This window comes from Vipera berus (genome assembly GCF_964194415.1).
Source record: "Vipera berus genome assembly, chromosome: 2".
Lineage (NCBI taxonomy): Eukaryota > Metazoa > Chordata > Lepidosauria > Squamata > Viperidae > Vipera > Vipera berus.
In genome coordinates, this window is record NC_138203.1 from 101,004,756 (window position 1) to 101,136,759 (window position 132,004).

General features: G+C 40.7%; 2 protein-coding genes across 3 annotated transcripts; one reads left to right on the forward strand and one right to left on the reverse strand.

Moving 5' to 3' along the window:
• Positions 1-10,851: 10,851 nt before the first annotated feature.
• Positions 10,852-56,479, forward strand: ANP32B (acidic nuclear phosphoprotein 32 family member B). Of its 2 annotated transcripts, none has more exons than XM_081317564.1 (7): positions 10,852-11,045; positions 27,345-27,494; positions 46,462-46,584; positions 47,625-47,748; positions 51,740-51,774; positions 54,378-54,438; positions 54,985-56,479. In XM_081317564.1, the coding sequence occupies exons 1-7, from the start codon at positions 10,992-10,994 to the stop codon at positions 55,056-55,058; spliced, it is 621 nt and encodes a 206-aa protein (XP_081173690.1). In that variant the 5' UTR covers positions 10,852-10,991; the 3' UTR covers positions 55,059-56,479. The 2 variants fall into 2 exon arrangements, with proteins under 2 accessions (XP_081173690.1, XP_081173691.1); XM_081317565.1 differs by lacking the exon at positions 10,852-11,045 and adding an exon at positions 29,937-33,295.
• Positions 56,480-56,706: 227 nt separating this feature from the next.
• CORO2A (coronin 2A) lies at positions 56,707-117,387 on the reverse strand. Its single transcript, XM_081317554.1, has 12 exons — positions 117,377-117,387; positions 77,365-77,565; positions 73,530-73,646; positions 72,253-72,402; positions 71,058-71,237; positions 69,163-69,279; positions 65,900-66,004; positions 63,484-63,580; positions 62,458-62,570; positions 62,258-62,348; positions 60,673-60,932; positions 56,707-60,051 (listed from the first exon to the last, which is right to left on the reverse strand). Exons 2-12 carry the CDS (start codon positions 77,563-77,565, stop codon positions 59,920-59,922), a joined length of 1,563 nt encoding a protein of 520 aa, XP_081173680.1. The 5' UTR covers positions 117,377-117,387; the 3' UTR covers positions 56,707-59,919.
• Positions 117,388-132,004: the final 14,617 nt, after the last annotated feature.

Sequence of the window (132,004 nt, forward strand, 5' to 3'; positions counted from 1 at the left end):
ATTGCTTAGACTGTCTGATTCTCATACAGTAAAAGAAGCAGGAAAACCTAAGATTATTTTATGCATTTTATGCATTTGTCCTGCAACAGTTAGAATGGCTATGACCTCTGCCACCTCTATTCTGGACCCATACATTTCATGGTTGGTTAAGGTTTTCCAGGAGGTGAAATGTGGTTGAGTCCAAGCCTTCATGTAGGAAAGGATTATTCTGCTAGTCTTGAAGTAGACAGTGGTTCAACTTCTCATATGGGCATCCTTTGACCCAGCTGTGATGGTTAACTTTTGCCTAGTCTCCAACTTTCCCTTTTTAAGGAAGATTGTTGAAAGGGGTGAGAAGTACTGAGCTCTTAAAGAACTTAGAAGCAGCATAGTGGAAGAAGCTGATCCCTTTAAGAGTTCAGCATTGAACATGCTTGTGGACAACCTCTGGAGGACTCAGGGTGGTGGTGATGCATCCATCTTAGCCATCCTGGTTCTCTTGGTAGTGTCAATACAGTAAAGAGCCATATCCTTTTGAACTGGTTTGGGAGGTTGGGAGTATCGTACTTATAGTAGTTCTCTTTCCTCCATGGCCAGTTCTAGCCTGTGTTGGGGGAGAAATCAAGCTCTATGTCACTCTTATGTTGGGTACCTCAGAGCTCAATTCTCTCATCCCTTATTTACCATCTACATAAACTGGCAAATTCATTCTGTAGTTTGAGGTAAAGTATAATCAATAGACTGATGACATATATCTTTTGTCCCTTTTATTCATTCTGTGAATTGAAGTAGAGTATCACCAAAAGGTTGATGACGTATAATGGTGCCTCTCTGCCCCAGGCCAGATGGGTGGTGCCAGTGTAGATGCGTACCTAGTACTTGGAAGCTGTAAGGGTCTGAATGGGAAGAAACTAGATGGAACACCACCCTAGCAAGACAGTGTGACTTTGGGCTTCTGTGGTCCCTGGCTCTGAAGAGTTACTATAACTCTGGATGAGATAGCACTCCTTCATACAGAATTGGTGTATAATTTGGGCTCACAGCTGAGTCCTGCTGAAGAAACAGGAGGGAGCTATGGCCCAGAAGTCTTTTGTGCAAGTTTACTTTTACTCACGCCCTAGTCACTCCCCATTTGGACTGCTGCAACACATTCTACTTGGGAATGCCTTTGAAAATCATTTAGCAACTGCATTCAACTAGTGCAGAATTCTGGGTGCTCTGCAATTTGCCCATGGTGCGCTGCTGCTGCATGAACTTCTTGTTTTTCTGGGTACAATTCAAGGTCTTGTTATCACCTTTAAAGCCCTATATATCACAATATATCAGGGGTGTCAAACTCAATTTCATTGAGGGCCACATCAGCATTGCGGTTGCCCTCGAGGGGCCGGGTGGGTATGGCCAGGGTGGGTGTGGCCTACTGGGTGGGCGTGGCTAGAGTGTGTATGGCTTACTGGGTGGGCATGGCCAGCTCTACATAGTTTGCATCAAGGGTGCCTATAGGGGCCTGGGCAGGAGTGGGACAGATCTGAGGGTCTCTGGCAGGAGGAGGGTCTCTGGGCCAGGGCCAAGGCAGTGGGGGCCATTCCCTCACTGTTTCCAGGATGGCTTCACAGGCCACATGAAACCACTTCGCGGGCCAGATCCGGCCCCCGGGCCTTGTGTTTGACATGTCTGCAATAGATTATCTTCAGGATGTCTTCCCCTGCTGGGTTGCATTGGGTGCACTCACTTCAGGTCCCCTTCTGTTGGGACCTAGAAAGCTTTTCCATAACTGTGCTTGTGAAACAACAGCCCTCCTGAGGTGCAGGGGAATCCTACCCTTCTAGAAAGCTGGCTTTCCCCTCCGGCATTAGATCATCTATGGTTTTGTGACTGGATTACAAGTAGTCCTTGATTTACAACTGTAATAATAATAATAATAATAATAATAATAATAATAATAATAATAATAATAATAATAATAATAATAATAATAATAATAATAATAGTAGGAGGAGGAGGAGGAGGAGGAGGAGGAGGAGGAGTAGGAGTAATAGTAATGATGATGATGTTGGAAGGAAACTTGGAGGTCATCTAGTCCAACCCCCTGCTCAGGCAGGAAATGGCTGTTGAGTCTCTTCTTTAAAACTTCCAGTGTTGGAACATTCACAGCTTCTGGAGGCAGGTTGTTTCATTGGTTAATTGTTCTAACTGTCAGCAAGTTTCTTCCTCATTCTAGGTTTCTTCTCTCTTTGGTTAGTTTCCATCCATTGCTTCTTGTCCTGCCTTCAGGCGCTTTGGAGAATAGCTTGACTCCCTCTTCTTTGTGATAGCCCGAGATATTGGAACACTGCTATCATGTCACCCCTCGCCCTTCTCTTCATTAAACTAGACATACCCAATTCCAGCAACTGTTTGCTATATGTTTTGGCCTCCACTCTCCTAATCATCTTTGTTGCTCTTCGCTGTACTCAGTTTCAACATCTTTTTTCATCATGGTGACCAAACTGGATGCAGTATTCCAAGTGTGGCCTTACCAAGGCATTGTAAAGTGGCATTAATACTTCACATGATCTTGATTCTATCCCTGTTAATGCAGTCTAGCACTGTGTTGGCTTTTTTGGCAGATGCAGCACACTGCTGGCTCCTATTTAAGTGATTGTCAACCAGGACTCCGAGATCCCTTTCAGTTACTACTATTGAGCAAGGTACCAGGGCTGTTAAAACTGCCAGCCCACGGGCCAGATGCGTCATGCCAAAACCACGCCCACCCCAGCTCCAGCAATGGGGAAAAATTCACAATACGTCGCAACACGTCACATGACGTTGTGAGTTTGACACCCCTGACCTATTACTATACCTGTGCATTTGGTTTTTCCTGCCTAAAAGTAAAACCTTACTTTTTTCACCATTGAATTTCATTTTGTTAGATAGCGCCCAATGTTCAAATCTATCAAGATCCTTCTGTATCTTAAGCCTATCTTCCGGAGTGTTGGCTGTTCCTGCCAGCTTGGTGTTGTCTGCACATTTGATGAGTTCCCCATCTATCCCCTTATCCAAATCACTGATGAAGATGTTGAAGAGCACTGGACCCAGAACAGAGCCTTGGGGCACCCACTACACACTTCCCTCCTAGATGCAGTTCCATTGAGGACCACACGGTGAGTACGGCCAGTCAGCCAGTTACGAATCCATCTGGTGGTGATGCTTCCTAACTCACATTTTCATCTTATCAAGTAGTAGGTTGTGGTCTACTTTATCAAATGTCTTACTGAAGTCCAAGTATGTTATATCCACAGCATTCCTCTGGTCCACCAATTTTGTCACCTAGTCAAAGAATGCAGTAAGATTTGTCTGGCATGATCTGTTTTTGACAAACCCATGTTGGATTTTGGTAATGACTTTGTTTGCCTCCAGGTATTTGCTGATTCATTGCTTGATTATCTTTTCCAGATATTGAAGTCAGGTCGATAGGTCTGTAGTTTCCTGGATCCATTTTCTTTTTTTTTTTGAAGATGGGTACTACATCAGCTCTTTTCCAGTCCTCTGGTAGTTCCCCAGTGCTCCAGGATCTTTCAAAGATATAGTTCAGTGGTTCTGAGATCACATCTGCCAGTTCCTTCAGAATCCAAAATTGAATCCAATTGAACCCAAAATTTATGTTGCTAAGCAAAACATTTGTTAAGTGAGCTTTGCCCCATTTTATAACTTTTCTTGCCACAGTTAAGTGAATCACTGCAGTTTAGTAACATGTTTTTTAAGTGAATAAGGCTTCCCCACTGACTTTGTCAGAAAAAGTAACCACATGACCCCGGGACACTGTAATTGTCATAAATATGAGCCATTTGCCAAGAGTCTGAATTTTGATCATGTGACTATGGGAATGCTGCAATGGCTACAAGTGTGAAAATAGTCATAAGTTGTTTTTTTTCCAGCACCGTTGTAACTTTGAACAGTCACTAAATGAATGGTAGTAAGTCAAAGACTACCTGTATAATGCTTGAGGGTATGATAGGTTTTTAAATTTTAATTTTGTTATCTGTATATTTGTTGCTAGCCATCCAAAATTATTATACATAATACGGGTGACCATTCAAATATTCTAAATAAATGAGTTTTTAAAAGGAAAAGTATTAGTTTATTTGTGGCCATGCAAATAATCTATTTTATTGTTAATAAAAGGTAACTGGCACTAACTGATCAAAATGAACCATTTTCTTATGTTCAGCCATTCCTCTTATAACAAGAACATATAATTATATAACATGAGCATCACCTGCTGTTGAAACAGAAGTGTGTCATCATATAAATGGAGTATTGTAAATACTCAGTGAGCAAGTCCCTAGATGTGTGATTAATACTTCACTTTATATAGTACAGGGCTTTTTAAAGATGCAAGTCTGAGCACAGTTTGCAAATCTGTGAAGACACATATGATCTATATTCATCCTGAAAGTAGGACTTGTAAGGTAAAGATCTGGCAATTGGTAGTTTGTTTCAAAAATGATAAACAACAGACTTTTTTAAAAGCCCAAAGGATAAATTAGCTGGTTTTCAATGAAGAAAAAAAATCTGTGGGTTTATTTTCTGCTATTTCATTACTTTCATACAAGGTACAATCTTAGGAATCATGTCCCACAAAAATGTATAATCATTAAGGAAGGGATGTTAGCATTCTGAAGTAGACTATTATTGTGGGTAGCCTTGTCTTTTGACATAACTTGCCACAACATATGCGCTTGGCTATTCTTCCATAAGTAATTTAAAATATTGTTCGAACTGGCTTTTGATTTTTAGAACATTTTTAGATTTTTGTTGGACTGCCTTTTGGATCTGGGTCTTTTTCTTGTCAGACATTCATTAGCAAGATTTTATTTTATTTTATTTTTGGGACTTATATGCCGCCCTATCTCCCGAAGGACTCAGGGCAGCTAACAACAATAAAAACAACAATACAAAAGTTAAGAGAAATTAAATAAACAGCCCCAAAATAAATTAACTAAACAATTAAAAATTAAAACATTTTAAAAACCCGTCATCAGTCCAGGTCAGCCTGATGAAAAAGGAAAGTTTTGAGGTCGCGGCGAAAGGACCGGAGATCCGGGGCCATCTGGAGCTCAAGGGGGAGTTGGTTCCACAGGGCTGGCGCTCCCACAGAGAAGGCCCTCCCCCTGGGGGTCGCCAGCCAACCCTGAGGAGGCCCTCTCTGTGTGAGTGCACTGGGCGATGGGAAGTCGTCCCCGGCAGCAGACGGTCCTGCAAATATCCCGGGCCTAGGCCATGTAGGGCTTTAAAGGTAAGTACCAGCACCTTAAAGATGTATACCTGAAGTCATAATTGTTAATTGAATTATGATTTATTCAATTCCATTTTCTGGGTTCGTATTATAACCTACAGTACTACATTGGACAGGTTCATACCACCTAGAAGCCTAAAACATGGTGATTATTTTATGGCTTACAGTGTTGTGCAAATGCAAAGGTTCATTTAGCTAAGCTGCCCCAAAGCATCAGTTGTCTCCATATTAGGAAAATTACCATTAGCTGAATTATATATGTTACATTGTTATTAACAAATAACATGCACATTTTTAATGATCACAAAGTTCACAATTAATTTGCACATCACCCAAACTCCGAACGACTGGGTGGTTAGAATGTCCATTCACATCTATGCAATCAAAATATTTAAGGTATGAGAAGTCTCGTTATGTTGTTAGCTGCGAAGTCGTGTCCGACCCATCGCGACCCTATGGACAACATTCCTCCAGAAATTCCTGTCCTCTACCATCTTCTGGAGTCCATTTAAGCTCACGCCTACTGCTTCAGTAACTCCATCCAGCCACCTCATTCTCTGTCGTCCCCTTCTTCTATTGCCCTCAATCTTTCCCAGCATTAGGCTCTTCTCCAGTGAGTCCTTCCTTCTCATTAGGTGGGCAAAGTATTTGAGTTTTAGCTTCAGGATCTGGCCTTCTAAAGAGCAGTCAGGATTGATCTCCTCTAGGACTGACCTGTTTGATCGCCTTGCAGTCCAAGGGACTCGCAGGAGTCTTCTCCAGCACCAGAGTTCAAAGGCCTCAATTCTTTGGCGCTCAGCCTTTCTTATGGTCCAACTTTCACTGCCATACATTGCAACTGGGAAGACCATAGCCTTGACTATACGCACTTTTGTTGACAGGGTGATGTCTCTGCTTTTTAGTGTGCTGTCTAGATTTGCCATGGCTTTCCTCCCCAGGAGCAAGCGTCTTTTAATTTCTTGGCTACAGTCCCCATCTGCAGTGATCTTGGAGCCCAGGAAAATAAAATCTGTCACTACCTCCATTTCTTCCCCATCTATTTGCCAGGAATTGAGAGGGCCAGATGCCATGATCTTGGTTTTCTTAATGTTAAGTTTCAACCCAAGTTTTGCACTCTCCTTCTTCACCCGCAACAAGAGGCTCTTTAGTTCTTCTTCACTTTCTGCCATTAGAGTGGTATCATCTGCGTATCTTAGGTTGTTGATATTTCTTCCGGCAATCTTAATTCCAACTTTTGATTCATCTAGCCCTGCCTTTCTCATGATGTGCTCTGCATATAAGTTAAATAGGCAGGGCGACAGTATACAGCCTTGCCGGACTCCTTTCCCAATTTTGAACCAATCAGTGGTTCCGTGTCCAGTTCTCACTGTTGCTTCTTGACCCGCATATAGGTTTCTTAGGAGACAAATAAGATGGTCTGGTACTCCCATCTCTTTAAGAACTTGCCACAGTTTGTTATGATCCACACAATCAAAGGCTTTAGCATAGTCAATGAAGCAGAAGTAGATGTTTTTCTGGAACTCCCTAGCTTTCTCCATGATCCAGCGTATGTTGGCAATTTGATCTCTAGTTCCTCTGCCTCTTCGAAATCCTGCCTGTACTTCTGGTAGTTCTCGATCCACATACTGCTGAAGTCTAGCTTGTAGGATTTTAAGTATGACTTTACTAGCATGAGAAATGAGTGCAATGGTGCGATAGTTTGAACATTCTTTGGCACTGCCTTTCTTTGGAATTGGAATGTAAACTGATCTTTTCCAATCCTGTGGCCACTGTTGAGTTTTCCAAATTTGCTGGCAAATTGAGTGTAGCACTTTTACTGCACTGTCTTTTAAGATTTTGAATAGCTCAGCTGGAATACTGTCACCTCCACTAGCTTTGTTGTTGCTCAGCTTTTCTAAGGCCCACTTCACTTCACATTCTAGGATGTCTGGCTCGAGGTCAGTGACCACCTCATTGTGATTATCTGGGACGTTAAGCTCATTCTTGTATAGTTCTTCTGTGTAATTTTTCCACCTCTTCTTAATCACTTCTGCCTCTGTTAGGTCCCTGCCATTTTGGTCCTTTATCATGCCCATTTTTGCATTAAACGTTCCCTTCATCTCTCCAATTTTCTTGAAAAGATCTCTGGTCCTCCCTATTCTACTGTATTGTTTTCTTCTATTTCTTTGCACTGTTCATTTAAGAAGGCATTCTTATCTCTTCTAGCTATTCTCTGGAATTCTGCATTCAATTGGGCATATCTATGTTTTTCTCCCTTGCCTTTCGCTTCCCTCCTTTCCTCAGCTATTTGCAAAGCTTCCTCAGACAGCCATTTTGCTTTCTTGCATTTCTATTTCTTTGGGATGGTTTTGGTTGCTACCTGTTGTACAATGTCGCGAACCTCTGTCCATAGTTCTTCAGGCACTCTGTCTATCAGATCTAATTCCTTAAATCTATTTGTCACCTCTACTGTATATTCAACAGGGATATGATTTAATTCATATCTGAGTGGCCTAGTGCTTTTCCCTACTTTCTTCAGTTTAAGCCTAAACTTTGCAAGGAGAAGCTCATGGTCTGAGCCACAGTCAGCTCCTGGTCTTGTTTTTACTGACTGTATAGAGCTTCTCCATCTTTGGCTGCAGAGCATATAGTCAATCTGATTTCTGTGTTGACCGTCTGGTGATGTCCATGTGTAGAGCCGTCTCTTGGGTTGTTGGAAAAGAGTGTTTGCTATGACCATCGTATTCTCTTGACAAAATTCTATCAGCCTGTGCCCTGCTTCATTTTGTACTCCAAGGCCAAACTTGCCTGTTATTCCAGTTATCTTTTGGCTTCCTACTTTAGCATTCCAATCCCCCATGATGATAAGGACATCATTTTTTGGTGTTACTTCTATAAGGTGCTGTAGGGCTTCATAGAACCGGTCAATTTCATCCTCTTCAGCACTGGTGGTTGGGGCATAGACTTGGACTACTGTGATATTGAATGGTTTGCCTTGGATTCGAACTGAGATCATTCTGTCATTTTGGGGATTGTATCCCAGTATTGCTTTTCCTACTCTTTTATTGACTATGAAGGCTACTCCATTTCTTCTGAGGGATTCTTGTCCGCAGTAGTATACCTGATGGTCATCTGAATTAAATTCACCCATTCCTGTCCATTTTAGTTCGCTGATACCTAAGATGTCGATGTTCAGTCTTGTCATCTCTTGTTTGACCACGTCCAGCTTTCCTTGATTCATGGATCTTACATTCCAGGTTCCTATGGAGAAAAAATCTTTACAGCATCGGACTTTCCTTTCACCACCAGACACATCCACAGCTGAGCGTCCTTTCGGCTTTGGCCCAGTCGCTTCATTCTTTCTGGCGCTACTAGTACTAGCCCTCTGCTCTTCCCCAGTAGCATATTGGACGCCTTCCGACCTGAGGGGCTCATCTTCCAGCATCATATCGTTTTGCCTTTTGGTACTGTCCATAGGGTTTTCATGGCAAAGATACTGGAGTGGGTTGCCATTTCCTTCTCCAGTGGATCACGTTTTGTCAGAACTCTCGGCTATGACCTGTCCGTCTTGGGTGGCCCTGCACGGCATAGCTCATAGCTTCATTGAATTACGCAAGCCCCTTCGCCACGACAAGGCAGTAATCCATGAAGGGAAATTACCATTAGCTGAATTATATATGTTACATTGTTATTAACAAATAACATGCACATTTTTAATGATCACAAAGTTCACAATTAATTTGCACATCACCCAAACTCCGAACGACTGGGTGGTTAGAATGTCCATTCACATCTATGCAATCAAAATATTTAAGGTATGAGAAGTCTCGTTATAAACTTGGCATTTAATTAGTAAGAATGTGCTTTGGTTTATAAAAATAAACATCCTTGGGTTACCATAAGTTCTCTAAATTCCAGAAACCCAGAAGGCATAACAAGACTACAAGTATGACAGAAAACCATTTGTACTCATCAGTCAACAGGATGAATTAATTATAAATTACTATTATGAAGTTGCTACCTGGTCAGATTTAAAATGACAAGTTCCTGCTGAATGCCTGTCTTTTAATGAAGAAAACAGGAATATTTTTGAATTGTGCAGTGCATGAAGTATGACTATAATAGAGGGGATTTCTTTTTACTTTGTGCCTGGTATAATTTTCAGCTGGATCCTATCTCAAAATGGTTGGAAGCTATGCTGTTGAATCTCAGTAAATTTACAGGGACAGTCCTCCCTCCCTTTTCTCCTGCTTTAATAACAGAACTAATCTAATTCTCAAAATCAGTATTATTGGTAAGTAGCCTTCATCTCTGTACATGTGAAGGGAAAAGAAGACCAAAACTATGGGAAATGAGAATTGCAAGAAAAAAGCAATGGCCAACACAAAATTTATGAAAGATTAAGATAAACATTCTTGGACTAGATTTTTAAGAATGTGTTCGTGCCAACTACCCAGAATAGCTGATTTCTATTTTTCAGGCTACATTCTGTTTAGCAGGATTCTTGTTTTTTAATCCAACCAACTTATCTATAAACGGGGCTATTAGTAGAACTTTGGGCAGTGTATAAAAATGCATTTCATCCATGAGCAGGGCTCTTATGCAGAAGATAAACAGCACATTTAGAGACACATCAGGTGTAAACTCCATCATATTCCAGGTAGAAAAGAAACAGCAACCCTGGATACATTTGGCGTTATTTGCTGCATTTGACTTGTATTGCGAATCTTTTGAGAGCCTTAAATCTTCCGTTTTGCATGGGCAAAAGAAACTCGGGATGGGAAAACTTCTATAAATCTCCTGCAGAGGTGAGGGGGGACATTAATCGGAGAAGCGCTCGAACCACTATTCCAGGGGTAGGCAACCTTGGCTCTTTTATGACTCGTGGACTTCAACTCCCAGAATTCCTGAACCAGCCGTGCTGGCTCAGGAATTCTGGGAATTGAAGTCCACGAGTCATAAAAGAGCCAAGGTTGCCTGTTGTTGCTAGTTGCGAAGTCGTGTCCGACCCATCGCGACCCTATGGACAATGTTCCTCCAGGCCTTCCTGTCCTCTACCATCTTCTGGAGTCCATCTAGGCTCACGCCTACTGCTTCAGTGACTCCATCCAGCCACCTCATTCTCTGTCGTCCCCTTCTTCTCTTGCCCTCAATCTTTCCCAGCATTAGGCTCTTCTCCAGTGAGTCCTTCCTTCTCATTAGGTGGCCAAAGTATTTGAGTTTTAGCTTCAGGATCTGGCCTTCTAAAGAGCAGTCAGGGTTGATCTCCTCTAGGACTGACCAGTTTGATCGCCTTGCAGTCCAAGGAACTCGCAGGAATCTTCTCCAGCACCATAGTTCAAAGGCTTCAATTCTTTGGCGCTCAGCCTTTCTTATGGTCCAGCTTTCACTGCCATACATTGCAAAAGGTTGCCTACCCCTGCACTATTCCTTGAAGAAAGTACGGCGCCACCAGCAAAAGACTGCAGTGGCTGAGACTATGGTACTATCAGCAAGGAGAGTAGGGTGTGGTTTGGACGGGGAAGTTCCGGGCAGCCTCTTCTGTGACTCTACCGCGCCTCCTGCCGGCCACTCAGGCGATTTGCTTCGGCTTAAGGGCCCCGTTGCCAATTTAACTGCAGTCGCAGCGAAGGAGGCGCCGAGCGCTCCCGCCCTCCTCCTGCCTGCAACTCCCCTTCCACCGCTTCCCTGCGAGTTGACTCGGCGCAGCAAGCGCAGGGCCTGAACCCAGGCCCGTCCCGTTCGTCCCGTCGCCGTCATGAATATGAAGGAACGGATCCACCGGGAATTACGAAACCGGACTCCGCCGGATGTAAGCCTGGGCGGGAAAATGGGAAGCCGGGGACGTCCTCCTCCCTTTTCAACAGCTTGTTCTCCCGCCAGCCGTACAGGCGCACACCGGCCAGGGGAAAGCGGGCTGGTTTTAAATTTAAAGCGCGGAGGGGAGGGGGGCGTTGAAAGAGCACGCAGGGCGTGTCGCTGCCAGTCCGCGGGCGAGGCCAGGGAGCGCCGCAGCTGCGGCCGCCGGGCAAAACGAACGTCTGACGGACTCGAGAAGGGACTCCGTGGCCGCCATGTTCCCGCTGCTGCGTCGGTCCCGCGAGCATGGGGCTGCCGCGGCGGCGGCGGAGCGAATGGCGCCTTGGCGCGCGTTTCTCCCCCTCTTAAACGGGCAACCGTCGCGTGAAAGGGGCGCGCGCTCTTCCTCGACGCCGCGTCCGTTGCCTCTGGCCGGGCGGGCGCGCGCGCGCTCGGGCCTTCGCGCCTGTCTGCGTCCTCTTTAAACGGGCCACAATTGCGGAGAGCCGGACGCGCGCGCGCGTGCGCGCCCTCTTTATAACGCTCTCCCCACCAAATCTTGGTTTCCGCCAAAAAATTAATCGTAAACGGAAGGTGCTTTTCAGCCAAATCTTAAGCTCTGATGGCCTCCCTGGAAGAATTTGAGAGATTTGTAATGATGCATTTCCAGTTGCAATCCTCTCAAGTTGGCCTCGAAGGGCTTTTGTGGTGCAAAATCTAACAAAATATTTTGCAGCCTAATTTTTAAATAGCAGTAAAAGGGACGATACTTCAATCTTTAATGGCTACTTTACCAGGACGATTGTACCAGAAAAGTATGTTCGTGCTCTGAAGTCTATTTAGATTATTTTTAAATAAAAATTCCTATTGAATATAAATATCCTACCAGGCATTGTTAAAATGTAAATCAAAGGTTTTTCTGGTTTTTTAATCTGCCTGTGGTTTTCTGCCATATCAGCTTTAGTCATCTTATTGCTTCTTTTTTTTAACCCTTTATATTTTTCAACAGCCTTTATATGTACTCTGGTGCCAGAAAAAAAAAACCTACACATTTCACTTGTTTATTTTAAGGCAGGAACTATAAGTTGTCAATATGTCTCCTCTTATGTCTTACTAAAATATTTGTCTGCCTAAAAATACTAACAAAAATCAGCATGGTATCCCAGAAGATAAACAAAGTACATACCTGTACTCTATACAGTACTCTTAAGTTCATGTCTGCTGAATTTTGCCTTCTCCCACTAAAATTGGAGGCAATTTCTGGCAGGTATCTTAAAATTGTCCTGTCTGTTACTTCATTCTTATGCATCTGGTCAGCCCAAAGCAGTTTCAAGTCTGCTCAAAAGAGCTTGTAGTAGAGCAGACATGTCAAACACAAGGCCCGGGGGCCAGATCCGGCCCGCGAAGTGGTTTCATGCGGCCCATGAAGCCATCCTGGAAAGAGTGAGGGAACAGCCCCCACTGCCTTGGTCCTGGCCCAGAGACCCTCCTTCTGCCAGAGACCCTCAGATCTGTCCCACTCCTGCCCAGGCCCCCATAGGCACCCTTGATGCAAATGATGTAGAGCTGGCCACGCCCACCCAGTAGGCCATACGCACTCTAGCCACGCCCACCCAGTAGGCCACGCCCACCCTGGCCATACCCACCTGGCCCCCTGAGGGCAACCGCAATGCTGATGTGGCCCTCAATGAAACTGAGTTTGACACCCCTGTAGTAGAGGGATTATTCTCTTTTAAACTTGGAATGAAATAAGATTCTTCATAGTCACCCTTGATCTTGATTTTTGCTTCACGTATGGACCCTTTGAAGAGATGAATATTTACAAGATACTAGTGTTATTTAACATAATATATTTATCTGTGGTTAACCGTTATGACTTTCTTTAACTCTGAAACATAATAGGAATTGTACAAAATTAAGATGGAATATATATCTATTATTGCATGGACTGAGTGTACTGCATGGTATGCTAATGTTGCTAAGGGTTTTGTTAATTAGTAATTCAGCCACTACCATGTCCCTTTCTAAGGCCCTTTAAAAAGTAGATGGCTTTTGGCTTCCGGTTTTCAATTGTGGTGCTGGCAGACGTTTGGGGAGATCGTTCCCTCCACCGTCTGATTTTCTCCTGCCGGGGGACCCTGAAAAGGGTTGAAAGTCGCCCTGGAGGGATGACAAGTGTGAAGAGGACCCCTGAGTATTTTTCCTGTTAAAAGCTTCTTGAAAATTTATTCCCTGCCGAGGAGAGAGGGAAGGGATTTTTCCCCCACCCTCTAAAATGGCGGCATTTGAGGAAACAAAGCTTTGAAAAAATCAACTTAATACAACTGGATATTTATTTTCTGTCTGGAACTTGGCGACCCAAAAAGTTCGTATTCTTATTGGAATCTGTCACTTTGTTTGATTTGCAAAACAAGAACTTAAAAGTGGATAAGATTTTAGTTTGGGATTTGAAAAAAGATTCAATGCTATTGGAGATATTTTGTGGTGAGCTTGGCACAACAGTTTTATTACTTCTGACAAAGAGACTTGTTTACAGCCCAAGTCTGACCTTGGTTTTATCTACCAGAAACCTAGAAAATAGGTTTGAATTATTGATTAGCCCAGTGTATATAGATGATTGATCTGAATTAATAAAAGGTACTCTATTATTAAGGCGGATGATTGATCTGAATTAATAAAAGGTACTCTATTATTAAGGTGGTATTTATTAGGGTGGGAAGTAGAAAATGTTTATGGAATAGAATAAGGACATATTTAAGTTTTAATAGGTGTATTTTAGATATTATAATTTTTTATGAAATGAGATAAAGGAAATTTGGGTTACCTGAATGTTAAATACTATGGATATTAAAGGTTAAATTGGAATACTGTAATTAAAAATTAAAATTAAAAGTTATGCTTAAAATCCTACAAGCTAGACTCCAGCAGTATGTGGATCGAGAGCTACCAGAAGTACAGGCAGGATTTCAAAGAGGCAGAGGAACTAGAGATCAAACCGACCAGGTGGTTCCGCCCCAGGCGCCTGATGGACCCAGATAAATTCCAGATGGCGCTTGGACCGATTCCCACCTCCCTCTCCCACAACCCGGTCGAGTCCTTAGTTAATGCCTGGCAACAGGCTGCCTCGGAGGCGCTCGACCGCGTTGTCCCTTTGCGGCCTCTGACCCGGCGCAAGTCCCGACTCGCTCCTTGGTTCTCCAAGGACCTGCGGGAGATGAAGTGCCAGAGAAGGGGCCTAGAGAGCATTTGGAGAACCAGTCGGTCTGAGTCTGACCGAACACAGTTAAGATCCTTTTCTAGATCCTATCTTGTGGCAATGAGGGTGGCAAAGCGCGCCTACTTCACCACCCTCATTGCGTCCGCAGATAATCGCCCGACAGCCCTATTTAGAGTGGTCCGCTCCCTTTTAAGTCAAGAGACGGGAGAGGACCCCCTACATAGACGGGCTGAGGAATTTAGTAAATATCTGGTGGACAAAATTGCTCAGATTCGGGCTGGTCTGGACTCTGACTGGGCAGGATCTAACGAGAGGAAAACGATGAAGTTGGCCAAGTACATTTGGGAAGAGTTCGATCCTGTGACTCCGGATGAAGTGGACAAGATCATGGGGAAACTAAGTGCCGCCACATGTTTGTTGGACCCGTGTCCCTCCTGGCTAGTCTATGCATCTCGGGAGGTTACACGAGGCTGGCTCCTAGCAGTTATCAATGCCTCACTGAGTGAAGGGTACTTCCCTGCTGCCTTGAAAGAGGCGGTGGTAAGGCCCCTCCTCAAGAAACCGGCACTGGACCCAGCTATTTTAAACAACTTCCGTCCTGTCTCCAACCTTCGCTTCCTTGCGAAGGTCGTTGAGAGCGTGGTGGCACGACAGCTCCCTTTGAACCTGGAGGAAGCTGAATATCTAGATCCGTACCAATCGGGTTTCAGACCCGGGCACAGCACGGAGACGGCATTGGTCGCACTGGTGAATGATCTCTGGCGGGCCCGAGATAGAGGTTATTCCTCTGTCCTGGTCCTATTAGATCTATCAGCGGCTTTTGATACCATCGACCATGGTATCTTACTGCGTCGTCTTGAGGGGCTGGGAGTGGGAGGCACCGTTCTGCGGTGGTTCTCCTCCTACCTCTCGGACCGTTCGCAGACGGTGTTGGCAGGACGGCAGAGGTCAAGCCCTAGGCCTCTTAATTGTGGAGTGCCTCAGGGTTCGGTGCTCTCGCCCCTCCTGTTCAACATCTATATGAAGCCGCTGGGAGAGATCATCCGTAGCTTCGGGGTGAAATATCATCAATATGCTGATGATACCCAGCTATTCATCTCCACCCCGAACCAACCCAGTGATGCCCTCGATGTGATGTCCCGTTGTCTGGAAGCGGTACAGATTTGGATGGGAGAAAACAGGCTTCGACTCAACCCGGCCAAGACTGAGTGGCTGTACATACCGTCATCTCGTTTAGTCCAAGAGGTTCCATCTCTGACTATGGGAGGAGAGATGTTACCTCCCATTGATAGAGCACGCAATCTGGGCGTCCTCCTAGATTCACGACTCAGTTTTGAAGATCACATTGGAGCCGTGGCTAGGGGGGCATTTGCACAGATTCGTCTTATATACCAATTGCGCCCCTTTTTGGACCGAGATGCCCTACGTACAGTCACCCACGCACTCGTTACCTCCCGTATTGATTAATGCTCTCTACATGGGGCTGCCCTTGAAGACCACCCGGAGGCTTCAGCTGGTGCAGAATGCAGCTGCACGGGTTGTGATGGGAGCTCCCCGATACTCCCATATTACACCTCTCCTGCGTGAGCTGCATTGGCTACCAGTTGCCCTCCGGGTGAGATTTAAGGCGCTGGTACTTACCTTTAAAGCCCTACATGGCTTAGGTCCGGGATACTTGCAGGACCATCTGCTGCCGGGAACAAATTCCCATCGACCAGTACGCTCACACAGAGAAGGCCTCCTCAGGGTACCGTCAGCTAGGCAATGTCGGCTGGCGACCCCCAGGGGGAGGGCCTTCTCTGTGGGAGCGCCAACCCTATGGAATCAGCTCCCCCCTGAGCTTCGGATGGCCCAAAACCTCCAATCCTTTCGCCGCGGCCTCAAAACACACCTGTTCCACCAGGCTGACCTAGACTGACAGGCATTTTAATTAATTTATATTTAGTATTTTTAATTCATTTTTTAAATTCTCTAATTTTAATTTATTGCACTGATATTCTCAATTTCATTTTTATCTTGATTTCTGTACTTATTATATGTTTTCTTGTTAGCCGCCCTGAGTCCTTCGGGAGATAGGGCGGGATATAAATCCCATCAATAAATAAATAAAGGCTTTGACTATGCCAAAGCCTTTGGGTGGATCACAATAAACTGTGGCAAGTTCTTAAAGAGATGGGAGTACCAGACCATCTTATTTGTCTCTTGAGAAACCTATATGCGGGTCGAGAAGCAACAGTGAGAACTGGACACGGAACCACTGATTGGTTCAAAATTGGGAAAGGAGTCCGGCAAGGCTGTATACTGTCGCCCTGCCTATTTAACTTATATGCAGAGCACAACATGAGAAAGGCAGGGCTAGATGAATCAAAAGTTGGAATTAAGATTGCCGGGAGAAATATCAACAACCTAAGATATGCAGATGACACCACTCTAATGGCAGAAAGTAAAGAAGAACTAAAGAGCCTCTTGTTGCGGGTGAAGAAGGAGAGTGCAAAAGTTAGGTTGAAACTTACAGTGGGACAAAAAAGTATTTAGTCAGCCACCAATTGTGCAAGTTCTCCCACTTAAAAAGATGAGAGAGGCCTGTAATTTTCATCATAGGTATACCTCAACTATGAGAGACAAAATGGGGGGAAAGAATCCAGGAAATCACATTGTAGGATTTCTAATGAATTAATTCGTACATTCCTCGGTAAAATAAGTATTTGGTCACCTACAAACAAGCAAGATTTCTGGCTCTCACAGACCTGTAACTTCTTCTTTATGAGGTTCCTCTGTCCTCCACTCGTTACCTGTATGAATGGCACCTGGTTGAACTTGTTATCAGTATAAAATGAGGTCCCAGATTGTTGGGGGCAATTAAGCTGACTTTGTAATAATGCCGCTTGGGGGTGTGTGTGAAAGCCCTAATAAGCAGGCATATACATAGAATGAAGGCTACTGCTAAGCTTGTAAGCCGCCCTGAGTCTTCGGAGAAGGGCGGGATATAAATGGAATTAAAATAAATAAATAAAATACACCAGTCCACAACCTCAAACAGTCACACTCCAAACTCCACTATGGCCAAGACCAAAGAGCTGTCGAAGGACACCAGAAACAAAATTGTAGACCTGCACCATGCTGGGAAGACTGAATTTGCAATAGGCAAGCAGCTTGGTGTGAAGAAATCAACTGTGGGTGCAATTATTAGAAAATGGAAGACATAAAAGACCACTGATAATCTCCCTCGTTCTGGGGCTCCACACAAGATCTCACCCCATGGGGTCAAAATGATCACAAGAACAGTGAGCAAAAATCCCAGAATCACACGGGGGGACCTAGTGAATGACCTGCAGAGAGCTGGGACCAAAGTAACAAAGGCCACCATCAGTAACACACTACGCCGTGAGGGACTCAAATCCTGCAGTGCCAGACGTGTCCCCCTGCTTAAGCCAGTACATGTCCGGGCCCATCTGAAGTTTGCTAGAGAGCATTTGGATGATCCAGAACAGGATTGGGAGAATATCATATGGTCAGATGAAACCAAAGTAGAACTTTTTGGTAAAAACTCAACTCGTCATGTTTGGAGGAGAAAGAATGCTGAGTTGCATCCAAAGAACATCAAACCTACTGTGAAGCATGGGGGTGGAAACATCATGCTTTGGGGCTGTTTTTCTGCAAAGGGACCAGGACGACTGATCGTGTAAAGGAAAGAATGAATGGGGCCATGTATCGTGAGATTTTGAGTGAAAACCTCCTTCCATCAGCAAGGGCATTGAAGATGAAACGTGGCTGGGTCTTTCAGCATGACAATGATCCCAAACACACCACCCGGGCAACGAAGGAGTGGCTTCGTAAGAAGCATTTCAAGATCCTGGAGTGGCCTAGCCAGTCTCCAGATCAACCCCATAGAAAACCTTTGGAGGGAGTTGAAAGTCCGTGTTGCCCAGCGACAGCCCCAAAACATCACTGCTCTAGAGGAGATCTGCATGGAGGAATGGGCCAAAATACCAGCAACAGTGTGTGCAAACCTTGTGAAGACTTACAGTAAACGTTGGACCTCTGTCATTGCCAACAAACGGTATATAACAAAGTATTGAGATGAACTTTTGTTATTGACCAAATATTTATTTTCCACCTTAATTTGCAAATGAATTCATTAGAAATCCTACAATGTGATTTCCTGGATTCTTTCCCCTCATTTTGTCTGTCATAGTTGAGGTATACCTATGATGAAAATTACAGGCCTCTCTCATCTTTTTAAGTGGGAGAATTTGCACAATTGGTGGCTGACTAAATACTTTTTTGTCCCACTGTAACATTAAGAAAACCAAGATCATGGCATCCGGCCCTCTCAATTCCTGGCAAATAGATGGGGAAGAAATGGAGGCAGTGACAGATTTTATTTTCCTGGGCTCCAAGATCACTGCAGATGGGGACTGTAGCCAAGAAATTAAAAGACGCTCCTGGGGAGGAAAGCCATGGCAAATCTAGACAGCACATTAAAAAGCAGAGACATCACCCTGTCAACAAAAGTGTGCATAGTCAAGGCTATGGTCTTCCCAGTTGCAATGTATGGCAGTGAAAGTTGGACCATAAGAAAGGCTGAGCGCCAAAGAATTGAGGCCTTTGAACTATGGTGCTGGAGAAGACTCCTGCGAGTCCCTTGTACTGCAAGGCGATCAAACCGGTCAGTCCTAGAGATCAACCTTGACTGGTCTTTAGAAGGCCAGATCCTGAAGTTGAAACTTAAATACTTTGGCCACCTAATGAGAAGGAAGGACTCACTGGAGAAGAGCCTAATGCTGGGAAAGATTGAGGGCAAGATAAAAAGGGGACGACAGAGAATGAGGTGGCTGGATGGAATCACTGAAGCAGTAGGCGTGAGCTTAAATGGACTCCAGAAGATGGTAGAAGACAGGAAGGCCTGGAGGAACGTTGTCCATAAGGTCGCGATGGGTCGGACACAACTTCGCAGCTAACAACTACATAATCTGCGTGCTGATTTAGCAGTTTGAAAAATGTGTATTTGTATTAATTACTTCCTTAGCACTGAATTTGGCCTCTGTTTCCTGTGCTTTGAAAGTTTACTCAGAACATGCAGACAGTCTTGTTTTACCGTATTTTCCGGCGTATAAGACGACCTCCTACATTTCCTGTTAAATTATACGGTTTGGGCTATACTCGCCGTATAGGACTACCCCTCTTCCAACGCACACCAAATAAAAATTAAAAAACATCAGATTTGATTTTAATATGGTAATTTTAATTCAAATGCTTATGACATGCAGATGCTTAGTAGGAAAACTGTCACTTGTAAACATAAGGCTGTTTGTCATCAAACATGTAAACATAAAACAGTGCAAGTGGATTAAACTATAATAATATAATAATAATATTAATATTAATAATAATAATAATAATAATAATAATAATAATAATAATAATAATAATAATAATAATAATAATAATAATAATTAATAATAATAATAAGTTGGAGGGGACCTTGGAGGTCATCTAGTCCAACCCCCTGCTAAGGCAGGAAACCCTATACCATTTCAGACAAATGGCTGTCCAGTCTCTTCTTAAAAACTTGCAGTGTTGGAGCATTCACCACTTCTGGAGGCAGGTTGTTCCACTGGTTAATTGTTCTAATTGTCAGGAAGTTTCTCCTTAGTTCTAGGTTGCTTCTCTCCTTGACTAGTTTCCATCCATTGCTTCTTGTCCTGCTTTCAGGTGCTTTGGAAAATAGCTTGGCTCCCTCTGCTTTGTGGCAGCCCCTGAGATATTGGATCACTGCTATCATGTCACCCCTCACCCTTCTCTTCGTTAAACTACACATACCCAATTCCAGCAACCGTTCCCTATTTTCGTAATTCACTTTTTCAATTTTCCTAATTCACTCTAAAGCTTTCCCTGCGCAGAGCCTTAAGTAACACCAGCTGCCTGCAATTAGTGCAGGTTCGCATCCCACCAAGCTCAAGGTTGACTCAGCTTTCCATCCTTCCAAGGTAGGTAAAATGAGGACCCAGATTGTTGGGGGCAATACGCTGACTTTGCAATAATGCTGCTTGGGGGGGGGGTGAAAGCCCTAATAAACAGGCATATACACAGAATGAAGGCTATTGCTAAGCACATTGATTTGTGCTTTAAATTGTAAGCCACCCTGAGTCTTCGGAGAAGGGCAGGATATAAATGGGATTTAAAAAAAAAAAGACCAAATTGGAGATCCGCTCCAGGTTTTCCAGCCAGCCCGCCCAGTTCCTGAGTCAAATGTGTCCTTAGAGCTAAGCCGCTGCTCTGGCTGCTGCCTTCCCCACCTGCCTTTCAAGTTGGGATATACTACAGCTGCTCTTCAACTTTAGAAGGAAAGACGCCCAGACCCCAGCCTGTAAAAAATCACAGACTGCAGCTTCTTCTCCAATTGGTCCCGCTTTCCCTGCGCAGACTAAATGGGAGATCCGCTCCAGGTTTTCCAGCCAGCCCTGTCCCTAAATTTTCAGCACCCGGCGTATAAGACGACCCCTGACTTTTGAGAAGATTTTCATGGGTTAAAAAGTAGTCTTATACGCCGGAAAATACGGTAATTTCATAAAATTACTTCTTTATGAAAACGCGATTTGGCTGTTCTTATCTGCTAAAATAAATAGGAAGCATATAATGATAACAGTTGAAAGGCAGTCAGTGCTGTATTATATATATATATATAAAGATATGTTTTAAAATAATGGTAGTAAAAGATAGCAAACAAATTTTGGATATCTTTTGTCATTCCATTTTTTTCTTATGAAATTACTGCAGAATTATCTGCAGTATTACAACAGACCTGCATTCTGTTGTAATACTAGACAGCTTTGGGGCTGGAGCAAATTTGGATGAGCAGATACAATCCCTAATATGCCTTTTTTTAGTGGGAAGATGTTTTCTGATTTACACACATAAGCCTTGTGGCTGCAGAAGTTGTTGCCTGCATTGGTTAAGGATTATGTAGAATTATCTAACCAGATTGTCATTGCTCGGCAAAAAATGGGGAAGGTTATTTATTGGAATTAAAGTATGTTGATATGAAATTGAAGCTTCTGCTTTGACAATGATATTGTGGGCTAAACTGTTTTATTAAGAACTTTCTAAAACAAATCTCTCCAATATATTCTTAATTTCCTTATTATCTCATATCTTATTTCTTAATTTTTTTAGATGTCTACTTTGTATACTAACAAAATGTTTAACTGTTTTTATGGATTTTTTAAGTTTTATTATTTGTTAATGATAATGATTTTATATATTTATTGTTTAGATTCAGTATATGCTGCCCGGAGTCCCTTGCTCATGAGATAGGTGGCTCTATAAGTGTATAAATGAATAAAAAAGCATATTAGTAAATTGGGGTTCTGCATATTCTCCCTTAACTTCAAGTGCAGTCTCCTTCATAATAAAAGGAAAGTGGTGTGCTGCTTGCTAAAAGAAATGGACCAAACTGATTTTTATGTTGCTAGAAGTAAATTTTAACATGTATGCCAAGAAAACGTTTTTACACTTTCCTTATTATAATAGTCTCTGAAGTTTTCTAAGTTTTCTGTAATGAATAAGCAGAAGCCCTAAAATCATCCAATAGAAAGTAAGACATTCCCAAATAGAGAGATGAGATTGTACTATAACCTTATAGTATGTAATTATAACTTAGTACAAGATTGTAGCCCAAGAATTACAGTATGTCTGTTTTATCCATTCTAGTTTTGAAATCCAAAGTATAATCCATATAAAGTGTTTAAATTCCTCAACTAACTACACTGTATTTGAAAACCTAATTCTACACTGGCTGTAACCCTATTTTGCGACAAATGTGTTTGAATGAATGATCCATGGTACACCTCCCCCCCCCAAAAAAAATTGAGTAGAGCTTAGACTTGTGAAATCTACGTTAATTATCGTTAGTTTGTATGAGGTGTGTGTGTTTAAACTTTACATACATGAAAGCCAGCAATAAAGTCAGCAGCAAAATGAAGTTCTATCATTTTGCATACAGTTTCAAAAATGTACTGGGAGATGTCAGAGGCCCATGTGAATAGAACTTTTATGCATTTGAGCCAGGTTGAGCCAATTAATGTTCATGCTCCATGAGCCTAATTGAAATGTCTTGCTTGAAGAAGTGCAGATTTTTATCTAATTCAAATCAGATAGGTATGCTAGTGCAAAATTCCTATACTAGTCAAAGACGAATAATATTTTTACAGGTGAGATACACTGAAGTAAAAAAAATGAATAATTAGCAGAGGGCCAGGCAGATTTTTTCCTATGAAGAGAATCCCCAAATCTAATTTAAAAGTTAAATTATGTTTGTTGAAAGTAGAAATATGAACAGCACAAAGAGAATTTTTAAAAAATAAATCTAATTTTAGTAATCAGACACAGACATACAGGTTTTAATCTGCATTAACTTTGATGCTATTGCACAGTTGTGGGACAGAAGTGGGAGAACTATGCTGATTGGAAAAGCTCCAAATTCTATCTAAAGTTAGATTTCCATCCTGCATTATTCTTCATCAAATTTCTAACTTTCACAAACAAATTATGTAATTCTAACCAAATCTACATCCTGACTTGTGTTTTGCTAGAGCAGATTGTTTTCTTACAGTAACAGTAGTGCAGGTACAAAGATTTCCTCATTGCTGACACACTGGGTTCTTCTGTCGTTTCCTGAAGATTTTGTCTCAGCTTATTTGGCGGGATAATGCTTATCCCCAAACCATATTTGAGGACAAGCATTATCCCAGAACTATAACCAGAACTACAAGTGATTTGATATCAGTACTTTAAGGTTCTTTTCTCATGGCTTGCTATTCTTTTTTTAATTATTATTATTAAAATTTTTATAAAAGTTACAATATAAACCCAGCCCACCCCACCCTACACCCTCCCCCTCCCTCGCTTCCCAGAGTTGAATACAGGGTTACAAATAAAATAAACGTAATCTAACTAACATTAACCAACTATGTAAGTAACCAAGTTCTTAATGCGCTTTAACTCCCTTTAAACTAAAAATACAAACCAAGTTAGAATATACATACCAATAACATAAACAAATAACATCCTTATTATTAAACTAATCAAAAATTTCACTATAATAAACTACTAATAAAAATAACAATATAAAATCTATTCGTAAGCTAAATGAAACCTTTTAGTCCCATATTTATTCTGAATATAATCTATCCATCTTCTCCAAACCGAAATGTATCTTTCTTGTGAATGATCCTTCAAGTAAGCAGAAATCTTAGCCATTTCTGCTAAATTTGACACTTTAAGCATCCATTCTTCAATAGTAGGCAAACTATCCTTCTTCCAATGTAGCCCTATCAATAACCTTGCAGCTGTTATCAAGTTCAACATCAAATTAGTTTCTTTAGTATCACAGTCTACAATAATACCCAATAAGAACAATTGTGGAGAAAATTTTATCTTTCTCTTAAAAATCTTTTGAACATTCCACCAAATTTTGATCCAAAAAGCTTTAACATTTCTACAAGTCCACCATATATGATAATAGGTAGCGTCCAAGCTACCACATCTCCAACATTTGGGCTGTAAATTAGGATACATGCAAGACAATTTTTTAGGATCCAAATACCATCTATAAAACATTTTATAGAAATTTTCTATTAAATTTTGAGCCTGGGTAAATTTTACATTTCTAACCCAAATTACCTCCCATGTATCCAATAAGATTGGTTCTTGAATATTTTGAGCCCACTTCACCATACAATCTTTAACTAATTCCATTTCAGAGTCCAATTCTACTAAAGCATTGTATACTCTCTTTATATGTGCTCTATTTTGGTCTTTAATTTGTTTTACCAAATTTTCATCAGTTAATGTAATCCCAATTTTCTGATCTTTCATCCACCTCGTTTGCAATTGAGTATATTGAAACCAAGACTGTATGATATGTTCTTGTTTTAACTCATCTAATAACTTCAATTGCCAACCATTCCCTATCAATCTAAGTAATTCCTTATATGAAGTCGTGTCCAAGTTCACACCCATAGATACCCCCTCTATCATGTGTCCAGGAATCCCCCAAATTGGTATTTTATAGTTTAACATAATAATATTTTTTCCAGACATGCAATAAAGCACTTCTTAAGATATGAGATTTGAAAGCCTTATCAACTTTTTTATCATAAATTAAATACGCATGCCACCCATATAATAAGTCCCATCCCTCAAGATAAAGTATTGTTTTATTAGTTAAATTAAGCCAATCACTAACCAGTGTTAAAACCACCGCATCATAATATAATTTTAAGTTAGGCACCTTGAGTCCTCCTCTTTCCCGTGCATCTTGCAAAATCTTAAGTTTAACTCTTGGTTTTTTCCCCGCCCAAATGAATTTATTAATACCCTTCTGCCATTCATCCAAATTAGCATCCTTTTTCAATATAGGTATCATTTGATACAAAAAAAGAAACTTTGGTAAAACATTCATTTTAACAGCTGCAATTTTTCCCAACAAAGATAATTGTAGTTTTTTCCAATTATTTATGTCTTTTTGTACTTTTAACCATAATGTCTCATAATTATTCTTATATAATTTCACATTAGAAGCTGTAATATATACTCCCAAATATTTAACCTTTTTAACTATTTCATAACCTGTTAATTTTACTAACATTTCCTTTTCACTCATAGTCATATTTTTAGATAATATCTTGGTCTTATTATTATTTACTTTAAAACCAGAAACTTTCCCATATTGGATTATAATTTCCATCAAATCTATCACCGATTGAGTCGGTTGGGATAATGTCACCACCAAGTCATCAGGGCTTGCTATTCTTGTCTCATTCTTTTTCCTTCTACTACATTTCCTGCTGATCTGCCTTCAAGATCTACTGAGGCAAAGGCCTATTCAGTCTTAGTTTTCAGGGACTTTTTCCATTGAATGAAAAGTAATGTTTGATTCTCTGAATTTATTTATAAACACAATTACCAAAGCCTTCATTGTTATATTCAGTCATAAACAAAAACTTTTATGTGTTTCGTATAACACAAACATACTGTAATATACTTATGCAGACTTTTACAGAAGTTGGTGTCTTACTATAACACTGATGTTAAATCTAAAATGCCCACAGGTTCCACATCACCATGCTAACCAAACCAATTAAAGAATGCCCTTAGCCATATTTTTAGGCTGGACTGATAGAGCCTGTTGCAAAATGGACTGATAGAGCCTGTTGCAAATTATTCTTATACTGTAATCTCTCTTGCTTATCTTTGTTGCATATCTCATATTGAGATGTGATCTCAAAAAAGAAACTGCTTTAGATAATTAAGTAGGTAATCATTGGTTTCATTTACCTGCTGCTCTAGCTTAGGAGTATTGGTCTGTTTCATTAGGACATTTAAAATTCTTATTGAATAGTTCTCCAATTAAATGGTGTTCAGCCTATTTTGTTTTCATATTAAGCAAGGGGGGGGGAATTTTGGTGGCTAAGGATCATATTTAACATTTGGAAGAAGCTTGAGGTCTGCAGTAGCCAAGGTAATTATACTGATGGGTGGGACTGTATTTACATTTTTAGTTTTTTTGGGTCATGTGTAGAGTGATTTTTTTTTATACCTACTTTATAGGTTTAAAGGTACCAAGCAAGTCTCACTGGTAAGAGTATTCCATAGAGGGCATTGTTGGTACTCCCATTTTTTTCTTGAAATCACCCATCTTGCATTCATGGACAAAAGTAGCTTGCGAAGGGCCTGTGGTGCAATCATGGAATCCTGGTGGGCAACATAGGAGACATCCTTTCAGATAAACTGTTTTAAACTATTCATTTCTTATATGCTAATATCAACACCTTGAACTGAGCTTGGAAATTGATTGATAGTAGAGGTGACAAAGTACAGTAGTGGTATGATGTGATTGAGCATATTTGTTATTAATGTATTTAAGTCAGTGCTCCCCAACCTTTCTGGCTCTGAGGACTGGCAGCAGCAGAGGGGGGGAAAGGGGATGGTTTTGCATGCTCGCCCACCACTTGCATGGCCCGCTTCCCAGCAGGCCACAGTCTGGGTTCAAGCTGCAGACTGGGCATTGGGGGGGGGCCCTGATTTAAATCATTTTAGAGCTTACTGTCTATTTTTCATGCCAAAGATGAGTTTTTAGCAATTATACTCAAGGTAGCACCAGGAGCTAAAAAAAGAGGTTCAAGGCTTGTGGATTATCAGATCTGCCCTAAGAAATAGGAGGAAGTTTTGGACCCATCATTTTCACTAGTGGCCCAAGGGGTGCTCACAGCACTTTTTATCATCTTGGCTGATAAAGCCACTATGACATAATCGGACACAAATAGCTTTGCAGTAGTTATTCATGCTCTAGTAACCTATTTATATTATTATAACACACTATACTTGGAACTGCCTTTGAAACGATGTAAAAACTCCATTTAGTTAAAAACAAGATACAATAGACTATTAATTGGCTTATATTATTACATTATATTGTTACTTTGCCATCTATACTGTCCTTTCAGGTCTAATTGAAAGTGCTGGTATTAATATACATAAAGATCTAAGTAGCTTTGGGGGCAGCATATCCAAAAGAGCATGTCCTATATTTACTTACCAGAATTCCAAGATCTTCACCCAAAGACCTTCTCCCTCTAGTGAAGTTGGATGGTCGCAAGAAAGAAAAAATCCATAATGGTACCCTGGCTATGGAACACAGTGAAGCTTGTCTGTTGCTTCATTATGGTATTTTTAAAATTTATTTGTACCCTGCCTTTATTATTTTTACATTTAACTCAAGATGACAAACATATCCAACACACTTTCTTCTCATACTTTCCGCACAACAAAAACCGTATGAGGTAGGGGCTGAGAGAGAGTGACTGGCCCAAAGTTGACTTCCATAGCTAAGATATCCTCTTTATTATTTATTGCCATTAGTGGTGCTCTTGGTTTGCTGAAATCTAACACATTGCTTTATATATTGTTTTACATTACTGTTTATAATGTTTTAATTGATTACGCATCATCCATAGAATTCCTGATATTGAGAGTTATAAAAATACAACAAATAAATAATAACTTCATTGTCTGTGTGTCTGTGTGTTTCAGGTCAAAGAGCTTTTTCTTGATAACAGCAGATCAATTCATGGCAACATTGAGGGACTCACAGAAGAGTTTGTGAATTTGGAGTATCTCAGCTTAACAAATGTTGGATTGCACACTCTCTCAAATCTCCCCAAACTCCCCAAGTTGAAAAAGGTAATGATCTTGTCTGTTATTTTATTGAAGGGCAGAATACCATGAAAAAAATATGTCTAAATGGTCATTGACGGTTGATTCTAACTTAATAACATGCAACTCAGTTTGGAGGGGAAAAAATAATAATTTTTATACTAAATCTTTTGGGGCTAACAGCTCCCAGCACTATCTGATTGTCTAGTAAGATCTGGAAAGTAGGGTTCTGTTTGGGCTCACAGTTTAAATGATAGTTACTATCAACTATCATGAAGATGGCCCTTTTCTCTTGCTGCCTTTCTGTGGAACAATCTTTCCTGCAGAAATAGATCAGTGCTAATTCTATTAAAACCTGGCTTTCCCAGGAAGACTTTAGTGCTCAATTTTAAAACTTGGATCCTCTTTGTACTATGAATGATTCAGCTAGTTGATATAATTATTCCTTAGCACAGAAAGACTTAAAATAGGTTACTGTAATATTGTGTTAATGTTTTTTTAATCTTATTTGTCTTCTTTGGATCCAGTTGTAAAAACTTGATTGATCTTTGAAGCTTTGAACTTCTCTGGAACACAATATAATTAAGTTTGAGGAGAAAGTGATAAGAAAAATGCTGGAACAATGAACATGTATAAAAGGAACCATTCTAGGAAAGCAGCTTTTAAGCTATGCATTTATTTGTGTGTTGCTAGGGATGTAGGTTAAAAAAAATCAGAAAAGAAATGATTATTAAGGCTAAAAAAGCACTTTATATTCAAAGGCAAGAAGGTGCTTTAGAGCAAAAGACTGGAGAACTACAGCTCACAGCAGAAATATGATACGTTCCAAAGCACTGTTTTGTCTTCTAATCTGAAACAGTCCATATCAGTACTGATTACTCCTACACCTGTTGCTAGCAACAAGATCTGTATGTAGATCTGGAGAATGAAACATTAGAAGTACCTTGTAGTCTGTATCCTACCATTTAGAAATGAAAATGGTAATGGAGGAGCCAAGAATTTAATGCTTTCAATTAGTAATAAAAATATGAACTGGCAAAATTTTGATGACATTTCCCGGAAGGTACAGTGCTATAGATGATCAGATGAAATTACCTGTGATTATAGTTGCTGTTAAAACTATTAGACATATAATATCATAGTTAACAGCTAGGAGTATGGAAGAAGTACATTAATCAATATACCTTAGAATACAAGGTACTCAGTGCCTTATATCTCCTAAATATGTAGTACTTCAGAATTAAAATCTAAAAGCTGCTTCAAAATGCACATAAGTGCATATTTAGCATCTGTCTCTAACTCCTTAAAGAAGCTGCAGTTTTTCCCAAGAATTCTTCAGAGGTAATCTGAATCCTGGAAAACTCATTTAAATCAAAGACTTACAAATGGATGCCTCATTTATACCTGCACATACTCTAAAACAACTTTCTCCTTGGAAATCCAAATCATCTTTGGATTTGCAGCTCTGCTCCGTAGCATCTTTTTTGTCACTTCATCATTAAGTCATTCTTTATTGCTGTAATCTTATTGTAATATTGAATTGAATGGTTTATTTAACTAAGTGTAATTAGAAACACCAGGAATTTGTCTCCAGTACAGAAGCACCCAGTGTACATGCAAAACACCATCATCATCATCATCATCATCATCATTATTATTATTATTATTATTATTATTATTATTATTATTATCATCATTATTATCATTATCATTATCATTAAAATTATTATTAAAAATAATACTACAGTCACACTACAAAGGTTAATATTATCTATCCAATATCTATTCTAAACTTACTGTACTAACTTTAGTTTAGAATGCATATTATATACAAATGCATGTATATACAATATATATTATATACAAATGCATGTATATGTACCCTTTAGCTACAATTGTTATAGTTCTTGTCACCCACAGTCAAGTATACAAATTAAAGGAAAACTGCTTATAAATATTATCATGTAATGACTTTTTGGATGAGGGATCAGTTCCCTGAATCAGCCAGGGTTTGATGTAGCATGTTAGTCAGTGTTATATGTTGTAAAATATTCGAGTTTTTCCAAAAGATAGGTGTGTGTGTGTGTGTGTGTGTGTGTGTTTATGTGTGTGTGAGAGAGAGAGACACTAATTAAAACACAGAAATGTATAACTTTGGAATTGTATTTATGGATATGTTTGTGATTTTTTTAAAAAAAATGTAACAACTAAGATACGCCAGGATACTACTATTTTTAAAATTGAAGTGCAGGACTTTATTGATAACAGCTCACGGGGAACAGAGATCCCCAACCTATTTGGTATGGTGTGCATAATGGGATTTTTAGAATAAGTTGCATAAATGTTCAACAAGGTACTTAAGTCTGTTAAGAAACACCCCCTTGGACTTGGTACTCATTTGTAGCCTTCTTAAAGATACTACACTGAGAACTGTACTATCAATATCAGCTAACCCCTTCATCTCTCCAGGCCATTTGATCCAACAGAGAAGAACATCATACACAATCTCAAAGCTTCAGAGCCAACATCTGGGGCAGCTTCCCATTGCCAAGGCATGGTCTTCACCCTACCAAGCAAGAGAACAGATCTGAAAGAAACTGCAACCATAACTGCACAAGACTTCTGAGTGCTAATGTAGTGGCTTCTGATGACTTGCCATCTGATCAAGAGATTTACGCTTTTGATTTGGAGGAATCACAATTGTCTGGGTCCCATGGTTGGATACCATGTAGTACCCAACACATCCTGAACAGCTGATCAGATTGCATGAGGCTCTTGATCTTTAATTACAGTAGATCCCATCTGAGTAGATAGCCTGTATTCTGTTGTCTTCAGATGCTTACAGTAGTGGCCAAAATTGTGGAAACCTTTTGGGAAAAGTGTACATTTGAGTTTTGATGGCTAATAACACCACTTTGTTTTGGAGTAGTACCACAAAATTATATATCAGTGGAAAGATAATTTAATCAAGAATGCAATAAATGTGGTTCAATTATCTGTATTTTATGAAACGTTATAGCCAAATAACCAGAAAAAGGAAGCACAACTTGCTTAGATTCATATCAGGTACCTTTCCTTCATCTGATTGTAGCCGATGAGCATGAGTGTTTAGAGAGCCAATTAGGTGTCATCTTGTTTTAGCAATGAGCCAATCAGATCACGGTAGGATTCAGTTATTGATGTCATGTATTGAAGCTGAGAGGAGGACATTTGTCAGTGTGTTATGTGATCACTATCAAGTTGGTTGGGGTTTTTTTTGTGTTCTTTCATTTAGTGAGCTTGTAAAACGTAATAAAATTAAAGTAATGGTGCAAAGAGTTGACTGGTCGCCCAGAAAGTGATGTAAAACAGTATTATTAAGTGAACAAGGCTACAGTTATAAAGAAATTAGAAGAAAAATTGGTGGAAACTTAACCAAAGGTGGCATTTCTTTGAAGAGGTATAAGGAGCCTAGGTCACTACAAAACCACACTGGTAAAAGCAGGAAAAGGTGCACAACAGCAAGTGATGATAGAAGAATTAAGAGACTGTGCCCACGTGACAGAAGAAAACCATCTGGGTGTATACAAGATGAAATGCCGCAACGCACTGTGAAGTTGAGTGCAAGGACTCTTGCAGGAATTTGGCCTAAAATCTAAAATTCCATGAAAAAGCCACTTTTATCTCAAACAAAGATTGAAAAGACTAAACTGGGCTAAAACCTATGTTACCTGGGCAGAGGAACAGTGGAACAGTGTTATTTGGGGTAATGAGACCAAGATCTCCCTGTTTGGTAGCAATGGCATAAAATACATAAGGAGAAGAATCGGAGAAGATTTGCATCCTGATTGGATTACGTGTACCATGAAACACTCAGTCAGTATTATGATCTGGGGTTGTGTGACATCAAAAGGTGTGGACAGAATTTGTGTGATTAATGGGAATATAAATGGCCAAAAATACATTAATGAAATACTTGAGCCCAAACTGAAGCCTTCTGCACATGATCTTTTCCAAAACAATGAAGCATTTATATTTCAACAGGATTCAGCTCCGTGTCATGTTGCTGTTGTGTGCAAAAGGTGGTTTCAAGATAATCATATTCCACTGCTGGAATGGCCTGGAAATTTCCAAGACCTTAACCCAATTGAAAATCTATGGAGCTGACTAAAGAAACTTGTTAGTCAGAAGCGACTGAGCAATAAAACCCAGTTAATAGAAGCAATCATTCAATCTTTGTTTCACATTATAACAGCTGCAGAACTAAAGGACTTGGTTCACTCCATGGGAAGACATTGTAAGGCCGTAATTCATGCTAAAGGTTACCCAAGTATTAACTGACGTGATAATAAGTAAGTATATCTCGTTTTTTCTACGTGTTTCACTTTTCTTCTTTATAATTTATTCTACTAGCAAATTCTTCATAAAAGTTATTGCATTACATTCTTGATTAAATTATCTTTCCATTGATATATAATTTTATGGTACTACTCCAAAAAATGGTGGTGTTATTAGCCATCAAACCTCAAATGTACACTTTCCCCAAAAAGTTTCCACAATTTTGGCCACTACTGTATACACCAGAAATATTGCTAATATTCTGGCTTTGTTGAAATCAGTAGAAAAACGTGTGGCAAACGTCAGTCTCAACTCCTCTGATCAAAAAGCTGTTGCATTAGAAGATGTAGCAGGTTTTTTTTTCTGGCATTTGGCCTTCAAATCACTGGTAGTTAAAGTAGCACATAAAAATCTAGTACAAAGTGTCTTCTGGCCCTTATTGATAAAGGAGAACACAAATTGAATACGTTTCATATTTTCTTAATTCACAACAAAGTATTGTTTAGAGAGATCATTTCCAAGCCTATAACGGCTAATATCAGATTTTTCTTTGTGAAAAGATGACCTATCATCTTTTTATCTATAAGGTAAAGGTAAAGGTTCCCCCGCACATGTGTGCTAGTCGTTTCCGACTCTAGGGGCCGGTGCTCATCTCCGTTTCAAACCCGAAGAGCCAGCGCTTGTCCGAGGACGTCTCCATGGTCATGTGGCCGGCATGACTAGACGCCAAAGCCGCATGGAACGCTGTTACCTTCCCACCGTAGTGGTCCCTATTTTTCTACTTGCATTTTTACGTGCTTTCGAACTGCTAGGTTGGCAGAAGCTGGGACAAGTAACAGGCGCTCACTCTGTTATGCGGCACTCGGAATTCGACCTGCCAAACTGCCAACCTTCTGATTGACAAGCTCAGCGTCCTAACCCACTGAGCCACCGCGTCCCCTTCATCTATGCTAGATGATAAATTAGACCTTGCTTCCATTTTCTTAGCAGAGGCCTCCCAAATCTCCAAGCAGCAGATGAACACTGCTGAATATAATACAGCTGCCTATGAGGCTGACCACATTAAAAAGAGTTATTGCTCTCTGCTGCTACATCTGATCAGAACCATTGGTGTCTCCTGAGGTTCAGAACATGATGGAAGATCTGCTTATCACAGAACAATTTTTCTTCTAGAGTACAGCTAATGCTATGGAGAAACTCAAAATCCTAAACACTGCATGCTGGTCAGTAGCAGTGCCTCTCCTGCAAATAAGATCCATGGTTGGAATTAAATTGCCCTTGTCTAGCATTGCAGTTGTCATAAGCTAATGTGCAACTTGAGGGAACAAGTTTTCTCAAAACAGCCACCTCCCCTTTTATTTTTACAAAAAACTACCAAAATATTCCTAAGCATCATCTTTGATTTAGAATATAATCTCCAGGATCACTACTTCAGTTCCCACTGGCATTTGCTCTCCAAGGATGGAAATCCAACACTACAGAGTCTTAGTCTCAACTTCGATAGCTATGGGGTATGCCATAGAATTCAAGCCTTGCAGTATTTCTTATTTATTTTTCCAGTTGGTATATGAAGTTTTACTCAAAAAGGAAGTATAATCAAGTACCAGACTCTCAGATGTGAATTGGATTTGATTATTTTGTCATCCTCAAAACTGACAGTGAAGTGAAACTAATAGATCTTTGCAACTCATCAAATAATATCTAGCTCAATAAATTCAGGATAGTCACCTTTCAGATTAGCTTATTTTGTTGTGTTGGGGGGAATGGTTTTCCTGAATGGATCCTGGAGCTACATATTTCCATATAATGTTACAATATATGATTATGGTTGTATGTCTGCATCTATGGCATACATGTATTCACCCCATGTTGATTATTGGCTACATTGTGCAACATAACATTTTGTTCAGCTCATTCACTGTATCAACAAACGAAAGGTTGTGTATTCTTCCTATTCATGCACCTTTGGATAGATGTGTTTCTCATGGAAGTTAATCTATTATATATTTAATGGAGTTACTCAGAGCACAGATGGATGCCCTAATTTTCCAACATTATGCCTGTGAATGGGTCCTTCAGTGGGAAACACCCTCAGTGGACTTGTTTGTTGCTGTAAAGAATGCACAATATAGTGTTTTCTGCCAGAAAATGAACACAATCTGGTATTGTTAGAGGATATATTATCAGTTGAAAGCAACTAATTTTGTAGATATGTTTCCTTCACCCCAGCACCCCATTGCTATGGTAATTTGATCAGTGCATGAGTCCTTTGATTACATCTTGATAGCTGGCAACTCTGATTGCTAGTGCTTTTGTCTCTTCTCAGATACTGTACTTTTCATTGCCAGGCAGGAGGGACTTTTTTGACTGAAAGATGCTCAAATATATCACTCAGATCTTTCCCTGAGTTTTATAATGTAACTCCTTGCCTGGCAATTTGGATAAGAATTAAAGCTATCAACAGTGTTTTGTACAATAGGAATTGGGGCATGTTCTCTCCGTGTTCCTTCTTTTATTTGGTCATTTCAGGAGTTTTTCCCCCCAGTACTTATTACCTCTTAAGATGTACTATAAAGTCTTTGGTTGTTATTGTTGAAAGTCTGTTCCTCAGAAAGTTCTGCAGTGTATGTTTCTGCATCCATTAATGGAGCAATTTGTGAAACATTTCAAGCAACTACCCACCTCTGAAATATCCCATGTTAGAGGGGAATATTGTTAAATGGATTTCTCCATTATATACCCCTTAAGGGATCTTCCATCTTCCTTGGGGAAAGTTCCTTCAAAAAAAGAGGCTAAATGAAATTCTAGGAACTACTAAGCTTTTCCATATTCTAAACTTTGCTCACTTTAGATTTGGAGTGGAGAGGTTGGTTCAAAGTACATTAGCTTTTTACACTGATTGCACTAAGGCTTTACATGCTTCCTCTTTTCTGTTTGAACTATGATAGTCTGAGGAATGCTAGTCTTTCCTCAATCAGATAACTATGTGGACAAACTAAAGTTATTGCAGTCTTCTGTTTTTAGTTGGCAGACTTTCTCTGGTTTCATTTTATCAATTTTCATTGAACATGAATAAAGGCAAATAAAGGCCACTTTTTCGAAGACAGCGAAGTCCACGTATTGGACAGAGGACTGCTGGTTTGAAAGAGGAGTCAAAGAGGCCATCTATGTCAAAATTGAACAGCCCTCTCTCAGCGGGGAGGGATATGACATCATCTATCTCCAATCTACAGCACAGTCCTTTCAACAATTCCAAAAAGGCTCCACATGTATTTTCAGGTGACCCTGAAGACGTAGATAAGTCTCCAGGTAGCACTAATGACTCGCTAAAAGAATGCAAATGACCAGCTGTCTGCAAGGAGTATAAATCTTTTCATTCCCCACCATCCAGTCAGAGCTGAAGAAGCTTCTTGAATGAGAAGCAAAACATCTACAAAGAAAAAGTCCAGTTTCCTTGTGAAAAAGCATCTTTGGGATAACTATGGATGACTTGAGAATCTCCATAGATACTTCAATACCTCATTTATTCAAATTGTGTATTTGCTTAGCCTGTCCCAGGAAATGATCACACTGACATATTAATGCTGACTAGCATTGGTCACTTTGAAAAGTATGAGATAGTGATTGACTCAATGTTGCTACAGAGTAAAGAGAGAGAGAGAAACTCAAGTTAATTCACAATGAGGATGAGGGGATACAGGCCTGAGAAAAGCTAACCCACCTAGGACAAGGAAAGTGGTCACCCCCAAATCATAACACACTTGTTCAGTGACAGGAAAAGTACCAATTTTCAAAAGTAAATCTGGAGGTGTTGATGTGGCTAGACCAAATCCTTAAGAAACTAATAATTGATGAGGCCAGGTTTAAAATGAACTTGCTCATATTAATAGTTTAATGGAATGCAACAAATATGAACCATGGTAAAATTGAAAAAGTCAATGGAAATGAAGCATGCTTAATTGGATACAGGTAGCTTTCAACTTACAACTACATTTAAAACCAGGATTTCCATCGCTAAGTGATGCGGTCATTGAGTCATCATGTGTCCATTGTCCTATCCTGGCCCTCTGAAATAAGTAAGTCTTATATCTTTACTAAAAAGGTTTTGAAACAAAACTGTAATGGAAAAAGTTGGAATCATGAGTTGGACAGCTATAAAATAAATAAATAAATAAACAAGGTAGCGACTTCCGGTGGCGACGCGACGCCGAAGACAGCCGTTTTCGGGCTGCCCGCTCCGCAGCTGTGTTTTTCCATCGTAAACAGCGCCGATCAGCTGTTTAGATGGATTTGAAGCCCCCTCCTCGGGAGAAGAGGAGGGGGTGAGGCCCCAGGTAGGGGTTGAGCTCTCCGGGGCCGCCTGAGCTGAGAGTTTGGGCGGCTGAAGGATTGAGCCCCCCCGAAGCCTGGGTTGCTCCGAGCTGCGCAGCGCCCCTGCTCCGGGATTTATGGAGCAGAGCCAGGCGTTAGCAACCACCCCTGCCAAAAGGAAATACTTTTGATTGTTAAGATGCAGGCAGAGCGGTACAGGAGGTCAAGGTAATGTGGACTCTTATCTTTACTCTCTAGCTCAATGGATTTTATAGCTTTAAAGTGAAAGTGCGCAATAAGTGAAAGTGGGGGAAGATGGCGGCTAAAACTTCTAAAGCTCTTCGGAGTGCGGGGTCTTCCCTGGTGCAACAGACCTCATTGCAAGCTTTGCTTCCTCCTGCACCTCCTCCGGCATTGACGCTTAAGGATTTACAAGATGCTCTTGGAAAGCATTCACAATTGATGTCTGACATGATGGATGAAAAGTTGAAAAAGCTGGAGGAGAAAATGGAGGAGAAAATGGAGAAATTGGAGAAGAAGATGGAAGAGAAGTTTAGAGCAATGAGGGTGGACATGTTGTCTATGATTGAATCTGTAGCTGAATGTGTGCAACAGCTGGATGTAAAAGTGAAGGATCTCAGTCAAAAGAACTCTATATTAGAAGCAAAGGTATTAGAAAATGAAAATATAAGGGATAAAATGGACGGAGAATTGAGCCTTGTTCAGTATCATCAGATGCAGTATGCTATTAGAATCAGGGGTTTAAAGGAGAATTGTAAAGAAGATTTAAAGCAGCTGATTTCTGAGGCTCTGGAAGGGGTATTGGGCCAGCCAGCATCTGAAATTGAGGGAAATATGGACAAAATTTTTCGTGTAAATTCATGGATTGCAAGACAGAGGAAGTTACCCAGAGATGTGGTGGTCTATTTTACAAAGAGAGTAATTAGAGATGAAGTCATTCAAGCTGCTTATGATACTAAATTGGTAGTGGCTGAGCAAGAAGTCTTGGTTTTAAAAGAGATTCCTCCGAAGATTTTAAGGAGAAGGAAAGATTTTGCGTTTCTTGTACAGGAACTTAAGAAATGTGATATTAAGTTTAGATGGGAGATTCCAGTTGGACTGGTGGTGACGCATGAAGGCAAAAGACATCGTCTGGTTACTGTGGCCCAGGCACGTGATTTTTATAGCAATGTGTTAAAAGCAACCCCCCCTATCATTTTTGGAAGCTGTAAAGGGATACGGCGAGGGAAAGCTTCAAGATGTTCCAGATAGACAGATAGAGGACAATGGTGTTGGAGGGGATCAAGATACAGTTTCATCGGATGATGCAGGAGGCCAGAGGATGACGCGTGCCGCCCTAAGAAGAGCGAGACGAGAGCAAGAGCAAGACCAGCAGAAAGTTATGGAATCTCCAGAGTATACTTACAGTGAAGCTGTGGGAGGGGCGCGGTCCAAAGAAGTTTTGGGGGTCATGACAGACGTGCTCCAAAAGCTTTGGGGTGTTAAGATTGGTGATTAAATTTTTAAATTAGAATGTCAATGGATTAAATTTATCATAGAGGAGAAAGAAAGTTTTTTTTTAATATTTAACACAATTTAAGATTGATGTTATTTGCTTGTTAGAAAAGTATATTAGGGTTATGGACTAAAAGTATGTGTTGAACTAAGAATGGATATCCAAGCTCTTAATTAATAACAAGTTGTCTTACAGACTGTTTAAACTTTTTTTTTTTACTCTTTTTATTTGAACTCAAGGATGATTTGGAACTGCGAGATATTTGGCGTGATACATGCAAGAATTATTCTTGATCATGGTTTAGTTTGGTTGGAGATTATTAGGTTAATAGAGATAGGCGCTTTTGGCACGTAACTGAGAATTTGTTTAGAAATTAGAGAAAGGTTGGAGAATGTAAATAGTAGGTGAAAGTTTTTTTTCTGTTTTTTTTGAAATTAATATGAATAAGGACTGGGATTAAGAAAATCTATTCTGAGTAAAGCTCTTTTTCTGTTTTCCTCTTTTTCTTTTTTACTTTATTTGTAATATTAATATTGTTTGTATTCATTTTACATGAGCTAGAGGGAGATAGAATTAATAGTTTATTGCTGATAACATAGGGGTGCTTATGTTTGTTTTTTGATTTTATACCCTGTATTTAGCTCTGGGAAGTCGGGGGGGGGAGGAGGGAATGGGGGAGAGGGATAGGGAGGGTTGGGTGGGGGTGGGGGAGGGGGGGATATTTTAAAAAATAAATAAATAAATAAACAAGGTAGCTACAATGTTGAGGACCACAATAATGAGGTAGACAGTTGTCACCAGTAGACTTGTGTGGCACACAGCTTCCTTTATATAGGGATGGTGTGATCTGGACTTGTTCCTTTGATGGGGCAGTGTTCTCTTTGGCCAATAGTTTTGCCAACTGCCTTTGTTCAGCCTTCCTTTCCTCTCAGCAGGCCCTTATATTGCCTTTTTTGTCTTCTGAGAAAAGCGATAGATGCTTCTGGTTGCTAGCCAGTACTGATTTTTCTGCTTGCAACTTTTCCAGCTGATGATCTTCTTTATCTTGCAAGTCTGAGATGGTCATGACAACATGCTTGATTTTACTTTTTTGCTGCTGCTGTTAAGCAGATCATGCATTCATAAAGCAAATATCGCTTCCCCCATTGATTTGCTTACTGGAAGCCATCTGGAAGGTTACAAGTGGTGACTCCCAACTTTGCAACCTTTTATAAATACATGCTAATTGCCAAGCACCAAAATTGCAATTACATGACCACAAAAGTATTGCAATGCTCATAAGTTGAAGAATTGGTCTCAAGCCACCTTTTTTCAATACCATAATTTTGAACAATTGCAAAATGAATAGTTGTAAGTCTTGTAGGAATAAATTAGTAGACATGGATTGATATGTGCTGCTTTGAATGGTGTTATTACATGATACATTATTTAGGTCAGAGGCCCCCAACCTTTTGGGCACCAGGAACCGGTTCCATGGAGAGAGGTTTTCCCGTGGACCAAAGGGGTCATGGATTTCACATGCTGCCTACATCCCACAGATGGGGCTTCACTTGCTTGTGTGGCTTGGTTTCTGGCATGCTGCGGATTGGTGCCGGTCCACGGACCGGGGATTGGGGACCCCTGATTTAGGTCCATTGGAAGAAATAGAGTGACAGTAATTGTTTCATTCCATCTGCTCTGTCCTTTTTGCCATCTTTTATCTTTTATAAGTTTTATTGTAATTTTATTTGTTTAGTTGTGAACCACCCAGAGTTGTTGGGTCGGTTAGCATACAAGATTTAAATCATCACCATCACAATTGGTCAATTGCAAAACATAACTTTATTTGGAACAGCTTCCAATTTGCAACAATACTTTTAATATTATTAAACAATAACATCTGCGTATCCAATGTGCTTGGGAAGAACTCAATAGCAGACAAAAATGCCAAATCCGGTGTACACATCTGGCTGACTGCAATCAATAATATCCTCTAACTGTATTCTAATCCAACAAATGACAATTTCATGGAATTACTGAAAACTGTTATGCAAATGTATGCATATTAGATGGAAGATACTAAGGGATTTCATGGTAGTTTCAGGAAGGGCTAAATGCAACACTAGGAAACTTCTCGATTTAGTGGACCTCCATTTAGCAGGTTTTGGATGCATTACAGGTAGTCCTTGCTTACTGAGTACTCATTCAAAGTTACAACATTGCTGGGAAAAAATAACTTTATCACCAATTTTCAACCATTTACAATATTGGTAGCATCCTTCAAAATGAAGAGGTTAGAGAAGAGATTAGAAGAGAGTAAGCAAGCACACAATGAGGAATACACTGGCTGTTTGTCAAAGGTAGTTGCAGCTGCTGGCACCAGCACATTTCTCTATTGTGTAGCTGCTTACTCTCTTCTAATTATTTCCTCTCCAATAAATATAAATTCAAACATTAATTCCCTTCTTGTTAATTGTCTAATGCTGAGTGAGATTCCAAAGACCCAGTGGTTAGGAAATAAACAAAAATTGAAGGTGTGAAACTGATTGCTTTTTACTTACTTGTTTGTTTTTTTGTTTTCCTGCCTTTGTTATTTTATTCATAAATATTTCAAGACAGCAAACATACATAATATTTCTTCCTCTTCCTAATCTCCCTACTACAGCAATAGTCCTGAGCGGTAGGTTAGGCTAAGAGTGTGACTGGCCCAAGGTCTTCCAGCCAGCTTTCATCAATTTCAAGCTGGAAAGCATAGTTACACATAATTTCCCACTTAGTAACCACTTTGCTTAGTGACCAGTCCCAAGGGTGGTCACTAAATGGAGACTACCCGTGATCCTAATTTAGTAATCAGAATAGGATCCAGCATTTAGTAATGTCTAAAGCACGGGTGTCAAACTCGCCACGTCACGTGACGTGTTGTGACATATCGTGACTTTTTGTATTGCCGGAGCTGGGGTGGGCGCAGCCTCAGTATGATGCAACCAGCCCGTGGACCGGCAATTTGACCCCCCTGGTCTAAAGGAATCCTTAGCCTCAGCTTTGGTTGTAAATGAGAGGATTGGTCACAAAGTTACTTTTTCAGTTTATACTATTGTAATTGCAAACAGTCACTAAATAAAGTATTCAGTAAATGAGGACTACCTGTAAATGAAATTTCCGTCAAATATTCTCCAGCAATAACTGGCAGATCCATTGCATCCAATGTAGCCTAACCAAAGCAGCAGTTAAATTTACATTAATACATCTGCATGAATTTATGTGCTTCACATCGATAAGATAATGACACAAATCTGGGTGATGACATTATTTTTTCTTTAACATTAAACCTAATAAATACTCTTTATTAAAAACAAGTTTTGTTACACTATAAATGGCTGTTTGGAATATCAAAGTTGGATAAGGAGGTTGATAGAATTCTGTGAAAAAAATTGTTTATTGGCAATACCGATGTCAAATAATAAAACTACACTCTAACTCCTGGAGTCAACTTGCCTACGTACCGTTAATAGAAACCAAAAGATGAAAAAATGCATTCCAGACAGCCAGGTCAGCCAAGTTAGGCTCTCAATGTTCTGCCCAAGTGCCTGGAGGCTCTGTGATTCAAACTATGAGTTATAGAGGTTAACATTAAGATGAAATATGTGTGCCATTCAGCTGGAGGACATGCAGTATATATAAGGAACTGACGTAGCACACTCAAGCAAAAAAGAACCTGAGGAGAGCAGTAAGATGCACAAAACTCATAATATCTGGGAACATAAAATTCTAGTGAAAATTGTATCAACAAATTTTGCACATCTCTACTTGGAAATTCTAGAAAGAGAAGTGAGAATGAGAAGCGAAAATGTTACGAAAATGTTAAAGAGGAAAAAGATTGAAATGGTTTTCAGAATAAGAGAAACGTGGATTAAAGCCATGGACAGCAAGCTAAAATAGGAAGACTGAAGAATAATCACAGAAGATATCTATGTGTATAGCAATCTATAGCTAGATCGGCGCATCCTTTAGAGATTACTAACATATTACCCTGAAATATTTTATCTGCCTGGTCTTTGGTTGTAATGTTTTTTTTTTCTTCTAGAGCAAAGTTCAGCTGATACTAAATTTCTACTTGGGTTACACATGTTGTTTAACCACTGTTTATTATTTTATGGAGTGTATTTTTTTCACTTTCATTGCCTTTCATAGCGCTATGCCTTGATTTTACTAATAAAATTTAGGCTTGATCCAAAAAGATAATTATGTTAATATTTCATATATTGTTAAAATGGCTGTAATTTTAATCTCTTTTATATTTTACATCGCTTTTTGATCAAAGGAACAAATTTTGTTCGTTTGAGAAAGCAACTGAAGTTAAAGGAGGATAGAATGATCATGCTGAAACCCTTGACAAACAAAATTATAGAGTGACAGAAACATTTGTAGAGAAAGAATATGTTCAGGAACTGACTGCCTTACAAAATGAGATATGAGAGTTGCCACTCTCAGCTCTGCCTACTCATAGTTTGTTGTTGGGATAAAGTGGAGGGAGTCCATATAAGCAATCCTGAGTTCCTGGAGAAAAATCAGATATTATAAACATAATTGTGATTATTCAGCTCTAAACAGGAAAGGACAACCTTCAGGTGAAATAGTAATTCAGTTATTTAATGCTTCAGGAAAAGAGGCCATTAAAGTGCCACAATTTTATCACCTAATAGAAAACAAGGTTGTCAGATCTGCCTTAGTGCAACTGCTGATAAGACATGACACTGCAGATTTGACACAGATTTCTAAATATGACTGTTTCATATTTATTTTAAAACATAGACTTGTTTCCAAGCAATTTGGTAGCTTCAATTGTGTAAGGCAGACATGTCAAACACAAGGCCCGCGGGCCACAAATGGCCCGCCATAAGATTGAATCCGGCCCGCACAACTCTCCTGGAAATTACCAAGGTCCGGCCCCCACCACCTTGGCGCCGGCCCGGCTGAGCACCTGCTCAGTAGGAGGCAAGTGCACGTGGGCTGGTAGAGCCCAGCAACATTTGCAGCTCATTAGCCCCTCGACAGCTCATTGGCCAGAGCCATCTCCTGCGTCTCCCAGTCCTCCTCCACCATGTGCAGTTCCGGAAAAAATAGTGAGACTCAAAAAGTTCAATCAATCAATTCAAACTGCTCACAAAAAAAACCCTTGCAAAGTTTGAATTGATTGGTTGAACTTGCTTTTTCAGACTGCACGTGGGGGCAGCGGAGGAAGAGACTGGAGGACTGGAAAGGTGAGTGGGCCCTTTTTCTACCTGCTACGTGGGTGGGGGCGGCCAGTCTTGGGGTGCCCCGGGGGGCCTGCCTCTTCCCTGCCCGGCAGGTCTCCCCTTGCCCTGCTGCACCGCCACCTCTGCTAGCCTGGGCTGGGGGTCCACAGGGGTCTTAGAAGCTTCCCCGTCAGCCCCTGCCTTTTGGTGTGCCGCGGCCGGCAGACCTTACAAGAGATTCCCCTGTGGTGCCTGCCAGGCCGGCTGACCTTGGCAACAAGTCCAAGCCATTGGTGCACCGCCCCTGTCTCTGTTTGTGCAGGGACCCAGAGGCATCCCCCCCGTATGGGGATCCGCTCTGCCGCCCCCTTTTCTCAGCTGCCTGGTCCGAAGAGGAGCCGAAAGGAGCAGCTCTGCAAGCCCTGCCGCCCCCTTCTCTCAGCTTCCTGGCAGCACATTCCGCAGGGGAGGTCTGCTAGGGAGGTGGCAGTCCGGTGTTGTTTCCCCCCTCGTGCGTGTGTATGTGTGTGTATGTGTGTGTCAGACCCGCAGGAATGGCTAGTAAAGGTGGCGGCAGTCCGGCATTTTTCGTTTCTCTGTGTGTCAAGCCCCGTGGGCCCGACACACAGGAGGGGGGGGACGCCGCTTCCTTACCAGCCATTCCCGCGGGTCTGACGCACGCATGCATGAGGGGGGGAAACGCTGGACTGCCGCCGCCTCTACCAGGTCTGCAAGCCTTTGCTGCCCCTTCTCTCCGCTGCCTGGCCTGAACAAAGAGGAGCCGAAGGGAGCAGCTCTGCAAGGCTCTGCCGTTCCCTTCTCTCAGCAGCCTGGCCCGAACGAAGGGACGCCCCTTCGTTCGGGCCAGGCAGCGGAGAGAAGGCGGCAGAAGCTTGCAGAGCTGGTAGAGGCGGTGGCAGTCCAGCGTTGTTTCTCCCCCTCGTGTGTGCGTGTGTGTGTCAGACCCACGGGAATGGCTGGTAGGGAAGCGGCATTCAGGCATTCCCCCCCTTCCTGTGTGTCGGGCCCACGGGGCTCGACACACAAAAAAACGCAAACGCCGGACTGCCGCCACCTCTACCAGCCGTTCCCGCAGGTCTCACACACACGCACGAGGAGGGAAACAACGCTTGACTGCCGCCTCCCTAGCAGACCTCCCCTGCGGGATGTGCTGCCAGGAAGCCTGGCAGCCTGATGAGCGGACCCTGCGAACCGCGGCCCATCAGCTGAGGCCGAGCCAGCTCCAGGATGCTGCCAGAGTCAACGAGCGGCTCGGCGTGGCACAGAATATAGATATGTTGCTAAGAAGGGGCCAAGCTGTCAGATCAAATCTCCTGAGCAGACTGAAAGAAAGAGCTCCCTACTCTGCTATCAGGAAATTAAATATTTTATTAAAAAATATTCAAAGTACAGGGTAGGAAAAAAAAAAAAAAGAGGAGCCCGTGTCATTTTAATAAGGCACCCCTCAAAATAAAATCTTAAATAATAACTTAGAAGCTAAGCACCATTCTCAGATCCCCGTGGAGCACAGCTTTCCCAGGGGGAGGGGAGAGGGGCGGCCCAAAGGAACACCTTCCTCGGCTCTTAGGGGCTAAGCAGGCATTGTGTGCCACCAGCTAAGCTCCTGAAGGAAGACGGCATTCCGAGGCCCAGCAGAGATTTTTACTGCTGTGTTGTCTTTGGGGCTTTTCAAAAGCAAGCTACAGTCTACTCTAGTCTGTTCTAGCGACCTGAAGGTCTTTAGGATAAACACAGTTCTGCACAGCAACAGCCCCAACTCTACCTTTGGCTTTGCAGCCAGGGAGGCCCAACCGTATCAGTTTACTTAGGCTTTCTTTTTGGCAAATTCCAACACCTGATCTTTCAAACTTATATGGGACAGGTTATTAGCGAGTCTTGGCCTACCATCCGACGGAATACCCAATTAATTCCAAGCAGAGCTTTACCTTTGGGATTCAGATGAGCCCCCCCCCCCAATTCTCCAGCCAAAGGCAGCTGCAGACCTTTCCCAAGGGTGCTCAAAGGGCCTTTTCTCGCTCTTCAAGGTATCTAATCGATGATATCTGATTCATGGGCTTCCTCTTCTGTGTTCTGAATGTCTAAATTGCTGCAGTGAAATAGGAGCATTTCTCAACACTATGTACCTGATGGGACCTCAGGAACTACAAAGCAGCCATTTGTTCCCCCTACTTGCTAAGGGAGAGGGCATTATATTTGTGCAAGCAAGATGTAAATGTAGTTAAAAAATAAAAAAGGCAGCCGGATACCATTGTGCCCAACCACATAACTAAAGCATGTATCAGCATAAATGAACCCAGAACACTGACCCTTCTCACAACAGGCAGTGGTAAGCACCATTTGGCATCTGGCAGGCAAAGCTTTAAACTGCCATTCACTTGAACCTTGGCCCGCAAGCAAGAGATCTCCAGATTTATTTGAAATAAATAACTTATTTGTTATATTTGAAATTTTACTCCTTTTTGCCCCACTCTTAGACATAATACACTTCTGAACTAATACAACACAATAGTCTTACATGCAACTGGCCCTTTGAAGGCAACCATGATGCTGATGTGGCAAAAGTTTCCAGGAAGCAGTTTCCTCCAACTTCTTCTGCCTTGAAAGATCTCTGGAGAGGAGCAGAAGGTGGCAGGGAAGCTGCATGAGGGAAGGCTGCTCCAACAAGCCAGCATCATGACCACGCATGATTGGAAATGGGGATTCCCTTTCAAGAAGGGCCAGCCCCCCTCATGCAGGACTGGGAAGTGCTGCTTCCTGCTTCCTCTTGCTCTCCAGAGATCTGTCAAGGCAGAAGAAGGAACACACACACACACACACACACACACACTCTCCAAGCTTGGAGACTAGGAGAATATCTACATCTGAGCTAACAAACTACCAATCATGCCTGGGCTTGGGAAGAAGGCCCTTTCCATCCTCTGTGGATAAAAGTTCCTAAACTTGGAATGCAGCCTGTGTGCGTGTGCGTGTGCACATGCTTGGCTGCAGAAGTTTGCGGAGGTGAAGAGTTTGTGGGGCAACGAGTTGTCCCCACATCAAATTAGCCGGTGCAACTTGTTCTTTCCTGACCAGGTATCTTGAGTCAGCTTCACTGAGTGAGCAGCATTGAGCTGACCACGCCCACTCAGCCACACCTACTCGGTCACGCTCACTTGGTCACGTCCACCCGGCCCTTTGAGGGCAACCATAATACTGATGCGGCCCTCAATGAAATTGAGTTTGACACCCCTGGTGTAAGGAAACAAGAAATATCCAAAAGACAATTTTCACTAAGTGCAGTTCTTGGGATTCCACAGAAGAAATCCATCTAGAAAACTGAACATGCATGCCTGTGTATCTTGATTTGTGTGACAGACTGGATCTTGTTTGACAGTACTGTATGGTTGTATTTCTTATAATGTAAGTTAACAAGATATAATTCCTGGAAGCACTGCATTCTAGCTAAGTAGCCAAATTGTTTAAGCATCTCTTTGTTAGTCTGCTTTTTGTTAGTACTTGATAATGAAGAGTGCTTGGGCTACCAATGTTACTTACACTGCATCTTTAGACTTAAATTCTAATTGCATTATTGCTAATGTGTCATTTCCCCTTTGTATCTCTTTTCTCATTGCAGCTTGAACTTGCTGATAACAGAATTTCTGGAGGCCTTGATGTATTAGCAGAAAAAGTTCCTAATCTCAAATATATAAATTTCTCTGGAAATAAACTGAAAAATATTGATACTTTGGAACCACTGGTATGTCATTAAAAGGTTACCATATCTCTCAGTGGGGTTAACAATACTAATACCAGTCGTTGATGTTGAATTCACACTAAATGTGTCCAAATCATATGTGTTACATTTTGTACATAACTGTAAGCATTTTGGGCCTAACCCCATTTCAGTAGCTAATATCTTGGAAAGGTATGTGCTTTCCTATGTGCGTAAAAAAATGCCAGTTCATCTTAAATCCAAGACAGCATTGAAATGTTTGTGCTAATTTATTCAAGATTATTATGTTTTCATGTTAATACATGTAGTTTCTTTCTGATTAGATAGCGCTTTTTGTCTGGTAGATTATAATTCTTAAATTGTTTTTGTGCCTTACCAGAAAAAATCAGAATATTAAAGCTGCTTAGGTCAGTTGTGATGCCAGACAACAATAACTTAATGTTACAAATCATCCTAAAATATTAACTAATATGGAGTAATGTATTAAAATAAGAGGAAGTTATATTTATACACAGTCTGCTTTTACTATTATCCAATCTAGAATATAAGAGGTCAGTATGAGATAGAAAGAAGTTCCCTCATTGACAGGGAAGAAGGGACTCTTCATTATTATTATTTTTTAAAGTAACATGTCAAGGAGATGGCATCAGGCAGCATAGTCTGCTTGATCTTGTTTTTCTTTTCACACAAAGATCAGAAAGGGATCTTTAAATGAACTGAAAGCTTTAGATTAATTCACATTGAAGAGGGATTTCTTTAAAAATGATTTAATAGTAAATAATAGCCTTCCTTTATGATCTTGACTAAATGAGAAATGTATATGATAATTTCAAAATTCAAGTCTTGTTCTTCTTCAGGGAAGTTAGGTTAATTACATTGTGAACTCATATTTAATTTGGGAATGTCATGAAATAATATACTGTATCAGCTCAGTACATGGCTTTCTTTATCTCTCTCCCCCCTCCGAATCCAAACTGAAATTATGAGCATATCTTGCTAGGTTTGTGTGTGATTTCAATATACTAATGATGCTTAAAACTAACGAAAGCATATTTTTAATTCAGAAAAAGTTGGAGTCTCTGAGGAGCCTTGACCTGTTCAACTGTAAAGTAACAAACCTAAAGGACTACCGAGACTGTGTCTTCACACTTCTTCCACAGCTCACATATCTGGATGGATATGATGAAGGTAAAGAGGCTTTTTCTTCAGATTCTGAAGTACTGTAGATGGTTTCGATGAGGAAGGTGAGATCAATCATATTAATTGTGGATTGGAAAGGGTTACTTCTTGGCTATGACCAAGGTCTGCCTAATGTAAATACGGCATTTGAGTCATTTGGAGCACCACATTAAATTAATTTATTGAATTTGAAATGTTCTCTGCACTATACAGTGGATATAAAAAGTCTATAAAAAACCCTGTTGAAATGCCATATTTTTGAAATGTAAAAATATCAGACCAAGATAAATCACTGCAGAATATATATATAATTAGTTTTTATAGGAGTAGGAATAGGATGGGGTCAGGATTGGGGTTGGGATTTGGGTTAGGGTTGGGGTTGGGGTTTTTACAAATAACATTTTCAGTATTCAGCAAACAGCATAATGTCTAGGTTCATGTGTTTAAAGAATAAAAAGACTGAGTAATAATTATCATAATATGTTAATTAATCGCTCGTCTTCTTGCTGATATATATTCAAAGTTACATATCACATTCCTTGCTCTAACTCATTTTTCTAACCATTGATAAAAGTTATCCTATGTTCTAAAATATTGGACAAATACAATTCTTGCTGCAGTTAGTATGTGTAGAATTAAATATATACAGTCTTTCTCATAATTTGCTCCTATTGTTTCTAACAAGAATAATTCTGGCTTTAAGTCTATTTATTTTTCAGTCATTTTCTCCAACCATAAATGTATTTTGAGCCAAAATCTTTTTGCTTTAGGGCCATGGTGGTGAATCTATGGCACACGTGCCACAGGTGGCACACAGAGCCCTCTCTGTGGGCACGCGCGCCGTCGCCCCAGTCGTAGGCCTTCAGCTGGGTTTTATAAAACCTTTTCGCTTTAGGCCTCTGCCACCGTGTGTAAAAAAAAAGGTTCAATCAATCAATTTCAATTTCTCGCGGGGAAAAAAGATCTCGCAAAGTTGGAATTGATTGCTTGAACTTTTTAGTCCCACCCAGTCTGCCATTACCACCACAGCCATGCCCACCCAATGGGCCACACCCACCCAGCACCCGCCAATATATAAATGGGGTTTGGGTTGCAGTTTGGGCACTCGGTCTCTAAAAAGTTCTCCATCATTGCTTTAGGGCATGTCCACCAGATATGGTAGTAAGTACTTAGTATTTGTTTGCATTTCCAACATTTGTTTGAAGTATTTTTAAACATTTTTGCTAATGTCACTGGTGTCATATGCCATCTGTAAAACATTTTATATAAGTTTTCTTTATATGCCACTGCTTTAGTTAATTTAACATTTCTTTCCCATAACTTTTGCCTGTTTTCTAATTCTATATTATATCCAAAGTTGTTTGCCCATGTTATCATTGTTTCTTTTACTTGTTCTTCCTCCATATTTAAGCTTAACAGACATTTATAGAGTTTCTTAATCAACTTTTCATTTGTTTTTAACAGTATCTGGTCAAATTCTGTCTTTTTCTTTATAAAATCCCATTGTTTTAACATCTTTTTCATATCATTTGGATTTGCAAATATGGCCACCGTGATAGATCAATACCTTGTTCTTGTAAATCTTGTCTGTCTTTCAATTTTCCTTCATTGTCCAAAATATTTTTATAGGTCACAACTTTGTCGTAATTAATTAAATTTGGGTAAGCAAAAGCTTTCTTTGTTGAAAGCCATCCAGGTATATTGATGTAAATTTTCGCTTTTATTTTTTCAGAATTTTTCCATCTTTAATATAACATATAAGTTGCACAATTCAATTAAAAAAGAAACTGAAATCTTTTAGGGAGAAAAACAACAATAAAAATATAAAATAACATGGTTGCATAATTGTGCACACCCTTAAAATGATACTTTGTTGAAGCACATTTTGATTTTATGACAGCATTCAATCTTTTGTGGGTAAGAGCCTATCAGCACATCTTGCTGGGAAATTTTTGCCCACTCTTCCTTGCAAAGTGCTCCAAATTTGTCAGATTATGAGGGACTCTCTTGTGTGCAGCCCTATTCTGGTCCCCCCACAGATTTTCAATTGGATTCAGGTGTGAGCTCTGGATGGGCCATTCCAAAACTTTGAACTTCTGGTGAAGCCATTCTTTTGTTGAGTTGGATGTATGCTCTGAGTCATTGTGTTGAAAGGTGAAATTCCTCTTCATCTTCAGCAGAGGCCAGAAGATTTTGTGCCAAAATTGTCTGATATTTGGAACTGTTCATAATTCATTTCATCTTGACTAAAGCTCCAGTTCCAGCTGAAGAAAGCAACCCAAAGGATAATGCTACCATCGCTATGCTTCTGTTCTACCCAGCCTATGTACGTCCTTGTTAAATGCACAAGGACAAAACCCCTTTTGACAAATAGGATGGAGACTCAGAAGAAAACAAAAAACCTTTTAATGTTGGTAACAAACCTGCCAAATGGTCCAAAAATAAAAGCAACAAAACACAATCCAAATGAAGAAAATTGTCCACACGAAACACAATGCAAAACAGAGAAGTATTCACCGGCAATACCAACAGACCATGATCCCATGAAATACTTTGGAACAGTTACCTTCAGCAACCAGCACCGCCCACACATTCCCCTTTTGTAACTCAGTCCTCAATGCCTTCTCCGGAGTCGCCCCATTGCCTCCCTCTGGCCTACTCACCTGGCCTGTCTTCATTTGCGGGCATCTCTCATGTCCTCCAGCTGTGCTTTCTCCGAGTCTGACCCAGTTTCCCCACCCAGCTGCGTCTCATCCTGATCACGAGCGGAAGGGCCAGGCTCTTCACTGGAATGTAAGTCTTGGAGCTCATCAGAGTCTTCCCCTGACTCCGATGGCTCCCCAGCCCCCTCCTCCTCGTCCTCAGATTCCCCAGACTCAGCTGTCGGGATCACGGGCTGGCACAGAATCACAACAGCTTCACTGTTGATATGGTGTATTTTTGGTGATGCACAGTGTTGTTTTTGTGCCAAACATACTTTTTGGATTTATGGCCAAAATTCAACCTTGATCTCATCAGATCATAACTAATTTACCCATATGCTTTTGTCAGACCTGATGTAGGTTTTTGCAAAATGTAGCTGGGATTGGATGTTTTTCTTTTTAAGAAAAGGCTTCCATCTTGCCACCCTACCCCACAGGTCAAACATATGAAAAATACATGAGACTGTTTTCACATGTAGTACATAACCAGTATATGCCAAAAAAATCCTGCAGCTCTTTTAATGTTGCTGTAGGCCTCTTGGCAGCCTCTTCTTGTTTTTTCATCATTTTGGAGGAATATCCAGTTCTGGCTAATGTCACCGTTGTGCCATATTTTCTCTACTTGTTGATGACTGTCTTCATTGTGTTCCATGGTTGGAAATTTTTTTGTACTTGACTGATACCTTCCAACAAAGAGATACCTTTGATGCTTTGGAAGCTCTTTGCAGACTATGGTTATTGCTGTAATAGATTGCAAATTATTAGCCCACCCTCTTTTAAACTGACAGTTTAAACTCATACTGCCTTTTAGATTGCTTAATTTATAAATTGCAAGTCTGAAGATAATTATGAAACATTGGTCGATATCAGTATGTGCTTTTTTATCAGTTCATAAGAAAATAAAAGGAAACACCCTTTGAATTAATATTATTTTGATTTTATGATAGCTTTCCTAATTTTATATATATATATATATATATATATATATATATATATATATATATATATATATACACATATATATATATATACATATATATATATATATATACATATATATATATATATATATATATATATATATATATATATATATATATATATATATATATATACATATATATATATATACATATATATACATATATATATATATATATATATATATATATATATATATATATATATATATATATATATATATATATATATATAAACTCTTTTTTCTCAGAAGATGATGATGATGACATATGAGTATGAGGACGAAAACGAGGATTCACTTTATGCTTTGTTTGTAGGAGATAAATCTGAAGAAGATGAAATTAGTGGAGAGGTTGGTTTAAAATATTGTTTTCTCTTTACTCTGCAGTAAAATGTTTGTGCTTCTTTATCACATTGCAAGAAGAGTAGCTATTCTGATTACTACTAGTAGTACTACTACAAGCATACCATCACACCCCAAAGGTCTCTGAGCCACTTACAACAGTCAAACAAAGAAATTACAATATAATCAGTGAAACATAAAAGTTGGATGGCAAGTGTGGTGAAGCGAAGGATTTCCCTCTCCCTTACAAAATGCCTGGGTGAAGAGCCACGTCTTCACAGCTCTTCTAAAACAACAGTAGAGTGGGGATCATCTGTGTTGTGAGGGGAACCTTGTTGCAGAGGACAAGCACTGCTATAGAAGGTGCACTTCTGAGGTCCCAATAGGCGATATTGTTTAATCAGTGAAACCTGGAGCATGCTGACCCTGCAGGATAAAATCAGCTGGGCAGATGCTATGGGAGACAGGTATTCTCTCAAGTAACCAGGCCTGTGCCACATAGGGCTTTGTAGGGTTTTGTGTTTTTTTTTTATAGGGAGAGCGAGCCAACACCTTGAATCATGACGAAAAGCAAACAGGTAACCTGTGCAGCTCACAAAGCAGAGGTACCATATTTTCCGGCGTTTAAGATGACTTTTTAACCCATGAAAATCTTCTCAAAAGTCAGGGGTCGTCTTATACGCCAGGTGCTGAAACTTTAGGGACAGGGCTGGCTGGAAAACCTGGAGCGGATCTCCCATTTAGTTTGTGCAGGGAAAGCGGGACCAATTGGAGTAGAAGCTGCAGTCTGTGATTTTTTTACAGGCTGGGGTCTGGGCGTCTTTCCTTCTAAAGTTGAAGAGCAGCTGTAGTCTATCCCAACTTGAAAGGCAGGTGGGGAATGCCGCAGCCAGAGCAGCTGCTTAGCTCTAAGGACACATTTGACTCAGGAACTGGGCGGGCTGGCTGGAAAACCTGGAATTAAAATAAAATAAATAAATAAATAAATAAAATGTGTAGTGTAACGAAGAGAAGGGTGAGGGGTGACATGATTTTTTAATTTTTATTTGGTGTGCGTTGGAAGAGGGGTAGTCTTATACGGCGAGTATAGCCCAAACCCTATAATTTAACAGGAAATATAGGGGGTCGTCTTATACGCCCAGTCGTCTTATACGCCGGAAAATATGGTATTAACATTGGCATCCCAGTGCTTGCCCTTTACTGCTCACACTGGGTTCTGGAGCAGTTCAAGCTTCTTAGTAGTCTTCAAGGGCAGTCCCATATAATGTGTTACGTTAGTAAAGCATTAATCGCAGGAGTCAAGCTCCAGGCTGACGTGGGCCTAGATGAGTTATCTGAAGGATTCCCTGATCTAGGAAACATAGCAATTGGTGCCCCTGATGCATTTATGGAAAGCCATCATGGTCACAGTCGCCACTTGCTCTTCAGGCAGGAGCTGCAAGTACAAGAAGGCTCCTAGGTTGCCTACCAACTTCAAGGGGAAGTACTACCCTATCCAAAGTTAAAGAAGGGAATATTTCCAGATCTGTTTGGCTCAAACACCTACATCCCTTGGTAAGATTGAGTCAGATATGGTTCCTCTCCTTCCAAACAAAAACAGCTTCCAGGCACTTGGGCAGAACATGACATCCTTACTTGGCTGGTCTGGGATCGAAAGATATACAGGTAGTCCTCGACTGATGACCACAGTTGAGCCCCAAATTTCTGTTGTTAAGCAAGACAGTTAATTTTGCTCCATTTTATGACCTTTCTTGCCACAGTTGTTAAGTGAATCTGCTTCCCCATTGACTTTGCGTGTCAAGTTACAGAAGGTGATCGCATGACCCCAGGATACTGCAGCCCTCATAAATATGAGCCAGCATCCAAATTTGGCTCACGTGATTTTGGGGATGCTGCAACGGTCATAAGTGTGAAAAATGGTCATAAGTCACTTTTTTCAGTACCATTGTAACACTGAATGGCCACTAAATGACCTATTGTAAGTCGAGGACTACCTGTATTAGGGTATTATCAGTATAATGATGTTGAATCCAAAGCCACCAGTTCATGTAGATAAGGAACAAACTGATCCCTGAGCAGCTGAAATAATGACCCTTGGTTTGTTCTCATTGGTTGCTACAACATGGTAGCAAACAATTGAAGGCTGGATTACAACATATTACAGGGGTGTCAAACTCAATTTCATTGAGGGCCGCATCAGCATTGCGGTTGCCCTCAGGGGGCCGGGTGGGTATGGCCAGGGTGGGCATGGCCTACTGGATGGGCGTGGCTAGTGTGTATGGCCTACTGGGTGGGCGTGGCCAGCTCTACATCGTTCACATCAAGGGTGCCTATGGGGGCCTGGGCAGGAGTGGGACAGATCTGAGGGTCTCTGGCAGAAGGAGGGTCTCTGGGCCCGGGCCAAGGCAGTGGGGGTCGTTCCCTCACTGTTTCCCGGCCACATGAAACCACTTCGCGGGCCAGATCCGGCCCCTGGGCCTTGTGTTTGACATGTCTGACATATTATTATCAAGTGTTTTTCTAAAAAGTTTTGCTCACTGAGCAGAAAATGGGAAGCAGATAACAGGAGCAAAGGTATTTAGTTTCAAAGGCAATCCTGTTGTTATTTTTAGGAGGAAAAGTCTGGGTCTGACAGTGAAGAACATGACGATGACAAAGAAGAAAAGGAAGAAGGTATGTTATTTTTTTAATGCCAGTCTTTTTATTTTAGAAAATCTTAGGAAGGTAAAAGTATTGATAAAAGTACCAGTGGAAAAAGTGCAAGTTTGGAAGATGATAATAATGATGATGTGTTCGCCATTCAAGACTGGAATGCAGGTAACCATTACCCTATATCCATTTGTTTGGCAACAATTATGGAGGCTTTAAAAAAAATAGACCTAATTAGTTGTTGCAATATCTCTGTGGTCATATGATTGTGATGTGGCAGCTTGTGACCGTCCCTACTGGATTCCAGAAGCAATCACTCCTAGTGTTTAAGTGTATAAAACAACCATTAGCCGTTTTCTATATGTAGAGATGATTTTTTTAAAAAAACCTTTCAGGTATTTTTAATTAAAACTGTTATTACCCCCAGTCAGCACGGTTAATAGTAAACAGTTTTGGGAGGTTTCTAAAACTTCTTCCTTTATGGAGCCTGTAATAGGCTTGTTGGATAATTCAACTGAATATACGCCCTTGGAATAGTCATCATGGAATGATTTTTCTCTTGTCCTGCAGATGAAGAAGAGAATAGCAAAGGTGAAAAGCGAAAAAGAAAGACAGATGATGATGGGGATGAAGAGGATGACTAAAGTCTTCTGTGTCTCCAAAGGACTGTTGAGTGTTTCTTGGGGTACCCCTTGGATGATCTGTGACTTGAGGAGCACGTGTGGCACACCTGTTCTTCATGTTTTGCTTTCCCCTGCCTTCTTTTTCCTTTTCTAAGCCGTTGGATATTTTTTACATTAGGATGTTTTATGCAACAACAGAAAAAGTATTTTTAAGAACTTGAATTAAGTAAACGTTATTTGATAAAACTAATCTTGCAGTTGTTATATTCAGAGAGATTTGAAAATCTGTGCCTTTTTTGGCTTAAAGTTGGTAGACAGGGTTGTGAATATTCTACATTTGTGAAATCAAACAAAATCTGGATTCTTTGATCTATGAAGTTTGTTTAGGATTAGGTAATTTATTTTGCTAGGCAAGTAAATAACCCAGGAAGCCTTGCTTCATCTTTCTCCCCAGCTTCACGGATTGCTGTATTACTAGTACAATTCACAGCGTAAGTAAATTTAGAACAGGTTTAACTTTTGATGTTTATGTGCTTCCGGCTTGTTGAGTGATCAGTTCCAGACTTGGAAGATTTTAGGTGTTCACAAAGGTTTTTATCTAGATGTGTTATTCAAATATTATTGTTTGTAGCCAATGATGTATTTTTTTAGCTAGTTTGCGTAAGTATTTCAAATAGCCGAATACCTTTTTTATTAATTATCACTTTTCTTCAGCATATCCCAGTAAGGACCAGCTCCATTACTATACTAGCAGTGGTCATAAAAGAGTGTGTTTTTTTTGTTTTTTTGCAAAGCCATGCTAACATTATAATCCTATGCATATAGCATAGCAATAGCTTTTATTGTGCCCAGAGGAATTTGCTGCCCTGTGTAAAGGTTTCTGGCTTAATGTCCATGTTTCAATATTTGATAGAAATAACACATTCAGTACTAACGGTTGGTAGTGTTCTGATCAAAAGGTGAATTGTGGAATCTCTGTAAGTGAAATATCAGAGGATGTATTTCTAAAGTTTCTTTAAAATACATTTTGCAATCCTGCCGATCAGAAGTTTTGTTGTAAGGGAAGGTTCTAAATCCAGCCTTATTAAAAAGCCATTTGATTTAATTTCACCTTTAAGGGGGGGAAAAGTTACATACATAGATTAAAACTATTGAGGTGTCACTGATGATGTATGGCATGTGTGATTAAACAATAGTAAAATGCTATTGTGGACTAGTAACTGGATTTAGTTACATGGTTGGTATAAGTATTAACAATGCTTAGCTTTTCCAAGATCATTCCTTGTATTTATTAAGTACAAGCCTTGTCATTCTTTCATATGTCCCCAATGGTGTTTCAGTTTCCTTGCTTTTAAATCACTGTAATAGGAAAAATACCACCACCCATGTATCTTTAAATATAGTTAGGCGCTATTTAATAAAGCATAATCAGTATGTCATCACTATATAGATTTTTCTTTTCTTTCCCTCTGCCTCAGAAAGCATACATGACTAAAACACTGCTAAGCTTGTAAGCCACCCTGAGTCTTCGGAGAAGGGCGGGATATAAATGTAATAAAAAAAATTTTTTGGTCTGCATGTATTATTTCAAAAGTGTTTTTAAAAACAAGAGTAATTTTTAAAAATAAATTTCAAGTGCTATACAAGTCTTGGTAAACAGAACAAAAAGCAATACATATATACATTTTTCAAGTAGATTTGGGATTTTTCAACCCCTTTGATAAATGGCTAACATTGATCAAAGCAATACATAAAAATAGGCAAAAAAATCAAAAAGTACACATTAGAAGTGCATTTTAAACCCCTTCCTTTATCTTAAGCTGACAAATACTTAAAATAATTTATTTGCCTGTAAACAAGATAAAAGACAAATTCCCAAACTGCAAGCTATCATCCTTAATCCAATAATGTACCTTACCCTTGTTTCTGTAATTGGCAGCATTTCTACTTTTGCAACCATGTTGCATATGTAGTTTCCAAAACATCTCTCTATCAGCTCATAATGTATTAATAATAAAAGATGGATTCATACCAATTGGTTGTTTAGTCTACATTCAGTCCCATTTTCCAAAAATATAAAGTGGTATATCTTATATATCCGAGATTAGCTACAGAAAATAGTAATTCTATTATTGTCTGCCCTAAAAGGTAGCCCAAATCAGGAAACTGACCCCATAGGAAGATTGCAGCTATACTGTACTCTTCTTGCTGAGATAACGGTTCTTGCCTCTTTTCCCCAAGGCCATCTTTCTGATTCTCTACAATTATGCCCAAAGTTAAAATTTCAAGTCATGTTATGATTCATCTGGCTTATTTTCTAAATAATTGGAATTGCTTTAATGTCTTGATCACAACTGTAACCTATGCAAATGTATCAGTTGTTTTTAAGAGTACGAATTAAAATCCCATGAGCCCTTACTACCAATTACTGGGATTATTACAGAGGCCAATTCATTTTATATGCATAAAGCTTGGTAAATATAGAAGTTCCATTATGTCTTTCGTGCCATTGTGAATATTCCTTTAAAAGTATATTTAAGCAACACCAACTGGAACACTAGATTATAGAATGTGAAATCTCAGGGATCTACAACTCTGATTTTTTTCCCCCCTGTACTTACTTTAACCCAAAATGTGCCATTTCCTTCTGCTATATAGGTCATCTTCAACTTACAACCACAATACAACTTTTCTTGTCACAGCTGTTAAGTGAATCACTGCAGTTGATAAGTTAGTAACAAGGATGTTAAATGAATTTGAGTTCCCCATTGACTTTGCTTGTCAGAAGGTCACAAATGTGATCACATGTTGCAACCATCATAAATGCATGCCAGTTGCCAAGCGCCCGGATTTTGATCACATTGACCACGGGGATGCTGCAATGGTCATGTGAAAAATGGTCATAAGTCAATTTTTTTCAGTGCCATTTAAATTTGAATAGTCACTAAATGAACAGCTGTAAGTTGAAGACTACCTGTATGTACATATTAGCTATGAGATGGGTTCCTGCTCGAAAAAGCAATGGGGAAGTGAGGGAATAGTATAGAAAAAAATATATGGGAAGGACATGCTTGAGCAATTTTATCGACCCACTAGGACAGCGACCCCCCCCCAACCTTTTGGGCGCCAGGGACTGGTTCTGTGGAGAGGTTTTCCTATGGACCGGAGAGGGTGTGGTTTTGTATGCTGCCTGCATCCCTCGGATGGGACTTCGCTTGTTTGTGCGGCCTGGTCTTTGGCAGGCCCCAGACCGGTGCCTGTCCATGGATCAGAGGTCGGGAACCCCTGCATTAGGGAATGTCACAATTGAACGATGGATTCAAAGAAATGATTCAACTTTGGTCTTGAAGGAAAAAGAGGGTAAAAAAGAACTGTAAGGGAAAAGAATGTTAAGTTCTACAGGCTAAGCGATAAAACACAGAAGCGGTACAGAGGGAGGGTGAACAGTGGTATTTCTGTATTAAATGTTTATACAATATTCCTCAGTTTGATTACAGCCCAGTCTTCTGGTACTAATTCTAAATTTCTATTTTTTGGGGAGTTTCCTTAAATTTTGCACAAATATCTTAAACTCTAAAAGTAATTGTATCTTACAATTTTATTATGTCTGGTGCAGCTTTAGGTATGTTTTTTTCCCCAAATTTTTCAACCATTTTGTACACGAACATTTTCAGCATTCACGATTGAGGAGAAATTTATGTTAGCAAAAGTCATCTAACACCCCCCCTCCCCCCTCCATCTTGGGCTTCATAATCTTTGGAGTAGTTGATCCTGCTCTCAAACCATTGTTGGTGGCAGTGCTTTGCATAGTCTATCATAGAAATCAGCAAGGAAACAAACATGAGGTGAAATATTAGTCATAGGCATCAAAACAGCAAGCGGAAAAATCTGAAAAGAAAGTTTTGCAATTTGACAGTTGTGGAAAATGTGTTTCTGATAAACAGGTTGATAGAGGATTATCAGAATTACGTTTCTTCACACTTCTGGATACTGAACTGCAATATGCCTATAAGATCTGGTACAACATTCAGAGTAATAAAGGAGGAAAGATTTGGTGAGTAGAAAACTCAGCTTCAGACAATTGGAAGAAAGCCATCTTAAGAGCATTAGTAACTCAACTCCTACTTGATTTAAGGCATGAAGTGATCCTTAGAGATTATGGATAGAGATGGAAGACACATTGACTTGGTCTACAGAACCCTTCCGCTCTGGCTCTGATAAGACCACTTCAGTAGGAGCGGTCTTTATTTTCTCCACTTCAATAAAAAGCATTCATTTCCACAGCCATGGCTCTCAGAAGCATCTATTTCTGAATTCCTTTTTAAATTAATGACATCTATCTCTTTGGTCCTTATCTCCTAGGCATAAACAGAATTTTAGAAAGTGATGACTCATAAAGCTTAAGAGACGGCTGATGGTTTAGATTCCCACATAAACTCCCCTTGGTTATAGGAAACAAAACTGATTCAGTGCAAAATCATTCGTGATCCATCCAAGAATGCAGAACAATAAGAATCCTGAACAATTCCTATTTTGGTTCATCACGATGTGAAAGAGTTGAGTGCTAAAGTCCAAGCAACCGTACTTCCAAGTTCAGTTATCTACTGGGGACTGAAAGGATGCTCATATCCAGGCAGGTCTGCCCTCACTTTGAAACACCTCCAACTGAGTTATCATGGGACTACTTGGAGTGGCCTGCAAAGAATGAATCCGATAAATAGAGCACCACAACCCCCCCCCAGTAAATTCCAGCTTGCAGGATATGGGCACTCATGGTAGGCAATAGATTGCCAATAAATCTGAAATTTTCCTCCTAATCTGTAATTTCCAAAATATAATAATTTCTGGCAACATCTGTTCTGAGACTCCAAATGGTAGCCGGTCAAAATCGGTGAGAATCCACATGAAGGTTTTTGATCTCAAGCTGCAGCTGTTTGATTTGGATATCCCGCTGGATCAGCACTTCACGGAGCCGCCGAATCTCTTCTTGCTGTCGATAAAACATCTGTAGCAGCTGGAAAGTAAAGACTACATATGTCATTTGTGTAATCACACATTAAAATCATCTGATATCTACGTGAAACTACAGTGTCAAGAAAATGACTGATGAAAATTTAGACACAAATGAGTATTCTGACGTGAAAATGGGATGCTTATACAAGAAAATGCTTTTTTTTTTAAAAAAAACATGCAGATTATGCTAAACAGTATCAGAAAATATAATAAATATATCAATTCCTCCTCTAATATGCCAACATGAAAAACTGGCAGTGGGTTTAGGTTCCAGTTTACCCATCAGCTACTCTTGCAGGAGAATATCCTTCATACTTCCCATGCTGTCATTCATTCCTCATCTACTATCAGATATCTGAAATTGAGTGAGAGGAAGAACAGAATAGAAATGTGTTTTATCTTGACCTCTGTTCAAAAGTGAGAGGTCACAGCTGTAACACAGAATCGGTGAATTGAGCAGAAAAGAGAGAGGCTTCTAAGAAATAACTCTATGTCACTTAAATCCAGTGAGGCATGCCCTTGTTTCCTACCTTGCTTGTACTTCCTGAGAAAGAAGCTATTTTTTTTCTATTTTATCTCATTTACTCACTAACATAATTTTTTCTGGGTCACACCACTGTACCTCATTTTCTGTTTTAGGTGGAGGACATTCATAAGTATCAACGCCGTTAGATAACTTCATTAGTCTGTTTTGCTGTTGTCTTTCCTCAGTCTTCCTGGTCCCCCATTTCTCGTGGATTTTATTCAACTTTTCGGTGGTATCAGTCACTCTGTCCCGGCCCTGAACAGGCTTAGTTGCTTCCATGGCAATCTCCTTTTCAAGAAATGGTGGTAAAGAATTCAAGATCACAGAACCTGGTCTCAAAGACATCAAGACAGGACCTGCAGGCCACAGAGAAGAGTAATTTTGTCTCAAGCAAATAGGAACAATAGCAACCAGTACTGAGTGGTCCTCAGAACCAAGCCATTAAATGCAAGAAAAAAACATTCATTCATTCCAAGAAGGGCATTGAGATCACTTTGTGTGCTAGGACAATGTACACAGCACCAAAGCAAAACAGTTTTGATTCGAAGCAAGTTGGTTCCCTCAATCCACACTATTTAATTCAAATTTAGGAATATTGCATCGTCTTGGGGTTTGGTATAGAGCAAGGCCAGGTGAAATACAGCAATAGGCCTCACCCACAATGAAATTGACTGGAGTTGATACCTTTCTATTATATAACAATACCAGGATAGCAGATGCTGCAATAACCCAAGAAGAGGGGATAATCCATTGTCAAAAGACCTGAAGGAAGAATTCTAAAGTAAAGGTAAAGGTTCCCCCGCACACGCGTGCTAGTCGTTTGCAACTCTAGGGGCTGGTGCTCATCTCTTGTTTCAAAGCTGAAGAGCCAGCGCTTGTCCGAGGACGTCTCCGTGGTCATGTGGCCGGCATGACTAGATGCCAAAGGCACACGGAACACTGTTACCCTCCCACCATAGTGGTCCCTATTTTTCTACTTGCATTTTTACGTGCTTTCGAACTGCTAGGTTGGCAGAAGCTGGGACGAGTAACAGGCGCTCACTCTGTTATGCGGCACTCGGGATTCGACCCGCCAAACTGCCGACCTGATCGACAAGCTCAACATCCTAACCCACTGAGCCACCGCGTCCCTTGAATTCTACTCCATACCTACAGTATTACACAAGTAGTTGAACTTAGCTCTTCTTCCAAGATAGTTGGAACTCATTTTATGTTCAAAACAACCTAGATGTAGACTAGTTATTTAAGATTGTGGATAAAAGTATTGTCGTACCACAGATTAATTGGATACAAAACACACAATGAAAACTTTGGGTGCTTTCTCACAGCTGACCTTTGTGCATTATTGTTTTGGGTCCCATGACATTTACAATTTCAGTCTTATGGCTGAATAAATTGTGTGGATCCTTCACATGCACACCTCTATAGCAAATAGCTAAAACGTTAGGCGTGATACGGCTTAGAACTGAGATATAGAGAACATTATTGCTTTAATTGCTGAAGGTCATGGCCAGTTTATTACGATAATGCCAAACATTGCGATCCAGATTATAGTACTGCTATTATGTGTACTTGCTGGCCTCCAGCCTTAGCGTAGATCTGCCTTTAATGTAATGTGATGCAGACAGATAAATGAGCAAAATGTTTTGTTTCTGACAGTTCAAGTAATTGTATCACAAACCTTTATTAGTGCCATTCAGCCAGTCTTGTGCCGTCAAGGCTGGCTGGACCCCAGCTGTCATTGGATAGATGTCTTCCTGGTACGATTCAGACTGCAAAGGAATAGGAGAGTAGAGTCCCATTTCCGTATCTGGGGAACTACAGTATCCTCAAAATGAAGCCCCTCCCTGCCACATTGCCAAAGAAGAGATATCCACTCACCCGGCGAGGCACAATCATAGAAATGGGTTCAATCAGGCTTTTGACCGGAATCAGTTTATAAAACCGGAAGATCTCACAGGCACAGACATCGAGACCCCTCTTGGGCATAACACCTGAGAGCAGTAAAAAAAAAAAAAGTTATGACAAGTTCCGCCAAAACATAGGTTTGGGAAATCCAACTGCTGCTCTTCTCTTCTGCAGAATAGTCATGGAGGAAGGAAACAGAGAAAGCTGAAATCTTTCCCCTGACCGGTGCTACGCCCCAGGCCTAGCCATTTTTTTTAAAGAGAACAAATTACTTCCGTTTGTAATTTAATTTTAAAAAATGTAACTAAAGTGATGTTTCCTTTTTCTGATCTTGTCCGAAATTGCTAGGTAACCACTTGAAAACCCCCCTGTCTCTTCTCGTTCCAGCCACTTCATTGCATTTCTCTTTCAGTCCCGTGGTCTAAGAGCTTGTGGAAGATTGATGTACCCATAATTATAATAACTTCTATAGTTGGAGTCTTGGGACCATCCACTCTCCTTCTATCCATGCACAATCAGTCTTTTAAGAAGGAGACTTTTTTGCTCTTCCAAACAGACTAGATAGAACCGCTTAGAAGAGTTGGAAGCAGGCGAAAAAGCAATTGTCAGAATTCTCTTGTCCTCCTGGCAAAGGTTTTCATTCAATCTTCCACTATCTGGTTCCTCCAGATGTGCTCGTCTACAATTTCCATCACCTCCTGCCAACACAGCCAGTGTCAATGGTGAGGAAGGATAATTTGAACCGTAATTCAACATATCAGGAGAACACCAGGTTGGGGAAGGCTGGTTTAATCAATATTCTGAGAGATAAAGACACGGCAAAATGAATGTCATGAGCCAATGCTGTGCAGCCATGACAAAAGTGAAGCAAGGGAAAATAGGCCAATGCTTACTGTCTGCCTGTAACCAGCTGCCCCTCCCTCAATGCATCCGTTGTTCACAGGCCCCCTGTTCTAGTTCCTCAGCATACAAACTGCAATGAAATGGCTGCAAACTTACCAATTCCTTTCTGAGGGAAAGGAGAGCGATATTCCATCAGGTAAAGTAGGTATGGTTTCTCCACATTTATCTCATAGTACCTGATGTTCCCATCTCCCTAAAGACAATTGTTAAGAGATACACATTCAGTGGAGATAGATAGATGATAGATAGATAGATAGATAGATAGATAGATAGATAGATAGATAGATAGATAGATAGATAGATAGATAGATAGATAGATGATAGATAGATGATAGATAGATAGATAGATAGATAGATAGATAGATAGATAGATAGATAGATAGATAGATGATAGATAGATAGATAGATAATTCTTTACAGCGGAGAAGCCTGAACTGAGGTAGAGGGGAGCAAGTTCATATAAGACTTCATTTTTAAAAGGAAGTCACTCTGGGATGGATCTGGAAAAGCCAGGATTACACTCACGATGTGGACTTGATTAAATTATTCTTGGCCATCCAGAATAACATGTGGCTTCTCTTTGTTGAGCCATGGCAATCGGACTTCTTTTCTTGTTTTAAATGTTTCTCTGCTCATACAAGTAGCTTCTTTAATCTGAGGAAAATGGTTAGGAGATTCTCAGATACGTCCTCCAAGGAGGTTTCACTTTATTACCTAATCTGGATAGGCTTGTCAGGGATAGGCTTGTTAGGCAAGACAAGAAACAATGGATGAAAACTAAACAATGAGAAAAGCAACCTAGAACCAGGGAGAAATTTCCTAACAGTGAGAACAATTAACCAGTGGAACAACCTGCCTTCAGAAGTTGTGGGTGTTCCATTACTGAAGGCTTTTAAGAAGAGACTGGACAGCCACTTGTCTGGAATGATACAGGATCTCCTGCCTGAGCAGGGAATTGGACTAAAAGACTTCCAAGGTGCCTTCCAACTCTGATATTCTGTTATTCTGATCTTAAATCTTAATCAATCACCTCACGGGTTCACCAAGGAGGCTACACATAACAACCCACTAGGTAAAGGATTTAGGAGTTGGAGCATTTCCATCCCAATAACACTCTGCCTACTCACCTAACAAGTATATTCAGATTAGATGACAAATAGGGCAAAAGCCAAGGCCATATTCTAGATCAGAGGTACCCAACCTTTTGGGCACCAAGGACCGGTTATGTGGAGAGAGGTTTTTCCGTGGACAGGAGGGGGAGCGGTTTTGTGTGCTGCCTGCATCCTGCAAATGGGACTTTGCTTGTTTATGCGGTTGCTGGCATGCCGCAGCCCGGTAGTGGTCCACAGACCGGGGGTTGGAGACCCCTGTTCTAGATCAGCAAAAATTATATAACAATAATAACTATCCTCCAGTTTTCCTGAGAGTTATAATGAGGGCAATCAGTCTTGGAGATTGGCACCATTATAAGTTTCTTATATATCCTGGATCTGTGGCTAACAGCACATTCACATCCTAAATTCTGTCAGTAAAAAAAGTGGGAGAGGAGAATCAGAAAAATTGCAATATTGGACAAGCAGCACATTGGAGTAGCATCTCCTATCCTCAGCCAAGAGGACTTATAAAACAAGAGTTTTTGTTGGGAGGGAGCTGGCAGGCAATACATCAGTGGGAATTCTGGGAGTTGAAGTCCACACAGTTTAAAGTTGCCCAGGTTGAGAAATAGTGCTCTGCAGAATTTAACTTATTACAGCGCCGATTGTATTGCTTTGCAACTTTGCAGCATATTGTCACAGCTAATTATTTCAAACCAAGATCATGGCATCTGGCCCTCTCAATTCCTGACAGATAGATGGGGAAGAAATGGATGTAGTGACAGATTTTATTTTCCTGGGCTCCAAGATCACTGCAGACAGGGACTGCAGCCAAGAAATTAAAGGACGCTTGCTCCTGGGAAGGAAAGCCAAGGCAAATCTAGACAGCACACTAAAAAGCAGAGACATCACCCTGCCAACAAAAGTGCGTATAGTCAAGGCTATGGTCTTCCCACTTGCAATGCATGGCTATGAAAGTTGGACCATAAGAAAGGCTGAGCGTCAAAGAATTGAGGCCTTTGAACTATGGTCCTGGAGAAGACTCCTGCGAGTCCCTTGGACTGCAAGGCGATCAAACTGGTCAGTCCTAGAGAAGATCAACCCTGACTGCTCTTTACAAGGCCAGATCCTGAAGCTAAAACTCAAATACTTTGGCCACCTAATGAGAAGGAAGGACTCACTGGAGAAGAGCCTAATGCTGGGAAAGATTGAGGGCAAGAGAAAAAGGGGACGACAGAGAATGAGGTGGCTGGAGTCACTGAAGCAGTAGTCGTGAGCCTAAATGGACTCCAGAAGATGGTAGAAGATAGGAAGGCCTGGAGGAACGTTGTCCATGGGGTCGCGATGGGTCGGACATGACTTCGCAACTATCAACAACAACAACAATTATTTCAACTTGGTCTATGGATAAAACTCACCTTGCTTAACACATATAACATATGTGTGTCTGTATCATAGAAAGGAAATAGGAGGCCTGATGACCCATCCACATCTTCTTCATGTAAAGGCACAGAAAGATCATCCTGTATATACAGAGCATGGAAACAGAAATTACTGCTATGTTTTTACTGCTATTTTTTTACCCAAAAAAATCAGAGAACGCAAATAATGACCGTACCCCGCCCCTGCAAATGGACTGTATTCTCCCTGCAATGAAATGTTTGAATTTGTGCTAAAAAAACACCTCAGGTAGGAACTCCAAACAAACTAATTAAATAGCTTTTACAAACAGGTCCAAGACATGGTGCTGTGGGTTTTTTTTTTGCTGAAGTCCTGTTTGGAATCGGAAGGGCGGGAAGGTAGAATTTTGAATCATAGCAGTTCTCACTGCCAGGAATAATGCAAAGCAGACTTTCCTGTCACAAAGAGAACTCAGGTTATCTGTGCTTGGGGGAAAAATATAACTGAGGCATCAATATCATCTCAAGAAGCAACACAGGGAGCTGCAATGTTAGGACATAAATATGACAGGAGTGAAATCTTAAGGCATTCTGCAGGCTTGGCTTCCTCCTGGCCCTTTAAATGAGGTGCCTCTAGCAGTGAATGGGCATTCTACCCTATGATTATACGTCAAACGGAACCTTCACTTTTCTTCATGTCTCTACACTTTAAGGCAGGGCTCTCCAACCTTGGCCACTTTAAGACTTGTGGACTTCAACTCCCAGAATTCCTCAGCCAGCATTGCTGGCTGAGGTATTCTGGGAATTGAAGTCCACAAGTCTTAAAGTGGCCAAGGTCGGAGAGCCCTGCTTTAAGGGATTAAATTAAAGACTATGGACTGGTTGATGTTGGTGGTGTTATAGGGGTGAGCTAATCGGTGTTGTGCATTTCCAGCTTCTGCTGGAAATACGTAGTACTCTGTGTGATTCCCTCACCCGAGAGATGGCTGCTGAATCTAGGGGGAAAAATTAAGTGCATATGAATCAACCATCTGAAAGGCAATCCCAGAGCAATGCACTATTTTGGAAATGTTCCAGGATTTACCTATAATTACCAATTGTGTTCTGATCAATATACATTTGCAGTAAGAATTTTCAAATTGAAGCAGACTTGGATGACAGAAATCAATTAAGTGCAAACCACACGCTTGGACTGACGCAGGTGTATTTGGAAATTTATTAGGGCATGTGTCCTTTATGAGAAGAATGATACATTTTCACCCCCTGCAGACAGTTATATGGGAATGATTAATATTTGTCTATTAAAGCCCCATTGAGGCCCAGAAGATCTGTGCATAAAAGAACCAGCTGCTTCAGAGGCTGTGATGTAAGAGGAGAGCACTTGGATTAAAGGAAAGCAGGAATGTCAAACTGCCAGCCCACGGGCCGGTTGCATCACGCAGAGGCTGCGCCCACAACAGCACCGGCAATGCAAAAAAGTTGCGATATGTTGCAACACGTCACGTGACGCGGCGACACCCGTGAACTAAAGGATTCAGAATGCAGCTGTTCTACATCTCTCCAGCAAGCAAAGTGATAGAGATCATTTTCAAAGCAGAGTTCTGAGTTCTCTATCTTAATTTGAACTGCAACAACTTTCCAGTCTAACCCAAATTCTGGTCAAAGTAAAGCAAACACAAGAACTAAGGACCAGTTTAGGCAATCAGTTTAGGTTCCTCCTTTTAAAGCAGCAAGATACTTACAGTATATTATATAACTGTCCCCAAATTCTGAAGGGCATTAACCTTCAATGCACTTCCCACAGCAGTTTTGTAGGACTGATACAAAAAATGCTATATAAACTCAGATTATGCCCCCATGGACAAGGGGCCATTGAAACTACAGCTCATGTCTTGCTATACGGTTATCTTCTATAAGGACTCACAGACTGTCTTAACACCTCACTTAATAAAATACCCTGGAAATGCTCCTCTCTCTTATGTACAACTACTGTTATTAGATCAGCATAAGGTAGTTTCTTTGAATGTGGCCAAATTTTATTAGACTGTATGCAGAATTAGGCAGACTCTAACTGCCCACTGATAATCCACCACTAATTGTAAGGTATTATTTTGTCTGTTCTTAAATGTTGTTATTGCTTTTAATGCTTTTATCTGTCATGCCGGTCTATGACCGTAATAAAAATGGATAGATTAGGCAATCAGCCCAATTAAATGGTTGAGCTTTTCCTAGCACGAACCACTTTGGACCCTGGGATACAGTTTCATCTTTGAATGCTTCTCCATAAGCATACGTTCCCTGATATAAAAAGCAGCCTGAGAGAAGCCTCCATAAGAAATACATCTAAAGGAAGCTGCAAGTGTGTCCCAGAGCCACACCCGTTTAGAGTGTAGATGAGGCTGACACAAGCAATTCCTCTTTATCCTTCCAAAGCTTTGCTACTATCACCTCTGAACAGCTAAAAGAATGAATTAAACAGTCTTTGGTTGTCAGCCCCAGCTCCAGACCAAGAAATCAGTTTCTCAAGAAGACTAAAACAACTTTTATTGAGATTGGCTGTTATAATAGGGTCCTGCAAGTGTAACTGAGTTGTACCTCTTCCTGTCAGGACCCACCCCAATTCACATCTTAGGAAATAAGAACTCCTGGATCCAAGTTTGTCCAAAAGGAAATGTTTACTAGGATGAGATCGGTTGTGGCAATACAAGACGGGATCTGACATTGAGTTACATTTCAATACTATATAAAGCATTCCCGTTTCAACCCCCCCCCCCCCAGTCCATTTGGTCAGGCTCACATCAGTTACTTAGGTGTCAGGCCCTTTTGTGGGAAAGGGAAATCTTCTTGTGTTTTATTGTTATTGTCTTCTTCCTTTCAGTTTCAAATGGAGATACGAACCAGATCTCTCTCTCCCCTTCTGTTCCCCCCAGATCAAAAGCTTTCCTGGTCTTTGAAAACAGCCTACAGCAATCTGAATAAACATCCTCTCCCCCCCCCCCCCCGCCTCGGAGAGATGGCAGAATCCCTAAGATAGGCCCAGTATTCTAACCATACATTTATGAAATGTGATATAAATGGATTCTGGCACTTACACTTATACTTTAGAGAGTTAGGGACGTGATTGTCTGGGCTACCTCAGAATGTTCTCTGGACATTCTGGAATTAAAATATGTTTTACTCCTTGCCACTTTGGAAACAAAGCTTGTGTACCTCTATCAGGGTCATCTTCCTTACTCTCTGTATCAGTGAAGTGATCTTAGAGCTGTTTGCCATAAACTCACCTGATCCCACAAAGCAATCTGCCTATTATTCCACCTGGATGTCCCTGTGGTGAGCAGCTTTTTCAGGTTTCCTAGAAACACAACTTTATTCACTCGGTGAGATTTGCTGCTAGCTTCCTGTAAGGACACAGAGCATGTTAAATTATAGGAAATCAAATACCCCAAATATTTCTCCTTTCAGGGAAATCTTCCTACCCTAGTCACTTCTTCAGTCTTCTGAAATCTCTCCACAATCACCCAAGTTCATCTCCCTTGCATTTAGTTGAGACAGCAATATATTTTAAGAAATATAGCAGGTGAATTTAAAAATAGGCTAATTAAAAATAGGCATTTCCAACCTGTGGTCCAAGGGCCATATGCGGCCCTGGACCTCTAGTAATGTGCCCCCCCAAGACAGTAAACTTTTAACATTATCTATATTTATATACATTAGCTATGTAATATATTTTATATGCGGCCAAAAGACAATTCCTCTTCACTCAATGCAGCCCAGGTAACCCAAAAGGTTGGAGACACCTGGCCTAGATCATTGGGCTTCCTATCAAACCATTTTTGTCCACTATGAATTGAGGACCACTTGAATGAATGACCAGAACTGAGAAATTATGCAAAGGACAGGTCTACTAATGGCCCATCTTCTATACCAGGGGTCTCCAACCTTGGCAACTTTAAGACTTGTGGACTTCAACTCCCAGAATTCCTCAGCCAGCAAAGCTGAAGTCCACAAGTCTTAAAGTTGCCAAGGTTGAGGACCCCTGTTCTACACCATTTAATTATCAGAACAGGACAGAGATCCATGAGTCAGATAACAGATCAGCTCAAGTGCATTACTCTGCTGCAATTAATTTGACTTTTGATGGCTTCCAATTAATACCTGAAAATCATAGCCAAAGCAAATTTGATTGATCCTTGGATCTTCTCTATGCTTAACATAAGTTCCTTCGTATAGATCAGGCATGTCAAACTTGCGATGTCACGTGACGTTGCACGACGTATCGCGACTTTTTCCCCATTGCCGGCAATGGGGAGGGCGCAGTTTCATCGTGATGCATCCGGCCTGCAGGCCAGCAGTTTGACATGCCTGCTATAGATAGAAGACTGAGAGGAATCCTTAAGACTCAGTAGTGGAGCAACTGAATGGGGCAACAGTGTTTCTGATAGAAAGACCTTTTAGTTGGCCAGCATTTTTTTAAAGAAATAACTTATTGCCTGAATTATTGATAATGGGTCCAATCCAAAGACATTTATTGGAGAAGAGTCACCTTATTGGTGAGACGAGTGGCATATTAATACAATAAATAAATATTAAACTACCATTATATTTTGCAGTCTGAAGATCTAGCAACATTTGGAAAGCATTTATGAGAAGACGGGCAGATGAGTTTTTTTCTTGGATGGTACAGACTGATGTGAGTAGAGAGCAAAACTGTACACAGAAAGTCCTGTTAACATGCATGACTAAAGTTTCTTAGCAATGGGGAATAGAAACCCATATCAGCAAATAACAAGTGGATCACCTGCAAAGACCTTTTGAAATTAAGATGAGGCCACAGGACTCCCTGCAATTTTTTCTCTAATATAGTTTGAAATCAGTCAAGGGAAGGATTTCAACTCAAACTCTGGATTCTTAGGAAGTGGTTTTTAGAAGTCCTTCCCATCTCTAGGACATGACAAGGCTGCATATTTGAGTTTGTTGGACTGTATCTCTCCAAATACTGTAAATCTGGTCCAGGTCCAGAGCCAGTCCTTGCAAACAAGATAGCCTGCTTCTAACAATGCTGCTTTGGAGAAAGAGGCAATTCACCTTCTGCCTAAAACCATTCCATAGGTCCCTGCTACAAACAGCAGCCTCCTTTCTTACTGTTCATGCCAATCATTCTTCCCAACCAACTTGCCTGAAAGATGGTTCCTGCTCGTGGGTCAATGATCCTTATTTTCCTGTCCCTGCAGACTGTGGCTAAGAGGCTGCCATCCGTGTTGAATGACATGGAGAGGATGACATCTGTATGGAAGCTGATGGTCTTTACTGGCATCTCAATTGTGTGTTCTTTAGTGTCAAGGTTCCAGATCAAGAGCTGTGACAAAAGTACAGGGATCAGAGAATATTTTCTGAACTTTCCACCCACTGGGCAAACAGACTATAAAAGAACCATGCTGAAACTGTGCCCCAAATGTGATGCAGCAACAAATACTATCTCATTCAAAGCAAGCCCAAATCACTCTGTGGATCTACAGTAGAAGCCCAAGAGCTGACACCATGGCTAAGTGAGAAAGGGAGTGCTTAAAATAACTGGGGCAAAAGTTTAATTGTAGGTAACCTGCACAGGGAATGTCCGAATCAAATCTTGAAAACGGTCACAGACCAGCATATAGATAGTGTCAATTTCTACGATATATCACAAATGCTGTGATTTCAAAGGAAAGAAATGACCCAAAGAATGGCTTTTTTCTCTTACTTGCAGTTTTGTCACAGCATGCACAGTCTTATTGAGCCGAGATAACCCAGGAATAAATACATTAAACAGTGGTCTATATTAAACGGTGGTTTATCTTACACTATCTACCATATCATACACCAGGAACAATATACATACATGTGTTAATACAGCAAACTGCAACACACAGCAGTTACAGCAGGAAACAGACGAGAGAGACACTCCAGCAAAAGCCTTCCCTTTTATACTCAGGCTCTTAAAGGGACACAGACCCTGCTGAATCATTCCTATCATTGCATCATCCACCTTATATTACATCAGCTAGTTAGCCTTTAAATCATACCCTGACATAGTTCATAGATTTAGCTTGTAGATGTTGTAAGGTAGACTATTGTTTATTTAATTAGATTTTGGCACTGTCTGACTCCAAAAACACTTAACATTCAAGATGTAAAGTGACTGGACTAATTTTACCCGGCCAATTTACACTTTATCACCACTAAAGATTGAAATAAATAACTGGAATGGAATTCTTCTACTGTGGCATATATGCTCCTTCTCCTCCATCCCCCAAGTTTCCTACACAAGACTCTCACGAAGAGAAGCCTAGCAGTGTTTCAGGGTTGAAATGAATGCTCCTATGATCTCAACTCACTTTGTAATCATAACCAGTGCTGAAGAGGATGTTACTTGCAGTTGGGTGCCATTCGATAAGCCCCACTCTTCTGGAATGGCCAAGAAGGTCCTTCTGGGCATCTGTGATGCTTTTTGTTAGCAAGTGCTGGGGAATATTCCAGACCTTAACCTACGAGACAGAAGATGCGGCACAATCCAAGAAGGCTCCATTAACCCAGATTATCTCATTCAGTGCAACAGCATTCAAGAGCAACAGCATGAAAGACCAATATTAATCAACTGCTAAGCCTGCAGAAATTTAAAGATGATTAGCAAGGAAGGGAAGGGGATGGGAGACATTTTTGTGCCTCCCCACCTTCACCTTGTCTGAATCCTTTGACTGTTATTTCATGTTCACACTACACACAGGATTACCGATATGAAAAGGAGAAAGGTTCCTCTGCACAGCAGAAGGTAGCATCGGCATCCACCAAAATGAAAGAGGGAACTTATTTACTCTTAGTCCCTGCATTTCTGAGTGGATGGGAGAGAGAACATGTATCATACATGTTTTCATTCCAAAAGAAATATTCATTTCACCTGCAGTTCTTTTTTCCAAAGCATGTCATTTTAGCCACTCAACCACCAGAAGCGACAGAGTACACAAAGACATCAGTCTCGCTCAAGGGCAACTATGAACCTGATTTGCAAACTTCCAAATCCAAAACTAGAACATTACTTGGGGAGCTTACAGCTCTCTTTTAAAAGCTCTTGAAAAAAATGACAACGTTAGAGCCAATGCAGGTGTGACACGGTTCAATCTGCTAACCATCTGCAGCATTAAGAGGCGGAATCTGGCACATGGATTCTGCATCATTTCATTTTCAGAGTCAAAAGTGATAACAGGAGCATCTGTGGGGGTGGAGGGCAGAGGCAAATGGTGAATTACAATGTAAGGTTTGTCTCTTTTCAACGTGCAACATGACATCACACACACACACACATATGCAGGGGCAGAGCTTGCACTGCGATGTCACAATACTCATTTGACATCCTACCCAAACTTTTAGAGTCCATGGATGCTGCTAAGTGATAATTTGTCCTAGGAACATCTGGTTAGGTTAGCTCCACAGTTTACAACCCTGGTTAAAAATCCATGGGCGTGACAGAGACTGAGCTATCCAATTGTAAAGACATAACTAAATGTAATAACAAACAAGAAAAGGACATTTGAGAAATTGTACTCCTGATTTTGTTCGTTAAGAAATGAGGCTGTGTTGTGCCTGATTCAGGCAAAGGTTCATAAGTCTGACTTACTGTGGTATCTTCCGAACATGATGCTATTACAAAGTCATCAAAAGGGTTCCATTTGATGTCTAATACATTTCCTTTATGCCCACAGATGCGAGGGTAATGCGGGTCAAGTTTTCCTGTCTAAAAACAAATGGAAAAGTTTAATTCTACAATGAGAAGCTCTCTGAAAAGACTTATTATTATTGTTGTTGTTGTTGTTAAAATTTCTATCTATCTATTATAAAAGGCCACACTGCTTGGATCCACACATATACAAACGGATATATTATGACATCCTATGTTCTTGGGAAGAACCTGATGCCTTTGAAGGCAAAAGCCAGCTGAAGAACTAGCAAGTATGATTTCCCATTGTTGTGTATATAATAATAATAATAATAATAATAATAATAATAATAATAATAATAATAATAATAATAATAATAATAATAATACAATAAAGCTGAACTTTCCGTAGCATGCATGTTTGTGGTCTCAATTGCTTGGATCAAAAGCTGCCTGATTTATAATTTGTCCTCCCTTTGTTTAAATATCAAATTGCTTTATTTTCTAATACATAATTCATCTTAGCGTTACCAATCATGTATGTGCTTGGTCAAATAGTTCTTGGTTAACAACTATTCATTTAACAACCATTCAAAGTTTTGATGACATTGAAAAAGGAGATACATAGCTGGTCCAATGCAAGGCCTGAGGGTCGAGGCCTCCCGTCTTAAAAAGACAAGTTTCTATTTATAGCACCTGGGAGTGAGTCTTCTCTGGTCTTGTACCCATGCCATGAAATATACTCTTTTGGATATGCATCTGGGTCCCCAGGTTTTTATCAGGTAATTTTAGTCTTATAAAATGTTTAGTATAACTAATTAAAAGTGAGGGTTAAAATTATTTCTGGTACCGATAATTTTATTTTTTCATTTTAAAACGGTTTATGTTTTGTTTTCATATTTTGTTCACCACCTTAAGTGCTTGCCAAAGCAGAAAATTAGGGTATATATAATATTAAGGAAATAAGAAAAAAATAATAATAGCTTCAGTGTAAACATAACACATAGGGAGCACAGGACGAGCCTTTTATCAAACTGTGGCAGAGCCAAGCCAATATGGAGCCGTACAGATGTAACAGCATAGATTAGAGGAAGGGAGGTGGGAGGGCAGAAGCAAAAAACAAACTCTGCATGTCTTATGCTAGCTTCCTTACAGTTAATGGTAATTAAAGCAGTCATTCCCCAAGAGGAGGCTGTGAGAGGAATACTAGCACACTGTAAAACAAATTAATTAAATAATGCAAGGCTGCCATCTAGCAAAGTCAATTCCAATTAAGTCTATCATAACCTCAGCACTAAAGCCTAGAGCTATATGCAAACTTTATGCCTCTTTTTGAGTTATTTATGCAGAACACATACAGGTTGTTTCATATTTATTTATATTGGATTTTTATCCCACCTTTATCACTTTATAAGTCACTCAAGGCAGCAAACATAGGTAATACTCCTTCCTTCCTCTTTCTGTTTTCGGCACAACAATAAACCTGTGAGGTGAAGTTCCACTAAATGCTGCCCAAATATGTCCCAGGGACAGTTTTGTTCTGCTATATCTTTATGATATTGCCTTTCTCTTATTCCAGCCTTTACCTGAGGCAGCTTAAACTCGGAATGGGACAACTCACTCTGGCTGACTAGCCAAGACCGACTTACCCCGGTCATCTCACCATGTCTAACTTGCTATGACCAACTCACCACGGGGCATCTTGCCATGGGATAATTCAATGCAGGATAACTCAAGAGAGGGACAAGTGAATTGCAGCAGGCCTTGTCTTGCTTTAGGTTTGAATGTTATCAAGTTAGAAGTCCTCAAGGCTAGGGTGAACCAGACCATGGAGTCCCAGGGGACCAGCAGTCAAGGCATGCGCTAAGTCGACCAAGCCATGGAGCAAGCACTGTACAGCTAAGTCAGGGGTAGGCAACCTCGGCTCTTTTATAACTCATGGACTCCAACTCCCATAATTCCTGCGTCACCTATGCTGACTCAGGAATTCTGGGAGTTGAAGTCCAGGAGTCATAAAAGAGCCGAGGTTGCCTAAGCCTGACCTAGGTAGTCTGTTTATGAGAGGGGGCCTGCCGCCAACGCTGTTTCTTCCTGGTGCACCTGGTGAAAGGACTAGCCACTCTGCTGAAATACAGGTATCGATCCTGCGTCACCAGCCTTGCCAAATGCACAGGGCTGGAAGGGAAAGCAATGGGCCGGGGGGGGGGGGGAACGGGTTTGGTAGCTTCGTTTTAAAAGAGTCGCAGATTCTTCTGGGGCTATTTACTCAGTCAGAAAGAATTGCTAATCAGTCCAGTGGCATTTTCCTGGCCGGTCTATGAAGGATTCCTTGGGGATTCCTGGGATCAGCCCATTGTTTCTTTTTTCGTCTTCCCCAGCAGATCTGCTTTTTCTCTCCCCCCACAGCCCCTTTCTCCCGTCTCTCGATTTTTGTTACCCAGCAAGCAGCCTAAGTCAAAGCCACAGGATACAGAATGGGAAGCAGTCAAAGTTTCCCTTAATTCCTGCTTTGAAAAGAAAAAAAGAAAAAGACTCTGCTACATGCTGCACCCCTCTTTATTTTACTCGAGTAAAAACAGCTATTTTCCTGAAAGCTACATATTTGTCTTGGTTTAGGTGAATCAAGTTGTGTGCGTATGCACACGCACCTTTTGAGTCAGTGTGGATTCATGATGAGTGGCAGGACAAGTCCCTGCAGTTTCCTTGGTAAGTAGTTTGCCATTGCCTCCTTCTCCTTAGGGCTGAGAGAGAATGAATGGCCCAAAGTAAGCCAGCTGGCTTTGTGTCTAAAGTAGGATTAAAACTCACAGTCTCGGTTTCCAACTTGGTGTCTTAACCACTAAACCAGGGGTAGGCAACCTTGGCTCTTTTATGACTCGTGCACTTCGACTCCCAGAATTCCTGAGCCAGCATGGCTGGTTCAGTAATTCTGGATATTGAAGTCCACAAGTCATAAAAGAGCCAAGGTTGCCTACCCCTGCACTAAACCAAACAGTGACCTACATTCTAAACAAATGCTGTTTGGTTTCCTTTCTGACAAACAGTAATTTGAAATAGTCATTAAATAAATGGTCGTAAGTACAAACAACTACCTGTAAATGAACCCACTGTTTGTGCATCAACTTATGGAGTTACTGGAGGCAATATTGCTATTTTATTTATTTATTTATTTATTTATTTATTTAGATTTATATACCGCCCTTTCCCGAAGGACTCAGGGCGGTTTACAGGGTATTTAAAAGAAAATCAATACAAACGTTAAAACAAATTAAAAAAGATTAAATAAAACCCTGAAAAAAAATAAAAACCCAGTTAAAATTAAAAATTAAAAAATTCTCAGCCTGGGCCAGAGAGCTCGAAGAGCCAGGTCTTCAGGTCCCGGCGGAATGAACGGAGGTCGGGGGCAGTCCTAAGCTCCACAGGCAGCTGGTTCCACAGGGCAGGCGCACCCACTGAGAAGGCCCTACCCCTGGGTGTTACCCGCCGGCAATCTTTAACTGGCGGCACCCTGAGAAGACCCTCCCTGTGGGAGCGCACTGGACGAAGGGAGCTTGATGCTGGCAGCAGGTGTTCCCTCAAATATCCCGGACCCTCACCATTTAGGGCTTTATAGGTCATCACCAACATCACCATTTTTCAAGTCACCATTCAGGGCAAAAAAAAAAAAGGCCTCCCTCCTCGAAAGCGAGTTACCAATTTGGGCTTTATCAACATTTGGCCTCATATGTCTTTATCTACCCCATTCACACTCACATTGATAAGCCAGTTACATAGGACAGGCTTTGGAGGTACCTACGTGACTGATTGGTATAACAAGAAAGGCTCCTCCACCTGCACATTCTGTCACCACGGCAATAAAACGAGGATTGACAGCACAAAACTGGTTGTCATAGACACTCTGGGTGATGGGCACGTTGTCATAGCAGTTCTCCTTACTGGCGGCCTTGCCATAAACGTGGCGGAATTTAGAACTTCGATACTGAGGATTCCATGACATCTGCAAGGTAGAAAGAGAATACAAGCATGAAGCTTTCAGACTCTTGAATTTTCCATATTCTTGCCAGAGGTCTCCAAACTTGGCTGAGGAATTCTGGGCGTTGAAGCCCACAAATCTTAAAGTTGCCAACTCTGGAGATCCCTGTTCTTGACCTACAGTTAAAGTTATCTTCCAACTATTGCTGTGGAAGTTCTGGCTCAGGAATTCTGGGAGTTGAAGTCCACAAGTCATAAAAGAGCCAAGGTTGCCTACCCCTGCCCTAGGTGATTTATTTACAGAATTTTTCTAAAAAGAGGGAAAGAATTAACTCAGCAATCAGATTTCCTGGTATTAAAAGAAGAGATGATTATCTCTCTTTAAAGACACAGGTTATTGGCTCCAGGATATGTTGACATAGTTCCCTTCATTAATTCAGCACATATTTTTCGTAGGTGTTTACACTCCCAGGTCTGTAAGAATGCATTGCTATACTATTGCACATTATGTTTTCTATATAAGGTTTCACCAATTACTTTCAACTAGGAAGCACTAAAAGAAAAAGTACCCTTAAGTTCAGCTTGACTCCATGTGATTATTTATTTTATTTACTTCGTTATCTTACTTCTATGCCATCCATCACACTTGCGTGACTCTGGGTGATTTACAGATAAAAAATTACAATGAGACATCCACGCAGCCTTTCAGCAATGGTCTGGAACAATCTGCTGACATGCTTTTACTGACTCCCCACAACCTTGCAATTCCCTTGTACTCTCCATTTCAAATAGCTAATTAAGATCAACCCTGCTTAGCTTCTTCAGGCATAAATCCTAGAGATTTCATCAGGTTTCCAAATCCCAATGATTAGAATACAAATAATCTTGTAATTAAGGTTTACTGGATCTTATTCATAAAGCTACTATAGAAATTCCAGGCACTTTCCTTTTTTAAAGGTATTTCCAATAGCACTTAAAGCAACCATTCCTCTTGTATTAAATTAATACCAAACCCTATATTTTAATGACATACCTTCAGATTTCTGATGTGAACTGACATTCTTTTCCCCATACTTGTTATTTCACCACCTCAACACATTATCTATGCTAGAAAAAAAACTTGTAAATAGCTACGTGTTCATGCTAGTCACCTCAAGGACATGTTTAAAAAAAATACCTTCAAGCTATTAGGACTCAATGCATGACAAATGGAAAGATGCAAGCATAGCTACTGTAGACTGACAATTGCCTTTATTTCTTTGCTTCTTTTATTTATTTATTTTATTACATTTATATACCGCCCTTTCCCGAAGGACTCAGGGCGGTTTACAGGGTAATTAAAAAACAAAGATACAAAAGTTAAAAACAGATTTAAAAAATTATATTCGTCCCTGCATAAGTAAAACCCCAATTAAAATTAAGATTAAAACTAAAATTAAAATTTTTGGGATATTAGCACCATTTATGAATTTTTCTAGCACACTGTAAATGGGAGGACATTGTCATGGAAAGCAGGACAGTCTGGGAAAGACACAGGATCCTGTGTCCATCCTTTGTAGTAGAACAATATGGCTTTCTTCTTCTGCCCATCAGTGCACCATCCTCAGGGCATCTTAATAACTATCAAAGACAAGACTTTCATTCAAGATGTTCATTTCCCCTGGTTTCCCAAGGCACAGAGGGGTTAATTAAAAAACACATGACAGTCATGCTGGCCTATCCCAACCACCATATATTTGTCATCAGGTTGAAGATGGTCTTGTATCAGCTTGGAAATAAATCTGGGAAGTTCATTCTTCCTGCATTCGCTCAAATGGACTTTCAGCCTTTAAAGTTGCTTTTTTTTTTTTTTGCACAACGGGCAACAGAAACGGGGGAAAGCGCATTACAGATTTACATGTCAAAATTACCAAGAGAAAATTACGTTCAGGTTGCTCTTTCCATCCTTTCTGCTCAACTTTTCTTCTGCTGCTTCCCCGCTATCATCGTAACAGGGGTAGAAATTTGAAGGCGTGGAGGTGTCTTTTCGATCTTCACAGAAAACCCATCCAAGCCATCCAACCCAATCATGGTAGGTTAACAAAGACCAAAAAGTTTGGTTTTGGTTTTCCAATATGAGAGTCACAAATGAGACAGATGTTTAGCACATCACTAAGCATAATCATTGGAGGAAGTAGGGAAGGGAGAGTCTATTCTGAACTGCTGTCCTCTAAAGTCTTAACAGCAACATAGAGAAATGCTTGCAGCATGGAGAACAGTTATTAAATACAGTAAATTGCCAATCAAGCCAGGGTTGCAAATAATAGCAGGCAAGCGAAGAGAAAGAGTGATTTCTACCTATACTTTCTATGTGAATCTGTGTGTAGACATGTTGGCCTGTCTGTCCACGCAGGGCATTTTTTATATCTCTAACTGCACCTTTATTGGCTAATAGTTGGTAAAGTTTCTTCATGCAATGTTGCCAGTCAGTGAGCACACCCTACCTATCAGCCACATTATTGTAACTTGTTAAGTGTGTAACAACCTTTTATTCCTTGGCAACACAGGGTAAGCCAGTAGAAAACCTCCAAACTTCTCATTTTCCTGGAGAGCAGCCATATACAACTGCTGGTCTAATCTGACAGGTCACAAGTTGTATAAACCAACATTAGGCTGATGCGACTACAAATCTCCAGAATCATAACAAAAACAGTACCTGGCAAGGATGCTTACCTTTCACTGACTTGATCTCAGCTCACAATCACTTTAATCTTTCTACCGCCTGCATAGGTTGCATTCTGCCACCCTCATGAAAGCAAAAATGCGGGGTGGTTCAAAAAACAAAACAAATGAAGCAATGAAAACAATCCTGTCAGAAAGGAGTCAGCCATGCCCATTGGCTACATACGTATCCTCTCAGCCTGTGCCTCCAATTACTATGTCCAAAGCAAACAAATTACTGAAGCTGAAACTTCATTTGCTGGGGTGTGGCCAGAGCTGCCTCCTCACCATCAGCTGAATAAACTCATTTTGCAGTATTGGCATGTCCACCTGTGACCTCAGGGTATCAGTGACCTACCCTGCTTGATTAACCTTCTTGAGGGCAGCAGCCAAAGTCCAAATGTATCTCCAAGGGCTTTTATTAAACAGATTTCTCTTTATGACAGGCACACGCTAATGCTAAACCACTTTCTTCTTCATTATATTCTTCTTTCTCCATCATTCTCTCTCTTTCTCTTCCAGTACAGCCCTAGGCAAAAGCAGAAGTTTGATCAAACTACAAGGTGGACAAAAAACCAGCTGAGTTCTTGAGGCTGTGTCTTCTTTTCACAGTATATCACAACATAACAGAATAACAGAGTTGGAAGGGACCTTGGAGGTCATCTAGTCCAACCCCCTGCTCATGCAGGAAACCCTACATATTTCTGACAGATGACTGTCCAATCTCTTCTTAAAGACTTCCAGTGTTGGAGCATTGACAAATTCTGGAGGTAGGTTGTTCCACTGATTAATTGTTCTAAATTTCTCTTTAGTTCTAGGTTGCTTCTCTGCTTGATTAATTTCCACCCATTGTTTCTTGTCCTGCCTTCATTTGCTTTGGAGAATAGCTTGACTTCCTCTTCTTTATGACAACCCTTGAGATATTGGAACGCTGCTATCATGTCACCCCTGATCCTTCTCTTCATTAAACTAGACATACCCAATTCCAGCAACCGTTCTTTATATATTTTAGCCTCCAGTCCCCTAATCACCTTCGTTGCTCTTCTCTGTAGTCTTTCTAGAGCCTCAACATCTTTTTTACAACGTGGTGACCAAAACTGGATGCAGTATTCCAAATGTGATCTTACCAAGGCATTATAAAGAGGTATTAACACTTCACATGATCTTGACTCTATTCCTAAATATACTCATATGCTTAAAATCTCAGAAGATACTTTGGATTCTCCTGCATTACTAGACTTAGAGGCCAAAACAAATAGCACAGCTAACAAATTAAATTCTGGGGCATTCCAGAAATTTTTTTGAAGTAAAAGACACATACTATATGAAATAAAGCTACGTGACCTACTAAAACACAATTCAAGACTGTCAACCAGGTGTCTTACTAGAAAGACACACTCTCATCAGCTCCCATTTCCTTTGACTTATTGGTCTTCAAACTAGCAGGGCTGGTATTGAAACATACAAATTAGCAAGTACCCAATTGAAGCAGGGCTGTGTTCAGAGAGGGCAGGGGTGGACAATTAATTTTCTCAAGGAAACACATGAGAAACTGGGACTATTGTGGACAGTCCAACCCTTATAATGGTGTGTAGGCACACATGCATGCACATAGGTAAATTGGGGAAAAAACAGGTGCCTTCAAAATAAAAGCAATGCAATTGTATTACGCGTATGATGTGTATTTATTTACATTTGATTTCTAATTTCTAATTGACCTCATGTAGGCTGGACAGGGACAGTCAAGGAGCTGGATGTGGCCAGGAGGCTATAAAATGCTCATACCTGAGATAGGGTGTATATATTGAACAAATGTTTCAAGTATGACATAGAATAACATCTTTAGGAGAGATCTTCTAGATACATATGATGTGATCCCCATTCTGACAGAACACATGCATAATCTGTCTCCCCTTTCAAACCTACTGTTTTCAAAGTGCTTCCTTTATAATCTGTTACCTGTCCAATATCTCCCAGTTTTTCCACACATAGCACAGCTGAAGACACCCACCCCACAATATTGTTCAATCACTCTCTTCTGTTTGCTATCCATTTGATACAATTTCTAATTCTAGGGTGACTATGAGAATATCAAATGATAATTATAATATGATAAATATTTATTTACAAGGTTTTTTTAAAAAAACACACCAAACTGTTTAAACTGTTTAAACTGTTCTCAATGTGGGCCAAAAGCAGTTCTCTCATGTCCAGCTTAGTGATTAAAGAGACTTAAAACAACAAGGCATGAAGTCTCTGGATAAAATATCAGTCATGAACTTGTTAACATGGGCAAACAATCACCTCTGTCTGTAGCTTTCTCTGTCCTGCATCCTCCAGACACATTGTAGGGCATGTCCCATCATTTCCAACCCCCCTGGCCATAACTACAAAACATCAGAGTAGGGAAGTTTAACTGAAATCCAGTAAAAAGCAATGCAATTTATGTCTCCCCTCCCTTTCTGATAATTCTGAGAACAAATAGGTAGAATAGTTTCACCAGATGCTCAGGTTTGAGTGAGCATCAAGTGCTTCCAGCAAATGCTAAGATCTGCACTTCAGCAAATACCTAACTCCAGAAATGAGAAGGTAGAGACCCAAAAATGTTCTTCTGAATCTTTGCCAGCAGGCTGGCTTGCCCACAATATAGACTGCTAATGGACCTCAAAGACTGTAAAAGGAAGGAATCTTTGGAGGTTAAATGTTGCGTTGTGCCTGGAAAATAATCAATACAAATCTTAATCCTTTATCTGTAATTTGAAGACACTTGCTCCTTTTATAAAAAAATTTCAAAGATTATAGTGATTATATTACAAGTAAGGTTGATGTTCCTAACAAGCTCATTAAAAATTCCTTCATGAGAAAATGAGAACAACAACACTGCTCTGAAGTAGTGTGTTACCACAACAAATCTTGTACAGACCACAGTATTGTGGTGAGGCGGAAGTAAGGCCCTCTAATACGAATAATATGGACATGCCAAAATCTGTCCTAATTTTTTCCGAAATGCCCAGTGTTTTCTCATAATAGAAGGATGTTGGATATGCAAATACCTTCATGTAAAAACATGGCTGTCATAACCTGGCTGAATTAAAATAACCACAAGATTTGACTGCAAAACTCAAGAACAGCTCCCAAATAAATAGAAATGAAAAGCAAGGGTTTTATGTAATTCCTGTTGCCACCTTGTGGTCTTCCGGATTTTTGCAGCTCAAATCCAATCTTTACTGACACTCTAATTTTTTTTATAAACAGACCCTAGATTATCTAACCTTGCGCACTGCGTAACCTAAAAAGCCTCTGCTTATGGACTCTTCCACAAGATGTTTGTTTGGCTTCAGAACAAGATATTTTAAACGCTGACAGCAGGCCAATACTCTACTTCTGTGGAGAGGCAGACAGTCTGATACTAACATAGGGCTATTTCCCCAGAATTGATATTCTGCCTCGACATACTCGTTACTGAAAACCATTCTGTGCTTTCTTTTCTTAAGGCCCATCCGCAGCAGAGAGAAAAAAGTGTGTGTGTGTATGTAGAGCATTACAAAATGAGACATTCATGAAAATAAGACAAAAGGACTTGCCAATAATCAGCAGATGCTGGTAACCAGTGCAATGTACAGGCAGAACAGATCGATTTTCTTTTCTTAGCCTTTTATATCACTATGTCATATAGCTTCCAATAAATACTATTAGATTCATCATCTTAAGGGGGGGCGGGGGGAATGGCAGGAATGCCTCTTGGGGATTTCAAAGAAGAGCTGGGGTGGGGTGGGGGGGTTTAGGATTTTTTCTTCATAGCAAAACCTGCTGATGTAACCACTCTCACAGGCAATGCAGTGAAATAATTGCAAGATTCAATATTGCCAGAAGAATATTTCCATTGGCTGACAAATGCCCTCTCCTGGTCAAAACTATCATTTGCAAAAACAGTCTTCAAAAATGCACATTTTTTGCAACCTGGGTTTTGGGAAGTGGGAAGCCACCGCTGTCTCAGTAGTATAGTGAAATAAAAGATGCACAAAGACAGAGTTGGAATGGCACCCAAATTACGCCAGAGGCATCTTCAAACCAAGCTGTTAGCAGAACAGTATCAGTGGCGAAACAACTGCACTATCTTAGAACTCCAAAATTTATAAAATAGCCTTTTTCCTTCTCCTGACAAATTCATACAATCCCTTGCTAGGCTGATTCAGCCCCACAGCCCAGCTGGAGATGGGAAAGCTTTTAATCACAGAATATCTGGGATGAAGTTCCAATTCTAGCTACAAAACACTTGAGAGAGAGAAAAGGACCATTTTAAATAACACAGCAGAATGAAAGAAGTTAGGAATTTTATCTGAGTAATATCTAATTAAAAGTAAGCACTATTTTCCTATGATAGATAGAAATGCGCGTGTCCTTAAACACAGAACTTGCCTTATTAAAAAAATGGGACAGAACAAAAATTTTATTTTATTTTTTCACTTCAAAGTCGACTGGATTCACATGGAAAACAGCCAATCACATCTAACATTGTCTTATTTGCCCCACATATGGATCTAGATCCCATTTCATATCTAGATATGAAGCCAGTGCTAAAAGAATGGAGACTGCGAGCTATTCACAATATGGCTGTTCTTCTTAAAGTCTGCACAGCGGACTTTAAATTGAATTTGATGGGAAAACTGGCAGACTGCCTGTCAATGTCATCCCAGATTCCCAGTAGTTGTACAGTAAATAATGCAAAGGAATGGCAGTGCTGGCAGTCATGGCTGTACCCAGAAGCCTCTCATGGAGTATGCAAAATAACACTGCCCCCCTCCCATAGCAATAACAGCAACAGAAAGTAGCCATGCAAAAGCCCTGTTGGCAAAAACAAAACCACTAATGCACTCTTGGAACAGAACCAGCAATACATTTCCTTCCCAATTTCAACCCATCATCAGCCTGCTCCTTTTTTTTAACTGCAATAATCCAGTCAAGAATTCACTAAGGAAAGAGCAACCACGAGCACAACTCCAGACCAGTGTACTTTGTATATCAAGGGCCCATATAATTTAATGTCTGAATGGCACTTTGTGAAGGGTGGGTCAGGCAGAGAACTAGCTAATGCCTGTACAGAAACCAGGTATCTGGTTTCCCTTGCATCTCAAGTCGGACTATGCAGGGAGGATTAGTTCCTCCTAGTCAAAGGGGAAGAGGTATGCCTGCAGCAGTCTAACCAGGCCAACTGGAGCTTAGCAGGTGCCAGTTCTGACTACTTTTGTCACCAAGATCATGAGTGAGGTATCATAAATCAGAGGAGGGGAATTCAGTTTTTGGCTTAATGTCATGGTTCCGACAGATGAAACACTTCACAAGAACTTCGAGGCATTGTTTTACCTTAAAGAATCTTTTATTCAAGTAGCATAATATATAATATTACATAATCGAAGCCAAAAACTGAATTCCCCTCCCCTGGGCACATAGTATCAAAGCACAATTCCCTCCTTGAATTTACAGTCATAAATCACATTCCCCAATTAGCTTGAAACCCGGTCTTCCTCTCCAGGTCTCCACCCCGCCAATTCTTTATCAGCTCTAATTTCAACAACCTTGATTCTCCCGCTAGGTTCAGTGTTGTTATGTCTAGCTGGACTCTCATTCATATCCCCCCTTCCCCAGCATCATCTAACTCTAAAAGGGAAAGGAAGAAAATGGCTACATTTCCAACTGTTGTCAATGCAAAAACATTTGATGTTAGCAGCGCTGACATCATTTGCATGCCAAGATATTTGATCAGAGAAGTTGGAAAACACTCCCTTTAAACACCCTTATTCTTCTTCTAAGGAAGAATTGTAGTGGGCAGAGATAAGACAAAGGCCTATTACGAAGATAAACGGTATAAAAAATCTTAGTGCTATTGCTGTGTATTCTAAAAATGATTAGTGAGGTATTTTCATGAAGCACTTAACAGGATGTTAGGGTGAGCTCTAACTAAGGTGGGATTCAAGCAGAAACGTTCCTAGAGGAAGGACTGAGACAAGAGCTCTTTCCCTGCAAACCACTATTTTGGATCTCCAACTTTTTAAATGCTTAAATTTGCTACAATAAACTGGCAATTTGACCGACTCATCCTCGCTAAGAACAGCATTTCCCAACCTAATGCTCTTCAGTTCTCTTGAGAGTTCAGTTCCTCACATTCTCCATCCAGATGGCTGGAAGTTCTGGAATTTGAGTTTCCTAGCACAACTAGGGGGCACTAAGCTGAAGATGCACAACCTTTTGTGTAAATAAAGGAAAGGAACAAACAAAGGGAAAGTTTGAACTTTTCAACTTTTTGAATGTTTTTCTTTGTTTGAACAGACCCGTCTTTTTAATACGGGTCTCATATGCTCATCTCCCTTCCATTTGGGACATATTTAAAATAGAGTTAAGATAGGGTAGGGTAGGGTAGGGTAGGGTAGGGTAGGGTAGGGTAGGGTAGGGTAGAACATAACAGAACAGAACATTTTATTGGCCAAATGTGATAAAACACACAAGGAATTTTAAGCTGCACATGGGCATTCCTTCCTCAAAGGAAACTGCAGTTTTGTAAGAAAAAAAATGGCTCTCAGACAGGACATTTCCAACATTCTCGGGCATTCTCGTTTGGATTCTTGGGCTGGATATTGACACTAATATTGTAGCTCTAAAGATTCCTAGTCACAAGCCTCACATATGAAACAGCTACCTGTAGTGTAAAACCACCTGCCGTTTGCACTATCTATAGTCCCTTGTCTTTCTCCTTTAATTTCTCCAGCACCACAATCTTCTTAATGCTATTTTCTTTCTTTTTCTTAAATGGCAACGGTCCAGTAGAAAAAGTGATCCCGTAGGGATCCTGATCTTTCACATGAAGGCCAACAGATGTTGTTCCATGTTTTAAAGTGATCTTACACTAAAGCAGAAACTGCTACGTGCACAGAGCCTTGAAACTCTGGATCCAGCTGGCTTACCCACTTTAGCAAGAACACGGCAAGGGCAGCTTGGCTCTGCAACTTGCCGCTTGTTCCACTCCTTTACAGGCTGCGCAGTTTAACAAATTGCCAGACTCTTTTGCCATCTGCTCCTTCTATTCACATTAAGACACATGACACTAGATGCCCTACCTAAATGAAGGGTCTTTTGTGTAGTGGCAAGCTGCGAGAAATGTAAGACGGCAGACCACAATATTGTCGGCAAAACCTTTCCTTGCAGCAGAATAATGTTCATTCCAAAGATGTCTTTCAGAAAGGCAAATAGTAAAAAAGATACAACCATAGTCCACTGTTTGGCTTATTTTACATAGAAATCCATTTAATAACAATAAAAACAAGAACAACAACAAGCTGGAAGGGACCTTAGAGGTCTTCTAGTCCAGCCCCCAGCTTTAGCAGGAGAATCTATTTAGAGCACCGTTTCATACCTTGCAAAGAACTATGATTGGTTTCACTTTATTTATTGATTACAATCAGCCATTGTGACTTGATTTTTTTTCTTAGTTGATACTAATTGTTATTATAATCAGTAAGTAGATAAGGAATTACCAAGATGACATAGTTAGTGCTTAGTATACAGTATATTGCTGCTGAAAAATTAACCATAAAAAAGAAAGTAAATTACTAAATTATTTTAGCATTGGAATAAACAATAAGAATATTTGTAGCTCAGGGTGGAAATGAGGGGTCCTTGGTGCTCTCTAGGCTTGGTTGTTTTCTTGCAGATGTATCTATAGAACAGGGGTCCCCAACCCCCCGGTCCGTGGACCAGTAACAGGCTGCAACATGCCAGCAACCGGTCTGCACAAACAACCAAAGTCCCATCTGCAGGATGCAGGCAGCACACAAAACCACGCCCTCTCTGGTCTGCAGAAAAGCCTCTCTCCACGGAACCAGTCCCCGGTGCCCAAAAGTTTGGGGACCTCTGCATTAAAACACATCCATGAACACCAACCAGCAGTCAGAAGTCATGAGGAAAACTCTTTAATTTCATAACATATGGGCAGACTTAGCTATAGTTTCAATTGGGAAATTGTGGCCATCCTAAACCAAGCCAAATCCAAAAATGCCACGGTAGGGAATTTCTAGAAGCCAGGCACTCAGACAATTTAGCCATCAACAGACACATAGACATAAATGATATCTATATACTATCCAAAAGAGATAATCAAAAAGCCACAAAGGGAACAAAAAGATCAAATGAACTTCTCACCAGTAATCAGCACCAAGATTAGCATAGACTAACTCCAAAATTAACATCAAACCAACAATCAAGTAAACAATACCTCAATCAAGGAACTGCCAAACAAGGCAACAGTAAACAACCAAACAAAGAACCTCCATTCCCACCAACACCTACAGGGCAAGTCATTAGAATATAAAATAAGAGCAAACCCCACTCATTACTACCAGTAGTACTGATGATGCTACCTAGCTTGGGTAATGAAATGTCTGCAAGAAAACAACCAAGTTCAGAGAGCACCAAGGTCCCTTCAAACAGTGAGAATCTCTGAACCAAGTGCCAATATCTCCAGTATTTCCTAGTTAAAAATACTAAATAAGAAGGAAAATGCTGTAAATATTAGTTTGTAACTTCTTTTTTTGTTGTACTTCAACTGATGTACAGTATTTATAGATATTTAAAAATTTTAAGTGTTTCTGATTTTAGGCCTTGAGTTAGATTTTCCCTCTTCAAAATCATACTCTAAATATTTATATTTACTTTGCTGAGTAGTATGACACCTATATGGGGCCCTTGTTGTCTGATCTCCGTTGTAGCTTGTTAATCATGTTTTTGGCTTATGATGAATTCAATTAATGTTGATTTATTATAACATGGCTAACATACATCATGTCTTAGTTCAACCCAGTCAGTATAGCCACCATATCCCCTCTCCTGCCAGCATCATGCAAGTTGGTTTATTTGGGAGAGTGTGACTGGCTCAAGATCAACACTGTGCTTTGTAGCTGAGTAGCACTCTGAAGTGGCTTGTGCGTAAGGATCACGCGGAGACAGCAGGCTTAAGTTGAATGTTTATTGAGGTACCGGGCGCGACTTCACCAGCTTCTGCTCTTTTTATAGCCAGCTGGTGGCTGGCTGGACCAATCAGTCTTTCGTTTCCCTCCCACCTGAAAGCTGGACCAATCGGCTGCGTCTGGTTTTGACAGCTTACGGAATCCTCGTGGCGGCTGCGCTTGCGCGGTTGGCAGTCAGGCTGACAGCTGAGAGCTGTCAGCTGCTGCGCCTGCGCATTAGCCGGCAGCAGCTTTGACAGCTGTCAACTGCCACGTGTGTTCCTGTCAGCCGTTATTTACCTCATACAACTGTTGTTAACATGAACTAGTAACGATAATACATATAACATTAATATATAACACACTCTGGACTCAGCTCCTTCCAATTTAAATTATTACAGGTAGCCCTCAATGTACAACTACAATTGAACCCAAAGTTTCCACTGATAAGCAAGACAGTTGTTAAATGGATTGTCCCCATTTTATGGCCTTTTTCGCCATGGTAGGTAAGTGAATCACTGCAGTTGGTTAAGGGAATCGTGCAGTCATTAAACAAATCTGGCTTCCCCTTTGACTTTGCTTGTCAGAAGGGCAGCTGGGAAGGTTGCAAATGGTGATCACATGACCCCAGGCCAGTGCAACTGTCATAAATATATGCCAGTTGCCAAGCACATGAAATTTTGATCACATGACCATGTGTGAAAAATGGTCACTTTTTTTCAGTGCCGTTGTAACTTTGAATGGTCACTAAACAAATGGTTTTAAGTCGAGGATCACCAGTATTAGATTGTGACTGGATTGCAAAAGACAAGAATAGGCAAAAACCAGCAAAAAGGACCTGCTTTTTTTTTTTTTAGATTAGATAACCTTTTATTTTCATTTTTTCCCTGTGGGCACAATGGCACACATTGAAAATGAAATTTAGTTGGTTGCTCTCAAAGTGTACACATACATAACACACATTTAAAACATACTATATACCACATCTGAATAGACCTACACCCTTACTTATAAGTAACACATAAATCTTAATCGCTGGTCCATCTTGAATACATAACGGATTCTTCTTCCATTTCAATTTAGGAAATGAACTTCTCTGTCTGGCTCTGTCCACTTAAGGAAATCAATCCAGCCTTCTTATTTTCCAGGAAAAGAAGTGCAAATCCCTCAGTTGCAGACCTTTCCCTGGGATCTCTAGCTGAACAAAATCAAGTATTCAAAATCAGAAGCATTATAGTAACAATGTTCCAGGAAAAAGCAGATTAGAGAAATTCGAGTTAAACTCAGTATCCCCATCTACGACCTGCCTCCTCTGGAAGTACGTTTCCAAGTGTTGGGTCAATGATCCACTCCTACACTGCCCATGCCAGAATGGGCACCAGATTCTGGCCTACGATTAGTGTTTCACAACTGCACTGCCGTGGCCCAGATTTAAGTCCTCTAAATGGGGATGAGAAAGAAGCAAAGCAGGCCTTTAATGATTGTAAATCATCTAATTATGATTCCTGAACGCCAACTGACTCCCTTTATGCCAAATGCATAAAACCACCAGGAAGATGCATGGCTTGTGGATAACTGCTGATATGCTTTCTCAACTGATTTCTGCTAAAAAATTTTTGGCAGTACACCTTTTTTTTGGTGGGGGGGTAGAGAACTTTTTTTGTGCCATCTTTTTGAAGACCTTACACATCAATTTTCATAGCAGCAATTTTAGGCTTTCTACCTATCCCTGTCATAAGCAGAATCAGTACGTAATGCTTGAAGAGACGATGTGATGGAATTTCAAACACGAATTTTCCTGTGCAACAACAAAGGTAGATTGGATTAAGATAGAGCAATTGACCCAAATCTACTGAAGAGTAGATTTGAACATGGGTTTATTTTGGGTTAGTCTTCTGCTTTAAATCAGTGTTTTTAAACCTTGGCGGCTTGAAAATGGGTGGGCTTCACCTCTCAGAATTTTAAGAGTTGAATTTTGAGAGTTCAAGCTGCTAAGGTTTAGAAACACTGCCTTAAATCATTGCTGTATAGCAGGGGTCCCCAAACCCCAGTCCATGGACCGGCACAGATACGCAAATGCCAGAAACTGGAGCATGCAAACAATTGAAGCCCCATCTGCGGGATGCAGGCAGCATACAAAATCACGCACACACACACCCCGCTCTGCAGAAAAATCTCTCTAGATGGAACCAGTCCCTGGTGCCTAAAAGGTTGGGGGCCGCTTCTGCCTAGCACACTGGCTCTATGTTTGTATGGTTTATCACAAGAATAAATCATTCTTCATCTTCAGAGCCTAGCTAGAAAACAAACCTGGTCCTCTCTTCCACCATATCAAACACACAAACTAATCCAAGCTTCCACCACCACCCCATACTTACCCTGAACAAATTTTTTAAAAAGAGCATCTTTTGGCAGCAGAGATTGTCTCATAAATTAAAAAACAATAATCTATGCTTGGTTGTTATCTTGCACACATTTCATTACCCGAATTAGGTAACATCATCAGTGCTAGCAATGATGATATTACCTAGTTCGGGTAATGAAACCTCTGCAAGAAAACAACCAAGCTCAGAGAATGAATAAATAAATGAACCTTTATTATCAAAGTACAACATGTGTACAGTGAGATTGGCTGAGCTTCCCTTCATGCCCCCCCAACTCACAGTGACAACAAACCATCTTGTTACACCATGTGAGCTAATTGCACAACACACCAGCCTCACAAGTCAATCATACCAAGGACCCCTCATTTCAATCCTGAGCTACAAATATTCTCCTTTATTGCTTAAAAAAAATCTCTATTTTGGTTAACTCATCTAAACACACTATGTTCAACAGCATGTTTTCATGTCCCAGCCACAGAACCATTCTTCTGATTATGCAGTCTTTCCTTCTTGAAGGCATATTTGGGCTAATTTCTCGTTACTATATTTTTACTTGAAATTATTTATATTTAACACTCTAGTATCTAGTTGTTCCCAAAGGAACTCAGAACAGATTTACATCTGAAGGATAATATTTTCTGGAGTGAGGAGCAGATTATTGTAGGGTTCCCCCAGGACAGATAGAAATATTTAGCTGAAAAAGGTAAAATAATCCAAAAGCCTTTTCAAACTTCTTCAAAATGTGATGGGGTGTGGAACTGAATCTTCATTTACTCATCATTCTAAATTTCACTCCCTTTAATATTTGTTAATTTTCTTCACTGTGGCATCTTGTGTGAACCCAGAGAATGGGTTAGTTCATGACTGAGTTAAGCATGTTGTGCAACCTCAGCTACCCAGGGAAAAGGTACTGGTTTTGCTTTTGGCATTTATGCTTAATTCATTTAAACTGGACCTGAAAACCTCTGGCCTGCCAAATCAAATTTACTGGGATGCTCAGTGAATTTTTTCTATAGTCACAAGTGGGGTTTTGATATACTAGAAAGAGTTTGACTCTGTGGGTCCCAAATTGCACAATTCAGTTTACTGTCCAGACTAGAGTGTAGAATTTGTGATATTTATGCCTCCTGATGTACTGAGAAATATTTTACCTCATCAGAACAAGTCAAGGAAACAAATCTGCCCTCCGTAACTGATACATCCTTGAGCAGTTCAGGTGCTCATCAGGAAGAGCCTCAAAGAATAATTGCACAAAACAGGCCTTCATCTCTTTCACACATGGACAGACGTACATTTATTACAAAGAAGTTTATTCATACTACCAACCACAAATACAAATACCCATTGTTCTCATTCTGGTCTGTATAGCAATTAACAGTGATTAAAGGGCAAGACATGTCTCTTGAGCATTCTGTTCTCTTCACCATGATTCCATCACACCAGTATGACCAAAAAACATAGATGAGACTCCTGAGAGGTCTTGTGCATGATATATGCTCTGATTTTCAGTGGCTTAGGATTCTTGAGACAAGTTTCTTCTGAAATACATTTAACTTGCAAGCTTCGTGGTCTGCTAAGGATTTTAACTTACAACTCCTAACTCATTATTGGCACACTGACTGGAAAAGCAACATCCCCGCTGTTCCTCTTTCTTCTATGGAGGCAAATTATAATTACAGGAACGCAAACAATGTAATTCTGAGAATCAACGCACAACTCCTCAAGGAGCAGGTGGCAGCTGTGGCCACAAGGGCTTTTGTGCAGCTCCATCTTCTGAACCAATTGCAACCTTTCTTGGATAGGAGAATTGCTCATTGTCACTCCTGCTTCAGTCACCTTTCAATTGGACTGTTGCCATGTGTTTGGCATGGGGTAACATTTTTATAACTCTGTATTCAGAGAGCTGCATTGGTTGTTGGTTGATTTCTAGGTGGAATTCAAAATGCTAGCTGCCACTTTGAATGGTTTACTCCTGATATTCTAGGACATCTTCTCACAGGATCACTTGCCCAGCCATAAAATCTATTATGATGAGCTGTTTACCCATCATATGACTGCCATCTTCAGGGGCCACAGAAGCGTGCTAGACTAGAATTCCTTGAAAGGAGGACCTTTCACTTTCTTGGTCCCTAATCCAGATTTGCCTACTTATTACCATCAAGAGAACTCCCTCACTCATGATTCTTTCTCTAGATTACATAAGAATTGTCGAGCTCTTTAGCAGCAAATGATAATTGAAAGTAATTCTCACAGTATTTTCTTTAACAAGATTTATTGAAATTAAAAATTTGGCTTACAAGAATTCCAGCATTGATATTTTTTTTAGTTTACAACTAATATATCCCTATGGGCATCAAGGTGGAGATTTTCTCATTTTTCTATTCAACAACCTTCACAAGATCCTATAAGGAAGCAAGTCTCTTTACTGATAACAAATAAGTTTGCAGTTGATTGCAGTTGACATAATGATTTCCAGAATCCTTGCTGGTATGGGAACCCATTTTTATAGCAATGTTGAGAAAAAGATGTTTCAAGATCAAAGTTGCATGTACATGGCTGTACATATACTACTGATTTACAAGAACATACTGGAGAATCAAACACATAAAATCAAGAAAATCACATTGGTCATACCGGTATAAACAGAAAGAAGTGCAGAAATGAATTAGGACCAGAAAATTACAGAAAGGGATTCAACAATCCCTTGTTTCCTATCTGATGTAAAAACACTCAGGAAATACCATGAAACTCATAAAATTTATTGTGTATTTCATGAGTCAGCTACAAAAAACTAAAAAGAATGACCAAAAACACTAACAGCAATCTCAATTGTTGAGAGTATAATTTTACCTACATTAATTTACCTCAAGACTATACCCCATCTCAAAAATATTTCATATAATAATGTTTTATAATTAGAGAAACAAGATAGTGATATCTTAGGCTATCTGTCCATTAAAACATGAAGTACTAATTATTTAAATAATCCAATTAGAAAAATTATGAAGGGAAATTTACAGAAGACATTTCACCTACACTGAAAAGGCAGCTCACCCAACTGAGCAATTTCTTCCTTGAGTATTTCATACAGAAATTTCAAAACAGGAAATTAATTTGTGTAATACTGAAAATTAATGTGTATCTCAATTGAGAAAGAAGTATGAATCATCAATACAAATGGTTTGCTTCTCTACTTCCTCTGGCTTAATGGTCTCTGACAGAGAGCTCACAATCAGCCTGATTAAAGAGATAAATTAAATAAGAAATTTCATTTGGATATACTCTTCCTGGGCTGGCTGATCATGAAAAGACATTTTAAGGTCAATAGAAACGAGAGAATTGTTTAATTCTTTGTTCCTTATTTGGGCATTGTTTTCTCTTTTCTAATCTCTATCTCTCCTTGTTTATTGTCCATTGTTTCTCCTGCCTTTTCTCCTGCAAAGAAAAAAAAGCAATTTTAAGTGGAAAATTGTCAAGTTAGGAACATTTGTGTTCTTTGTATAATCTGGCAGTAAGCTGCCTGGGATGACAGCAAAGTGCCCTGAAAAATCTTGGGAGAAAACTCTCAACTAGCTACTAAACTGAAATTGATAATGATTAAATAAAGGAGGAGACACTAAGTAAATTGTTAGTTAGAAAAAATGTCTGTGCTTTACCAAGTTGAGAAAAGAAAAAGGAGAAGGCAGTGGATGAAGCAAACAGAAAGAATCAGGTACTGTATATCACTGTAATAAAAAAATGAAAATATATTTACATCGGGGGGGGGGGCGAAAGCCCTAATAAGCAGGCATATACATAGAATGAAGGCTATTGCTAAGCACATTGGTTTGTGCTTAAATTGTAAGCCTCCCTGAGTCTTCGGAGAAGGGCGGGATATAAATGGGATTAAAATAAATAAATAAAAATAAAAATCTTTTAAAATTTAAAAAAAATGTCTATGAAACACCCATGGATTGTCACAGGGATTGTCAAGATGAAAACATTTGTCTACAAAATCACCAGATGGTGAGACAGACTTTGCAGCACAAGACTACTAAATCTGGGCCATAAAAACCCAGCTGAGAACTAGATGACAGAATAGACTTTTCTCTCTCTGCTGCTTTCTACTGGCTATCTGGATTATTGTAGTTTGATTAAAGGTAAATTAGATTAATTTAAAGCTTAAGCTTTGCTCTTACCCTTTTGATTTTGGGGAGTGCAGTTTATGTTTCACACTCAAAAACTATCAATCTAAAAAAACTTTTTAAAAATTAATAAACAAAGAACTAATAAACACCAGCTACTGAAAGCAAATATGTAGCTTTGGATTCTTTTTCTCAATAAATAAATAAACAACTATAAGGCTTTTGACTTGATTTATTTAATTGGGTTTTCTTTATCTAGTTTTAGAATTTGCGTGGAGAATAGATTACATATTTATACAGAAATATTGAACATTATAAAGGGTTCAAAAAGGTCCACATACGTTTTAAGCAATATTATACTTGCTTTTCCTGATATAGTCAACTCTTCCTTCTGTATAGCAAAGTGGACAGAACCCATTTTTGTTTCTTGTGACAAACATACATTCTCTGTGACATATCATATGCTACCACTAAGTTTCTATTTGTTCCTTAAAAATTCTCCTTTAATTTTTTCCTCTCTTTAATAAACATGCTACCTAGGTATAACATTTAAACAACTTGATCTGATTTTGGATTCTTTGTACATGACTTGAAATAATTTCCCTTTTCACTGTCAAAAACAAACAGCATGGTCTTTATTGCATTACATTTCAAGTCCATACTCCATATTATCTCATATAATCTATGTAATATTTGCTGCAAAGTATGTGGCTTATTAGCTAAACATATACCTGCATATTAAAGTATCTATACATTCATATTCCCAACCAATAAATCTGTCAACATAAACCTTCATCCTATAGTTATCTCTGAATATATTAACAAATATATATTATATCCATATGCCATAGATATCAACAGATGTACCCATAATATTGACCATGTGAACACATTTAAAGATAGAGAAGGTGTAGATAGGTTACATGTATAACTTATTCAGTGTTCCTTGTCAATACTGAAGACTGAGTACCACACCCATTGCTGAAGATTGGTCATCCACTTCTGGGGAGGATAACAGAATTGCCTCCCTTTATATATGACCTGCCTGATAGTGGAGTGGTGAAGTCAAAACTCTGCGGAAATAATTTTATAACTTTTTCCAGCCATGTGAGCATCGACAACTGTTTTTCTAAGATCCTCAGAAATCTCCTTTTTTTGTGCTATGACACCCTTCCATATACCTAATTTTCCTTTCAAATGAACTGATAAGCCTAGGGCAGGGGTGTCAAACTCAATTTCATTGAGGACCGCATCAGCATTGCAGTTGCCCTCAGAGGGCCAGGTGGGCGTGGCCTACTGGGTGGGCGTGGCTAGAGTGTGTATGGCCTACTGGGTGGGCGTGGCCAGCTCTACATCGTTTGAGTGGGACAGATCTGAGGGTCTCTGGCAGGAGGAGGGTCTCTGGGCCAGGGCCAAGGCAGTGGGGGCCGTTCCCTCACTGTTTCCAGGATGGCATCGCGGGCTGCATGAAACCACTTCGCGGGCCGGATCTGGCCCCCGGGCCTTGTGTTTGACATGTCTGGCCTAGGGGTTCACTTATTTTTGCCAAAATAAGTGCCAATTAAGTATCATTTTCCTCAAAAAATCCATTAAGAAATATAATGTTTCTGACTTATTTGTTTAACGGGGTTCTCTTATCTGGTTTTAGAAGATCTGTGGAGAACAGATATATTTCAGGTCTTATTTATGCATATTGAATAAGACTGAATATAAGAAATAAGTTTGCCAGTGTGAAAAAAAAAGTACACTGAGGCGGCTTAGCAAAGACCGCATATAAGCATCAGATTACAAAACTATCTGAAACAAGAGCAAACAGATTAAGAAGACCAAAAAATCAGATTGGATGGCATTAATGAGATCCACAAAGAGTGGTAAGACAATTAAAGAATAAAAGGCAATATGTGAAGTCATGTACAGATGTAATGGAAGCAAGGATGGTTTATAGGAATAAAAATGCATAAGGTGTATGTGTACACTTTTGAGAGCAAGTAACAAAATTTCATGTTTAATGTGAGCCAATGTGCCCGCAGTAAAACATGACAATAAAGGTTATCTATCTATTTAATGCAGAACCCATTCAATGCATGTGTTGAGTGTTATAATTTTTTTTTCTCATACCTTAATTTCTTTGAATTACTATTTTTTTTCTTACTTCTTTTCTGCATTTTGTATAATGTTGCTTGTTCCAAAAGGAAAATGTGTAATGAATCAGTAGTATGAGGTTTCAAGGTTCAAACCAAAGGCTCAGCAAAATGGAGGTTCAAGAAGCAGAAGAGACAGCTGATCTTTCACTACTCTGATTGGTTACTCTGGAAGTTACACAGCATTTATGTTTTCCAGCATCCTCATCCACAGATAACTAGATGCCAGCCATAACTCTGCATCCTATGTCCAACACCCTGCAGCAGAACAATTTTGAAAGTGTTGCGTGTTTTGTGAAGCTGAAAGCACCAGGCCTATAGGGAGGGAAGATTTGTAAAAGAAAGGGGCAGAAGCTTAACAGTTAGCTAATCCTGTTAGAAACACTGTTGTTTTATTCAATATTAATAAACCACAAAATTTAAATGTTGTGATAGAAATTCATCAGAGACCAAATATTGCAGAAATAATTATATCTATAGTTGTATATACTGCTCATCATTTAAAAGACACATGGATGCTTACCACATCTATCTCCACCCGTACCATCCATCCATCCACCCACCCATTCTGAAGTATCACCTGAAATGGAATGTTTTCAATGGAGCTCAATCAACATTCAACTTGTCAGGAAATTAGCTAGTATCCATACCTGTGAGAACTATCCCTAAATGTTGATTTCCTTCCAAAGGAAACAGAATGTACAAACTGTAACCGCATGTCAAATTAAACACTGGTTACCTACATAATAGGTTATTAAACCAAAGTGCTTAAATTCTTGCAAGACTCACAACCACCTTTTCATCTACATGTCCTACAAATCTAGGGTCCTACCTAATCTTCACAAGAAAGTCAAATATATTTACACAAATATAAGAAAATTATGCAAACTGATTTGCCAAATAACAGATACTGTATTCTTTGGGGATAAAGCTTGCTATTGATTCAAAAGTCTGCTGAATGGGTGTTTTATAAAATCAAGGTTTTACTGCAACACAACAGATTTATCGCAGGAAAGGAAAATCATGGCTAACTTATAAAACAATACTTATTTTCTTTAAAGGGATCTTGATAAAGCCTTGTCTGTCCCAGCTTCCATCTGGGAAGTTCAGAGGTTACCAGGTTCATAGGCTACTTTATCTTAGAAGCTAGGAAAGAAAAGTTTTATAAGCCAACCACAAGCTCTGTGATATCATTTCTGTTTACCAGAGTTGCTAAGGAGTCAGCCACAGGCTGGGCGAGGCATCAATACCAGTGGATAGTCAAGTTATTCATTGTGATGTCTCTGCGGTGGACAGATCCTGCAAGCTCTCACAAGTGAGGACACTGTTGAGTTGTATAATTCCAGTTCTCAACGTGAGAGGCTTTACACATTCCCACAGTTCTTAACATCATAAAACCAAGCAATATCTATGGCCATTCAGCCACTCTTTATATCTGTTCTTTGGTGGAACTGTGCCTGTTTACATCTGTAACAATTCTGTAGATCAAGGGTCAATAGTATTTTTATCACCTGTCAAGTGATCTAGCGTAACAGAATGATTTTCAACGTAGTTTGCTTTATTATGTCAAGTTCCCAACAACTCTGCAAGGATTATATCACTATTTAACATTCATGCTTGTAAGTAATTCAATCATTAAATGTTTGTGAAAGCAGCTTGAAGCATCTCATCAATTTCTGGCACTCCTTGAATAAGCCGGAAAGGGTTCTTGGATAACTGCCTTCTAATCTCATATAATGTGATCTTCAATTTTTCTGATTTAACACAAAAAACTATATTGTACAAACTGAAACCCAGGGCTCCAAAAACCAGTTTTAAATATCAAGTCAGGATTTAAAATACATACGTTGATACATGCTATTGAGCATGGGTTGAGGACAACTATAAGCTCAGTTTGCTGGATTGCGATAGATAGAGCCAAAATACATCTCTTAGCAAGAAGGTAAAGGTAAAGGTAAAGGTAAAGGTTCTCCTGCACATGCATGCTAGTCGTTTCTGACTCTAGGGGCCAGTGCTCATCGCCGTTTCCAAGCCGAAGAGCCAGCGCTTGTCCGAGGACGTCTCCGTGGTCATGTGGCCGGCATGACTAGACACCAAAGGCGCACGGAATGCAGTTACCTTCCCACCGTAGTGGTCCCTATTTTTCTACTTGCATTTTTACATGCTTTCAAACTGCTAGGTTGGCAGAAGCTGGGACGAGTAACAGGCGCTCACTCTTTTACACGGCACTCGGGATTCGACCCGCCAAACTGCCGTCCATCTGATCGACAAGCTCAGCGTCCTAACCCACTGAGCCACCGTGTCCCTTCTTAGCAAGAAAGAAAAATGCAATTTCCAAGTTCAAGTGTACATCTGAACTAGGCCACAAAGACCCTTCACTTGCAGATCATATTAACCCATAATATGGCTTGTTTTGATTTTACTTAGCACATTGTCTTGACCCCACCCAATATGGTTTATGGCTTAGCATGATGTGTGAAGCAAGTCATTGTGGCTCATTCATTCATTCATTCATTCGATTTATATACCTACCCAACTCAAAATAAACTTTGGTTTTGGGTAATGGGTCAACCCACCTTATCAGTGGACTACAATATGACATTACAAGTGAATTAATTATTTATCATATTTGTGTAGCAGCCCATCTCACAAGACATGACTATGGGCAGCATACAAATTAACCTTGAAACTATAGCTATCCCTATCGGATGGGGTGGGGAGGGAAAGAGCAAATAATATCATATGTGTCATGACATCATCACAAGAATGTCATAGCATGTGTGATATCACTGTGGGTCCAAATGGATGCCCTGTTTGATTCCATCTAAAGAGTCATTTTTCCCTCACACATTCGTTCAGTAGGCTAGGACGGTTCCTGGACATCCTAGGACACATCTGGGAAGCTTGATGCAGGGGATCTCAGCCCCTACTCTATAATAAATGACTCTAAAGGGCTTCTGGAAAACTTCTTGTCAAGTATCTAAAGGAGAGGAAAAAAGAAGGGGCAGATACTAAAGCTAGGTGCCAGCTGCATCCTAAGCCATCGTGGGATTTAACATTAGCACTTCTGCTCCTTTTACACTTGCCTACAACAGATTTTTTTTCCCCCAGATTGTGACTCTGCCCCAACTCTCACAAAGCTAGGAGAGCTTCTTTGATCAGTAGCAAAGTTAGTCTTTAAATAGATTCTCGTTCTTGGGTTGGGGAAAAGGAAGGAAGAATGTCTTTATCAACAGAGAAGTAAACAACTAAGTTTCCCTACCTCAAGATGAATTACTGGCAGGAGAGTCTTGGAGAAAGGAGAGCAATAAAAAAGTACTATAATTGATACTCTTCTTATCTCAATACCTTTGTCCACTACCAATTTAAGAGCACTTACCAGTCAGGAAAGCCCTTTAAAATAATACTCTACACCCATCTCTTTCAAGGCCCAATAAAATGATTTGAGTGTTAATTAAGGGCAACAAATGTTATTTTTTAAGCAGTGCAATTTGGCATACTTGAGGGTTATCCTATTTTATTTTCACCACTTTTTTATGAGGTAGGCTAGGAAGGGGCCACACATCATGTTAAGCCACAGTATATTTTAGGTACATTCAGGTGCTGAATAAATCAGAGTGCTTGAGCCCACACAGTATGTTCATAATTCATGATTTACATCTATATCGTGTTCGGTTGGCACAATGTTTGTGAAAAGAAAATGAACAGATATTATGGTTTATGGGTAGGAACCCAGTAAATGCTATTTGCTCCAAATGATCCAAGGAGTTAAATGGCTGAATCTATTAGAGAAATTATAACTTAACATAGGACTGAGCTACCCAAGGAGTGGTCTGGTAGTTTCTGGAAGTAAATCCTCCAAACCAGAAAAGTGGGGTCTGGAGGGGGAATGAGATTACTGTAGTTCCCTGGAATGTTCTGTTCTCAAATTATTAAGCTTTGTACTTTCCTAGTCAGTACAAGACTCCAGAGGTTGTCCATATTTTGCAGTTCAGTTGTGATAGCTCTACTTAATAGCAATAGAGCTAAATGACACACACATTCTTATAGTGGCTACATTTTGAACTGAAAACTGGGGAACAACCCAACCCAGGCCCTCTCGCTCTTTTCTTCAGAAATCCCTACATTTCTATATGTGTTTTAACAGATACATGCACCCACCAATGTGGTATAGTAGTTAAGAAGTCATGCCGAAGGCCCAGACTGAATTCCATTCTCGTACATGGAAGTTCACTAGGTGACTTTGGGACCCTTCACCCATTCACTCAGTCTTTCAGTCCAACCTATCACAGAGGGTTGTTTCTGTGGGGAAATTCTGAGCTGTGGCTATTAGGATAAGACTGTAAAGTCCCAATGCTGAGACTTGGATATAAATAACTGGTTAGAAAATATTTTCAAAAGAAAACGCTGAAATGAAAATTATGCATTGGGGAGGGGTTATGAAGGATGGCACAGAAGACCTATGAGCGTCAGATTTGGCTCAGCAGCAGGATAGTTTCCAATGTTATGCTTACTAACAGCCCTAAGTACATCTCGGAGGCCACCACTGCCTTCTTATCTCAAAAGTTTAGCATTAGTCTTTAGGAAGATATAGGTGATCAATTTGAAGGAATAATCCTCATTGAGGTTTTACTGAGGTCATATTGAGATAGGAATGGTAGAGCTGGGAAAGCTGTGGGGGCAAAGACCTGGTATTTCTATAAGGCTTAGAATAGGATAGAGACCTAACGAAGGAGCAGCAAATGTCAAAAGATATAAACAAATGAAGGGTAAAGCCTATAAAATCAAAGGGAAACTGAGAAAGAACAAGGTTGCAGTCAACAAGGGACTAATCCTCAACAAGACCAGAAGCTTATACAGGTAGTCCTTGACTTATGATCACAATTGAGCTCGAAACTTATGTTGTTAAGTGAGTTTTGCCCCATTTTACGAGCTTTCTTGCCACAGTTGTTAAGTGAATCACTGCCGTTGTTGAGTTAGTAACGCGGTTGTTAAGTGAATTTGGCTTCCCCACTGGCTTTGCTTGTCAGAAATTTGCAAAAGCGGATGATGATCCCAGGACATGGCAACAGTTATAAATATGAACCGGTTGCCAAGCATCCGAATTTTGATCATATGACCATGGGGATACTGCAAAGGTTGTAAGTGTGAAAAACAGTCATAAGTCCCTTTTTCAGTGCTGTTGTAATTTTGAATGGTCACTAAATGAATTGTTATAAGTCGAGGACTACCTGTACCTTGAAGGCTAATTCTGTCACTAGACTGAGAGTGGTGCTTGTGTGACTGAACATCAGTGTCCCAGGCAAGGAGGTAAACTTTTTTCTCAGTCCAACCAGAAAATTAGTCATGTTGCCTATTATGGTGGGTGGTGTAGTGGAACATATCTGGAGGATATGTTACATTTGTTGTCTTACATAAGTAGAGAAGAGCAAGGCCAAGCTGAGAAAGAACCAAAGTTTGATCCAAAAGATTGGATACGCTTAAAGGTATACACCTATCTTTAAACAAAAATCCTAGAGCTACTTAAAATTAGACAGCTTTGGTATTGAGTTTTGGTAATGAGCTATCAATACAGTAAACACAGAATGAGAATTGGAACGTCTCTTGCAAAGGTTTCCCTGTGTAAACACACCTCTCGCACTCTAGCTTTCTGAACTAATATAAAAAGAATCCCTAAGAACAGTAAATACAATCCAAATCCTCTTTCTGTAGAGACAATGCTTCATTTCATTTTAACTTTGGCTGCCGGGATGCTAAAAAAATCATTGCCCCTTATCAGTTTCCTCCATAAGTAATCGGGCACCTTCAGTTTCAAGGACATGGCAAACACCAGCTTATAAAGCTTTTCCTTTTTCATAGACCTTTTCTTGATGTTTGGAGGAATATAATATACTTGCCCTGGTCAAGACACCTCCGGAGAAAAGCAAAGCGATACTCCAAAGATAGAGAAGAATTCGGTCCAAGTGGAAAGAGTTACTGTATGCATCGGAGTCCATCAACCATAAAACTCTTAAAAGAAACATTTCAGAGAGAACTAGTGAAAAAATGTACAATATATATGTTGAATATCCCAGCTGAACACATTCTCCTCTATTGTTTTGGCATACTGCTGCCTTAGAGCCAATTGGTGTCAACCACTGAGTGCAGATAATGCGTTTGTATGGACTCTCTCTCGAGAGATGAAGGTTCAAGGTAAGAGGCTTCAACATTAGCAGCAGCAGTTCCATCTTCTCAACTGTTCCATCGTCCCCTTCTTCGCATTGTATAGCAAGAAAAGAATTGGAAAACACTGGAGGCTTACAAATGGAAGGTAGCAATCACTGAGCACCCAACCCACAGAAAATCCTGCAAATGAGTCTAAGCAATTGTATAAGAAATGTTTCACACGGAAGCACTCAAAGGTGACTCCATCACAATCAATGAACCAAAAGCACACACTGGATATAGTGCACATCCAGATTTGCAGCAGTGCATTTGACTATTATGTTTTCATTTTCTTTGTACAGAGAGCTCCGTAGAGCACTACTTATCAGATTCTAGGCATTATGATGCCTGTAAAGCATACATGTCAAACTCGCGATGTCACATAACATCACGTAACGTATCGGGATGGTTTTGCCATTGCCGCCAATGGGGTGGGCGCGGCTTCCGGATGACACATCCAGCCCACGGCCCGGCAGTTTGACACCCCTGCTGTAAAGAAACAAAAGAAGACAGAGAGTTTCTGCCAAAGATCTAAAAAACTGTGAAAATCAACTCCCATTGAGTGCTATCTGGAAAGTTACTGGAATTCAGTGCCTGCTTATTAGATGCTACATGGCTGTGGTGATTCTCACCTATATACCATAGCAGGAACCACCTCCTGTACCACTGAGGTATCTATGTAGTCTTCAATGCATGTTACAGTAATCTGATCTGGTAGTAATGAGAACAAGAGGACTGTTGTCAGAGCCTGCCATTCCAGGTAACACCGTTAAGTGGCACACCATCCAAAGTTGTTCAAAGTGCGCCCTGAAACATAGCTCCCCTCAAATTTAGCCTTCACCTGCAAATGTAACAGAAGCCATGAGTCCAGGAAAACATTCAAGTTAAGAGCTGTTTCTTCATCCAAAGATAAAAGCAGAGCAGACACAGAGCCTGATTAAGTTCTGGACAACGCTGTCTCGATCCTATTAGGGTTCAATTCCAGCTTGTTTCCAGACCCCACAACCTCCAAGCGCTTGGGCCCAGGCTACCATAAAGTCCCTGGCCTGGCCTGGAATTATCAGCATGCTCCCCTGAAACTGACAGGGCTTATTTAGATGTTAACAGGAAGGGAGAAGAGAACCCCACAACAGACGGCACCTTGGGATGACTTCTCTGTTCCTTCAGGATTCATTTGCACTACACTGCTCTTTTAGGAGGGAGAAGAAACACCATAATCCTGAATCTTACAAGCAATCCAGAACGATATTAATGTCAATGGATCCAAATGCTGCTGAAAAGTCACGCAAGATAAAAAAAAAGTTGCGTTCCCTACATCCAGGAAAATCATCCATCCAAGCAACGAATACTATTCTCTCCTGTAAGGTAAAGGTAAAGGTAAAGGTTCCCCCGCACATGCGTGCTAGTCGTTTCCAACTCTAGGGGCCGGTGCTCATCTCCGTTTCAAAGCCGAAGAGCCAGCGTTTGTCCGAGGACGTCTCCGTGGTCATGTGGCCGGCATGACTAGACGCCAAAGGCGCACAGAGCACTGTTACCTTCCCACCGTAGTGGTCCCTATTTTTCTACTTGCATTTTTACGTGCTTTCGAACTGCTAGGTTGGCAGAAGCTGGGACGAGTAACAGGCGCTCACTCTGTTACGCGGCACTCGGGATTCAACCCGCCAAACTGCCGACCTTCTGATCGACAAGCTCAGCGTCCTAACCCACTGAGCCACCGCGTCCCTTCATTCTCTCCTGTGGCCAGGCCTAAATCCTAGTGAAATAAACACTGTACCGTAGGAACTTGGCATTTGGTGACTGTTGGACTGACTCTCCAAACTTCGTTTCTCTTCTCACCAAACACTCCTAGCTGGCAGGAAAACTTTTATCAATTAGTTACCTTAAATATGATTAACCGAGGGCAAAGACAGACGGCTACACCCCCAAGTTTAGCTATCTGTCAAAACCTGGCCCATTATTTAGAGAGCTGATCTATCACCACTGGTCAGAACCAGCCTGGTAAAGGTGCCTGGGATCCTCAGGTGGAGAAGGCTGTTTCATCAGGCATAGAGAAGGGTGTGTTCAGTCCAGTGAGAGATCTTCCCACTTTACCATGAAACTGCTCTCCCTGCATCATTCAGCTGTTTTTTAAGAGCTATTTTTAAACACAGGTTTACCATTCTTCTGGAAGAGCACTAAATCCATGTTGGGGGAAAAAACTAGCAGGCCCTGGGGATACTGAAATGGAAATATCTGCCGTGCCTATCTCTTGTTTTTCAGGTTGGCTGATAAGAGCTGGAGCCAGCTCTTTACCCACCAAGTTCTCAACACACACAAACACACACACACACACACACACAGATTGAGATAGATACTGTATAGACAGACAGACAGACAGACAGGATCCATGCAACTGGACACCAGATCACTATAACTCTTCTGGAAGAAAACTGCTGAACAGACATGCAGGAGAGGAGGAATGCCAACACAGCATCCTAAAATGCAACAGGAGCTGGGTAGATCCCACACGATAACCATGCCATCACCAGCATTCTTGATGAAGACTTGTAGGTCATTTCCCCCAATAGACTTGTGTTGGGAGAAGAAGGTGAACATTACTTCAAAACTGAAATAGTTAAAGCTTTCTGCTGCAGGCTGGATATGAAACAAAGGCCATGTCCTTTAAAAATGGTTAACAGTGTGTCTTTGGGCCACAGCTGGTGGATGTCTGATAAACCCACTGACTAAAAGTGGGGCAACATAGTGATTATAGTGACTTCTAGCATCATCAGCTATCACAGAGACGATAACAAAGCCTCTTTACTGTAATGTGAATGCAACTGTTAAATTCCCTAGTGATAATCCCACCAAGCAAAGAAAAGGCAGGAGTAATAGAAATAAAAATTAGAGAACGCATCCAAATAACAGGCGCTTCTGAAAAGAAATAACAAATTATCAACAAAATAGCAGAGTTGCTGACATAATTTTTCTTGCAAAGTAAAATGCACCTCACCCATAGCTCTGGTAATTCTCAGTGGAGAAGAAATTCCTGAAAATGGATGAATATTGCTTAGGGGAAGGGGAGGGACAGAGACAGTACAATGGTCTTTGTCAACAAAGAGCATTACCGAGTTATCGGTTTTTTCCATCTACAGACAAAATTGCCTCAAGGAGTTTTGGGTAAGAAACTGTGGTCAATAGATACATATAAGCTAGGGTGTATGTGGCCTTCAAGAGCTTATTATACTACAATTTCCAGCATTGTTTCTTCTGTTGCTTACAACTGTTGGGTATTATTCAGATAGAGCTAAACTGTGTTTCTCAGACTTTGTGCCATTATGGACCAAGAATGTTTTCCACAATGTGAAGACCAACTATCCCTTTATCTTTGTCTTCACTTTTTCCCCCCAGTGAATATGATACTAGGTATAGTTGCATTAGGGAATGTCTTCTCATATCCTCCATTTTAAAAAGAAATTCTATACCAACTATAATCCCAAATTAAGAATTTATATACCATTAAAAATATTTTATGTACTAAATGCCATGCTAAAAATTCTTAGGATAAATATGCTGGTAAAGAATGTTCTTCAGTAGAAATTTCTGAAGAATGATGGGCAAGGTGTTTCTCATTTAATAAAATCCCAATTTTAGCAATAGCAATAGCATTTAGGCTTATATGCCACCCTAAAGTACTTTACAACACTCTCTGGGAGGTTTATAATGTAAGCATTTTTTGCATATTGCTCCTAAAAATCTGCGTCCTCATTTTACCAACCTTGGAAAGATGGAAGGATGGGTCAACCTTGAGCCCCATCAGGATCAAATTCCAGGCTGTGGGCAGAGTTTGGCTGCAATACTGCATTTTTCGAACACTATGCCACCAAGGCTTTTAGATATTCATAATCTAAAATAAGGAATCATTATTCATCATCACATTTCTTAGTTACGTGTGTCTCTTTTGAGGCTGCTTGTCTGAGTTCACTGTCCCACTTAAGACAATACCTGTGGACTCACAGTCAATGGTAATTCAAGAGCTGTTGACTTCTGTCATTTTCTGAATTTAAATACGTTGCTATTTGCACATTTTTCCTATGTTCACGAAGCAGTTTTCAGCCACTCATCCATTTCACAAACAGCTGATCTGTGTTGGAGAAGCTGGGATTGAGGTGATCTCACCAACTGACTGGTGGTGAAAGTTGAAAATAGGGGCTGAGGCAGTGAATGGGTCGCAGTCAACGGATTGGGAGTGAAAGGGAGAAGGGGACATGCTAGACATCCATGGATCACCAATGGCCTGAAGATCACTTTGAAAATCACTGATCTTGAAAGCCTGTAACTAATGCCTAATCTAATGAGTGGGAAGATTCTCAGGAACTATGAGTAACAGCTCTTTCTCTGGCTGATGGAGGAGTTTTCTTTCTCCCATGGATTTTTCCTGTGGATTCTATCTATTTTTAAAACTACAACAATTTGAGATTCAGTGTCTTGTGAAAAACAAGCCATTACGTATTGAGCTTTCCCTTGCAGGCCTGCATTTTACTTTGCACCGGGAAATCAATCAATCAACCAATCAATCCTAATGCGGGGAAGAGTTTGAGGCCTGATTTCTCCAGTCAGATATTAAGGTGTCAGATTGTTCTAATTATTTGTGTTACTTTCCATGGTAGGGAAGCCCAGGGGAAACATAGAAATGTTTTGCATCCCTGTCGCAATCAGCTTCAGCCTGGTACAGATACATAAAGGACAAGCCAGCTTGGCACAGTGGTTAAGTTACCAGCTTGAAAATTTTGAGCTTTAGTCCCATCTTAGGCACAAAACCTGACCCTGGGCCAGTCATTCTCTCTCAAATCTAGAAAGCAGCAAGGATAAACCACTTCTGAAAATTCTTGCCAAGAAAATTGAGAGACTATTCCAGGCAGTTGCCAGGCATCAACACTCACTTGAAGGTACAACGAAAGTTAAAAAACCAAAGAGCAATCTGAGCTTTTTCATTGTTTCTGTGTCCTGAATAGAGGGAGGAGGAAACACAGATAAGCTGGCCGATTCCAGGAGGAGACTAGCAAAGCAAAACCAGTAACAATTGGCCACCCTGCATTCAACACAATTGTTTTAAAATAATCTTGACTTGATATGGAAATACAGGTAGTCCTCAGTTTACAACTACAATTGAACCCAAACTTTCTGTTGCTAAGCGAGACAGTTACCGTAAGTGAATTTTGCCCCATTTTATGACCTTTCTTGCCACAATTGTTAAGTGAATCACTGCAGCTGTTAAATTAGTAATAATTGTTAAGTGAATCTGACTTCCCTATTAACTTTGTTTATCAGAAGGTCACAAAAGGTAATCACATGACCCTGGGACATTGCAACCATCATAAATATGAAGCAGTTGCCAGGAATTTTGATCACATGACCGTGAGGATGCTACAATGGTCATAAATGTGAAAAACAGTCATAAGTCCTTTTTTCAGTGCCGTTGTAATTTCAAACAATTACGGTACTAAGTGAATAGTTGTAAGTCAAGGACTACCTGTAGAAGCCATCAAATAATTAATTGAAGCTGCTCCATTTTAATTATGAAAAGGCTTTTTTGTGGTACTAAGCCTGGCACGTATATATGTTAGTAATTTCATTTTCTGTTTATTTTATCATTCAAAATAACCTTCTACTTTATGTTATCACGAATCAGTAGTCCAAATTTAAGGTACTTCCAAATGAGAACTCCACAACATTTTGAAAGCAGCTTTGGATCTTTGTAATCCCATACTTGTCAGCTAATTTCATCAAGTAAACTAATTTATTTCTCGCTCCGTCACAGTGTATCTGAAACTTTCTTTTCCCTGAAAAATTGTGGCTCTATAATATTTGCAATATGTCTGTTTCTCAATGTCTACAAACTGCTGCCTCATCATATTTGACTTTTTTTTTCCAACTCCCCCCCCTTACAAAAGCCACTTAGATGTTTTATTTTATTTTATTATTTTATTTTATTATTTTATTTTGCAAATGACTAGACAAATTCATGGAATGTGAAATAAGGGAAGAGATTGGGGAGAGGGCACAGACAATTTTTATTTTGTGTTTTGATGGAGTGAGAGTCAAGAAAGTTTTCTTGCTACAGAGCCAGTGATGTCTCAAAGGTAGAATAGTATTTTTTTGTTTTTTGTTCTAGGTTTGCTAACAATTTGTGATCATCTTTGAAGAGCCAGGGAGTGGAAATGTTAAGAAAGCTATACTTTATTTTCTTACAGTTGGAGTAATACATTTTCCAGAAGGACAATAATTAAATTAGACTGCACTGTGAGGGAGTGGATTGCTTTTCCTTTTTTTGATAAGAGGGCAATCACTGCCAAAGTCTCTGTCTTCATTTTGATAATTAAATCAATCCAAAAAGAACATAATATACAGCGAGTCAATCATTACCTCAGTCACATAGCTCAATCCATTTAGAATGTACTTTTTCAGAAAAAGAAAAACAGCTATTCTAGGAACTTGCCTATTTCCACAGTTTTCTTGATCTTTCACCTTGGTTTTCTTCTGTCTTTCCAATGGGTGCAAACATGTCAATGCTGACCAAGAACCTGAGATTTCCTCAACAGACTCAGCCCACAAAAGAGACATTGTCAAACAGCAACATCAGCAGTGGTTTTTCAATCACAGCAACAATCAGGGAGTTGGCATTTTCCCTTTGTCTACCACAGAGCCAGCTGTGCTTAGAGTTGGTACAGATTAATAGACAGGGATATAAATAATGAAACATGAAATCATGTAACAAGATCCTCAGCAACAAGCACAATATCCTTTCCAACGTGATCCACCACCAACTCACACCTACGAAATATAGGTAGTAATCCTTACAAGGCAGTGAAAAGAAATGTTGGAAGGATGTAGGTCAAGTTCTTTATCTTTAACGGTGACATTACAGTGAATATGTTACCTTCCATGTGTTGAACTGTAATTTCCAGCATCTTTGATCTTTGAACCAGCCTATATCTGTAGCTATGACTGCTGAGACCTAGGATTTAATAAGATCTGGAATAGCAAGTCCTAGATTTCCGATTCTCTAACGCGACCCTTAACCAGCACCTGAAATTTGACCTGAATTAACACAAGAACTTTGGCACGGCTTGCTTGGTGTTCACTTTGAGTATGATATGAAGCCAGTCAACAGAAGATGTGCAACAAATCTTAGTTAAGTAAACCATAGCTTAGCACAGTCTAGAATGCAGGTTCCTCATTTGTTAGCTTTCTCACAACTACTACAACCCTCCCTACCATAACCTATAATGTTTCCACATTTTAGCAAGGAAGCAGGAATTGTCAAAAATGAACTCCCAACCTTTTAAAGCAAATATTTATTTTTGCAAAAACCATCATTGGATAACATTCTATATATCTTGCACCAGATATGTTCCTTAACAATAAGTAACTTCATAACCAAGGCCAGCCTGTGATACTGCAAATAATGTTATATCCCATCCCTTACTTCTGAACAGACAGGGGGGAAAAGCAAGAGAAAGAGAAGCACTCAGTGGCAAATATAAAGGCGATGATTTAGTTCCCCAGTTCAATCTTTGGTTTCTCCAGATTATTTATTCATTTGTTGGATTTATATTCTGCCTTTATCCTGGTTACAAAAGATCCCTGAAGCTGTGACGTTCTGGCCACATTGGTCAGAACTGAACTAGCTGAAGAATTCATATATCTAAGTAAACAAACAAACAAGCAAACTCCACTTGAAGTCTCCATAATTCACCACCCATGCTGTATTATGGATGCAATACATACAGAGAGGCTTGGACTACCACAGAATTCCTGACCAAATACATTTTTAAGTAATTTTTAGTAAAACTGCAACCTAGAGTAAACTCAGCCCAGTAGAGCATATGACTGGCTGACTGTTATAAGAACCAGCAACCTACACAATTGATGGTAATACTGTAATCCAATACAATGTCACACCAGCCAGGATTCAGTACACCAGTACAAGATCCTTATTTGCCAAATGATTTTTTATCAAAGCCACAAGATGGAAAGTTCCCAAAACTCCTAATAAAGTCTACTGTGGGATGTGATGATGTGAAGCCTCAATCACGATCACTTTATTTACTGAAGCACAAAAATGAATTTAAGTGGTTTTTCATCTATCAACATTAATCACAGCTATTCATAACGGGCGGGATTCTTATTTCAGTGGGAATTCTGTATTATGTAAAGCAGTGAAATAGAATAGCTTGATTGCAATGCCTGAACCAGGAATTTTGCAAATTTGGGGCCCAGACCAGAGAATTTTGTCTCACTGTGTATTTGTAATGTGTACACACATACGTAGTCTTCAAGCAAAGGAGTATTAGGCAGGCCGTATGAAGTTTCCAAGGGACGTGGTGGCTCAGACGCTGAGCTTGTCGATCAGAAGGTCGGCAGTTTGGCAGGTCAAATCCCAAGTGCCGCGTAACAGAGTGAGCACCTGTTACTCGTCCCAGCTTCTGCCAACCTAGCAGTTCGAAAGCATGTAAAAATGTAAGTAGAAAAATAGGGACCACTAAGGTGGGAAGGTAACAGCGTTCCGTGCGCCTTTGGCGTCTAGTCATGCTGGCCACATGACCACGGAGACGTCCTCAGACAAGCGCTGGCTCTTCGGCTTTGAAACGGAGATGAGCACCGGCCCCTAGAGTCAGAAACGACTAGCACGCATGTGCAGGGGAACCTTTACCTTTTATGAAGTTTCCAGATTAGCTATTATCCAGATTAGATAAAAAATAAGGGCCAAGCCTTTTCTTTTTCCTTTTTTGCCATTCTATTTTTTGCTCCAGAAGTAGATCACAGCTGGATTACAGACAGCCCATATTAAATCAGAAGTCACGATATAGGATTCCAAAAGAAAATCAATCCTAAAGACAAAAAAGTCCAAGAGGCAAGACCAAAGTCCAAACCACAATCAAGAAAACAGAAAGATACCAGAACTCAGTAAAACTACTGTTCAAACAGGGGGCTGTCCCTACTGTTCATCTCTAGAAGGATCCAATGCTGGAGATGTTCATAAATCACAGCAGCTCCTAATATTCAGGATCCATCAATTGAAAATTCATTTTTGGATATACTCCAAGCTTGCTAGTTCACAGGGCCATGCTCTTTTCTATAACATTTTATATTTTTATGTCCCAGTGTTTCTCTCTAGTAAACATAATTGTACTTTCCAAAGGATGGCACAGTGTGATTTCATAATTAACCACTTGATAATTTGAGCTTCAGAAAGACATGGAAACTTTTAAAGAAAACCACTCTGTCTAATTATAAATAGGAAAGTTCTGCACTGCACTTTCTGAAGGGCTGAAACATCAACACACAAAACCTACTCGCTAATATTTGCAAGAAGAGGTGGTCCAATATACACATCCCATTTGTAAACAGGTGCAGACTTTTGCTGTGAATTTTTTTTACCGTAGTTGTTCTTGGATATTATTCCAATATTTTACCAGGTACGCATGTTTATTCATATGAATAATTAAAAATAGTAATAGGAGTCACAGCACTTTTGAGACTTCAAAATAATATTTTAGACGTTATCTCTGAACTGGTTTTAAATTATCAGATTCTTGCTTATATTTTAAATATGATTCCGTACTTTACCTAAATGCTAGACATACTACAGTGTCTATATACAGGGAGCATTAGGTATCACTTAAAATACATTTAAAACTCAGGATAATCCCATTCCACTTCAACTGCATGGTTCGCCCAGTTCATGTGGGGAATTTTGATGCCAGTGACCTATTCCATTCCCCCTCACTTTGTGGGTTATTGAAATATGAAACATCATGTGAAATGAGCTTCCTATGAAATCAAACTTCCATACAAACTGATCCAGATGGGGAGGAAGCAATCATTTTATATCAGTTTATAAATCTATCTGCCTTCACTGCACAGCTAACCTTTATAAATTCACTATCCAAAGGATGTTTCACTAGACATTTGAGGGACTTCCCAAATGATTGGGATTGCAACACGCAGAATTCCCACTCAAATGGCCAAAGGTGAAAAGGGACTGTGCCTTTGCTACGGTGGCGCACAGATTCTGAAGAAGCCACCCAATCAGTGCTGACACTCTTATTTTTTTTAAGCAGATTTTTGTCTAGACATTTGAAACTAATTTTATTAAGCTGGTTGATGTGTGCTGAATATTTGATGTGTTTGCTGCCTTTAATTGCTATAGCTGATGCTTTCTTTTAACCAAACAACACACTAGGATTTTAAAAAATATTTTAAAGAATGCCTTGTGCCTCTGAAATGAAGAACATGATACAAATATTTTAATGATATTAGTCAGTGTTATATGGCACTGCTTTTGTGGCTATGATAACATCTAGCTTGCCTCTAATAACTTAGCAAATACATGAGTGAAGATGCAGTTCAGTCTTTGATCCATACTTCTATACCTTGATTCAAGCTGATTTCAGAAAACCCCCTGGGCTCTCCTACTTCGATTATCGAGAATAGCAGGGGATTCCTCCCTACTGGCTCCCTTCCCCTCTTTACTAGATCTCTGGAGGAAGGTAGAATCACGCAAGAGCAACATCTGGCTGGTTATCCCAGCCAATGATGTGGATCTTGAGCAAGCCAAACATTACTGATTTACGCTAGTCTGAAAGTATTAGCATGTTTAGCACAGACATGACAGCCACCATTGTACAAATATGGTAAAAGCCGCCAAAATAAGATCTCTTTTCTCTCTCTTATGTCTAGATCTGCCACTATTGTAACTGGGGAAACAAAACATCTGGAATTGCCTAAGCTGACATCAAGTAACCATGCAAAACTATATTATCTGTAGCTACTCCAGAAAACTGTGGAACACCCTTCCCCTTGAGGTTTACTGAGTTCAATCCTGAGCAATTTCCAAAAATACTATTTGAACAGATGATGACATATGCGGATAAGATGAACTAAAGCCTTCTATGTACAAGGTGCCTTCCAAGCCCTACAGATTATGGTTTATGGGATTGAAGGCCAATATTTCTGGAGAAGCAGATATAAAGAGAATAAGGATAACAGGTGAGGTGAGTGACTGAACCACCTTTCTGTCACAAAGACGAAGCCTTGCTATTCTAGCCCTCCATCAGAACAGTTGTCCAGAATCCATAAAAAGCAGCACAGACCACAGACAGGGCCAAAGAAGAGCTGAAGAAGCAGGGAGTTTGGAAAAGATGGTTTGGGGATCTGTAAAAGCAACCAGCCAAGAATCACCAAGGAGCAGTAGGAATTCCAGACGTGAAGATTCAACATCATAAATGAAATATTTTGATATAAGCCTCTGAGCTTTATTTATCAAAGAGTTTACTGGTTTGCTGTATCATGATTTGACAGTGGTTAGGATATGTAAAGGAAAAGAGGGATGAGAACATTGTGTATCTTAACAAAGAAAGAAATTGACATTTCTTAGATCCATTACTGAAGTTCCAGTTAATTGCAGGAAGTGCCAAAGGGTAAATGTAGTAGGTGGCTGCTGCCTTTATTTGGCTAATGAGCTTCATGGAGAAGTGGTCAGTGCTAAAACCAGTATGTTGGGCTAAACAGGGACCAAGTCATCATTTCAAGGTTTGGATAAATCACATGTTTCCAATGCTGCTAAGTGACACCTGACAGTTAATAGTCACCTCCACAGACTCTAAGCAAGGTCTTACTTTCAACAACTAACCACCTGACACCCAAAAGCTTCTCACAGCACAAAACTATTTTTCATCATCTATAAATTTCAAACATCATTCATGTGTGTCTTTCTTTCAGCAAAATTCACATTACAATTTTAAAAAGCCATCCTTTTGCACACTTCAGTGTAGCTTCTTTGGACCCAGGGACAAAGTTACATCAACATTCCTTCTGCATGAAAGCCCCAGGGCAAAGGCAGAGGCAATAAACACATTCTACTGCATTTGTCAACAGCTTTATCTATACCTCCAACAAATCCCATTATTTAGATCAGCCTTCGTCTGGTCTCCCTCAAGTATGTCAACGAAAGGTCTTTTATGAGGAAAAAGGAGAAAGAGAAGGGGGTGTAGTATTGCATTTTCATTCATAATTGTTTACACTGTTTGCAAGCCACTTTGGGGAAACTATTATCCTGAAAGCTGGGATATAATATAATAACAGTAATAAACAAATTCTCTTCCCAGCCACATATCTTTGCAGGTTTGGGATTATGCAAACTGTGGTCTAACATATCTAAGAGGTACTTGATGGGAGAAAGTTTCCATACCAGCCATATAATAAACACTGAGTACCTAATTTTGCAAATATATTATTAACCAGGAAATTTTAAATGGGCAAATGTATCAGCATTAAATCTCATTTAGTTGTCCTAACCACTGAAGCAGCTGCCCAGACTGTCCATCAGCTTTCATTCCTTTTTTTAAAAAAAAAGTTCTGGAAATAAGCCAATATTTCAATATTCAAGATATGTCCATGAAAGTTACTATCCTTTTTGTCAAATTGTGATAAGACTCAGTAAAAAGAAGAATTTACTTCCAATAGCAAAGGATTTTTCACTGGCTGTTTACCTGGAGGAGATTCTTACCTCACCACAAGCAACTATGCTGACAACCACCAGTCTGAAAAGCAATGCACAGCAGTGCCCAACTTCACTTAATTCCCTGCTCCACCCAATTCAAGAGACCTCTACAAACTATGACCCTCTTCCTGATGCTAGAAACCAATGTTATTCATCTCCAAGCACAACAACGTTGAAAAATAAACTCTAGTTCTTGTCAGATCTGTTAAGAATGCAGATACAGATCAATGCATCTAACTGATTGATCTAATTTCTAGACTATAATAGAAAAATAGGTCTTTCTTTTTCAGGAAGAGAAACATTTCTTACCCAAGAACTTCCTGGTATACAGTTCCTCTTAAGTCTAGAAAGGGATGGGGAATCTACTACGAGCCTCTACAGATAAGACCCATATTTTTGTAATAACTGCAGGGACCCGAGCTGCCAAATACACGTAAATTCAAGGACTAGGATTTTTCTTGATCGTTTTTCTTTACCCCGCCCTTCAGTTGCAGAACGATGCAGTCTGTTCACCTCGCGAATCGCATTCAGCTCCGGGAGCAGAAGCTCTCTCTTGACTTAAAATTATTATAGTACACCAAGAATATTCAGCTTTATAAGAGAGATGTGAAATTGCCCGCTCTTGTTTACAGCTCGCCAAAAAAAAAAAAGGCCTGGCAGCTTAATTCTTCTGACATGATTCAAAAGCGGCTTCACCGCCTTAGTTCTTCCTCTTTTTTTTTGTTGCAACGGTTTCCTACCTTCGTGACGGTCATGCAGGCTGGATTTTTTTTTTAAAAAAAATGTTTTATGTCAGGTGCCCGTCTGGTACCAGGAGCGTCTTTCTGCAGCAAAGATCTCCGATCCTGCCTGCGCCTACGCTTCCCCTCCCCTCTCCCCTTACAGGTGTCGCCGCGCGATCAAAGAATCCCGTCCGTTCATTATACCGCGGTCCAGCGTTGCAGCTTCACACGCAAAGCATCGCAAGACGCCCGTTTTCCAAAAAATAAATAAATCACGGAAGAATCTTTTTTTTAGTTATTATCTCCCACCCGCTTTATTATATATATATATATATATATATATATATATATATATAGACAGCCCGTTCTAATATTAAAGATCCGCCCGCTTGCAGCAAGCACGCTCGATAGGCAAGGCGCACGCTTGCGAAGTCACTGCAGAACGCGCACACGCACACGCGCACACGCAAACACGTGCGCGCGCGAGCTGGGAGTTAGAGGGAAAGCGAGGGGCGGAGCCGCAGGAGAAAGGAACCAAAGGCTACTTAGTCACCCCTCCCCTCTTTTGTGCACGAGCGAGACGCTCTGACGGAGCGGGCGGGGGCGTTGCGGCCGAGGGAGGGGGAAGCAAGCTGGGGAGACCTTCATCCCTTTGCAGGGAAGCCGGGCTTCTCGTTCAGAAATACGCTAAATGCAAATTTCGCGGCTAATAGTGACCTGCGTTCACATGCGCGCGATTGAGAAATAAGAGACACGCAGAAGCTTTTTGCAGTTTCCGAAGTCAGTTCTTCACGGTCCTTTGCTGTTCGATTTCGTAGGCATCGCTGGGCGGTTCTCTTGGCCCCCGCTATGTTGCTTGCTTTGCAGAGCTTGTTTTTTTTTAAAAAAAAAAAGCCCAAAATTTCCTTGTGGTCTCCCATCCAAGTGCTAATCAGGCCTGCGTTCTGCTTTTTTTCTGATCTTGCACAAGGGTATTGATTCAATATTTCTGGATTGCGTAATCCAGGCAATCCCAATCTGCCGCTGTAGGTTGTTCATCCCAGGTTCTGAATTTTCTCTGGGTATATAGGCTATGTCTTTCCCAGCCATAAGAACTAGGAGTTTCCTTATATGCTGTTTCGTGATTGCAAAGAATTTTAGTTAAATGCAAAACTGGCCAATGCCAGGCTCTATTGCCGCTTAAAAACATTAATCAACTTTTATTATATTCTGAATGGAAGAGTTTGTGGGCCTCCACTGAATGGAAACCATCACCTCCAAAATCTGGGCTGAGTCATACAGGCACACATGGTTGTAAGTGTACACATGCATCTCCATTTTCAATAAGGACTCCTGCCCTGGACTTGGGGCTGGACTAGAAGATCTCCAATGTCCCATCCAGCCCTGATTCTAGCATTGTTTTAAACATCTCGCTCCCCATTGCCCTGCTGATCATACCGTCCTAACTAACCCAGACTACCGTTAAATGGAATATAGCATTTGTTGGGGATTGGATGGGTGGATGGGTGGAATCAGGATCTTCCATGTTTTACTTCTCTTTTAGCCCTCTCTACCCATTAATTTTTTAATAACTGGAGTTTTACTTCTTTATTTTCTTCCATTTCCTCTGTGACGTATCAGGATGTTTGAAACTGGCATGCACCCGCTGAGCTATTCATTTGACATACTTTTGCAGTTGAAAAGGTGGATGTTTCCTTTTTTCATTTCAGGCCCTGCCCAGAAATTCTACTGGAAAAAAACCCAAGAAATTAGTTCAGAACTTTGACCTGGGATTAGCTTCAGGCTGAGAATATGACTTCCTGTCTTGTGCCAGGAAAGCCGTTGTGAACTGGGCATCCACCTGAACTGAAGAAAGCTGAAACATACAGCAACAGCGTGAGTGCGCAAGAATAGCATTTCCCCCAAAATTATTATCCTTCAAATGACTGTACAGTATTCAGCTGGTTGCACACAAGCTCATTTCTGAAGGGCACCTACCGGTACCTTTAATTCCTAAAGCTGTTTGAAATCATTTTAATCCCTTGAACATGTGATCATATTAAGTGATGTTTTTTCAATATATGTAGGCAAATCTAAATTGGCTGTGGATCTGATGTCTTGATTTTCATCCCTGTTTACCACACCATCCAGTCCTTCCCTGTTGCATTTTTAAGATTGATTTTTTAAAAGTCCATAACCCTTTTAAAATGTCAATTTGTTCAATTAACTGTTATCACTGAGATAAGCCCACTTAGAAAATTACAGCCTTGCATCCCAGACTATTTTAAGCTATTCTTACTTTTTTTTTGCTTACTACAAAAAATAAACACTTGAAATAATATGTTAGTAATATGAATATTAATTTTTTTAGGTTTTCATGCTAGCATCCAGTTAAGGAAGAAAAAAAAAACTAATGAAAGCATCACTGGCCATCTTCCCGAAAACTTTATAAATGCTTTATAAATATATATATCCATTTAATTTGCAATTAATATTATCACTTTGAACTGCCTGTATTTTATTTTAGAGAAGTGAATCCCCAAACTCACTAGCTTATTGACCCCTTCATGAAATTTCATATTGTTCATCCACCCAAAAACATTTATTAATATGAAAATAATTATTAAATACTACTTTACCTAATAGTACTATGAAGAAGGAAGAGGAGGAGAAAAACAATAATAGATACTCCCATTTATCCTTGGGGGTCAACTCTGTTTTAGACAATGTCCTTCAGCTTCCCATGTAATTAATCTTGTGGCATTTATGCCAGGTGGTGAGACAAATAAGTACAGAAATGTATTTCAGTCTAGTTCAGACATGCCAAACACAAGGCCCGGGGGCTGGATCCGGCCCGCGAAGTGGTTTCATGTGGCCCGCGAAGCCATCCTGGAAACAATGAGGGGACGGCCCCCACTGCCCTGGCCCTGGCCCAGAGACCCTCCTTCTGCCAGAGACCCTCAGATCTGTCCCACTCCTGCCCAGGCCCCCATAGGCACCCTTGATGCGAACAATGTAGAGCTGGCCACGCCCACGCAGTAGGCCATATGCACTCTAGCCACGCCCACCCAGTAGGCCACGCCCACCCTGCCCACACGCACCCGGCTCCCTGAGGGCAACCGCAATGCTGATGTGGCCCTCAATGAAATTGAGTTTGACACCCCTGGTCTAGTTTATATCTACAATAGTTTCGTCTTGTAAGCCATCCTTGCTTCCACTATGTCTATACACCAGTTCATACACTGTCTTTTTTCTTCCATCTTCTTGCCTCTATTTGAAGAGCTCAGTTTTATTCACATTTGAGATTCTCCAGGCTTCCCTTTCCTTCCCCCCCCCCTTTCTGTCTTCTTTCATGTATTTGTCCTGCAATTTGATCCTTGTTCATTCCAGGTGAGAAACACCTGGACACATTTTTTCAGCCTAGGAGCAACCTTTTATCAGGGGCAATTTTCATAAACATATTGAGATTTTATAAATGAAAACAACAAACTGAAAACATATTTGATACCCTACCTAGTTGTTGCTGTTTTATAAAAGTTCCATTTTGCATAAACAAACTGCTCGGATAACTAAAATATAAATAAATAAAAATGCTGATCATACTTCCTCCTCATCTGCTTCTAAGCTTTCTTGGCATTCTGGATCTCATATCCCCTATGCCTTAATACTGTATCTTTATTCCCTGGTAAACTGGCAAGAGAGTGCAAGAGAATTGTTTTGCTTGTTATTATCCAGATATTTCACTATTTTACAATAGTAACCTCCTGTTAGTGAAGTGGGCCACCAGTGTGTAGATTCAGTGCAAAAATAAAAAAAAACTGGATTGTTCTTCTCACACAAAGGGATTTCACAGGTTCCCCTACCTTCCTGTTTTTTAAAAAAAATAAAACAGGAAATATATTACCTCTATCACTAAGATATATCTTGAAAAAATGGGCACTGTTACTCATTTCTGCATAGAGAAAATGTATCTGATACCATCATGAAGAGTTCTTGGTAAAGTTTACACAATGGTTTACATTTAAATAGAGATTTCCTCCAGGTCAGATAGGTATACTAAAGTGATTCCTTAAATACATTTATTGCTGCTTCAAACTTATCAGTGATAAAGTCCAAATTATATGACTATTTATCAGGAGTAGGACAAAAAGTCAAGGCTGGAGTAGGCTCATATCATGAAACTTTAGTCACAATTCACATTTAACTTGCCAGTTCAGAGGTCTTCAAATGGTGGTTTCAAAATGGTTCTGGCTGCATTGTTCACATTGTTCTTTTCCATTCTCTACTTTAACACTAAGTGGTATTTAGTGCTATAGTGTAAAACAGCTTTATCCAAAAAAAAACCGGAGACGAAGACCCAGTGTGATCCATTTGGGAACAGCAAACTGGTATAAGTGTTAGGGTGGATAAAGATGGGAACAGCTATGTTAACTACTGGTGAAATCACATATCAGTGAAAACTCCATTTATTCGGTTCATCTCTTCTCAGGCATATTGCTATAATATTGAAATCATATTGCACCTTATTTGGTTGCTCTAAAGATTATGGTTTAACGTATGTGAGAACAAAACAAGAATAGGCAACCTAGTACCTCTAAAATAGTTTGAACTACAACCTTGGGCTGAATTGAGTCATAGTCTTCAGTTTTAGGAAAAACACATGGAACTATTAAATAATGATGCAAATGGTTGAAATAAACACTTCAAACAAAGCCAGTGGTTGAAAGGTTTTTAAAATTATTTGTCTGTTTGGTTGATCTGAAACCTCTAATACCTGTCTCAAAGCCTTCGTCTTCTGGGTCAGTAAAGTAAGTCCCTAGTCTGGATGAAATATTTTATCCACACTATCTTTGGCAGCAAGTTTAACCTGGGCTGGTAACATGCCCTCACTAAATGCAATCATCAGTGACAAAGGTCAAGATAAAGAATAATGAATTATTAACCTGGTAAAGATGAGTGATGCTAAATAGTAGCATTAATTATTTTGGTAGCTATCAACTTGCTACTTACTGGCAAGAGTGATGATTTATTTACCTCTGTAGATGCAAATAAAGATAAATCAATAAGCTTTTAGTAAGGATAGCTTGTTCCTAATACTGGTATTAGCTATTACAGTGCTAACTTCTGTTTCTGGGTCAAGGGCTTACGCAAGCCATCTCCCAGAGAAGCAGCCTTCAGGGGGTCAGATTTTTCCTCCACTGCTTTAGCTCTCACATCACACATAACCGAGTTTAAATTGCACATCTAAGAGCATACTCTGAGGTTCTGGCTGTTTCCCACAAGATCTCCTGGGAGAACTTCTCAGATCTCACACAGTATCATCATCATCATCAACAACAACAACAATAATAATAATAATAATAATAAATATTTTATTGGTTTTTAACTATAACAACCCCTTCATGGATTACTGCCTTGTCGTGGCGAAGGGGCTTGCGTAATTCAATGAAGCTATGAGCTATGCCGTGCAGGGCCACCCAAGACGGACAGGTCATAGCAGAGAGTTCTGACAAAGCGTGATCCACTGGAGGAGGAAATGGCAACCCACTCCAGTATCTTTGCCATGAAAACCCTATGGACAGTACCAAAAGGCAAAACGATATGACGCTGGAAGATGAGCCCCTCAGGTCGGAAGGCGTCCAATATGCTACTGGGGAAGAGCAGAGGGCTAGTACTAGTAGCGCCAGAAAGAATGAAGCGACTGGGCCAAAGCCGAAAGGACGCTCAGCTGTGGATGTGTCTGGTGGTGAAAGGAAAGTCCGATGCTGTAAAGATTTTTTCTCCATAGGAACCTGGAATGTAAGATCCATGAATCAAGGAAAACTGGACGTGGTCAAACAAGAGATGACAAGACTGAACATTGACATCTTAGGTATCAGCGAACTAAAATGGACAGGAATGGGTGAATTTAATTCAGATGACCATCAGGTATACTACTGTGGGCAAGAATCCTTCAGAAGAAATGGAGTAGCCTTCATAGTCAATAAAAGAGTAGGAAAAGCAATACTGGGATACAATCCTCAAAATGACAGAATGATCTCAGTTCGAATCCAAGGCAAACCATTCAATATCACAGTAGTCCAAGTCTATGCCCCAACCACCAGTGCTGAAGAGGATGAAATTGACCAGTTCTATGAAGCACTACAGCACCTTATAGAACTAACACCAAAAAATGATGTTCTTATCATCATGGGGGATTGGAATGCTAAAGTAGGAAGCCAAAAGATAACTGGAATAACAGGCAAGTTTGGCCTTGGAGTGCAAAATGAAGCAGGGCACAGGCTGATAGAATTCTGTCAAGAGAATACGATGGTCATAGCAAACACTCTTTTCCAACAACCCAAGAGACGGCTTTACACATGGACATCACCAGATGGTCAACACAGAAATCAGATTGACTATATGCTCTGCAGCCAAAGATGGAGAAGCTCTATACAGTCAGTAAAAACAAGACCAGGAGCTGACTGTGGCTCAGACCATGAGCTTCTCCTTGCAAAGTTTAGGCTTAAACTGAAGAAAGTAGGGAAAAGCACTAGGCCAGTCAGGTATGAATTAAATCATATCCCTGTTGAATATACAGTAGAGGTGACAAATAGATTTAAGGAATTAGATCTGATAGACAGAGTGCCTGAAGAACTATGGACAGAGGTTCGCGACATTGTACAAGAGGTAGCAACCAAAACCATCCCAAAGAAAAAGAAATGCAAGAAAGCAAAATGGCTGTCTGAGGAAGCTATGCAAATAGCTGAGGAAAGGAGGGAAGCGAAAGGCAAGGGAGAAAAAGAAAGATACACCCAATTGAATGCAGAATTCCAGAGAATAGCTAGAAGAGATAAGAATGCCTTCTTAAATGAACAGTGCAAAGAAATAGAAGAAAACAATAGAATAGGGAGGACCAGAGATCTTTTCAAGAAAATTGGAGAAATGAAGGGAACGTTTAATGCAAAAATGGGCATGATAAAGGACCAAAATGGCAGGGACCTAACAGAGGCAGAAGAGATTAAGAAGAGGTGGCAAAATTACACAGAAGAACTATACAAGAATGAGCTTAACGTCCCTGATAATCACAATGAGGTGGTCACTGACCTCGAGCCAGACATCCTAGAATGTGAAGTGAAGTGGGCCTTAGAAAAGCTGAGCAACAACAAAGCTAGTGGAAGTGACAGTATTCCAGCTGAGCTATTCAAAATCTTAAAAGACAATGCAGTAAAAGTGCTACACTCAATTTGCCAGCAAATTTGGAAAACTCAACAATGGCCACAGGATTGGAAAAGATCAGTTTACATTCCAATTCCAAAGAAAGGCAGTGCCAAAGAATGTTCAAACTATCGCACCATTGCACTCATTTCTCATGCTAGTAAAGTCATGCTTAAAATCCTACAAGCTAGACTTCAGCAGTATGTGGATCGAGAACTACCAGAAGTGCAGGCAGGATTTCGAAGAGGCAGAGGAACTAGAGATCAAATTGCCAACATACGCTGGATCATGGAGAAAGCTAGGGAGTTCCAGAAAAACATCTACTTCTGCTTCATTGACTATGCTAAAGCCTTTGATTGTGTGGATCATAACAAACTGTGGCAAGTTCTTAAAGAGATGGGAGTACCAGACCATCTTATTTGTCTCTTGAGAAACCTATATGCGGGCCAAGAAGCAACAGTGAGAACTGGACACGGAACCACTGATTGGTTCAAAATTGGGAAAGGAGTCCGGCAAGGCTGTATACTGTCGCCCTGCCTATTTAACTTATATGCAGAGCACATCATGAGAAAGGCAGGGCTAGATGAATCAAAAGCTGGAATTAAGATTGCCGGAAGAAATATCAACAACCTAAGATACGCAGATGATACCACTCTAATGGCAGAAAGTGAAGAAGAACTAAAGAGCCTCTTGTTGCAGGTGAAGAAGGAGAGTGCAAAACTTGGGTTGAAACTTAACATTAAGAAAACCAAGATCATGGCATCTGGCCCTCTCAATTCCTGGGAAATAGATGGGGAAGAAATGGAGGTAGTGACAGATTTTATTTTCCTGGGCTCCAAGATCACTGCAGATGGGGACTGTAGCCAAGAAATTAAAAGACGCTTGCTCCTGGGGAGGAAAGCCATGGCAAATCTAGACAGCACACTAAAAAGCAGAGACATCACCCTGTCAACAAAAGTGCGTATAGTCAAGGCTATGGTCTTCCCAGTTGCAATGTATGGCAGTGAAAGTTGGACCATAAGAAAGGCTGAGCGCCAAAGAATTGAGGCCTTTGAACTCTGGTGCTGGAGAAGACTCCTGCGAGTCCCTTGGACCGCAAGGCGATCAAACCGGTCAGTCCTAGAGGAGATCAATCCTGACTGCTCTTTAGAAGGCCAGATCCTGAAGCTAAAACTCAAATACTTTGGCCACCTAATGAGAAGGAAGGACTCACTGGAGAAGAGCCTAATGCTGGGAAAGATCGAGGGCAATAGAAGAAGGGGACGACAGAGAATGAGGTGGCTGGATGGAGTCACTGAAGCAGTAGGCGTGAGCTTAAATGGACTCCAGAAGATGGTAGAGGACAGGAAGGCCTGGAGGAATGTTGTCCATAGGGTCGCGATGGGTCGGACACGACTTCGCAGCTAACAACAACAAAAAACTATAACAATCTCTAGTACGTGGTGTACAGCATGTTGTCTTGGTTTATATTTTAACAAAAATTAACAATAATTAACCATCAATGATTAAATTTGATAATTCCATAATTAATATATTAATTGATATATTTCTTTGATCTTCCCTTCTCCCATATGTATTCTCCTTCTTCAGCCTTAGCCACAATATAATTCTTAATATTTTCAATATATAAATGATTATATATAGGCATTTTTTTATATCTATACAAATAATAATAATCTCTCTGTATAACATTTTTCAGCTTATATTATTCTCATAACCATCATCTCATTAGTTCAGCATGCATCCTATCTTTATATATTTTTTTTACACTTAAATTTTTATATTCAATCCAATTCCTATCAGTCATAATTTCTTCATATTAGTCATCTAACTGTCCAAATTTTCCCATTTAGATACATCATCCCAATATTTTATGTCATGCATTATAAAAATATTATATTTTTATCTATCTTATAATATCTAGATATAACATCCTTTTTAATCAGTTTATATTTCACTTATATTAATAAAAGTTACATAAACCTGCTATTTTAACATTTCATATATTATAGAACATACTATATTACTTAAATATCTTATCCTTCTTGTTATAAGGCCCTTAATGTTCAAAATTCTCTATTCTTTTAGCCATATTCAAACAAATGTTTATTCACATAATAATCCATCTGGTAGGGCCAGTCAATTCTCTTGTATCTGTCTCTGGTCTTCTTCTTTTGCTGAGTAATTTTTCAAGTTGATGTAATCCACTTACCCAGCAGTTCCTGTATTTTTTACAAATGTTGGGAATGCAAAAGATGAAATAAGTAAGATGAATACTTTGTGTCATAAACTTTGATGGTTCTCCTGATAATTCTATGGTCCATTCCATTTTTCTTGTTGTATCAGAACCTTGTAGATTTTTTCCTGTTTGTGTCAAATTGTAATTCTTTTCCTTTGTTATTTCATCAATTTGATCATACTCTTCTAATTTGCTATCTGATTTATTTGTTCATTTGTTGTTATTTCCTGGGTGTTTTTTAATTGTAGATTTAGATTGGAAATATGCTTATTTAAATCATCAAAGTTCTTTCGAATTTCCTCGTGGTTTGAGTCTAATGTCATTTGTATTTGTCCTAACATTACATATATTTCCTCCTGGAAAGTATTTATCTTGCCTTGAAGTACTGCTTCTAGAGGCCCTTGGTTTTCCAGGCTAAGTTCTTCGGGAGAAAATATTGAATGTGGCGTCTTGTCATTTTTTGATATGTATGTGATATCCCTGTTGTCTCCCCCCTTCAAATAATCTTTCATCAGTGTTTTAATTCAAAAATAAATTTATCAGTCAAAATTACAGTTTAGTGTGTTAAGCCATTTTAAATCCTTCCTGTAGATTCTCCTCTAAAAGATTAGTCAAAAAAGCAAGGTTTTTCTTTTCCATAAACAGTTCTTAGATTTAAGCAACAGTCCAGGTGGGGTTTTTTTTCTTTCTTTCAGATACATTTAAATCTTACAGTTGGTTCTACCTTTGTTCCCTACTGTCTTCAACGTTATTTGCAATTCAAAGGAACAGCTTTTTTTTTGTTTCTAGGCATTCTGCCAATTTCTGAGTCCTTATTGTTAGTGTTCTAGTCTCTGATTCTCCACTAGATGTCAGCAATTATTATTTTTTTCAATCAAAAAGTTATTTTTGTTATATATTTTTATAATTCCATCAAAAATTCTTTAGAGTATAATCTTGACAGTTTTTTAGTTCCTAGATTTGTCCAGAATGTAGTATTTTAAATCAAATTTTAATATATCTCTTAGCTCCTTTAGTATTAATTCACCGCTTCCGTCTGTAAGGGAATGGGGATATAGTCCCCTCCCTTCACTTCTGGAGGTTTTCTTGCTTTGGGGATCTTTTCAAGGATTCAATTAGTAGATAGAAGAAAAAAGATCAGTACTCTCACCAATTCCAAGCATGCTGTTCACCGATGTTCAAGTTCGTGCTCTGGGACTTCGGCTGCAAGTAGCTTGAGCTAGATGCTGATCTCACACTAGCTTTTCTCCTGTTGGGTTCGGAGGGCTTTCCCCAGATCAAACGAAGTGATTGCTGTTGCTTCGTGATCAACGGGGCACCCCTCCTTCACAGTCACCTCTTCGGGGTGACTTCGGACCCATCTAGGGTCCCCCTGGCAGGATGAAACTAGGCGTGGGGAGCAGAGATCCGCTCTCGCATGGCCATGCGATACAGGTGCAAAACTGGAAATCCACACAGTACCAGTATTTGTAGAAGCAGACTTCCATGTCTTTGAAGCCAAGGAAATGCATACTTGACTAGTGGCCCCCAACCTTTTGGGCACCAGGGACCAGTTCCATGGAGAGAGTTTTTTTCCCATGGATTGGAGGGGGTGTGGTTTCATGTGCTGCTGGCATCCCATGGGTGGGGCTTCCTTTGTTTCCATGGCCCAGGTTTTGGCATGCCATGGACCGGTGCCGGTCCATGGACCAGGGGTGGAGACCCCTGTACTAGACAATTCTGTCTTTCAAATCACAAAGGAAACAAATAAACCTGTCTAAAATAGTCAGATGCTATTAAAAGCAAGAGCAGCAGCTGAGGACTCAAAGGTAACAAAAATTAAAGCACCAACCAGTGCAGAATGCGACTTTACAGGTGGTAAAGGGTGTCAGGTATTTGATACATGTAGCTCCACTGCTTTGTGAGGTGCATTGGTTGTCAGTATGTTTTCAGGTGTAATTCAAGGTGCTAGTTATGATGTTCAGAGGCCTTCACGGCTTGGGGCCGGGTTACCAAACAGACTGTGTTTCTGCCCATCCAATTCGGTCAGGCAGGTTGGGCATGCTGTGGTCCCATCAGCCAAGGGATGTTGACTGGCAGGAACCAAGAGACATGCCTTCTCTGCCATAGCCTCTGGAATATTCTATCTTCAGATATCAGCATAATCCTGGCCATCCTGGCCTTTTGCAAAGCTGTGAAGACTTGGTTGTGTGGTTGACCTGGGCCCTGAGTATATTAAGGGCCCCATTTCTGGGCTCTATTAACATGCGTAGTAATATATATATATATATATATATATATATATATATATATATATATATATATATAATTGTGTACTGTTTAAATTGTTTTACCGTATATACTTGAGTATAAGCCGAATTTTTCAGTCCACTTTTTTGGGCTGAAAACTCCACTTCGGCTTATACTCCAGTCAACAAAAAAAAAAGAACTGTCCCTTCGTTCGGAACAGGCTGCTGAGAGAAGGGAGGGCTGGGCTCCGCACGGGCCGTGGGTCCGGCGTTTGCCCGCCGAACAGCTGATGGGCGCGGGCGTGGCCGGGCTGTCTCCGGAGCCGGGTTCCACCGGCGTTCAGCGTTCGCCCGCCAAACAGCTGATGGGCGCGGGCGTGGCCGGGCTGTCTCCGGAGCCGGGCGGGTTCCACCGGCTGGGCTCCCCACGGCTGCCTCAGCAGTTGGCGCGGCCGCGGGTCCGGCGGGCGTGGCCGGGCTGTCCCCAGAGCTGGGCGGGATCCACCGGCATTGGGTGTTCGCCCGCCGAACAGCTGACGGGCGCGGGCGTGGCCGGGCTGTCCCCGGAGCCGGGCGGGATCCACCGGCATTGGGTGTTCGCCCGCCGAACAGCTGACGGGCGCGGGCGTGGCCGGGCTGTCCCCGGAGCCGGGCGGGATCCACCGGCATTGGGTGTTCGCCCGCCGAACAGCTGACGGGCGCGGGCGTGGCCGGGCTGTCCCCAGAGCCGGGCGCCTTCCACCGGCATTCGGCGTTCGTCCGCCGAACAGCTGATGGGCGCGGGCGTGGCCGGGCTGTCCCCAGAGGTAAACTTCGTGACCCACCCAGCCCATGCATAAAACAGAAATGAAAAGTCTTAAAAAAGTTTTGCGCGGTTAAATAAACAGCATTTGCATATTGTTTCTCCACGGAGCACCGACAAAATTCGCTCGAATTAAGGAACGTGGGGAGCTAAAGAATCGGGCTATAGGGAATGTCTGGCATGACGGGCAACCCTGGGAAACACGAGGACTGTAGTGCAGTGGCGTAGCGTGGGGGGTGCAGGGGGGGGGGCGGCCGCACCGGGCGCAACATCTGGGGGGCGCGACCGGCGGGCTAGGGCAAGGCTGCTCGCGAGCGAGGGGTATCTGTGCCTGCGCCGACACAGAAACGCTTCTCTCTCCGGGTGGGGGAAGGCTCGGCGGCTCCCTGGGTCTATATACGCCTCTGTATGCGCACGCCGCCGCGCGCTCCCGCGAACGAGAAAGAAAGAATGGCAGCGTCTGTGAGCCTCGCCAGCGGCGCCGTTCCTCGGTGTGGGCGTGCCTGCGTCTTTGGGTGTGAGGCTTTCGGAGAGGCTGCCTTTGGCTCCTGGTACTTGCAGCCGGTTTAAAAGAAATGAATTCTCGCCCGCTTTCACAGACTTGTTCTTTTACACCGGCTGCAAGTACCAGGAGCCAAAGGCAGCCTCTCCGAAAGCCTCACACCCAAAGACGCAGGCACGCCCACACCGAGGAACGCCGCAGCTGGCGAGGCTCGCAACATCTGGGGGGGGCGCGACCGGCGGGCTAGGGCAAGGCTGCTCGCGAGCGAGGGGTATCTGTGCCTGCGCCGACACAGAAACGCTTCTCTCTCCGGGTGGGGGAAGGCTCGGCGGCTCCCTCTGTATGCGCACGCCGCCTCGCGCTCCCGCGAACGAGAAAGAAAGAACGGCAGCGGCGGCGCCCCCGGAGAAGCCTACCCCGAGGCTGCGGCCGATTTTTCCTTCTCCAGGCCTCTGCCGCCCGTTTCTGTCTGACACACACACACGCACGCACGAGGGGGAGAAACAACGCTCTGGGCGGCAGAGGCCTGGAGAAGGAAAAATCAGATTACCCCTTCCACACGTAAAACTTCCAGTTTAATTACAAAGGAAGAAGAGAGAAACTTAGATCAACAGCTCACCTTCATTTCCTCTAGGTCGCAAGGGGAAAAATAAAAATCAAAGATCCTTGGAAGTAATGGTTGGAAAAGTTTGCAAGTCTTTGGGAAAGTTCAAGAAGTGAAAGGAATACCCTCCTCTTGAAAGACCAGATAAGGCAGACAGGGAGATGAAGAGTTCAACCGAGTTTCCTCTTTTGTTCAGGCATCTGCACCCGCTGCTTTTAAACTCGCCGGGCGCTGCAACGGCACCCGTTTTCCCCGGCGAGTTTTCCCTACCTGGCCCCTGCAGAATCGCGGCGGCGCCCCCGGAGAAGCCTACCCCGAGGCTGCGGCCGATTTTTCCTTCTCCAGGCCTCTGCCGCCCAGAGCGTTGTTTCTCCCCCTCGTGCGTGCGTGGGATGAGGCGAGAAACCAACAGCCTGCGTCCGTCTCTCTTTATGTATATTTCTGTATATATCTTATCTCGGGATCTAGACCTTTCGAAGGAGAAGGGGCGGCTGGAGTTCGTGAGTTGCTGTGGGACCCAAGGGTTGGGGGAAGAGAGATGGGAGGGAAAAGGGGAGAAACCTGCCGCTGGCTAGTTCTTTGTCTGATCGGGGAGCCTGAACAAAAGAGGAAACTCGGTTGAACTCTTCATCTCCCTGTCTGCCTTATCTGGCTTTTTGAAACGCACCACCGGCTGCTCCGTCCAGAAGCCCAGATTCGGGAGGGCTGCTTGGCTTCCACTTGAGCCCATCTATGTCCGCGAGCCCCCCCCCACTACCCCTAGACCTCCGCCGCCGCCGGAGGCTGGATCCGCGCTCCGCAGCGGCAGGGCGTGGATCCAGCCGGCGGCAGAGGCTTGTGGAGCACGGATCCAGCCTCCGCCGGCATGCAGGCAAATCCTGCTAAAGGGCTTTCCCCCCCCCACTGGATCCGCGCTCCGCAAGCCTCTGCCGGCGGCAGGGCGCGGATCCAGCCGCCGGCGACAGAGGCCTGCCTGCTTCTTTCCGCCGCGGAACGAAGCAGCCTGCCTGCTTCTTTCCGCCGCGGAACGAAGCAGCCTGCCTCCCCAAACCTCCCCAAAAGAAGCAGGCAGGCAAGGCACGGAGATCCGGAGAC

Bases quoted from the DNA above. Each gene is read 5' to 3' on its own strand.
- ANP32B (XM_081317564.1), top strand. From the start codon at position 10,992: ATGAATATGAAGGAACGGATCCACCGGGAATTACGAAACCGGACTCCG. The intron at 11,046-27,344 runs GTAAGCCTGGGC...TGTGTGTTTCAG, and splicing joins GAAACCGGACTCCGCCGGAT to GTCAAAGAGCTTTTTCTTGA. The intron at 47,749-51,739 runs GTAAAGAGGCTT...CTTTGTTTGTAG, and splicing joins TCTGGATGGATATGATGAAG to GAGATAAATCTGAAGAAGAT.
- CORO2A (XM_081317554.1), bottom strand. From the start codon at position 77,565: ATGTCATGGAATCCTCAGTATCGAAGTTCTAAATTCCGCCACGTTTAT. The intron at 73,647-77,364 runs GTAGGTACCTCC...ATTTGTTTTTAG, and splicing joins TTGTTATACCAATCAGTCAC to ACAGGAAAACTTGACCCGCA. The intron at 66,005-69,162 runs GTGAGTTTATGG...CTGTATATACAG, and splicing joins AGATTGCTTTGTGGGATCAG to GATGATCTTTCTGTGCCTTT.